This window comes from Cheilinus undulatus, linkage group 12 (assembly GCF_018320785.1).
Source record: "Cheilinus undulatus linkage group 12, ASM1832078v1, whole genome shotgun sequence".
In the NCBI taxonomy this organism is placed as follows: Eukaryota; Metazoa; Chordata; class Actinopteri; order Labriformes; family Labridae; genus Cheilinus; species Cheilinus undulatus.
The window spans coordinates 31,927,625-32,071,803 of record NC_054876.1 but is presented as its reverse complement, the minus strand read 5'-3'; the positions used below and the strand labels follow the sequence as shown (position 1 = coordinate 32,071,803).

At 39.1% G+C, this 144,179-nt stretch overlaps 1 protein-coding gene across 1 annotated transcript; it reads right to left on the bottom strand.

Moving 5' to 3' along the window:
• Nucleotides 1–59,343: 59,343 nt before the first annotated feature.
• Nucleotides 59,344–130,691, bottom strand: mtnr1bb (melatonin receptor 1Bb). Its single transcript, XM_041801585.1, has 4 exons — nucleotides 130,478–130,691; nucleotides 65,420–65,538; nucleotides 63,304–63,648; nucleotides 59,344–59,766 (listed from the first exon to the last, which is right to left on the bottom strand). Exons 1-4 carry the CDS (start codon nucleotides 130,689–130,691, stop codon nucleotides 59,344–59,346), a joined length of 1,101 nt encoding a protein of 366 aa, XP_041657519.1.
• Nucleotides 130,692–144,179: the final 13,488 nt, after the last annotated feature.

The following is a 144,179-nucleotide window of genomic DNA, read 5'->3' as shown; positions in this document are numbered from 1 at the left end:
AGTTTTTAGCCAAGGATGTTCCCAGGCATCTTTTTCCCTATTCAGCCATACGGTCATTAGCATTTTACAAACTAGTCTGAAGTGTGTCAGTGGGTAAAATGGCATATAAATGTTGTGTCCATTAGAAAGTTGTTCACCTCTTTCCTGGCTTGGTTTTATTTGAGCAAGGGCAAATATCTGAGCCCATGACATCACCAGTCTGGATGGGGAATTACTCTGCCCCTTTAAGGCTATAATGATATAAAATCACAGAGCAGCTCATCTCAGTCCAGTCTGATGTTAGCTGATGTCACTCTATTCATTGAAGGTTAACAACCAGATACTGTACATGCTGTGCTTTTGTAAATTGTGATGTCAGTTCTCCAAATCTAACAGCCACAGTGGGCTACAGGTCTTAAAAGTGTCATAATTGAGAGATATGTACCAGAAAACAGTAAATTGAATCCCCAGCTTTTGTCTCTCTGCTCTAGCACAGAGCCAGGCAGCCGCGCTGATCAGAGGGGTTTTTGGAATTTGAGAGGGTTGTATTTCTCATGAGTGGGTGTGGCTTCAGCTCATTCAACTGACACCCCCACACCATCCTAGAGCAGATATTACTTCCTAATTTTTCATGATTCTGAAGCCTAATCTTATAATGTATGTATGTATGTAACATACCATTCTACCTGACCTCTTTGCACTACCTTATGTTCATGGCATAACACTTTTCTGTAAATAGCTTGCTGCCAACAAGTGTACCATTTCACTAACACAAACACATGTCACTTTGTTTACTATCCCTGAAAAGGAATGTGAACTGTATATTCATTCTGTCCCTTATTAAATTTCATTATTTATTTAAGTTAAATTTAGTTATTTGTTCAATTCTATTGAATTTTACTACCAGTTGTGTTGCTGCAATGCCAGAATTTCCCCTCTGGGGATCAATAAAGTCTTATTTTATTTAATCCTATCTTAAACTTTGAGATGTTTTGCATGGCTGAGATTCAGCCATGTGGTTTATAAAACAGTGGCCTATCATACAACAAACCTAAAATAAAGATTTTTTTTATAATTTTAAAGAGACTTTAAAGAGAGTTTGACTGGGATTTCAGGCCTGTGTTTAAAAAAAAACATAATTTACAGATCTAACTCATACATTTTTGGGCTGGCTTGTTCGATCTATGAATTTAACCGTTTAGCCAGCCTACTGCATGCACCCTACGCTAAAATCACAGATGCAGTTACAAATTTCAAGCTCTGAGAACTGAGCACACAGATGTATGAAAACATCTTTATGTGGTCAGAAGGAATTAGGTATTCTATTATAGGCTTGTGTTAGGAGGGAGGGGATCTGTAGTAACACGGTTCCTTTTGATTTTGTTATCAGAGATTTAATACCTTATTTGGATGCATACTTACTTACTTATGTATAAACTTACATATTTGCATCTTGTTTCTTAATTTGCATTTCATTTAACACCTAGACCGTGCACCCTCAAATTTCTTTTTCGTTGGAGAGAGAAAAGCATAAACTCCCTAAGGCAGCAAAGGTGTTGAATGACATTTATTCAGGATTTACTGAGAGTATGAATAACTGTAATGTCATTGAATGCAGTTGTATAAATATGGCTTATCTGACTACCGCTGTTGAATATCACAGCAAGAAGTATGAAGTTATGGGGGTGACCAAGTATATTTTCAATGAAAGAAAACCCTAGTTCAGTTGACTTTTTTAAGAAGGAAAAAAGGTTTATGAAATCAAGTAGTCAACCTCCAGTTTTAGGATTAGGATTGGGATTTCACTGATAGAAAACATCAGGATTGTCTTAATTTTAGATGTGAAGTAGTTTCAGTTTTGAGATGTATCTTAGATGAAAGAATGGGTCAGTGATTTAACCTGCTGATCAACAAAACCATTTCATTATCAAAAATTACCCCGAGATTTTTAACATTATCTTTCAAAGAAAATGGCATGGAACCAAAACATTTCTCAACATAGTGGGAGATATTCTCCAAGGCAATGATAAGAATCTCAGTTTTATCTGCATTTAGTCTATAAAAATGATCATTCATCCAATCCTTTATGGCAGTCAAACAGTCATTCAACATAACAAGTTTTAAAAGACACACAGAGGTGAGTGTCATCAGCGTATAGGTGGTATGACCCTCCTTTGAATTTGCTGATGACACTGTTCAAGGGAAGTGTATATCCATCCATCCATCTTCTATACCGCTTATCCCATCGGGGGTGAAGCATATTCCGGCTGTCGTTGGGTGAGAGGCAGGGTATACCCTGGACTAGGACTGGACGATTATGGCAAAAATAAAAATCGTGGTTAATTGAACTTTTTACCTCGATTATGATTAATGAACGATTATTTCACCCCAACCTCTGACTCTGTTTGTTCTGTAAATGTCTGTATAATTGTAGAACAAACAACTGGAACAGAATCTTGATAGCAATCAACTGGATTCCCAAATCAGGGTCAGTTTCAACCAGAATTTGCCAAATTTCTGAACAAATCAAGCATAGCGTGATTGTGTGGCCTGCCTGAACTAGTGCTATACCCTTGATTTTTTCATAAATTTGGCAAATTCTGGTTAAAACTGACCCTGATTTGGGAATCCACTTAGTTGCCATCAAGATTGAGGTAATTTAACTCAGTCTTATCCTGGAGCGTATAGCGTTAGTTCAGTCAGGCCACAGAGTCAAGCATTGCCACAATTGAGATTAGCTGATCTTATGCAGGCCCTCATCAGCTTATGGCAAGCCGATTTTCTATAAGCACACTATTGGCTAATTGCTCTCATGCAGCCTTATTTAAACTGCCTGGCTGTGCTCTGCTACTCTCTCTGCAAGCTGCTCTTGCATCCCTCCTCCACCCCAGCTCCTCCTTTATTCTGCTTCTGACGTAATCAATGTCATTCTGTCATTCATTGATGCCTATTCTGCTCTGGGTTTTATTGCTGTTTCTCTCCCTGCCTAATTCTCTCCATATCAGCATAGAAAGAGAAGAAATGTGTGCTGCTCCTGCTTTCAACATAGGCTGGTGGAAGAGCAGGGGGGTCCCAGAACAGCCACATCACCAAACATACATAACAGCAATAAGTGCTAATAAATAAATATTTGTAGCTGCAAAACATCTAGGTTTCTTGAGAAGGTGGTCCTGACTGAATTAATCAATCAACTAGAAAAGCACTCAGAGAGCGCAGACCTCCGCCATTAGCCCTATCTCCCAATAGTGAAGGATCCTTTAAAAACATTCCTGGATCCAGACAGTCATACAGATCACTCCCAAAATGTAATCCGCTGATTACTCCCTCCCTGGTGGGGTGGAGACACAGTGAGGCAAAGCATTGGCTTTGCTACATGTGGACTGTTATAGCAGAAGCACCCATGGTCTCACTGGAAGACTGAAAGTCATGGCAGAGGGTGAATATTCCTCTATTCCTCCCAGCATTGTGAGTATTATCACTACAATTCACTGTCTTGCTCTCTGTTACGCTCCAACTCGTCTCCTCGACCGGGCGTTACTCATGTCCGCCATCTCTTGGTGTAACATGGTGATAGCGTAGACCTGGAGACCTCCGCCATTAGCCCTATCTCCCAATAGTACAGAATCCTTTAAAAAATTCCTGGATCCAGACGGTGATCTGGATCACTCCCAAAATCTAATCAGTTTTCCCTTTTGCCATTTCTGATATTTCCTGAAAATTTCATTAAAATCCGTACATGACCTTTTGAGTTATGTTGCTAACAAACTAACAAACGAACAAACCCACCCGATCACATAACCTTCTTGACGGAGGTAATAATCAACAATGATACAGTTTGGTGTTACATTTTGTGTGAATAAAAATCCTTCAGTTGTTATAGACTCACATCTATTTCATCTTCTTTGTCAGTTATCTTCCCCTCTCCCTGTAAACCAGTATGTATCCTGCCCTCTGCTGTGATCAGGATTATCCTGATTTTTTGGATCAAAGTAATCCTAATCCTACTAAGAAGTGTTCAACAACACAAACTGGATGTTTTATTTTTATCAAAACCAGGATTGGATTACTTGAGCCTATTGCCTTTTCAACATCCTGATTTCAAGATTCAGTCAGCTCTGATCACTTCAGTCCAGTTGGATTACTTTAAAGCTACCAAGTTTACTGTCAGAGGTAGCAACTGACTCTGCATTTCACTGAGCCTTTTCTTTATCTACAATATGTGAAAAAATGATTAAGATGGTAGCATAAGGCTCCATCCTCTTAAGACCACAGATACCCTAAAGCTAATCAGAAAATCTGCCCACAACTGTTGATTTATTTCTGCACTAAAGCTAGGATGGACAAAAAGACCAAGCAATTGTTTGAATTCAGGTCAGTAAATAATGGAAAATGTGCTTTTCAATAATTGATTCTCCATCTTACAGAAAAGATGTCTTTAAGAGAGGCATAATTCAGAGGATGGTTGGCTTTTGATTGAACCAAAGTGAGATGAATGATCTCTTTAAAGACGACTGAATTTGAGCCGCACCAGACTGACAGCGACACCATTACAAGATGTTTGTTTGTGTCCTAGTTTGTCTGTATGTCTGTTTGTATGTTACGTAAGCATGGTTATGTCATGCGTTCATACATGATGTGTATGACTTTCTCCCTGTGGCTTTTATATTTGTCGGTCATGGACGGCTCCAGAACTAATTAGATTCTCTCTATAAGAGGAGTTCTTTGAATTGTAGGGAGTCTATGTAGGACACATAAGGCTGTGGTTAAGAGGATGAGCGTCTGCAGTGTGAACCGTAGCCATGCATCAGTATATTACAGGCAGGGTTTGATGTGAAGTGGGAACTTTACATTCAACACTTCAATAATGGACTGCCATTGTCTCCTGTTGTTTATGTTTTATTCAGACATAAAAAAAAAAACATTCTGTGCCTTTTCTTTTTTTCTACAAAACCAATACAGTTCAGTGTTTTCAGTGCTCAGAATCCTCAGAGCAAAAACATACTTGCTGTTTTTTGTGCTGCACTCGGATAAAAATGTTTTGGAACACCACCACACTCTTAAATGTCACTCCTACCTCAGCAACTTTTTCAACACTTTTGTCTCATTTACTCACTAATTCATTTCTAAAGGAAACAGGTTTAAATGATGTCACCTCATGGCAAAGACCTTCAGATTGAGAGCACAAAGTGATTTCTGCATTGAGAACAGCTATCAAAGTACAAAAGTTTTGTGCTTTTCACAACTGTGCCAGCCATTTAAATTAAAAGGAATCACATTAAAGCAAAAATAATGAAATAATCATGGAACATTACAAGACAAAGATGTTTTAATGCTAAACGCAAAGCCGGAACTACACTCCAGACATGGCTGCTTCACTGTGTCACTCCGCCCAGTGGTTTACTCAAGAAATAGTTCTGAGTATTTGCTTCATGTGTCGTAATGTTACATAAGTATACGTTATTATTTCATAGCGTGGTGAATGTGCAGGTCACAACGTGTCCACGAGAGCGTTTTGGAGTTGTTGGATTGTGTATTTGATGAGTCTGATGAGGGAAAGCCGGAATGCTGTCTGCTTACATTGAGTTGGCACAGCAGGTCTGAAGTAGTGGTGATCTAAAAATAGCTTGCACCGACAACTGAAGGTAACGAACCTATTACTAAGACTATAGGAATTATGGCAATGGGCGAATTTGCCAAAATGTTAAAGTAACCCTTTAACCAAAGGTAACACAGCAACATTGGCTCATGTTGTAACTGTATTCATATCTATGTGCAGTAACGTTGTAGGTGGCGAAGCTATGATAGCTTTAGCTAAAGTAAGCTAAAGAAAGCCACCGTTTACATAGCTACTTCTAAAATGGGTCTAAATGTTACTTAATCCCGAATTAGAACCCTGACTTTTTGTCTGTTTTATTTATGAAATGTTGCGGTGTCTGTAATGTTTATAATGTGATTATTTCATAAATGTAACAGCCTGAATTTATTATTAAGGTTTAATTAAAAAAAAAACCTTTTAAAATGTCATACTGGCAAAAATGCCCCTTCTATTCTGACAGAGGTGCGTCTCATAGTGGTCTGCAAGAGGAGGCAATGTAGATCTACAGTCTCCTGCCAGACCTCTCTCATTTATCAACCAGAAGCATTTTCAGGTTAGAAGTCACAAGATTAAACATATTTTTATACGATATTACCCTAAAATAGTTCATCTGGCAGGTACACTTCTCTCTGGTGCCATGGAAAACACAACTAGTTCTAAAGATGAGCCTATAACTATGATTAGACCTCCTCAGGTTTAGGGCCTATCTAGTTCAAGCTTGATCAGTGACTTTTGACTCTCTTTGTTTAGTTGGATTTGCTGAGCAAGTCAACTTAGTTTGGCTACTTCCCAGTGTCAGCTTGAGAAGAAGTCCCTTCAGCCATAATATTAGGAAAAACAGCAGAGTGGGCATCTGTAGATTAACATTCAGGAGTCTACATACTGTGCTCTCTATATATACCCATACTTCAAAGACACATTGTGCTTTAAATTAATCTCCTCTAATGGAGAACAGCAATTACTTTCCTCTTGTTAAGCACGTGTGCATAGTGGTGCATTATTAAAAGATAAAATCACAACGGGGGGACAGTTTCTCTGATCAAAGCCCTTTTTACGGCAGAGTAAAATCAATTTGCGAACATAAACGGGCTGCCCTGCTGAAAGCACCTGAAAAATTGCTGTTTGTCCTTAAGGGCGACGAAGTGAGGCTTCACTGATGTAAAAAGCAAAAACACAATTTAAGCCTCCACAGGGGATATTAGAAGACACTTAGAACTCCTATTAATCTTTTGTTTATATATTTCTACACCAGCTGAGGAATGAATTTTCTAGAATAAAAACAGCCACGCAGGCACCCTGAGATTCACACCTTCAGTAACTAAATAACACTGCCTCTCTACTTATCCTCCATCTCTAATTACTGAATGGAATAAATCTCCATAAATCACCTGTTGATGCTTTTACCTTCAGTTGAATAAAGGAAGGAAACTTTTAACAAATCTACATACAAAATCATTTAAATATAAATGGGATGAAAACAAACAAACAACAAAAGGTTTATAAACATGTGAAGAATTCTTTACAATGACTAAAAAAGTATTCATCTTCTTGGATGAGTTAGCCTTTTATTGACTTTATAAATGAATCATGATCAATATAAAACAAAAGAAATTGCAAGGAAACCTCAATTCAACACAGGTCCAGTCAGCTGTAGCTAGTAGTCTCACTATGAGTGAAATGGCGATCACCTGAGACAACAAAAGAAAGTAAGACAGCAAGCTGAATGTTCTGGAGTGGCCGAGTCAAAGACCAGGTCTCAGTCCAATAGAGAATTTGTGGCTGGACTTGAAAAGGGCTGTTCACACCTGATCCCTGTGCAACCTTACAGACTATGAGCAGTTTTGCAAAGAAGAATGGAGTGAAATGGCAGTGTCCAGATGTGCAAACATGATTGACACCTATCCACTCAGACTCAGTGCTGTGATTGAAGCTAAAGGTTCATCTATTGAGTACTTACTTGAGGGGGTGAATATTAGTTCATGATTTAACCTAACATATTTTTATTTAATTTTCAATATTTTGTAAAAAATCTGACTTGAGTTTTTTTTTTTTTTTTCAGAAAGGCAAAAATCCATTGACTCTGATAGATTTATAAAATTGGTAAAAGGGTTAAACATCCAAGGGGTGTACACCTTTCATAGGTACTGTATAATCTTATCTTTGAACTTTAAAGCACCTTTGTTTTTACATTTTTGATGTAATATGACAGGACTTTATTTCTGTGTTGTATGCCTTGGCGTATAAAAGGTTAGTGTAACACAGACATTTTCTATTTTCCCATATTTATGGGGAAATATTTGATATTTCCGAGAAGACTGCAATTTAGCCAAAATGCACTGTTTTTCTATCTGTCCATTTTCCGTGCCTGTTTTTTTCTTGCTCAGGGTCACAGGGGGCACCAGCCTCTCCCAGCATGCATTTGGTTGAAGGCTGAGTATATCTTGAACAGGCTGCCGGTGGAATTTATATAGATGTATGTTTGGATGATGGAAAAATACAATAATAGCCTAAGGGATATCATTTTCTGAACTGTGTTTTAAAGAGACATATTGTTTTTTTCTTTTGTTTAGATTTATTAAAGTCGGATTTTCTCCTAAAGCTTTTCTTTTGCTCACATAAATGACCTCCTAGATCAAATAATATGTCCACAAAGTGCATGATTTGATGGTACAGGCTATAAAATGACTCTGTTTTCTGAAAATCACATCATTCACTGATATCCAAACCATGCAATTCACCGTCAGATGGGAGCATTAAGCAAATTGTCTGTTTGCCTCAAGTCTTACATGTGGAAATTGCTGCTTTGGATATGTTGTTTGCCATTCCAGCTCTGATTAAATTAACATACAGAAAAACAGCTAACAGATTCTGTCTGTGAACCTGGTTAAAGAGCATTCTCCTGTCTTAGCTCCCTTCCTGTATTAATGTATAATGCTTGCATTGCCACATCACAGCATTACATTGGAAAGGTTGCGTAAATAGCTCAGCTATATTTGATATATGTGAGCGTGAGGGTGTGTTTGTGTGTCTGTGGCATTTCTGTAGGATTGAAGTTTCTGGCTCGAGGGGAATTCGACTTTTTCAAGATCTCACATGGGCCACATGTTAATATGAGCTGGAGGTGGTGGAGCTGCCGATAGAGTGTGACCTGGGGAAGTTCTGCTGCTTATGGGATTTGAATTAGTTCAGAAAAACTGTATAAATAAACCTCAGGAAGACCTCACCACTTTATACCCACACATGTGCATATTTGCCCACAGATTGAGGGAAAATACTGCCCTCACACTATGAACCACTAATACAGTATTTAGATTAAATCTGAATCTTAACAGAACATAATATCTATCTTTCACAGTAATGATTCAAACCCCAGTAAAGTATCATTTTGCTCTTAAAAGTCTCATAATAATCAAAAGTTTTTGGCATAAAATGACAATGATTCAGTTCAACAGGCTTTGACTCCCCCTGAGCAGTTATTGCTACATATCCTGGCTTTGATTACATATCGTTTTAAAGTGCTGACTGTGCTACAGCCTATAATCAAGATTACTCTCCCTCCGAGGGTTAAGGTTGTAAAATTAATTGCCCTCTCAGATAAGTAATTTACTTAAAGGCACATTTTTGTAATTGGCTATTTTTGGTTTTACTGTAGTCGTTTTCATTCGTCATAGAGGGGAAAGTGCAGGTGTTATTATTATTGGACCTGATGACACAGCCAGAAGTCTTTCACAAATCTGGGATTACCATCAATTCTGTGCAGCATTCCTTATATATACCATGGTCTTGGTGAATACTTGATTTTTATTGGCTCTGGAAATTCCAATTGGTTAATTTCTGATATACAGGTACATCTCAAAAAATTAGAATATCATGAAGTTCAATATTTTTTTGTCACTCATTTCAGAAAGTGAAACCCATATATTATATAGACTCATTACACAGAGAGTGAAATATTTCAAGCCTTTATTTCTTGAAATGTCGATCATTTTGGCTTACAGATAATGAAAACCCAAAATTCAGTGTCTCAGAAAATTAGAATATGGTGAAAAAGTTCAATACTGGAAAGTCATGGTGTCACACCCTAATCAGCTAATTAACTCAAAACACCTGCAAAGGTTTCCTGAGCCTTTTAATGGTCTCTCAGTCTGGGTCAGTAGGCTCTACAATCATGGGGAAGACTGCAGACTTGACAGATGTCCAGAAGACAATCATTGACACCCTCCACAACGAAGGTAAGCCACAAAAGGTCATCGCTAAAGAAGCTGGTTGTTCACAGAGTGCTGTATCCAAGCATATTCATAAAAACACTCTATGTGTTATGAGTCTATATAATATATGGGTTTTACTTTCTGAAATGAGTGACAAAAATATGGAACTTTTTCATGATACTCTAATTTTTTGAGATGCTGTATGGACACCGTTCAAACTTCACAAGTAATTCCGGTCAAAAAATCATTACACTGTTCCAATTACTGTACAGCAGCTGTTAGATAGTAGGAGTAACCATAGCAACCTGACACAGTCATATTTTCTGAGTAGGGAGTACAGCACTGCCAGCCTAAGGAGCCAACAAACCGGCATCATCTGTCACTCAACTGACATAAATAAAATGACAGACTCAAGGTTTAAGACCAGTAATGTGAGACAGTCTTATCTCCTATACCCAGCGTCCGCCTTGTTTCCAGGCTCACCTTAACTCTGGGAGGTGAGTGTTGCAAAAAAACTCACTTCCCTCTTGTTCCAATTTATATAAACTATTGTCAGAAGATTTAAAAAACGTAAAACAAAAGAAAAGAAGCCATTGTTTCGTTGTAGCGCCGAAGGAAACTCTTCTGATACACTGGCATGATAATATGTGATAAATATTGATGTGTGAGAATCAGCACCTGCAGGGCTTGGAGAGCTCTGTTTCACCTCTGTGACCTTGTAGTGCAGAAGGAGATATTATTCTGTTTATTTAACCTGCTAAAACTAAGCTTTTTATCACTGTTCATGCTAACTTACAGGCTTATAGTCTGATCACAGATGACTCTCCGTCTCCCTTGTCTTCATGCCTTTTCATTGATAAATCCATTAAGTAAATGCACTTAGTGGACTAGTGTTTTTGTTCCGTTGTGACTTCGTATCTATGGCCGGTCCTATTTACTGGAGCACTGAACTATGTTTACATTCCCTAAGAATGTTATGGGACTGGAATAACTATTCCAGTTATCAGTCAAGCCCTCAGGCGTTGCTAGGGGAAAGGGATTGTTGTTTTAGTAAAACTTTCTATTTTGATCACAAAACATATGAAATTATAAATTAGTTCTGTTTGTTGGCAAGTGACCAGGGTATAAGCGGTTTAATTCCCTTTGAGGAGTCCAATTATCAGGGATTAATGGACTTTGTGGAGGCAACCGTCCTCCGCGTTGCTTCAGCGAAGTCCATTAATCCCTGATAATTGGACACCTCAAAGGGCATCAACCCTTACATATAAATCTGTAAATGTTATATACAAAAACAAAACCCTCTTTCTCAATTTTTGTTCTAGATGTTATAACACATTTAACTTTAGCTACCAGTGATGAAAGAAGTATAGGAGTCCTTGATTCAATCAAATATAGTGTGTTAATTAAAAGACAAGAAATGTGCATTAAAAGGCCTACTTAGTTTAGATAATTATTATTATCGGCTTAAAATTTCATGATAGGAATAAAAAGAATTTGTGTAAACCACTTAACCAGAAGAGACTGGTCTGATCAGGCCCATCAAAGAGAACTTTCTTATTATTTAAGAAGGCACGCACACTATGTTGACAAAAGTATTTGGCCACACCTGTTGATCACTTGTGATACAAAATGGGTTGTACTGAAGAGCTCCATGACTTCAAGTGTGGTACTGTGATGGATGCCATCTTTGCAGTAAGACTATGAAATTTCATCCCTCATGGATGTTCTACAGTCAGTGATATTATTAAAAAGCAGAAGCATTTAGGAACAACAACTCTTCAGCTATGAAGCAGAAGACCACGTAATATCACAGGGCGTGGTCAAGACTGCTAAGGTGCATGGTGCACACCTTCCCACTGCCACTGGTATCAATGTACAAAAACTGTGCTGCAGGAGCTTCATAGAATGAGTCCCCATGGCCAAGCAGCTGCATGCAAGCCTCACATTACCAAGTCCAATGCCAAGCATCAGATGGAGTGGTGTAAAGCACACTGACACTCACGCTTCTCTGTTTGGCAGTCAGATGGGCGAGTTTGGGTTTGGTCGATGCCAGGAGAATGTTACCTTCCTGACTGCATTGTGCCAACTGTGAAGTTTGGTGGAGGAGGGATAGTAGTATTGAGCTGTTTTTCCGGGTTTGGGGTATGCCCCTTATCTCCAGTGAAGGACAATCTTAACGCTTCAGCATACTAAAACATTTTGGATAATGCTATGCTTCCATCTTTGTGGCTAAAGTTTGGGGAGGTCCCCCTAGTCCAATATTTAACTGTCATCTTGGGCCTAAATTAATGAGAATATTGATGGTTTGAGCTTTTTATTCTGTTACCAACCAGGGAACGATACAACCCGTGTCTTAGCTGGATCCCTTTATTTAGTGTGCATAGATTTAATCAGGTTGAAAAATGAATGCAAACAGTGAGTTTGTCTACCTGATATTTGACCACTGTTGTTGTCTAGGGTAGAGTAATTTAAAACATCCCTAAAGCCAGTTAGCCAGTTAAATAAGTCAGCTACCAAACCAGAGCCACGTTCAAAGGTAACGGAGTAAAAGTAGAAAGTAGAAAAGACACAAAGAAGAATAAAATTACTAGCTGTAATCCACCAGCTGCTTCACCTCCTCTCTGTAGAGAGGAGGTGGAGCAGCTGGTGGGCTGGTGCAGAAACAACAGCCTGATCCTGAATGCGGACAAGACCAAAGAGATCATTGTTGACTTCAGGAAGAACCAGCCCAGCCATGCTCCACTTCTCATCAACAACACGGCTGTGGAGGTGGTCAGCAGCACAAAGTTCCTGGGGGTGCACATCACAGATGACCTCACCTGGTCTGTGAACACTGCATCACTGGTGAAGAGGGCGCAGCAGCGGATGTACTCCCTGCGGAGGATGAGAAGAGCCCACCTGCCCCCACCCATCCTCACCACATTCTACAGGAGCACCATAGAGAGCATCCTGACAAGCTGTATCTCTGTGTGGTGTGGAGGTTGTAGTGCCTCTGACTGGAAGGATGTGAGGACAGCAGAGAGGATCTTCTCTCCCCTCCATCCAGGACATTGCACAGAACCGCTGTGTGTCTTGGGCCAGGAAGATCTGCAGTGACTCCTCACACCCTCATCATGGACTGTTTACCCTGCTGGCCTCTGGAAAAAGGTTTGGCAGCAGTCGGTGCAGTACCACCAGGTTCTACAACACCTTTGTCCCCCAAGCCATCAGACTTTTAAAACATTAACTGCTTAAATCTCACTGCTGTTGTACATATTCACTGCTCCTGGACTTACACAGGACTTCTGCTGTATAGTTATTATTTATTGCTACTGTTCAAACCGCCACACACCTTTAACTCCTGCTGTAAATATTTACATATTTAATATTTATATATATTTATATATATTGTCATATTCCCCCCGGCAGTTCTTGCACATTTTATACAGTCACTAGCACCTTTACTATATCTTTCTGCACCTTTTATACTACTAGTAGTACTATACTAGTATGTTTTTCTTGCACATATATTTGCACTGTACTTGAATCTGTAAACTGAAGCCTATGCAAACGAAATCTCGTTCTGTATACACATGCTGCATACTGAATGACAATAAAGTCTAAGTCTAAATCTAAGTCTAAGAGTTATTTTAAAATATGGCACTTGCAGCAAATGAAGTAGTTTACTTTCTAAACACTACAGCTACTTACTGTCAATTAAACTTCACGATTGAACAATGAACAGTTTTTCTTAGATACCTCATTTAAACATGTCATCTGTTCTTTGTCTTTTTCATGTTATCTCTGTGTCCCACAGAGACAATGGTGAAAAATTTGCCAGAAAGATTGTTTTACCACAGAAGACAGTAATCACAGCATAAAGCACTGCCGTGCCTCTTCAACTTCAGCGGAAACTGTTTTTAGAAAGACACTACTGACAAAACTGGTTCAAAGTGAAAGGATCTGAAAATAAACCAAAAAAAAATGTGTGCATATAATTAAAAAAGAAACCGATCACATGCCCTGGGAATTTATTACATTATACCTAAAGAAGTGATTTGAATATTGAGTCTTACATGTAAATATGAAGTGAATCAGTTACACTTCACATAAAAATAAGGCCACAAGCCCTTTTTAACAACAATTTTTGAAGCAGTTCAACGCTCCTGACTCAAGCATAAACTGTATAAATTTTGGGGATTTTGCAGACCACTGAGACGCTGCCTAACCACATATTGCTAACATCAGCCTGCAGACTAAGCAACATTTCATAAATAAAGCAGATGTAAAGGTCAGAGGTCTAATCTGGGATTGTAACATACATGAACAGTGGCTCACTTTAGCTTTGTTTGCTTTTGCAAAAGCTAACAAAGCTATGCCAGCTACGTAGCTAACATTACTACATAAGCCAATGTAGCTATTTTAGCTCTAGCAATGTGAGCATTAGCAAACATAGCTACAGCTCAAATTGATATGTCTGCTACATAAGCAATCAGCCACTTCGCAAAAGTTAACATAGCTATGTTTGCTAGCATATCTAAAATTAGCCACATAGCTATGTTAGCTTAAGCAATGTGAGCATTGGCATACATAGCTAGAGCTCACATTGATATGTTTGCAACATAAAGAATCAGCCATGTTGCAAAAGCTAACATAGTTATGTTTGTTAGCACATCTAACATTAGCCACATAGCTATGTTAGCTTTAGGAAATGTAGCATAAGCTAAAGTGGCTAGCATAGCTTCATGAGCAAAAGCTTTACCTACATTGGCTATGTTGGCTACGTAGCTTATCTACATAGCTAATGCCACTTAGTCTTAACTTTGCTATGTTAGCTGCATTTGTAGTTTTATTTGTGTAAGCAGACTGTTTAGTCAGCTTTATGCTTTGGGGCAGGGGCTAAAATATATTCAAATTTTAGCCCCTGCCCCATATATTAAAGAAGGGCCCTGCTGTATGTGTAGATGGGGCACTGGAAATAGAAATTTGAAATACAGTCGTAGTTAAAGAATAGTAATGATGATCCTTTTTCTGTCTATTCAGTGGGCACTAAAGAGGGCATTTATCAAATTTTGTTCACTTACAGGGTATCAGAGAGGGCATTTTGTCAACTTATGTCCATTTAGAATGCACCAGAGTGAGCATTAAACAAAATTAGTCTGCTTAGAGGGCACTTTGTCAAAGTTAATTGATTAACAGAGCATGATAGAGGGCAATTTGTGTAACTTTGCCTCCCTACACAGCACCAACGAAGGGATTTTGACATTCAGAGCACAAAAGAGAGCATTTTGTCAAATTTTGTCTATTTAGCAAAGAGGGCACTTAATAAAATTTGTTTGCTTAAAGGACACTTTGTCAAACTTTCTTCCATTACAGGGCACCTCATCAAAATTGTCCACAAAGAGGATAACAAAGACAGCACCTTGTTATGTTTATCTACCATCAAGGTAGCGTTTTGTTTTTTTGTTTTTTTTTCCTTGCTGTGGCCAATAACTAACTCAGTGAAGGATGATAACCTGCCAGTCAACTTGTGAAAACTGTCCTGTACTGATTTAAAGGAACTATAAATGCTTTGTTTGAGGTGGAATAGTTTCTATGGGAGAAAACTGGGAAATAATAAGTGTTTGCCATTGGCACTCCAACTACAATTCTGCTTTTAAATGTCACAATGATGCACAGTGCAGTGGCATTGTATCAGCTCTTGAAGTCTAAAGGCTAAAGGAACTGCATTAAATTATTTTTACTCAAACATAAACCCCTGAGAAAGCCTCCGCATTTCACTGCAAATGAATCTTCATTGTCATTAAAACACAATGCAAAAGTCTGAATTAATCACAATGAGTAAGAAAAATTGTTTACATGATAAAGCACAGATGAAACTCAACATAGCAGTAAACCTCAGATCAACTGTTAACAGTTTATAGGTGAACAAAAAAATTTCATATTTATTTTGGATTCAGGAAGGGCATATTTTATATTTCTTAACTTTGTAAAACATGAAACAGCAGATATCAAACTATGAGTAAAATCTAAACATGTACTCTGTAATTTCTTTTTTTGAATCATATGTCATACAATTACAGCATTTTAAACAATACCATTGCACATATTTTGATAATACCTTGTAAAAATATTCTATTTGTCCATTAACAGTGGAAAATCTATATTTTTTTCATGACCTTAATGGAATTTATTGATAAAGTTACATGCAACACATATATACAGGCTTGAGCAAAGCTCAAAGCCGCGCAACAATGAGGGATTTTTGCTCAAGTATACAAAGTGAGACCCTCAGAGCTCAGCCGGACACGTGCTGAGGAGCCTCACCATCCTTCAACACGTGATCTTGACATCTGGAAGGTAAAGGGTAGGAGTGGGTTCAATGCCTGCTGGGTAAAGATCGGGTGTAGGGCTGTCAAATGTGAATCATCGCCCTGGGTTATGTTGTGGGCCCTGCTGAAAACCAGTGTGGGCTGTATGAAACTGTAGCTGCACTGCTGTATTGACTAAATCAAGAAATATCACAGCCTGGTAAGAATGACATGATCAAGTGGTCATGTCTTAAAAGATAACAAAAATCTATGTTGTTTCTGCTGATTTTAGAAAGTCAACTTTAAACTGTAATAAAAGCATCTTTCATCATATCTCAGTGAAGTCAAAAAAGCTACTGCATTTGGAGTATGGCCTGCGTTTGGCTGCATGTGTCATTTTACAGGACTTTAGTGGAGATATCTTCTGTGTTGCTCTTCATTTTACCAGTTCACAAGTGCCTAAGTAAGTTTTGAGTAAGGGTGCATTGAGGGTTCAGAACCATCATATAGTGTGCATGTAAATATCCATAGTAATATAACCCAAGGCAGAGGATCAAAGCGAAGAGTCTGATTTCAGCCATACACTTCAGGCAACTTAGCACTTAACTGATTTATGTCCAATGCCAATATTCATTGCACAGCAGGAGGATGCTCATCCTAGAGACAGAAAGTAAAGCTAAGGAAGTCAGGGTGATGGATGGAACTGGAGAAGCTATAAAAGAAGACTATTTGGATCACCAGAAGCTTCCTGCCAACTATTCAAATGAAACAATGGATCTTCAGTCTTCTGCAGTGGAAGCACTGGATGATAAATGGAGATTTCACAAAGGGTTTCTCACTCAAACTGTAACATAACCCATCTGTTTCTATTAGGACTTGTATCACTCTCAACACTACAATAAAGTCTGTACACATTAGTGCAACCAGAACACGAGGTACGATTTATTATCCATAGTAAAGCATCAATTTCCACTTTCAGCAGCATGCATGGAAATTAAAAAACACAAAGTAAGACAAAACAGAGGCAACAATGCCTCTCCCAGTGTGTATCTGCTTGCATGTGGCTGCCCTTTTGACAGTCTTCATCAGCAGTGCATTTTATAGTCACCCAAACAACTCAACTCCCATAAGTTGCATTCATTCATGTCAACCTCATCAGAGCAATCATTCAGATAGAGTGCCTATGAAAAAAAATAACCCCATTGAATTATTTTAACCTTTCATTGATTTTAAAATTCAATCATGGCCAAGGAAATTTGTTTTTTTTTTTGTTTTGTTTTGTTTTGTTTTTTTTTTTACAAAAAACTTTAATGTCAAGGTGAAAACAGATTTCTACAAATTAATGAAAATGTGTAATATAAAATAAGTGATTGGTTAACAAATTCTGGAGTCAATCACAAAAAAGCCCTTAGACTAATTTGCTGCAATATGAATTTTTTTGAATTCCCAAAAAAAACGTCAAAATACGACCTTTCCATGTTCGTAGTGTGCTTCCTGTACATTTTAGAGGATGGCCCCAAGAGACTTTTTTCCCCATGTAATTATGATACATACTCTATGTGTGCGATTTTCATGCACATGGCTTTTACCCAGTCCCCTATCTCAGGGGTTCCCAAATTTTTCAGCCCACAACCCCCAAAATATAGGTGATGAAGACCGGGGACCCCCTGTCAGAGTTTGAACTAATTTAAGTATTTTGCCTGTTTACAAATCCTGTTTTGGTGTTTATACTGTGATCTAACTCTCCTGTCATTTAGATTGCCCTCAGCTGTTCATCCCTACCTCACACCTGTTTCCCCTTGCTTCATTAGCTCCCAGCTCTCTTAGCCAGTTCACTCTCACAGATCCCTGCCAGATTGTCTTTGTGTGTTTCCCCCTTAGCATTCTAGCATCTCTTAGCCTGCCTTTTGTCACCAGTTTTCTGACCTTAGAGCGTAATTTGGATACTCCTTTGCCCTGACCCCTTTTGGATTTAGTTTGCCTGCCTGGAATTTATTCCTTGTATATTTTTGCCTGCATTAAAGAGACTGAACCTGCTCTGAGTCGTGCGCTTGGGTTTATCTGCCTTTGAACTGTGACACCCACTGTTCTTAAGATAAGCTGTGGCATAGTTGAACACAGCAAAACACATTCAAAAATCATCATGTGCAGGACTTTTTAAACATTGCTTTGATTTTAGCATAAATCTTAAGAAATTACCATCTTTTTATTTTTGATTGAACCAATTTATGCATATATTTCTACAGAAATGTGCAAAATATAATTTAAAACCATTTCAAAATACTCTCTGTTTCTTGGAAGGCATCCCACGACCCCCCAGGTGGTCCTGACCCCCACTTTGGGAACCACTGCCCTATCTCACGTTTAGGGCCCCTGTTTGATGGGCTTGCACGATTCCACCAAAATACAAACATTTTCATTGGGGGACAAATTCCTGCAAAGTTTGGTGAGTTTTTTAACATGTTAAAGCCCCAAATTAGCGATTCTTCTGACAGAAATATGACACGGTACCTTAGGGTCCTTGCTGACCCTAGGTCAGTAATCAGGCCCTAAAGAACCTTTGGATGCATTCATGGACAGGGAAAAAACAGTGGAGTAGATTAGAACAATAACTCATCAGGTGTTGGCTAGCTTAGTTGAGTGTACACAAGCTGAATTCATGCTTGATCAGGCTGGATTTGAATCTGTTGGGTCTTTGGTGAATGTAATTTCTTGTATTTTCCATAGATCTGCAGCTGTTCTTTCAGCTGTTAAAGTATGAGGTTGTTTTGCAGATGACCCCGCATCACCCACAGAACTCCATATGCAGGGCAAGAAGTTATTTCTACACACAGAAGCACTATCAAATTTAGAACATTTTGTGCAGATTGCAGTTGTGCCAATCAGTCAAATCAGGACTGTCGTGGACTAATTGTGGACCAAAAACCTAGTCTCAAGTCTGCAGGTGTGGAGGGCAACACTTACGTATGCAGGGACTGCATCATGCAAGGTAAGGCTACAATAATTTATTTACTTTAGAAATCTTGCAAAAAACCCACAAAAAACATTTCCAGGAATTTACACCTTCACAGTAGAGTTGTGAAGCTTGCATTGCAGCTAGATAAATACAAACATTAAAAGGAAAAAAGAAACATACTCAGCCAAGCAAAAAAGAGATGCTACTCATTGAGTTCTGCCATGGATCTGAGATCATTGACCCAGCCATATATGAAACGGTCTTAGGTCTCAAGACTCTGGTTTACTTTCAATCAATCGCCTACCATCAGCACTGTAACAGGAGGTCTGCCTGGGGTAAGTAATTTGTAATATTGGCTATCTCTTTTGGGACTTGATCCAAGATCTCCTTGGCAAATGTCTCATGTTTTCTTTTAGCCCATCCATCAACCCAAAACTCTGCCCTGAGCAGACGAATGGAAGTTTCTGTGTTGGACTTGTATTTTTGTGTAAAAGTTTCTTCTAAATCTTGTTGCCTTCAGATGCTGAAGGGTACCCTGTGACACCTTAGGAATGAAAAAGGCCTTGCTGGTTTTATAAGTGAACTCTCAATTTTAAAAAATGGGACCAGTTTCATACCCTGCACTGTGTTAAAGTATAGAAGCACAGAAGTAATCAGGAGAGTGAATATTTTTCATTTTCGCCCTGCCACTGAAGAATGATCAAACAGCTCCCTTGATGAAGAGTGGTTCGTTTCAACGGGAGGGTATTGGCGTCAATTAAAGTTTTCTTTTTCCCCACTCTCTCTCCTTGTATTCAGTTTTGCCCATGCCTCCTGGTACATATACAAGTCTTAGTGCTTTTTATGTTTATTAACATGCTCTGCACTATTTTCATTCTGGATCCAGCCTTCTGGACCCCCTGCTATCAGGAGCTGGAAGCCTTTTACTCTATCATTTTAATATGGGTCTGTTTATTGAGTCAACTATTTTAAATATTTTCTTGGTCCTGTGGTCTTGAAATGATCACCAATGGCATTATAGACTTGCATGATACTTGCATGCCCAGCTCATGTAAACATCAGGCAACACGTTGCATCACACTTATTGTCCACACTTCATCCATAAAGATGTAATTCTCTGCCCTGTGCATTTAGGTACACAGATACGGATATTATTAATACGTCTGTCTCCGCTTTGTACACCCACTAACAAGCCTTTTTGAGTGAGAAAAGTGAAAGAAAATTAAGGAAATCTCCCTTTTCCGATTCTCCTGATGTCTTGCCATCTCATTCTCTCCTTGTTCTTCACCCCCCTCGAAGCTACAACGGAGAGGAAAATAGGAATGTTAGACTGCATCATCTGTATTTCTGGCACACTGTCATGATACTGCAATAAAAATCAGTGCAATCAAGCTGATTTTGTCACTGACGCTTATTTGTTTTGCATGTATCGGGACTCAACTAAGTAATGAGACAGCTGATCTTGCTACTACCTTAAACATCCCACTTGTACCAAACAAACCTTAACCTTAACTTAAGTTAGCTATAGCAACTTGAGCTTAAGCTAATGTGGTAAAAGCTAACCTACCAAAGTAGATTACGTAGCCGCTTCTTAGCTCAGTTTAAGCTACATTAGCTAAGTAGCTTACACTGCTAACAGGGCTACAGTAACTACACTTGCTGTGTTAGAATGTTTTCATGCTTCACACTTTTTTCCTGTAAGCAGACTGTTTAGTCAGCTTTGTAAAACAGTTTATAATCGGGTTTATTAGGTCAGGTTTTTGACTTTTAACTTTTGGTATCCAAACCCTTACCTAAAGGGTTTCCAGCAACACTTGAACACATCAGCAGTGGCATTCAGAATCTGATTTGCAGCAAGCTTAAAACCTTTGTCTGCAGTGTCCTGCTGCACATCAGAGACTGATGAGACCAGCACCAAAAATCCCGAGGTGTCACTTCGAATCAGCTGTACTGTTTAATTTCATAGCTCCAAGGAGCAGGTGCACCGCTGGGATTTTGCCTTTTAGAAATTGCTCCAGAGGGCTGCGCCGCTGTCACTGCTGTCACTTCCGGGTGAGCGTTGGTGAATTAGCCATCACACCACCTGCGATGAAGAAGTGTAGTTAACCAGCTTCGGTTTTTCTTGCGAGCAGGATGGAGGGGTTTGACATGGAGGAAGAGGAGACATGGTACGACCAGCGAGACCTGGAGCAAGGTGGCACATCAGTGTTTCATGTATTTGTGTCAGTATGCATGTGATTGAAGGAAGTGGGTGGATCACACCATGTAACAATGCCTCATCCACAATCACTACTAGTTTAATCTGATTTTATTTTGAAAGCTTTAGCATGTATTTCCATACTGACCGAGAGGGCATCTCAGAACAGTCTATGAGAGTGGCCGTCAGAGATGTAGTCTACAGTCTAAAATTAACTGAAAATATGAATGTTAGCTATTGCTGAAGCCACACAATGACAAGTGCTACGTTTATTTGAAAGTTTTTAGTTTAATTGGAACAACACAGACAGAAAACTGAACAAGAAATGTGATTTCATTGGTTATTAAGAGATTGATTAAGTGTAAACCATCAATTGTATCTCATTATCATTAAAAACACATAAACTTAATGACGGGTAATGGCATTATGGTGTCATTTTTAATATCCAGTCCGTCAAGAGCGAGAACGTCTACCCCAGCTTCTTATTTAGATTCATCAATACATTAATGAAATGAAGTTTGAAATAAAATTCTCAATGTCCTTTAATGCTCATTTTTCATATAATCATTAACTGAATACCATTAATACATGTAAAATGTTTGACAGTTGGTTTGATTGCAGAAGGAAAGAAGATAACATTTAAATTATATCAGGCTTTCAGCCATTAAAAAGGTACAATCCAGACTACAGAAATAAAAAAGTTACTTCAGCCAAGCTCACAGAAAAGCCAACCAACTGAAAGGCTCCCTGCAGCTCAAATAATCTTTTCATTTTATTTCATTCTTTTGTTTTTTTTCTCCTCCATCTAAAAACCCTTTTGTCAGCAATTGAATTGATGAAAAGGCAGGTGCCAAACTTTACACCTGGGTCTCCTGTTATCCAACACCTCTCTGCCTTTGCCACTACATACTGGAAACTAAGTCCATTATTATTTCATAAGGGCTGCTCAGATTTTTGTAAAAATACATGAAATAGGTTTCAGAGTCATATTAAATGGAGTTTGTGTTATGCTTAGGCTATTGCACACTGAAAAATGAAATCTCCAAACAAACGGGTCAACTCTGCCTGTACTGTGCCCTCATGCCATTTTTAAACTAATTTTAACAAAGTATCAGATAGTACTTTCTGAGGACATGAAAAATAGTGATCAGCAGGAAATGAAAGTTATGATAAATGATTTGGTAATTGTAAAGTGATTTATGAGCATCCTAATTTTGAAAAAGTTGATCCAAGTTCAATACACAGAAACAGGGGTAATGTACATTAGGAAAGTTTATTTTATCAAAAGGAGTTACCGGTACCGTGTGACTTCAATAGTAGCTGAGAATACAATGTAGGAGAAGTGTGGAGGACTGATGGACAGGAAGCATGAGCTTGGACTACTGGCTAGGCAGGGATCCAAGAGCCATGAGAGAGCACTCAACAAACGTAACGGCATTGTTAATATTGAAGTCACAGAAGCATCTCAATGTCATCGTGGACGTGTGACATTTTAGTGCAGTGTTTTTTTTATGAAGCAGAGTGAAGGGAAGTGAGAACTACAGTTACCATCAGCCCTTGCATACCATTCATCCTTTGCACTTCACTTGCTAGCTTTTTCTAACAGCGTGAAAATGGTCGATTCTACAATTTTTAAGATTGTGGAAGGTCCAGCGACTTTTTAAATCTGGCGTGTGGGAGCATTTTGCTTTACCAGTGTCAAGAAAAAAGAAAAGGTGACGGACAAACAAAAGACAATATGCAGAAACAGCCAGACTGCAGTGACATGCTTGGTGGGGAAAATAAACATAAGGAGCCACTGAAAGTTTTGTGACGATGCAAGGAACAGAATCCAGCCGGACCAAAAGACTCAAGGATGCGTTCACAGTCCACTTCCCCACAACTGCGTGAGAGCTCAACAGATCACAAGGTCCTTTAAGATCACACAGTTAATACATTGCACAACACTTGCAGCTTTTTTTCCGTGGTGGACAACAAAATCTTGAGAACAGCCATCCCCAAATGGCGGCCCGCGGGCAAGGTCTCACCTGCCAGCAGGCCACCTGATACAGGGACAGCATATTTATGGCTGACCTGTTTAGATTACTTGCAAGTAAATCCTTTGTCTAAAGTAGCTTATTAAGCCATACTTGGTGTGTGTGGGTGTGTGTGTGGGTGTGTGTGTTTGGGAACATCCAGGAAATTGTAGTGCTGTCCGAAAAAAAAAAAAAAAAATCCAATGTCTGGCCCTTGGCTTTCTGTCCTTGAATTATTCTGGCCCTCGGAAAAAAGTAATTGGGGAACCCTGCTTTAGAAGGTTAAAACACACTATAGCCATAGTGTAAGTATATATTTTTAAGTCCAATGCACACCTACAGCATGAATAAATGCCACTGTCAATTTTTCAGTCTCATTTGTTGTATTCAGGTTGTTGTCATTTTTAAAAATACTGCAATAAATATTGTACCAGTGACTTTTTACTGTGGTATTATCATTCCATGAGATTTTAATACCATTAAATCCCTATTTTTTACCCTTTTCAGAGCAAATTTTCCAACAAAACCAAATGTTTTCCTTTGCACATTCTTTTATCCATAAAATTTTGTTGTTCAAGGAATACTTTATCCATAGCATTGACATAATGCACACACTCATTGAATCGCCCCCTGGTGGGCAAGAACCGCCTCCTACTGCTGTCCACTATGGAGAAGTTCAGGCCCCACCCCTCCCAATACACAGACCACACACAGCGCATAATGCCTTACCATATTTAGCTTGAATTTATGATAAAACTCTGTGAAGTTCCCGCTCTGTATGCAATGTAAGGGGCCTCATACCAAAGTCTGCTTAGGGCCTCACTTCAGCCAAAGGCAGCCCTGGAGAAGTTGATGATTCTCCTTTTTTTTTTTTTTTACATGAAGGAAAGTTGTTGTTTAACTGCATTAACTAACTAGCAAGAAGACAAGTTTTACTTCTACAGAACCCCATCAGAAACAAAAAACAAAGGAAGAGAAAATAGCAGATTTATAACGTTCTAATGTTACAGTGTCATATGACTGAGACTTTTCTGTTTTTATTTAATTCTTGGTTTTGCTGTTTCCAGGTGATAAACATATTTAGTTTAGCTTCTAGCAAACACAAAAACCCCAAATTCAAAACATGTATTGCACCAAAGTAAGATGTTCTGAGCACTGATGCTCTTCATCAGACTAATGTGACAATTGCAAAGCACATACTATGTACAGGTGAAGATCATCACATGTACAATAACATGTCCAGACATTTAGGTAATCACATGAGCATATTTTAACAAGAAAAAAATATATATAAATATAAAAAATATATGACAATACACTTTCAAATAATCAAGATATTGCATAATTGTTGGCAGAACTAGTGCTAAGGTCTTACATTAGATAATCTACATCTACTTAATCTATACATACAAGACACAGTCAGCAAGGGTGGAACTAGTAGAATGCAAAAGCCATATAAAGGTTCATAGATCCACACATTGAGGGAAAACACTCAATAGTATGATTCAACCAGCATAAATGGTCATAAAGTACAAATGAAAGCTGAAGAGGTACCTATTCAAGTCCTATAGGTTCCATTTATGTTAACAGAGAAAAACAACAACCATAGATGACAGGCAGTACACAGAAGAATGGTAGAACACCATGTATGTACAAAGTGAGATAAATATATATCACCTTTAATGGCTACTGTATAGTTTTACCTGTGCGTGGGTGACAGCAAGTTTGCATTGTTGACAACTACCACCATTGTGACTTGCCTCCTACTTCCCCTCCTACTTACATCACACCCCATTCCTCTGACAGTGACTCTGACACACACGGAGGAGGAGGAGGAGGAAAGGCGGAGAGAGAAAAAATGTTCTTTTTCTGTCTTCATGGAGCAGTTTGTTTCTTTTCTAACTTTACAAATAAACAATCAACCACTTCTGAAAATTAGGGGTGCACCGATTGCAATTTTCTGGCTGATCACCAATCTTTTAAAAGCCTGACCTGCCGATTCCGATTTTGGCCGATACCGATTTTTTTATAACTGACAGCATACACCTTCAATGTTCTAATCTTATTTTATTGAATAACATTGAACAATACCCGTGAAACAATACAAACTTGTTGTTTTAACTGCACATGAGGTAGTTCTCTCAACTATAAATGAACAGTTTAAAGCATTGCTGTCCAAACTACTGAATTATATCAGTTCCTTTAGTCTTTCATTTTTCACATTTTAATAGGTAGAGGCATATGAAACCGATCCTATCCACCGATCTTATTTACAAGGATCGGCTGATCGCCGATCTCCTAAAATTAAAGAAATCGGCGCCGATACCAATTTTGGCCAATCGATCAGTGCACCCCTACTAAAAATGTTTAAACTTACGTTTAGTGTACAGGATAAGCCTATAATTGTAACCTCCGCTTAGCTCAGGTGTTGAGAGGCCTTTCACTATCACATGCTACAGCTTTAACATAAACAATTAGGGGCACATCCATGCCGTTAACAGGCTGTGCATGTGGTCACAGCATTAACAAGCACAGAGGAAAGGTGCTGCTGACAACAGGAATACACTCACTTAACATCGGTCTGGCCCAATTGAGCGTCTGCCTCAAGAATCATGCCAGTGTATCTGTGATGGCAACAGTGTCACACATAACCTGAATGTTTATACATACGGGGACACGCAGACTGCATCCACATCACTCTCAACCCTTTAATTGATGATGTGGATATCAGACAGATTTTTATTGAAAATTAGTCAAAGAAAAATTAAAAAATCATGTTTTTGGTTTCTATTATAACACAGAAAAGGTGTCATGACATGCTCCAAGACACATGACCAACATCTAACATTGTATGTGCTGCAGTTTGACCAATGTTTATGTTCAAATCACAATCCAATTGAAAAACCTTAACATTGTTCAGCCCTAGTTGGCAGGGAGTATCCATCGTTCTCTATGTATCAGCTGTGCTAACAGTTTGAGAGGGTGGGATTCATTAATAAAGAATTAAACATGTTTGATCCCAAGTTGACCATGATCAATGACAGTGCATTCCACCTTCAAATATGGAGCTTACACTTAGCTCTATATTATGCTTTATGTTTCATATTCTGTTTGAGAAAAGTTCACGAACAGAGCTATCAAGTTAATGAAACTGCAAGAGTTTTCATTCCAATAGTAAATGTTTAAGGGGCATCATTCTTCCGCCCTATCCTGGCCAAGTTTTGATGACGCAGTGACTCTGTTTTAGAAAGTTGCTGGTGAAGGTTGGCCCTGTCTGCTAGATATTCCATTGTCAACTGTAAATGTTATCATTAGAAAGTGGTAACGTTTACAAACAACAGCAAGCAACAGACCGAGTAAAATCCCAGAGCAGGGCCAACGAATGCTAAGGCGCACGGTGCATCAGAGTCTACAACGATCTGCTGATTCCACAGCTGAAAAAGTTCCAAACTTCCATGTAAATGGAAAATGCAAAAACTGTGCAGTGGGAGCTTCATGGAATGGGTTTCCATGGATGAGCAGTTGCATGCAAGCCACAAAACACCAAGTCCCATGCCAAGATTCAGATGCAAGGGTAGTTTAAATGCAACAGTATAACACATTTTGGACAATGTTATGCTTCAAAATTTGTAGCAACAGTTTGGGGGAGACCCTGCTCTATTCAAACATGAATGTGCCCTAGTGCAGAAAGCAAGCACTAAAACGACATGGTTTGATGGGTTCGGTGTGGAAGAACCTAACCTCAACTGAACTACACACCTTTGGAATGTAGATTGCAAGCCATGCCTTCTCGTCCATCATCAGTGCCTGATCTTATAAATACTCTACAGAATGAGTGGAGACAAATTCCCTGAGAAACTCTCTAAAATCTTGTGTAAAATCTTCCAAGAAGAGTGGAAGCTGTTATAGCTGCAGAGGGTAGCCAACTCCATATTAGTACATGTATATACAATGTCATTACGGTCCCTGTTGGTTTTATACTCAGGTTGTCTATATTATGTATTTACACACAGTATACTTGGGTTTTTGTATTAGTTATATAATGCTGTATATTTTGTTTTAGCTAAACAGCTAGAGTGTGTGTGAATTTAGTTCTCACAGTTTTGCTTGCAGTAGCACTGCATATGGTACAGTTGTATGCCAACACTGTTTAGTGAACAGGTTAGAGAGGATGTTATCATGCCAGTCAGAGGGAAAATAAACAGGAAGGAAAATATGAAACCCTCTTGAGGGGATGCACTGACGGTGTTTTATGACTTCAGGCTCTTGTCCCCAAGTAGGATAAATGGACTTGGCCTTTAGCAAATGCATAATAATGATAATGTTATCACAGCCTTGGTAAACAGTTAGAAAACCTATTTTTTATTTTCTGCTTATGTTTTCAGATTGTTAAATAAAATAACAGCATGAGCTTGTGAAGTCCTGAAGAAATGCTCTTTAATGCATTATCATGGCAAGACTACAGAGCACATCATATCTCTCCCCAGAGAGTAAGAGGGTACGATAGGCCTGCACTTTGACAGAAAGTGGTAATCCTAGTAAGGCAAAGGGAAACAGGATGTAAGTGAGATGAATCTGTTGAGGAAAGACTGACTGTGTTTAGGCCATACAAATAAATGTCAAGTGAGGACAATGCTGCTGTTTTCCCCAGACTATGTTATACGAGGACACTTAAGAGCACAGTTTCCTTCGAAACCAATTAAAAGGCAACATCAGTTAATGAACATATGCGCAGCTTTAAAGACAAACGAGAGCAAGTTGTACCACAGGGTTTTCGACATTTCTATTAATTGTCTGCTTATCCCATAGTTTCTCTTTTTTAAAGAAAGCTGCTTTTTTCACTGGCTTGTTTACTGTTAGGATTTACTGCGGCCAGATAATACTTTGTACCATAGTAGCCTCCATTACCAGGCCCTAAATGAGGGTTGAATCAGTCAGACTCAGTAATTCTGGCGGCAGTGGGAAATAGAAAAAGGGAATCTGTTGTTTGGTGGGGCACCAGCACCCAGAGTTTTAATACTTTAGTGGTGAAATAGTTGAGAATCCTGGTTAGGATTAAACATTTTCATGTGATTGTACCTACTTGACCTCTGTAGTAAAACAGATCAAGGGAAATATTCAAGATACAGGTGAGGATGTTGGTGAAAAAAATAACCTTTGGCTGTGTGTTTAAAGATAATGGCTTTCCTTCTCAATAAGGAAGCAAAAGAAGAGTCTGTCTTTCGTACTTTTCCATAAAATTTAACATATATATTTTTTTGTATGTCATTTGAAACATTAGGTGTTTTTGGTAACTCATAATCCACTTGCGGGCATTTTTTATCATTTATCAGTTTGTATTTTTAGTAATTTATGATAATATTGATTAGATAGAGGTATCATGAAAGTATGTATCAAATATGATACAACAGGCTTTAAGGGGTTAATCTTGCTTCAGCATACAAAGACATTTTGGAGAATGCTATGCTTCCAACTTCGTGGCAACTTCCTTTTCTATTCCAACATGACTGTGCCCCAGTGCACAAAGCAAGGACTATAAAGACATGGTTTGATGAGTTTGGTTGGGAAGAACTTGATTGGCCCACACAGAGACCTGACCTCAACCCCATCGAGCACCTTTGGGATGAACTGGAACAGAGATTCCAAGTCAGGCCTTCTCATTCGACATCAGCGTCTGACGTCATTTGTGACTAATTGCGAATAGTCACAAATTCCCACAAAAAAACTCCCAAATCTTGTGGAAAGCCTTCCAAGGAGAGTGGAAGCTGTAGCTGCAAAAGGGCGGCCAACTCCATATGAAAGCATATGTATTTGAATTCAGTGTCATCACAATCTCTGTGATCTCTGCAACTGGTGTTTGCAGCATAAGCATCAGCACATTAATTGCTTCTGTTGCACATTAAACATTGCTATGGACTACTTTGTCTTATACTTCAGTCATTATTTGCAGGTATTATATATTGACATTAAAAGCTTTTAAATATATTCTTTGTCAAAAATTAGCTCTACAAATATCACCACATGGAATGTTGAGGACAAAAGAACTGATTGAGCCCTGACATCACAGTCAGTAACCTTTTTTCTAATTTCTCTGTGTATTCTAGAAAGAGAAATGTGACATATCTGAGGGTTATTTATGAGTAGAATGACTAATAATCACACCAGCATGTGGCTCCCACTGCTAAAGTTAACTGAATAGTTTCTTAGCAGCAGTGTGTATTGCTGTGTGTATAATCTGCAGTCTGTGCTGGAGAGATACAGTCATTTCTAAACTTGCAATATGAACTTAAGGACTCCAGAGTTTTGTACATTTTCAGACAGGGATAATTGGATCATTATGACTTTATACATCTAATAAAAACAAAGCAATGCATCATGTGGAGACAGGTATCATTAACTTTGTTAGCGCCTAAACTTTTGATTACCTCCAAAGCATTATGAGGTGTTACACTGGGGATAAGACTGGGTAATATGAAATTTATTTTATAATTAGATTATTACGCACTCTTAATTTGTGGAGAGTTTAGAGTGCAATGAGTGCAGCGAGTAACAGGCAGCATTTGTTATTGCCAGAATGGGTTCATTTTCAGCAGTGAGGATGCTCTGAAAATGGGAGTTATATAGCTTTGAAGGCCATGTCATATCATCATAATGTGATGTAATCATCAATGTAACAGCACCCTTAGTGGAAATATGATTGTCTACTTTATGATCAGTGAATGATTTAAGTGATTTATTGAAAATCATTGATTGGCGTCGTGTCTGCTCTGCACCATTTCACTGCATCAACAGTTTTCAGACTTGCTCTGTTCAACTTGCATAACTCACATTCATATTTCCATTTTATCAGAGGAGCTGTAATGAACAGATCACAGATTACTGTTTGATGTCGTCTTTAATCCTTCCATTCAGGCAGCTGAGACACCTTCTGCGCTGCTTCTTCTGAGCAGATCTGGATCAGGAGAGCTGGGACTGCTTGCCAATCAACCCGATGAGCATTCAGCATGTGAACATCGACTCAAACATTCTCAAAATGGTCTGCTACCAAACTACATTTATCTGTGAAGCACCATGGATTGTACTTTTGTTACCCTGAGACTGTACGCCATTTGAAAGCAGTTCCCTCAAATGTTAACAGCAGGAATATCAGTCATGTTTGACATTGATATGCACCAAGAGTCTCTTGATGCATTTCAAAGAGAAATCCATTATCTGTTTCATAAGTACTTTCTAATGCAGACGTCAAGATCATCTCATAGATCTACACACATCCCACTGGCACTCAGTGTGCCTGCACAGTGAAGAGAAAAATAAAGATGGCATAATTGCTCTTCACTTTGAATAGTCAAAGCAGCAGAACTCATTAAGAGAAAGCTATTAGTTACCCAGAAAGTAACCCCAGATCACCAAGAAAAGCACCAACTGTTTTTTGTTTAAATTGACAATTTATTTTCTTTTCCAGGTACTGTGGTAAATATACAATATAATATAACATAATTTTGTATAACAGAGTCAAGGATAGGAAACAAAGATGGTCTTAAAGCTTCTGTTTGCTGTTTATGGCTGGTATGAAACAGTCTTAAATTAATACTGATGCCTCCATGTGACCTAGAAAGCAGCAAAACCATCACCAACACTCAGTAGGTTTATATGCACAGTTTAACAGTGTTTATAACCCAATCAGGCCATTCAATTGGACTACTGTCCTTGTTCTAGTATACAAACACCAGACAAGAACTGATTGATTAATGGAAATATGTACTCAGCTATAGTCTATGGTGATATGCCCCTTTTAGGTAGTTATTAGTGGACCTTCTTCCTGTTGACACTGTTGAACAGTGTCAAAATGTACAGCTCTACATATTTTGGACAAATATACACTTTACTTTTGGTAAAAATGAAGCTCAGCATTTGTTCATGCAGGACACGGTAGTAAAACGCCCAGCTGTAATCAGCTGACAACCAGCTGATCCCAATTATCACCTCTGAGCTCTCACAGCCAATCAAAGCTCTGTCTCTCAACACAGCGGTGTATTTAAATATGACGTACTTCTCACTAGAGGGCTGCATTGGGATTGGGTCCCGTGGGACGCAACGCAAATCTCGCGGGAGCGGGTGGTTTGCACTTTGCTGCGGGCGGGAACGGGCGGCTGAAAAACAACACTGCAGGATCTGGATGTAGCCGAGTGACAGGATGATGGAGTCGACAAATGATGTAGAAAGAAGCTCAAACAAGGTTTTTACAACAGAAAAAGAAAACAAGGCAAGTCTGACAAGTTTTGTTTCTGCAGACAAGCTCTGATGGAATAACAGATTAATATCTACTACTGAATACTAAACGACGAGACAAGTACACTTTCATAAATAATTATTTCAACTGAAAAAGCTGTTTTTTGTGTTGTAAAAGGCAGTAATGTTTATGCTGAGGATGGCTAAATGAGCTGTCCCTGGTGCTGAAACGCAGCAGATTTGATTGACAGCTGCCGCTCAGAGAGAGAGTGAGGAAGAGAGATGCTCTCCGTCGATGGGCGATTGTACGTGCTTTTCTGCAGCTGATTCTTTTTGGAATCATTTAGATTAATAGGTTGTTTGCACTCACATGATCTTCTTGGCCTGTTTTTGCACAAGGCACTGTTTTTCGTATTTGATGTATTCTGTGACGCTTTTGTTTCCCCTTTACCGCTGGAACAACACCCGGTCTGAATCTCTATTAATAGCCTATAAAATGACGTGTTTTCTCCCGCAGGACAGAAGAAGACAAATCAATGCATCTCTATTATTGTGTGGGCATGAATTCTCAGGGTTTTGCGGGCACAGGCGGGAGTGGACATACACATTGCGGGTGCGGGCAGGAGTGTAACACACACGTTGGGGGTAGTAATGGTCAGAAATTCAGCAGGAGCGGGCAGGAGCGGGATGAAGAAAACAGTTCTGCGCAGGGCTCTACTTCTCACCAATTCCTGCTTGCATTAATGCTGATGCATCACGTTGCTGCTGCTGCTCCTCCTCCACCCCAGCCACCTCCTTTATAGCACAAAGCTTGTTGCACCCTCATATTGAGATTCATGCCATTATATATTAATCGCTTTTGAACTTATTCTATTGTGTTCAGTATGCATTGCCATATGGGAGTTTCTTGGCAGCATCTTTTGAGCAGAGCCTCCTCCTCCAAGTCAAACTACATATCCATTTTGCAATAAAATGGTCAAATGTTTGATGAGAGTCTTCCTGACTATATTGTCTATGCTGGTTTAATAGTTCATCCCCACACTATTTCCTGTACTCCCCCACACATGCCCTCTCATAATCATGTCACAATCAGCTGTCACACCTGGTCACACCTATCCAGTAGCTCTGCTCCACTCCCTCATTGTTAGCCTATCATACTGCTGCATTCCCTTTTCAGCGTTGCTTTCTCCTCCACCAGTTCATTCACATCAGTTTTGCTACTGACGCTCCACCTCCCCATCACTGCCAAGTGTACAAGTTGACACCAACATCCCCTCTCATCGCTCTCCATAGTGAGGTCAGCCTCTTAACTCCATGATCTTCAGACCACAGCTTCAGACATCATCTCTTCAGCCCTGATCTTCATAATTGATCAATGTTCATCTTATCAGATGACATCAACTTACACCACCATAACCAGTGTCTGAAATCCACACAGGGATAGATCTCACTATGTCCTTGTGGAGTTCAAACACCGAAGAGATTCAATAATTCAGTAACACATCTCTGTAATATAAATGTTTGTCCTCAAATCAGTCAAACCACATGATAACCAACATTACAATAGTTTGTTTTTTCATTGGTTTTTCTTCTATTTCTTTTTTCACTTTTTATTTTCAGTTTCAGTGATTTTTAGTGCTGTTTTTTAAATTCAGTTTAGCACTTTGGGAAGGCCTTGGCACCTCCCCACAGTGCCACACTACCAGAACTACCATGGTATTACTATTCTTGATTGGCCTTCCAACTGACCTGACCTGAACTGTATGGAGAATCTCAACAACAATACAGATGAGGTAAAGGCTGCCATCAGAGCAACCTGGGCTTCAAAACACCCGGACAGTGCCACAGATTGATCGCCTCAATGCCATGTCACACTGATGCAGTTATGTGTGCAAAAAGGAGCCCTGACCAGGTACTGACTGCATAAATGAGCATAATTTTACAGACAGTCAACATTTCTGTACTATAAAGGTGTTTTGTAAAATAGAAATATTTTGTGATAGTGGATTTTTGATTTTCAGGAGCTGTAAGCTGCAATCACAAAGATTAAAACAGGAAAAGTCTTGACATATTTCATGTTGTGGGTGATTACCCCAGATATATGGAATTAATTGACATTTTTGTTGCCAAAATGACATTTTTCACAATATTCAAATTTGTTGAGATTAGTGCTGGACTGGGAAGAAAATTTGGACCTGTCATTTTTTGGTGTGAACCAGCCTTTCATCCCTGGTCAAACCTAACAGAACTACATGGTTTCTCCAACCCTTTAGAAGGTCTACCAAATCATCCCCCCAAACTACTACAAAGCTGAGAAGTGCATGCCACGGACAAATAAAATTACGTGCATTCACCTGACATCAGAGGATACGTGGTGGGAGAACATTATAATAATTATTTTTAAAATGGAAATGTAAAATTATACCAGCACCAAAGTGCTTCAGCCCACTGGGATAAAGCCCTGTATGCCAGATTACCAGTCCAGCTCTGGTTGAGATACAACTGTACAGCTTTGTCCATAAGGCAGATGGGCAAAATCAAACTAAACCAAAAGTTCCTAACAGGAGCTTAAATCATGTTTGATCACATTTTATTCACTTTTAATATCTTCTGTGAAAAGTGGACCATGGTCAATTAATTCATCGACCATTAAACTAAGCACTGCAGCAGCAGTAATGTCATTAGTTACAGAACTATGCTCAACCTGTCAAATCTCATAAATCCTTCTTTTTTAATGTCATTTGTGAGAATATCCTGTTACAGAGAGAGAAGAATGTGTGGGACATGACAAAGATTCTGATTCAGAACTTTTTCCAACAGTAAACCCTCCTTCAAATGCATTTCAGGTACAAAAGACTATCAATAAAATATATTTTTTAAACCATGATGACATGATTATCATGGACATCAGATCTGAAGAACCTTGTGGAAATACTAAAAGCCCTTCAGACTTTTAAAAACTGCTTTAAACTTTAACGTTTAATCTAAGGAGAACTCAAAGGGCAAAAGGGAAGGGTCTTGAATTAAATCTGTAACATCCATTTGTATGCTTACTGCATTTTCTTTTTAAGATAAAAATTTATTATCTGAAATTATAATATATAAAGGCTTCTGCAGAGTTCACTGGTATCAACGCATCTATCCATACTTCATTTAGACTCCTCAGTTTGATCCATTTATATGCATTTCACATTTTGAAAAATTACTCACTTATACTTGCAAATCAGTACACCATACAGCAGCATGCTAATAGGCTGGTGTTTAGGTTCTGACATTTTATATTTATGAATTAAGGTAATGTAATTATGTGCAGCCTCTAAAAGTTTATGCAGCAGTGAATAATTGAGTAAGCCCAGATGTTAAGACAGGCTAACCCACAGTTAATGGAGATGATGTCAGGCTTTCAATCCAAAGTGTCTGTGTGATTGAATCATATCCATTTATTCAGCAAGATACCAGGTAAGTCTAATTATCAGCTGGTTAATTGATAAACATCCAGCATAATGATAAAATTTGCTCATTCACAACCAGAGAGACAGGTGATGATTGATATAAAAATGTCCCGTGACCTTACAAGAAAGGTGGACAGTTAAAAAAGTATGGAAAATATGAAATATGGATCATAACAGAGTAAAAGGCAGAGAGAACTTTCTTTTCTGAATGAATAATGCATATGAAGAGTGGAAGAGGTGGATTTAGGGGTGGAAAGATGATTCAAGGAGGGAGCAGGTGTGAGGTGAGTCTTAAAAAGAAAAGTTTTCATCTCATGAAGGATGCAAAGCATGAAGTTTACTAAATGTTTAAAATCCTAAGTTAGTGCAGGAGGAAATACACTTAGGGGGGAAATGTGGCACATTTATCTGAATTTATAGTATAAATTTTCATTACATTTTCAATAAGATAATACAACAGACAAAAGACTTTTCAACAGTGAGGCAGGTTTGACCTTTAACCCTCTGAGGTCGGTGCACTCACTGGCGAGTTTTCACTGGTTTTAGTAATATCTTTGTCATTTTACATCATAGGAATGCAGTTCCAACACTTTTGTGAACAGAAGAATCTTATCTTTCACTTCTGTCCTCACTTGCCATCCTGCGTTATCCACATGTTAAAGGACCAATAAGAGAGCAATGGGTACATGTCGTCACCTCACACTGCTCTCACTCTCACCTCACTTTCACAGTTTTTGCTGGAGAGGTAAGGCGAGAGACAGGAGCAAGAGAAGAGAACCAGACCTGTTGATGTCCGGTGATGGCAGAAGCCTTGGAAGAAATACTGAGAAGCAGTGACGATGATGACACAACTTCATTTTTGATGAAATAGAATGATAGACAACATTCATGCTCAAAAAACGATCTGACAGAATTTTATTTTAGTCATGTTTTTTTCTGCACTTACCTATTCTTTTGTATATATATTCCACTATTTTTGTGAAGCTAAGACTTTGACAAACCTATTTCAAGTACCAAAACAATTCATCCATATGAGTGAAGGTGTGTTTTTTACATTCAAAAATTTTCAAAAAATGGATTTCAAAATTAAGCATTTGGGCTAAAATAGCTCTCTACACAGTCCTCTAGGACAAAAATCAACTCCAGCTTGCATAAAGCTGAAATAGTCATGGAAATATCCTTAGACCTCAGAGGGTTAGAGCTACTGTATAGGACTTTTACTGTGTGGCAGTTTTCCACAAAGGACAAAACAGTCTCATTTCTTTAGGCTGAATCTTCCCGTACATGTCTCAGTAGTGTTCTACAAAAACTCCTCCTGCTTTCTTTTAAAGTTAATCATATTGCTCACTGTTGAGCTTTGCCCTGCTTGTCCAGAATGAAACCAGGCATCCTAAATGTGATGTAACATTACTTTATCTTTTCATTAACATAATTCCTTAATTGGGGGACATAAGCGTAAGGCGCATTGGCATTGTGCATCAAAATGGTCCAAAATGTGGTACCTTCAACTGTCAGCTTGAAGAGAAAAGACTGGCTGCAATGGGAGTTGGATACGATCGTAATGCTGGCTTCAGCTGCTACAGGACACTTTTCTTGTTCATCTGCTGAGATCAGAGCTGAAAAAGACTCCCAAAGTTTGTGGCATACATGTACTTCAGTATGGGGTTGACCCCCTTTCTGGAGCCTCCACTCTCCTTGGAAGGTTTTCCACAAGATTTTGGAGTGTTTTCCTGGGGATTCGTGCCCATTCATTCTGAGGAGCATTTATCAGGTCAATCACTCATGTTGGATGAAGAGGCCTAGCTTGAAATCTCCATTCCAGTTCATCCCAAAGGTCCTCGATGGAGTTGAGGTCAGGGCTCTGTTCAGGTCAGTCAAGATCTTCCACCCTAAACTCATCAAACCATGTCTTTACAGTCCTTGCTTTGTGCACTGGGGCAGTCATGTTGGAATAGAAAAAGGCCTTCTCCAAACTGTTGCCAAATGTTTAAAGCACAGTGCTGTCAGAAATGTTTTGGTAAGCTGAAGCATTAAGATTGCAAACTTAGACTCGCCATGTAAATGCTTTGAATAGAGCTCCAACCACACAGTTTTTGTCCTTACATTATTGTCAGTGGAGGTTCAGAAGTCTTCAGCTGTGGAAACCACAATGTTGGTTATTTATTCACCATAGCACTTGTTGACCCCGCTCTGTGCTCTTCTACTTTGTGGCTGGGTTGCTGTTGTTCCTAAACGCTTCCATTTGCTAATAATCACTCACAGTTGACTGGAATATCCAGCATGGATGAAATTGTATAAACTGTCTTATTGCAAAGGTGGCATCCATCACAGTACCATGCTTGGAGTCACTTAGCTCTTCAGAACGACTCATTCTGTATCACACGTGTTTGCAAATGGAGACTGCATGGCTAGTTGCCTGATTCTATACACATGAATTCAATCATTAATAGGTGTCCAAATACTTTTGTCCATATACTGTAGCCATAACAGATGGAATGGTGACCTTTGTAAAGTACAAAATGCCATTAAAATGTCTTTTGTCTAGCCAACAAACAATACAAGTGTTGATAGTGGTATAGGTAAGGGCCCAGATAAATAAGGAGTATCAATAAGGTTATCATTATCAACAAAAATGAACAATCTCCATCAATCTGTGACATTTGAGAGTAAAATATTATTTTACATCGTGCAGCATTGGACGCTCCCTGTCCAGACTATAACGATATTTACAACTTTGTTGTAAATTTCAGCCTCCCCTTGTAACAGTATGAAATCAGGTGCTTTTATAATGAAGGTGGAGAAAAAAAAGATGAAGTATTGACAAGCATAGAGTTGAAGAGTGTTGCCTACGGTATTAGACTGCGGATATTAATGCACCATCTCTGCTTCACTGAGTGAGGAAAGGGGAAGAAAATCAAATTGGTTAGGCACTCCAAGCACCTTCTCCCTCTCCCTCATTCTTCGTGCATTTCTATGTGAGTGACAGAAAGGAAATATACAGGCCGTCAGGGTAAAAACGCCACATCACATCATGCTGCTTTTTCTGCATAGCTCGTGGGCTACTAGGACACTCCAAAGGAAAACAATGAAATGATGCTGATTTGTCGCTGTTGCTTGCTCATATTGTATGTTTAGCTCATCTCATCTGAGACCTGCCTGGTGGCAGTGGTTTCAAGCATTAAAAATAACTAAAATACATTACCAGTCTGGTTTCTGATGACCTTTGTTCCTCTGTGGGTCACAGGAAGGCATCAATCTTCATTTCAGTCTGTTTCATAACCAGCTAAAAACTCCTCACAGCAGGTTTAATATGAAACTTGTACAACATTTGAAGACAGTGTTGTATTTTCCCACGTAACACCTACGTATTTTATCTATTTTTAAAGCCACTTTTCCTTTGTCTATTCAGGACTAAACAAGGCCAAAGCCTGTCACGACTGGACAAAGGTGCACCACACCTCTCTGCCATTGTGTGAATAATTTCCTGTCTAACATACACACACACACAAAAAAACAATCAACAGATAATTTAGAACCCTATTACGTCTAAGCTGCAGGTCAGCAGGGCTGAGGGAGAGAAATACTGCAACCTTTGGAAACCCACTCAGACACAGGCACAAAAGCATAAAAGAAAGGTTGTTAAATGATGAATACAGATTATGATTTTCTAATTTATTTATTTGTCCATTTTAATGGGACTTTACAAAATATGTCTGATAATGCGCAAGTTCATGACTATAAATGACACAGTGAGTTAGAGTAGAGAAGCATCTTTATATGCTGTTCAACAGTTAATATGTTGTGTATATCTTCAGAGGTAATTTTGAGGAGTTTTTATTTTCATTGTGGTCACTTGAAGAATTAAAAGAGGACGTTTATGAGTAATGATATAATAAGATAATATTTAGAACCATCCAATAACCGTTTCTTTGCTGGCTTTTGGCATAAGGAGAGAATCAGGCCCATTATATCTTATAGTTTATACTTAATCTAAGATAGCATTGTGAGTACATATTTGTAGAATAACAACCTTTAACCTTACAAGTTTGATGCTATAGTTGTCTAAGGTGTTATTTTTGCTAATTAACACAGTGATTGTGTGATCACGAAAAGGACATAACAGTGAAACCAGGATAAAATAAAGTAAATACATAAATACCACAAACACAGGTTAAATAACATGTAAAATAAATTAGTGTGAAATAACCTTTTAAGGAACAGGGAACCATACATGGTCACTTCGGTAGACTTCCTTCGTGGTCTCTGCCTGATTCTTCTTAGTGGAGATCAGTCAGCCTCACAGTGACATCACATCATTCGACCAATCAGCACTGGCCCAGAACATATCCAACTTCCTGTTTCCTCCAGAACTTGCAAAATGCAGTTTTACTTCTTTTTTGGTCCCAAAAAAATGGCCCTAACATTCTAACTAACCATGAAACTCTCACATTGTAAAGGTAAAAGGTGGTCCTAGATAGTTTAAAAATAATAATAATGCTAATAATTATATTTATATAGCAACTTTCAAAACACGGTTACAAAGTGCTTTTTTTTTTTTTTTGGTGTAGGGTTTCTATCAATAACCCAAGTGAAAGCACCATATACGGACATGACCTTTTAAGAGTTTTATCATACTTATTCACGTACTTATATCAGTTTTTGTTTTCACTGTGACCCTTAATTCTGCTTAAATTTATTTAGACATTTAATACTTGTGATTTTGTTTAGGTTTTCTGATGAAATTTTAAGGAAAGAATAAGTGGTATAAATTCAACATTATATCAGTTTTATAACACTTAAATGGCATATATCATTTTTTATTTTTATAGAGAGTCTCATCGCTGCTAAGATGCACTCTATTATTCAATATTAGTGATTTTTATATGCATTCTGTTGGAACTGTAAGATAAAACTAGCAGTACCAAGTCATGTCTTGCCTCCGTAGAGGTCAGAATCTAAAGACAACCTCACCAACTCTGATGTTTCTGCACCTGTCAGGATACTGCAGCCATCTCAGACGACTCTGTGAGGTCTGAACTGTCCCTGTTTGACGCTCCATGCTGTTTTACTAAGTAGCAGCACGTTGATAACTCCTTATGGTTTCATAATGTTGCTCAAATATAATTATGTGTATAAAAAAAATATATTGTATTTAAATAACTTTATAATGTGTAAGTTAATACTTATGCCTGTTTATTTTTCCATTATGTATTTTGATTTGCATACACTTTATGGAATTTCTTTCTTTTACCATAAACAGGCAAGGTGCTATATATGGGCATTTCATTGGTCTTGATTTTCTCCATGATAATAAAAAAATATATGAGTGACAGAAGCAAGTCTTGGGATGTCCACCAATAATGTTCTAGGGTTTTAGTTTCGACTTTCCAGGCATTTCAACGAGTGCCCTATAAAGGGTTAAAGTGTGTGTATATCTATTCATCACAATGTCAGTAAATCAACGGCCAAGCTGGCGACTGTTTTCAGAGTTTTGGGCTGCCTGTCAGTACACAGCACATATTTTGAGTAGAGAACATTTTTATTCAACCATAGTTTTGTTTGAATTTGTTCCTGTGCTGCAGCTGAGAATGCTAAATTAAGGATTTCTTATGCCGCAGTAAAAGTGTCAATAAAATAAAACTTGAAAATGTTTTTTCCTTGCTCAGAACCCAGTGTAATTTCTTTAAACAGATATAAAAGTGGAATCTACAAACACCAACCTGTGATGACACAGGATAAACAGACATCTGCAATTATGGCAAAAAAAAACATTTTTTATCACAATTTTTCCTGGAGCAACAAATCTAGCAGTTGAGTTATGTTTATATGGGATGTTTAATTAGACCACTGTACTTGTCCCAGTTTCAAAGCTATACTGATAGACTGGCTTAGGACCAGGATTAGTTGATTTTGGGCCGCTTGGCCTTTGATCAGCGACTCGCCAGTTTCTTTCTATATTACTGATTTTTTTTCTGAGTTGTGTGCACTGAAGAAAAAAACGGCTTAAAAGTGCACAGTGTCACCAGAGTAAATGGTAAATGGACTTTAGTTTGAGCTTTTATAATTGTCTGACTACTCAAAGTGCATTTTACACCACAAGTCATGCTTACCCATTCCCTCCATAGCCATACACTGATGATGACGGCTGCTATAAAGTTAGTGTATTACTTTAGTCAATAATCAAACATATTTCTGTTTGGTTTTAGAGCCTGTATCAGACAAAACTCTGGCTACTCAGCCATACTGAAGAGAGTGGTTTTTATTCAAAAATGCTCTCATGAGGTGCTAGTAGTTGGATGAAAAACTCAGACTTAGTTGGAAAAATAATGAGAGAGGCCCACCCCGCAGTAGTCTATGTCCAAATGTCATCAAAGACAAGAGAGGAGTGGATACCCTCTTTATCTCAGCTGAATAACTGTTGGCAGCTAGCTGGTTTAGGATGTGCTGTGGGTGAAAACTGTCAACAGGTGTGCGGGAGGATTTTTTCAAAAAAGCAAATCTCAAAGCTGATGATGTTTTGACTTTTTATATATCTGATTGGATTATTAATCAACCAATCAATGTATCGATTCATCAATCGATTGTTATTCCCCTAGTAAACATACTGACTTTGTGCAGGAGCCAAAGAAAGACTAGGTTTCCTTTCTTCCCTTAGAAATAGTCAATCTGACTTTTCCACAGAGTTCTCATTTTACTTATTGGACAGTAAACAAAGCAACACAGAGAAAAGGAGGTTTTGGTTTGAAGTGTTTTTATGCAAACTGCTGGCTGCACTGAAAACATAACTTTGAAGACTCATAACTATGAAGTTGACTGTAGTTCCTACATACATGTCATCGTCAGAAGATAGCCAGTGGGTTTTAAGAATGTGGTTTATTCAGCATAAAAATCAGTTGAGGACAGAAAAATTAAAGTGTTTCACAAAGCAAAATGTGAAGCCTTTTTCCAGCTTAAATCTCAGAAATGTTCTCAAAGTCCTCAGTGTCCGGCGGTGACATTGTATCAAGTATGGCTCTGCAGGGGAGCCCAGACCGCTAACTTGGCATTTAAGCCGTGATAAAAGCGACTGAGAAGGAAATGAAATTTCAAAACGTACTCTTCATCCCTCAACACTCAGGGAGATAGAACTGAGTGTGGCAGGTTGTCTGCTTTACAGTCCCCGTTTGTTTAGGACTGTTGATTTTGTGAGACAGGAGGCCTGGTGTCTGCAGCGTCTGTTGTCATGACTACCGTAAGACAACTTTGTGGGGGTCTCAGCAGCTATTGTCAGTCTTCACGCTCCTTTTTTGTCGTCAGCAGAGAGCATGATGCTGACTCTTGAAGCTGCTAGTCAGTGCACTCCTTCCTCCTGCAAAGTACAATAATTGAAGTGTTTGAAGTGGAGCGGTGATGCGGCTGATTTGCAGGAGAGGGGCTTGTTGGCAGCAGAACAGAGGCTGTAATACGGATAAGGCAGTTCAGAGTCAATAGTTTTGGACATGTTTTTTTTCTGCTATGCTTGTGATTCAAGTCTGGCTCTTAAAATATATTCACACTGTGGCTGTTTGGTGTACAAAATCAGCAGGAGAAAGTTGTCTGAATGGAGTTTTCTGAAAGAGCAGTGGTTTTTGAGAAAGAAAGTTAACTGTAACTCTGTTTGTGTGGAGAAAAGGTCATCTCCTTTATACTGCTTTTGAACTTTGCAGCCCACTCTGTTTAAACAAGGGGAGACTGGTTGTTTCCTTTTTTTTCAGATTCATCAACTATGCCATACTAAAGGTAAGAAAAAGGTTCTCTCTTTGTATTCCAGTATGAAACCTGATTTAATTTCTCTTGCCAGGATTGGCTGGAGTCAAAGGGGCGAAGGGTGGAGACCCTCTCCCTATGAACAGTGGGTGACACTTTGCAGTTTTTCATTCAAAAACATCTTTTTGATATGAGCAGAAGTTCCCTTATCTTGCTCTAACCTTGATTGTCTTTTCCACACTTAGCTTAACTATCCATCAACATGAGTGAAAACTGATGATGTGGAGTTGTCCATTGGAGTAACTACAAAGAAGTTAAACCAATGTGGAACAAGCTGCTTAAGAATAAAAAACCTTTAAATACTACTGCCTTAGTCATCGTCAATGTCAAACGTGGTTTTATTTTGGATTTATTAAGGTGTTATCCATGTAGAAACTGCTGGGTTAAAAAATAACCCAGCTCTAACCTGACCCCTTCTTCACTGCAAAACAGGACAGGACTCCAGCTGCTCAGTTATGACATAATAAGCAGTGACCCCCACCGTTGAGAAATTAGGCCAATTTGCACAAGGGCAAAAAACTACAGTTCCTCAACTGCCAAGAGGCTGGCTGAAAAACCCAAGAAGGACACATACAGACCCATAATAAGGCCCATTTTTACAGCAGAAATAAATGTTGAAGATGCATAGTGGCGAATTGCTGTGCTCCACCCTCTGTTGCTGACTCGTGCCTTTTGAAATGAGGAGTCTGTTTTGAATGAAAACAGTTGATCATGTGTGTACTAGTCATTAGACCACTGTTTTCATATCAATGATGAATTTCTGAGGGAGAGAGGCTGTTTAAAAAGTGCCAAAGTGGAAAGTAACTGATTACTGATTTGTAAACACATTTCTCCATTATGGGCAAAGTTTTTAGATGTAATTTATTTGGGTTTTGTTGTGTTTGGATGTTGCCTGTTGTACAGTGATTCATGCTGTTTTGTTGTTACATTTGAACCATGAGTGAAGTTATCTATTGAGTTGGAGTTCCTGCCTGTGACCTTTGATGCTCCTAAAGAACCCATAGTGCACAGGAATGAATTACATTGAGGTTGACTTTCTGCTTTGTTCTTGCCAAAGGAGACCCATAAATGGACAAATCCAGGTTACAAAGGTAAAAGACCATGTACTTATTTCTTTACAAGGAGGCAGGATCTACATATCCCGCAATCCATTTTGAGTCATTTTTAGTTGTCATTGATAACTTTTTAATCTTTCAAACTTTATGTAGCTCTTTTTTCACACTTACACTACTATATTGTAGTGTTTACATTTGAGGAGATAATGCTTAATATATATTGAAGTTTGGGCATTTACTACTATTACTTCAAATTAATTTGGTAAAGTTGGCTAACAACCATCAGCTAAGTAATACCATCAGATCCTATCCAGCCTGTGTATGATCCTCAGTGAGAGAAAATGAAAAAAATTGCTGCTAGGTTAAAATGACTCATTCTGCCATTTAGTTGGGAATTATCTCCTAAACTTCTGCAAGACTCAGCACAAACAACCCAGTAGTATGTTTACAATACACCAAAACAATCCAGAATTATGATCCAGCATGGCTGACCCAACCAAGTGTTTACAGAAACAACCAGGCTTTATTTGGAGTGAATGATAACAGTGAATACAGAGAAAAGCCGAGAAAATAGAAAAAATGTAAGAGTATAACATAATTAGACTGAGAAATTAATGACTAAGAACAAGCATGATTCATACGGGCCTATTCCTCAGTGAAAGTCTGCTGAGTCCTGCTCTGTGGGGAGATAAATTAAACACGTTATCTCTGTTTAACGGGGGTGGGGGGTCTTGTGTTAAAAGGTCATATGTGTTTACAGCAGGATTTCTAAGTTTAGTACACTGAAGCATCTCTGTCATCTGTTTAACTAAACAGCTGCTGCATCAGGACTCACGTATTCCAAAGCTTGTTTAATTAAAAGTAAGAAAACTTTTTAGTATAGATCTACCTAGTGTTTACCATCTAATGTGTGTGATACTTAGGTAAATCCATGTAATTTTATAAAAGAGTGCCCTCTAATCTCTTAGAAATGAAAAAGTATAATATTGCCTCTTGGTGTAATTAGCATGTGGATTAGCACAGTTAATCTAGGGTACGGTTAATCTTTGTTAATCCTTGCATTAGGTGCAATTAAATTCCTCTATTGCACATCAAATGTCAATCATAGTTATTAAAGGCAAACAAAACCAGTCTGCTAAGCCTTGGTATGTAAACTGCCTGGCTATTTGGAGACATAAGCTTAAAAGTTTCTCTGAGGAGTGTTATGTATATTCAGGCTGAATTTTTTTAATGTCTTTTTGACCTACAGTTTCAAGAGACCATCATCAGCATAAAGCTTTACTATTTAGATCTTTTTCGATGTAAGTGCCTGAAACTGCTGCCACAATGTAGGTGTCACTTGAAATGATAGCCAAGCTGCTGAAGTGACCTCTATTGATTAATGCACTTTCTCAGAGGTCTCAACTACAGCCTGCAGGTCATCCACAGCCAGGGGTCACTTTTAATCAGCCTGTAATCTAAAAAATGAATTGAAATTTCTTACATATTAGAGAATGAAGTTTGCTTGACTGTATTGTACTTCTTAGCTCTTAGTTACTTCTCAACACTAGATGGTGCTGCACTGTTAGGTCTGTAAACAAACATTTTGACATAAACACTGTGTTTAAATGCTGTTTTCATGGCCCAATATGACAGGGTAAATGGTTAACATATTGACAACCAAATATATAGATATCTTCATCTTTTGATTTCCTTTATAATCTGAAACAAAAGGATTACAGAAGCAGATTACAGATTAGTTACACACAGTATGGAAAAAGTTAGTCTTTATGCTTTTTATTTTTGATGATTATGGCTTTCAGCTAATGAAAACCCAAAATATCCGAATATTACTTAAGACCAATGAAAATGAACACAGAAAATTTAATACAGAAATCTTGACCTTCTGAAAAGTATGTTGATTTATCAGGCGATCAGCCTGTGGCACTGCTGAGGCGTTATGGAAGCCCATGTTGCTTTGATGGCCACCTCCAGCTCGTCTGAATTTTTGGGTCTGGTATCTCTTATCTTCCCCTTGACCATACCTCAGAGATTCTCTATGGGGTTCAGGTCCGGCAAGTTTGCGAGCCAGTCAAGTACAGAAATATTATAGTCACTGAATGAGCTTTTGGTACTTTTGGCAATGTGGCAAGTGCAAAGTCCTGCTGGAAAATGAAATCAGCGTATCCATAAAGCTTGTCAGCAGATGGAAGCATGAAGTGTCTTTTTCAACCACACTTCTTCCTTTAATGTGCTTTGATACAGCACTCGGTGAACGGTTAGCTTCTTTAGCAGTTATCTTTTGTGGCTTACTACCCTTGTGGAGGATGTTGATGACTGTCTTCTGGACATCTTTAAAGTCAGCAGTCTTCCCCGTGGCTATGTAGCTGACTGAACCAGACAGAGAGACCATTTAACAGCTCAGGAAACCTTTGCAGGTGTTTCAGATTAATTAGATGACACCATTAGTTTACAATATTGACCTTTTCTCAAAAAATAATTATTATTTAGAGGTTTAAGTGTATTGACTACTTGCTGATGTTTTGAACCTGTGACATCCACTATCATATGGCAAGGGCTCACCATTACACAACTGAAAAGGAGCATTATTTTCACAGACATGTAATAATAGTTTGATATTTAATTGAAGAATAAGAGGTGAGGAGTGTAGCAAAATTTTAGCACTGAAACTCCTTGTTAATCATTTTTATGCCAGCTGACCTTATCTGTGGGCGGGGAGGCTGCTGTGTATACCAAGACACAAATTTGATATATGAGGCCAAATTGTCTTCCCCCGCGATCGATCAGAAATGAAATTAATGAAAATATTTTACCCTGTGTAACTTAATGAGTCCACTCCCTTTTAATGACTGATAGTCCCATTTCTTTTAACATCTCATAACAGTGGTGATGGCTGCTTTGAGTTAGATTACAAACTTGAATTAAGACCACCATCTGGATATCCTCCCGCTGCAATTACTCATCATGTGTGAGCAATAATTTCTCTTTACCCTGTCCTCTTTTGTTAATCATAATCTTCAGCCTCCAGTGCTGGATCTCCTCCAGCCACTTGTCCATGTCCTGCTTTGCATTTGCATGTACTTTCACCCAGTGCAAATTCTTTTTGGCAGTTCCTTCCTCTATTTCTCTCAAACACGCACACTATAGAGCGGAAGAAAAAGAGTGGTGTTTATTGAAGACCTATAAATTAATTTGAAGTATCATAAGCATGTAAGAGGCTGCTAAAAACACTATCATGGGCTTGTAATTGGATTTTCTTTTACAGTTGAAAGGGCTGAGGCCTTAATTAAAAAGTAAATTTAATTTAAGTTTCATGGATAAACAAGAGTACATTTAAAATGAAAATTAAAGATGTAAGTGCAGCAGGCATGCCTAATGTGAGCATACTGACAAACTCTAACTTCACAAGCTGCTTTACCCACTTACAGCATCATTTGACCCTTAAACTAAGGACAGGATAATGCTTTCTATTCTGACTATACACCAGTTTCTCCAGCCTGTGTAAGATAAAAGGGAGTTCAAATGGTGCGCCATGTAGGAAAAGCTAGATAGATCTTAGTTAACCTTATTCAGAGCTTCATCTGCAGGAATTTTTTTTTTTTTTTAAATACAAATGCCTGCAACAATGCAAGATGAGTTACAAACACTGATCTAAGCTTTTAACAACCCTTTATATAGTGCCTATGAAAACATATCCAACCCCTTGGATTTTTTACCTTTTTATTGATTTTATAAATCAATCATGGTCAATATTATTTGACTTTTTTTAGAAAGAAATAACAAAAAAACAGTCTTTATTGTCGAAGTGAAAACTAATTTCTTTAAAGTAATGTCAATTAGATGAAAATATTTAAGTTGAAATAAATGATTGCAGAAAAAATCACCCCCTTTAATCCTGTAAAGCCTGGTAACTCAAATAAAAGCCAGAAAAAATGATTTTTTTGGAAACAAAGTGTTTAAATCAAAATTCAAAAGAAATAAAATTGCCATAAAATTTCATATATATTTTTTGTATCATATTTGATGTATTACGCATTTCTGGCAATTTATAATCAACTGGATGGCATTTTTAACATTTATTAGATTATATAAAAAAGGTTTTTTAGGAAATGATTGCTCATGTTGATTGGACAGAGGTCTCACACAATCATGTATCAAATATGATACACTTGGCTTTAAAGTATTAAAGTGACTGACCCAATCCAACAGAGGTCCAGCCAAGTGGTGTTAGTAGTCTCATGTTTAGTGAAATGGGGATCGCCTGAGTGTAGTGAATGTGACTCAAGTGATTTTAGTATGAAGACACCTGTGTCTGGAAGATCCAGGCACTGGTTAATCAGTATTCCTGGCTACCATTACACCATAAAGATAAACTAACACTCCAAGCAACTCAGAGAAAAGGTTATTGAAAAATAAAAGCCAGGGGATGGATCCAAAAAAAATTCCAAGGCACTGAACATCCCCCAGAGTTCAGTTAAATCCATCAAGAGATGGAAGGAATATGGCACATTTGCAAATCCGCCTGGATAAAGCCATCCTTATAAGATTGTACAAGAAGGATACTAGTGAGAGATACCACCAAAACACCTATGACTACTCTGAAGGAGTTACAAGCTTCAGTTGACGAAAACTCAATAGGTCTTGACTAGAGTTTGCTAAAAGGCATGTAGGAGACTGCATGGTCAAGTGGAAGAAAGTTCCTTGCTCTGATGAGACTAAATGCCCATTTATACTCCCATTATGTACGTAAATGTATACGCCCTTTTCAAACAATGTTACCGTCACTGCTCTCATCCGTTCCTCCTTTACTTTGGCATGGATGTTAACCAATAAATCCACCGGGGGGCAGCCCAGAGTCAAAAGTTTACAACAACAACAACAAACTGAAAAACAAACATGGTGACTGTGGAGGAGGTATTGATAATGTACCTCTTGCATAAAAGACAAAAACGGAGGCAGCGTTTCTAACCAACTCACACAACTTTTCCTCAAAAAGTTCCGCCATTGCTATTTCTTCTTCGTGTCTCACTAGAGCTACGTATCCCCATGGTTTCCAGTGGTACTGCTCCGTTCGGCCTGTATCCGTAAGCTTTATGGAAACGTGCAGAAATACAGACCAAATGAGCGTGGAGCACGGGCAGAAGGCTCCATCCGTATCTGGATTCGTATGTAACGTTGAGCATAAATGGGCCTTAAAATGGTGCTTTTGGCCATCAGACAAGACACTATGTTTGGCAGGCACCAAACACTGTACATCAAGACAAACACACCATCCCCACTGTGAAACCCATGGTGGCAGCATCATGCAGTGGGGATGCTTCTCAGCGGCTGGCCCTGGAAAAATGAATGCAGCAAAATATAGAAAAATCCTAGAAGATTATCTTATGCAGTCTGCAAGAAAACAACAGACCATGAGCAGTTTTGCGAATAAGAATGGAGTAAAATTGCAGTATTCAGATGTGCAAGTCTGATTGAGACCTCTTCACACAGACTCAGTGCTGTGATTACAGCCATAGGTGCATCTACTAAATATCCACTTGAAGGGGGTTAATATTTATACATTCACTTATTTTACATTACATGTTTTCATTTAATTGAAATTACTTATAAAAAAAAATGTGTTTTCACGTTAACATTAAATATTTTTTTTTTTTTGTCATAAAAGCCAGATGATATTGACCATGATTGATTTATAAAATCAATAAAAGGTTCAAACATCCAAGGGGAGAATACTTTTTATAGGCACTGCAAATGCTTCAAAGAAGAACAGAAAAGGTTCGTCCTTTCAAGTCTGCTGTAAGGTTTCACAAATGCATTAACAAGCAGAGATATCACAAAGCATGATATATCAATTTTATTTTCCATAACAGCGTGTTTCAGGAGAACTGTACACAGAATGCAAATCTCTTTATACACAGTTCATTTGGAGCAGACTCAGCTTCACAGCTAAGCCTTTGTGTGAGGGGTTGAAATTTCAAATTCCATTACATTCCACAGATTTCCCTTTGGTTCATGTCACTCATGTTACCATCCTCAGGGTATGGCAGCTTGCACTGAATTTTTGTTAATGAACATCAGTTGAAAACCAAAAAAAGAAAAATAAAACATTAGACAAGCATGCACATTCACAGAGACTCCAGACCAGAAGACATTTACCAAGATTTAGGAAGTCTTTATGCCCAAAAATGTATCTTCTTCTCCTGGTTATATCTAACCTCCTTTTTACTTTGAAAAGACATTTTTCATTTCCCAGATAATCTGGTTTATGTTCACTGAAAAATGGTGAGAGAAAATTAAAAAAAAGAATAAAATTTCTGGTTTCCTTCCTGTGATTTAATTCAAAGGATCCTTGCTGTCAGCAGACAGAGATGTGACCTTCGTCTAATGAGCTGCAGCCAATTAAGGAGCCACAGCATGTAAATATTTATCAGGCCAAAAGGATTTGTGCTTTGCAAACATTTAATAATGTTAATATCTCCACAGTCACAGTTTAAAATGTGTTTCTTTCCTGTAAAAACTGCAGAAGATGCATGAGGAACCTCTTGTTTTCTGTGGTTCATCATGGCATTTCATATGACAGTTTATTATAAATATGTTCAATTATGTTCTCAAGGCTACTCATGTCATTTTCATCCCAGTGAAGGTTCATGATGTGTAATTTGATCAGTGGTGCATCCCTTTCTGTCTTTAGCTTTGAGCTAATGCTGTCATGCTGTTTCATAACCCTTAAATGACACGCATATAAAACAGACTGGGCACTGTATAGTGAGTGTGTCCACCTGAATAACCTAGAAAAACTACAAGAGGAAAAAAGTGTATAGTCTGTTGTGCCATGCAGACATGCCTCAGCTGTGCCACAGAGACTATCTGAATGCTGCTCGCAGGGTTGCCAGGTTTCTACCAAGCAGACAGTAACGCTGATCAAAAGGCCATGTTGTTTTTCAAATCAGACTACCGCCTTGATGAACAAGAGTCTTAATTAGCACAGCACTTTTTATCAACTGCAGTTCACTGTAACTTAATCAAGATGCTGTGATTTGGGGTTATTTTGTGAGCCACATTCTGCATCTGTTAAAATGTAGCAACCCTGTTTACTGTAGCTATCCAATACATGCCTTTAAAATGCAAAGTGGCTGCTTGGCTCATGCTGCTTTTTCTCCAAAACAGACATCACATGGCAGAAAAGAAAGCTCAGACACTGAGAAATAGTGGGGAATGCCTCTTGTCAGCCCAGTTTGGAGGCTGAGCGAGGATGCTGGGGGGTTTGCAAGAGGCACTCCAACAGCATGATGCAGAATTTCAAGGGCGTGTTTTCTCATTGAAGACAGCACTCAGAGGGATTAAAAGCACACAGAATCCTTCAGTCTTCTAATGACAAACATTGCGATAATGTTAGTGTTAAAAGCATGTTCACACTAACAATACATATGCCAGTTTTCAAATTAACAGCTAGGCTCAGTGTCAGTCTGACACTCGAGCCTAAAATGATGAGAAGTCGTAGTTATGATCACACAAATCACACGTGCAGCTTCTGCTGTGGGACTAACCTTGCTCTTTGCTGCAGATACTCATCAGTCTTGTGAGGTTATTCGATGCAAGGATAAATTTGCTTTCTAAGAAAAGAATTCCTCCAAAGTCAAGAATTTCTTTTATATGCTGATGATAAAGAATCTTCAACAGCACTTTGACAGCTTCAGTAACTTTGGCTGCTTCTAAAAGCTAGAATTTAGAAAGAAATCTGCCTAAAACAAAAACATACGGATAGTATTTACTTCATTCAGAACGTTTTTCTTTTTCTTCTTCTTCAACTTAGAGACTACACTCTCCTCTAAAAGTATTGGAACAGTGAGGCGAATTTTTTCATTTGTATTGTAGACTGAAAACATTTGGGTTTGACATCAAAAGCTGAATATGAGATAAGACATCAACAAATCAGTTTTTATTTCCAAGTATTTGCATCATCTGGACCAGTGATTTTTAACTTTATAATCACGAAAGTTCTATGTTTTAGTTCACATACATTTATAACTTTAAAGTCTAAAATGTCTTTTGTTTTTTTCTTTTTAAACTTAGTTTGTCTTATATATTAATTGGGGGCCTAAGGTAAAAAAGGCTGGGAACCACTGCCAAGTAACAGACATTGAACGGGTAGTCCAAGAAAAACCGCAGCAGTTGAGGACAGAAACATTGTGAGAGCTGTAAAGAAAGACCCTAAAACAACTGTTAATGACATCAGCAACGACCTCCGGAGGACAGGAGAGAGGGTATCACCATCTACTGTTCACAGAAGATGCAAACCACTCATTAGCAAGAAGAACAAGAAGGCCAGGCTGGAATATGGCAAAAAGTACAAAGACGAACATAAAAAATTCAGGGACAAAGTTTTATGGACTGATGAGACAAAGGTGAACCTTTACCAAAGTAATGGAAAGGCCAACACAGTGGAGGTATTGCATGGTTTCTTCTGGGATGGGCTCATTAGTCTTCATTGATGATGTAAAACTGATTGGGAGATCCTTTACCATGCAGCAAGAAAATGACCCTAAACACACTGCTAAAACAACAAAGGAGTTCATCCGGGGCAAGAAGTGAAAGGTTGTAGACTGTCAATTCTGCCAATTCCCAGTCTTAAACCCTATTGAACATGCATTTTGGCTGCTTAAGAGGAGAGAAGGGAGTAGCCCCCCAAAACAAACAACAACTAAAAGAGGCTGCGGTGAAGCAGAGTCTTATTCTCTTTAATCTATTTAAAGTCTATCTGCTCTAATACTTTTGCTTATTTAAAAATTTGGTGTTCCGTTACAAAGAAAGCTATCTTCTTAGTGTAAAAAGATCCTGATGTAAATACCTCAAAATAAAAGCTGAAATGTTGATCTCTTCTCTCATATTCATCTTTTGATGTCTGCCCAAAGAAACTGGCCTCACTGTTCCAATACTTTTGGAGGGGAGTGTAAATAAGTGCGAGACTGCAGCAAAGCTGTAAATTTGTGCTGCTTACATCTGGAAACAGCATTCTGCTCACGTGCTGGTTGAAAACAGTGACTCTAACCTTTCAGGTGACAAGCTAACTGTCTCACTTGTTTTCATAGAGAAAAGGCCCAAAGTAAGTGTGCAGACAGACAGTGAGCAGAGGGAACATACATGGATATAGTTACATACGTTTCCAATGGGGTACAAAGAAAGCAAACACAGAGGTGAGAAAGGTAATATGTGTTCTTTGTTTTGGCTACCGGGTCTCCTGCCTGAGGCTGGCATGTGCACTTCTCTTTGACACTGCAGAAACAACTTCCCAAAGTTCCCCAGAATTTCCTCAATGCATGAAAAGAAGCAGTATGAAAACAAGCAGGTTCCTTTAATAAGAGAAAACATGGCCCTCGCCATATTACTCAAATTTTGACACTGTTGAATTAACTATAAGGCAGTACTTCTGAATGAAAAAGTCTTAAAGGACCCAAGCTGTTTTGAAGATTTATTCCAGAAACACCTTGACAAAGTGTATGAATACCCAGAAACCTTCAAATATGCACATTTCTTTGGTTTGAAATAGTCTTGTATTTTCCTCTAAGTGTGTCTGAAACACAGATGTCTTGATATTAGTTTTTACCTACAACCTAAAGACATCACGTTTAAGTTTTTTTCGTTGTTAAGCTCTCCCTTTTTGTGTCTGTGCTTCACTTGGACAGCATTCATGGTTTCCCTAAGGCTGGAATGACCGTCCGCCATCTGTTGTTAGATCAGCACTAGGTTTCCCTACATTTATCTCAACCCAAACTTAGCATGCCCCTAATTGCTACACTCCTCTGCACCAAAACTGAGTTGCTTTTCTTACATACTTTCAGTAAGTATAGTCCTATAAATACTCAGTCCCTCCAGGAAGTTGCTCTGTCACGATTGTGACTATTAACACAAATCAACCTGGAATTCTTTTGAAATTTTGCCCGATCACTGCAAATGTTCTGCCAGGTTGATCAGCATGTAAGTTATCAGCCACTTCTGCTTCACTAAAAAGATGAAGACCAGAGACACTTATGATTGGGAATCATTCATTTTCAACTACACTGATACCCCCATCAGTCCTCCTTATTGATTATTTACTGACAATACTTTTCAATGATTTAGTGAGAGGACAAAATGATCATGTATTAAACTAGGGCTTTCAAATGATTAAATGTTTTGAAATTGCCATTCATAATTTATAAGTGCGATTAATCTTTCTCAATCTCTTTCTTGTCAAAATTTGAAATTCTACTTTGTATTTAACACTATTTTAGTTTCATTTTGAATTTTTGTTCTGTCTTAAAACTAAGGGTAAATGACATCATATTAGGATACAGACCTACTTTTATTTTGAAAGGAAATAAACTTTAGGTTGAATTCAACCAAAGAAAAGGCTTATGGCAACCCTACTACCCACCTGGAAAGTCTAGCACCCTATCCCGTGCTTGCTCTCCACATCTACCTGTTACTCCTCTCTTAAGGTGTGGACTTTGTTATTTTCTCAACAGATTAAATTTGCCTCTGGCAATATGCAAGGACATCCAGAGCAGGGTATGGGTTGTGTTCCCATACCTCCTTTGCACCTGATGGCTCCCTCGTGTAAGCTTACTCGCCATCACACGTCTTATTTCAGCATCAATTCTTGGCCCAAACTTCTGCATGGTCCATTTTAAAACAGCATTTCTCCCTCATTATTTGAAATGTGTACATGAAACAGTAATGGCTGTTTACTGATTTACAAATACACCTTACTGAGGAATATAGTCGTGTTACTATGCTTGCTTATGTAAAGATTTGTCATTTTAAGGATCTCTTGAAAATAAGGTTTGCCAGGTACAACTAAGATACACCTTGAATCTTCATAAATTTACTCCAGTAAAGCATATTTTGTTGTAATTCCAATAATCTTTTTGGTAAAGCTACTCAAAGTCTTAAAGTAGCTGCAACTACCTACAAATTCATTTGCTTCTGCTTTGCCTTAAAAATACAGCCTAAAACATTATAACTTCCTCTTTTATTTCTTAAAATGCTGCAAAATCAGGACATTTACGTTGCAGTGATGACAGATTCTGTGAAATCCTGGAGGGACTGAATATTTTAATACCACTGAGCTTTGCATCCAGACTATTCTAGATCATTGGCCCTGCTCTTTTAACCCTGTATTACAACACCCACATTTCTCAAAATTCAATTTAAATACCAGAAAAACAAACAAAGCAATCTGATATTTCACGGTCATCATGTTTTGCCTTTTGTGGATGTTGTAAACGTGGAATTCAAAGGTCATTTCTATCTCCACAGTCTGAAAAACAAATGTTTTTGCAGAAACAAATACTACTGTACATACCAGTAAAGAGAGATGTTTTAGCTGCACTTTGCAAATCAAGTTGACTTTATGGAAAGGAGGCTAAGCATTGCCCATTACAAAACTTTTAATTGTTGGGGTTATGGAGCTGAAGTCATATAAAATGCACATTTTGAATACACCTCCAATGACAATATACCACAGTTAAAACCACACTGACATTAATTTACAAAATATCCCTTTGAATTGCTTCAGACTTCCTTATACAGCAGCCAATAAACTGCAAATGTTTCAGACAATTAAATGATATAATATAATGTTTTGTAGGCACCCTGAGATGGGAATACAGATATAAGCTGTATCTGCTCGATAAGCTCATTTAAAAAAAAAAAAAAAAAAAAAAACACTGTTAAGAGGTGATGAATGCCTGTTAACTTAATATAGTAAAGTGACAATAAAACTCCTAATGCCTCCCTCATTGTGCTCTTATTTTGTTTGTTTTGCAACAGTGAAAGCATCAATGCATCCCTGGTAAATTAAGATCTTCAGTTTGAAGATATCCTTTGAACTGAAACATAAGCCATGAAATTCAGGAGAAAATGGTACATGTGATGCTGGAGGCAGAGGAACCTTGCCTGCTGTCACTATATCAGTAACCATCTTTTCTAAGGGCTGGTTGGTTTTCTGACAGAGGAGGAGAAATAAACCTCAAACCCTTTATTTCCTTTGCTGCCTGAAGAGCAGCATCCGTTACATTAAATCAATAAGACGTGTGTTTTAAATATGCATATGCAAAGCTGAGGGATTGTCTTAATTTTAAGTAGATCTGATTTTAAGAAGTAACTGATGTTGGATGTCTTGGTTTTGGACAGGAGCTGCATTTCAAACTGCATAACATTTCAAGTTTATCAATCTGCTGACATTAATGTATGGATTTGTGCTCTTCTTTTATGAAGTTGGCCTGTCCAGCATCACTGCAGTATTAGTAGTACTGTCACTAATGTTTTATTATTAAGTACATTACTTCAGTGTAGCAGATGAAGAGAGGGAGAATGTAGTATTATAATTGTTTTACATGCAGATGAGTATCGTGTGAATTAGATGCAGAAAATGTAAATACTCCAGTACAGTACAGTTAATGTTTAGATGTGTTTAAGAGCAATTCAGAGAATTTAGAAGCAGTTCTGAAATTTCACATATTTTGAGAGAGACCTGAGACCACTGCAGACCGTAAATCTCTGACACCCCCTCTTGCAGACCATTACTGTGCAAACAACAATGAAAACATTACAGACAAAGCAACATTTCTAAAACAGAGAAAAGGGTCACAGGTCTAACCTGGGGGTAAATTATCTATAAACCTGTTTTAGAAGTGGCTCACTTTATCTTTGTTATCTTTAGTTAAAGCTAACATTGCTATGCTACCTGCGTAGTTAACATTAATATGTAAGCCTCTGTAGTTAATGTAGCTTTATCAACATGAATTTTAGCAACGTGAGCTTCAGCAGATATAGCTAAGGTAGCTACATAAGCTACATGGAAAACGTAGCTATATAGCTTACGTAGCTGAAGCTTACATAACTATGTAGCTAACATAGCTGGTGAGCTTACGTGGCTAATGTTAGCTTTATAGCTTCATTACAATAGATATCTATGTGCTTTGTTAGCTTTGGCCAAGTTAGCTATGTAGCTCCATTGTCTACATAGCTTATGCAACTAACATAATTACATAAGCTTCATTTGCATTAGAATGGTTTAATAGAGGAAGAGGGTTTTTTTTTCATGTCAGCAGACTGTTTTCTTTGCTTTGTATTCCATCCAACCATTTGCTATATCGGTTGTGCCCAGTCGATTGCAGGGCTGACATATAAAGGGAAACAAAGAGTTGTTTAACTTTTTTTTAACTAGGTTTTGCAGGTCAGGTGGTATTCTTACTCTTTCTCTAACCTTACTCAAAGTTGATTCCAATTTTATTTCTAAAGTTTTAACATGTATTTCCATTCTGACAGATGCAGAGTTTCCCAAAAATGGTCTGTCTGATGTCTAGTTAAATTTACTTATGTAAAGAGCTGTTTTAGAAGGAGTTATGCCAAAGATGGCTCGCTTTAGCTCAGATAACTTTAGCTAAAATTACTTAACCAAAAAACTAGCCAAGTAAAATTCCTACATAAGAAAAAAATACTGTAGCTTTGTTTGCTCCAGCTAAGGATCAACCGAACTTTGGATCAACCTCACGGCCCGCCCACTAAGTGCGACTTCCTGTCAGCCTGCTAGCTAGCATTCTGTTGACAAAAACGGAGCCTCTGCCTGCTGAGCTATCTGTCAATAAAATGAGACGTGCCAATCAGCTTTCATCCTAAATATAATCCAAACAATCGTGGTACAAATAAATTCACCCCCGTACAGTGGGAGCACAATGAGACACTAGCTAATGAGACATGTTTGGTGTTTTAAACCAGGCCGTAAACCAGTTTATTTCTAGTGTCAAAACCGGCTGTTTAACATGTGTCCAGATGGGACTTCCGGTGTTCCTGCTGCCAGCCTCAAGTGGACACTCACGGTATAGCAATTTTTTTGCACTTCCACATTGGCTTCATTTTTCAGGACCGGAGGTTGCTGCTTGGTGAGGGCTTGCACATTCCAATCCCCATAAATTAGCTTTGATGTTATATTACTCAAGTAGCTAATGTAGTTTCTTGGCTTTAGAGTTAACTACATTAGCTACATAACTATGTTAGCTACGTTGCTATGTTATCCTTGTAGCTAATGTAGCTTTGTTACATTCCGTTAGATTGCTTCCTCTTTAGATTTAACAACATTAGCTATATATCTGTTTTAGCTTTGTTGCAACATTATCTACACAGCTAATGTAGCTTCCTAAGCTTTAGATGTAACTATGTTAGCTACATGTCCGTGTTAGCTAGGTTGCTATGTTATCTATGTAGCTGCTTTAGATTCCTTAGCTTTATATTGAACTACATTAGCTACATATCTACACTAGCTACATTGCTACATTATCAACATGGCTAAGGTAACTTTGTAAGCTTAAGATTTAACTATGTTAGCTACATATCTTTGGTAGCTACGTTGCTTCATAGCTTCGTTAGCTTTGCCTTTAGCTGCATTAGCTGTGTTAGAGTGTTTTCTTGAGGGACAAGCTATTGTCCTGTAAGCAGACCATTTTCTCGGTTTTGTTAAACATTTATTAGGTTGTGCAGGTCAGGTTTTCTTTTAACTTTTGGTATTCTTACCTTCATCTCAACGCTAATTCTAACCAGACATTTAATCCAATTTTATTCAGAATATTTCAGCATGCTTTTCCATTCCAACAGATGTGGTGTCTCATTATAATGGTCTTCAAGAGGAGGCATCTGAGATCTGTGTCTTGCTCTAAATGGCACCTAACATAACCTAAATTGTTATCTGGTACGGCATTAATATCATATAACAGTGTATTGCAGCAGCATAATGTATGCAGAATGACGGATACAGCAGCAGTAGTAGATATGAAGGTGTCCTCCACCTGCTACATCACATGCACCAAACTAAAACTCATTGTTTAAAAACTTCATTTTACTAAGTTCAGTGATTTAATTTCCTGATTAAATATAATGGGTTCATTACTAAGTCCACATTTGCAGTGCAAGAGTGTCAGACCAGGCAGCTTAAAGTACGCTCCTGCCATGTTAACACAGTATAGATTCGAACCACCATCTCCATGTCAAATCTCATTAGACCTATTGTTTCTACAGTATAGACAGACTCACCTTATATCTTTCATTTGAGGCTAGTTGAACGATTTGAGGCTTTGAGAGTGGTTAGCATTGGTTACCCAGTGTTGTGAAATCCGTCTGTGAGCTACAGCTGCAGACATTAAAGGATATTATTTTTCCCAATGAAATATTAATGTACCATTCAGGTTGTTTATAGAGTAAGAGCAAAGTAAAACTGCAATGCATGGCTCCTGAGAACACAAAGTCTCAAAAATGTTGGCTCTGTTTATGCTTACAACACAGAGCAAACTTGTCTTTAATAAGCACTTAAGCAAAGCACTTTAGCAAAGAACAATCAACTTTCAACTCATAGTAATTACATAACTTTAAACAGCTATATCCATGATATTAAAAAGGTCTATAGAAGTGAAGACATCCTCACTAATAGAAAACCCAGCCATGTGTTTCAGTTTTATCTCTTTTGCTTGTTACTCTTTAGCTGCACCCTTGTCTGAATGTCACATAAAAACAGGAATAAGCATTTCACAGAGTTAAGTGTCCGCGTTTCATTCTTTGTTGATGCGATCTCTCAGTGACTCGTTGTTGTTGAGCGGTGGAGGCGGGGATTGCTTGCTCTTCATGCTCCTGCCGTCTGTGGCAGCTCGAGAAGTCTCTGTCACAAAGAGCCGCGTCACCCACACAGAGGTGACGATGCGTTTGTACTCGTTCCTGAAATTCCTGTTGAGAAGGCCATAGATGATGGCGTTCAGACAGCTATTGAAGTAGGCCATGAAGTAGCTGACCACAAAAAGCCACTCAGGGATGAGGGGAGCCACACGAGACGGGTCTATAGCCACCGCCAAGCCGATGAGATTTAGAGGAGCCCAGCAGATGGCAAACAGCACAAAGACAACAAACATGGTGATGAAATTCCTCAAGTCGCTCGGTCTGAGGCGAGGGCTCTCATCCGTCTTTACTTTACGTCGCACCTGGGCATTAAGAAAACAACATAGGAGTTAAACTTTAAGGTAATATTAGCTGGAAGGCAAATGTTTTTCTCTGCCTCTGTATTTTACACACCTACATATGAACAAACAAACAGAAACCCACACATAGCCTACAGTGACATCCACACAGATATCCACACATTCAAACACTCCAGGGATGCTGTCCATATATCTGCCTATCAAACATGATCTCTCCGCTGAAATCAGAAGCACTGAATCTATAAAATCTTATCTATTGCACCTATGTCTTATTAGAGAATTTAAAAAATCTAACCTACAAGGATTTTCTTTATTTTCTGCCACTGAATACAGAAAAGTTTAATATTCAATGGCAAGTATTTAAAGCTCCTGTGAGACTTCTTATGAAACACAGAAATGAGTACTGATGCATTCATGTGACCTACACAAACAACAAGACCATCAGAAAAAATAGCAGTTATTTCTATAAGGTGATTTAATATGCCTGTACACACTGTAGGGTAGGTGTCAGACAGGGTGACTAATATCACACTGCCAACACAGTCCCCACAGTTGGCATTTACAATCAAGAAATATGAGATATGGGGGTGTATCACAAAGCAAGATTAGAGGGTACAGCCTGGTTAATACTTTAAAGTCGAATCCATGCCTAAGGCCGGAGATAAACTTGCTGTCATGAGCTGGCGTTGGCTGTGCACATCCTCAAAAATTACCATAGCGCAGGCCTAAGATGCAGTATACAATGTATGGTAGAGTGTGGAGGTACAGTGCCCATAAAAACCATTCATCCTCTTGGATGTTGTACACTTTTATTGGTTTTATAGATCAATCATGGTCAAAATAATTTGGCTTTTTTGTCAAAAAAAGCTCTTGTTGTCAAAATGAAAACAGAGTAATGTCAGTTAAAAAAAAGTATGTAATGGAAAAAGGGACTGACCTAATCCAACAGAGGTCCAGCCAATTGCTGTTAGTAATCTCACAATTAGTGAGATGGGATCACCTGAGAGCACTGAATGTGTCCCAAGTGATTGTAGTGTAAAAACACCTGTGTCTGGAAGGTCCAGTCACTATTTAATCAGTATTCCTGGCTACCATTACACCATGAAGACAAAAGAACACTCCAAGCAACTCAGAGAAAAGGTGGAGAGTGGCAAAGAGAAAGCCATTGTTGAAAAAAACTCAAATTAAATCTGGACTAGAGTTTGCTAAAAGGCATGTGGGAGACTACATGGTTGGATGGGAGAAAGTTCTTTGGTCGAGTCAAATCCCAGACCTCAGTGAAAAAAGAGAATTTATGGCATGACTTAAAAAAGGGCTGTTCACGCCATTTTACTGTGCAACCTGTTGGGGTTCGAGTAGTTTGGCAAAGAAGAATGTAGTAAGATTGCAATGTCCGTGGTGTGCAAGCCTGTTTGAGACCTTTTCACACAGACTCAGTGCTGTGATTGCAGCCAAAGATGCCACTACTGAATACTCACTTAAAAGGAGTGAATATTTATGCAGTCACTTACATATTTAATTAATTAATTAATATAATAATTAATTATTAGCAATTAGACTGTATAATTCTAAAGTAAAATTTCTCTTCGGGGATAAATAAAGTTCTTGTATTGTATTGTATTGTATTGTATTGTATATTTTTATTTATTAAGGATATTATATTACAACTAGACAAGCACTCAGAGATCACAGACCTCTCTATCAGCCCTATCTCCCAATAGTGAAGAATCCTTTAAAAACATTCTTGGATCCGCCCCATGTTCCCCCCACCACAGTATTCGCCGATTACTCCCTTACCGGTGGGGTGGAAACACAGTGAGGCAAAGCATTGGCTTCGCTACGGGTGGACTGTCATGGTGGAAGCATTGCCTGCCGGTGCCAACAGATGCACTGACAGGCTCACCCATGGTCTCACTGGATGACTGGAAGTCATGGTAGAGGGTGACTATTCCTCTATTCCTCCCAGCATTGTGAGTATTCTCGCTACAGTTTGCTGTCTTTCTGTCTGTTACGCTCTGACTCGTCTCCTCGACTGGGTGTGCGTCTTTCAAACTCTATAAGCTCCAAAACTTTGAATAGAAAAACACCCAAAAACTGCTGCTGGGATTGATGTTACTCATGTCCGTCATCTCCTGGTGTAAAGTGGTAACAGCGGAGACCACCGCCACTATCTCCCAATAGTACAGAATCTTTTGCAAAATTCCTGGATCCAGACGGTGGTCCGGATCACTCCCAAAATCTAATCAATTCTTCCTTATGCCATTTCTGACATTTCCTGAAAATTCCCATTCGACCATATTCGATCAGTAATAATAATATCTTGGATTTATATAGTGCCTTTCAAGGAACCCAAGGACGCTTTACAAGAACACATAAGACATAGACAAACTATGTGAGGGATAAGACGAGTATAAGGGGTAGTTTAGTGAAGACTGTAGGCAGTGGTGAACGGGTGGTGCTTGAGATTTTTTTTTTAAATGTCCAAAGATGGAGTGCTGCGGATGTCTGCAGGCAGAATGTTCCACAGAGTGGGGGCTGCAATGCTGAAGGCTCTGTCACCATAGGTTCAGAGTTTGGTTTTGGGTATGGAAAGAAGGCCAGTGTCTGAAGACTGAGGGTTCCCAGATGGTGTATAATGATGCAGGAAGTCAGAGAGGTATTGAGGAGCCAGGGCATGGAGTGATTTGTAAGTAAGAAGGAGGATTTTGTAGTCGATGTGGGACCTGATAGGGAGCCATTGAAGGTGGATGAGGGTCGGTGTGATGTGCTGCCAGGGTCTGGTGTGGGTAAGAACTCTCGCAGCAGAGTTTGGACATACTGAAGCCTGTCCAGGGTTTTGCTGGGTACACCTGACAGGACTCCATTACAATAGTCAAGTGGGAGGTTATGAAAGCGTTAATAAGAGTTTCTGCCACAGGGTCTGGAAGTGATGGTTGGAGTCTAGAGATGTTCCTGTAGTGATAGAAAGAGGAATTGGTCACAAATTTTTTGTTGGACTGGAAGGAGAGGGGGGAGACCAGGATGACGCCCAGGTTTCGGACCTCAGAGGACAGGCACATTAGTTCTGGCAGTAGTTTGTAGAAATACGTTTTCCCTTAGACATTAATGATTTTTTTTTCTTTTGTCAAAAAGCCAAATTATATTGACCATGACTGCCATGAATATCCTTGTACTTCTTTCAAGGTCAAGACATGAACACTTTTTACTTCTTGACCTTCATTTCACTGTTTCACTTCACTTAATTTTTGGAACTGGTGACATAAGCTTAAGGCTGCATAAAGGCAAGAAGATGCTTCAAGAATTACAGCTTTAAAAAACCAATTATTTTCTAGAACTGAAAAATAAACTTGAATATTGATCTCGTATTGACCTTATTTTCCACATCATAGTTTCAAACACTTGTTTATTGTATGCTGATGACTGAATGGTTTTCTGGGTTTACTTGGTTAGTGTTATTGTGTTCTTCAAAAGGTCCCATGCATAACCCCTTCCTTTGTTTCTGTAAATACATACCAACCACACAAACCTCAAAAGACTGACCTGTATCACAAGCACCCAGATGCGCAGGTAGCAGAAGGTAACCACTGCAATGGGAACCAGGAAGTGAACCACCACCACAGCTACCGTGTAGGAACTGCTGACATTCTGGGCAAAGGTACAGGAGTAGACCCGTGGGTCATAGCGCAGAGATCCAACGAAGAAATTGGGGATAATGGCCACTATTGTTAGCACCCAGATTAAGGCAACAAACAGCAGAGTGTTACGATAACTGTACAGCCGACTGTAGGAGAACGAGTGGCAGATGTAGCAGTATCTGTTCACTGCGATTCCAGTGATGTTGAAAATGGAGCCGATGACACTCAGCCCCATGAGGAAACCACTGATCTGGACAAAAGGAAAGAAAGAAAATCAGGTTTTAAGTCATGATGTTGAATGTGTCTGGAGTATACGCAGTATTGAAAGAAGAACCACATTACAGTACCCTTTAAGTGAAGTCAAGACACTTGGTGTTACCCTACTGAGTGGCTGCAATATAGCTCTGTCCCTCCATGGCTTTGTCTGAAATGGCATCCTACATACTACTACCACTACAAAAACATATATACCACATATTTCATACTTAGCTAATGGTATGCCATTCCTCCATAGCTGAAAGTCTGTCATCTCCGCATCTTGTGACTTTGGTGTTTATGCAGTTTCAGCCTGCCCTTTGTTTTTAAGCTAGCAAAAAACTAGCACTATCATTGGTTGAAAAATTAAACTGAAAATCAGTATTCATTGGCAGAGAGCTGCAATGCATTGTGGATTGATGTACAACCAGTGTCCTCCTTTCATACACAGAAATTATGGCCAATCTAGTAGACGTACATGGATTTCTCACACACACTGAATTGCATTCTATGTACAGAATGTAATGTTACATTTAGTATAAATAGTGTGAAATAAACATTTTCTGACACCGCCCATGTTAACAGATGGGACATAAGTTAAACTTTGAAATAGAATTACTCATCAGACAAGATTTTCTCGAACATGATTTCTGTATCTAACGTTACGTCTTATCATACTGATTTATGTTCAAATTTTCATTATTTATTATTTTCATTTTTATTAAAATTTTTAATACAATAAAAATAGATGAAATGCAATGATTGACAGCTCTGTTAACAAATGTGGCTCCTACCATGCTTTTGCATTGGATTTGCAGGTATGAGGAGGAACAGTGAGAGGAAACATAAATGCAAACCCTGGCATCATCAACCCTTATATAACTGAAAAAGACACTTTCAAACTGACCAAATAATTTGTTAATCAAAGCAACTCCCCTTTCTAAAAAAATCCTTAGCTCTATAAGTCAGCACCCATTGCAGGGGTTGTGAGGCTGCATGCATACAAAAAGTATTAACCCCCTTGGATGTTGAGTGTAATAGTAGCCAGGAATACTGATTAACCAGTGACTGGACCTTCCAGACACAGGTGTCTTAATACTACAATCACTTGAGACACATTCACTGCACTCAGGTGATACCCATTTTACGAATTGCGAGACTACTAGCACCAACTGAACCTCAGTTGAATTAGGCCAGTCACTTTAAAGGAGGTGAATATTTATGCAGTCACTTAATTTACCTTACATATTTTTGTTAAATTGACATAACTTTGTAGAAATATGGTTTTGCTTTGACATTACAGAGGTTTTTTTTGTATTTCTGTCAGTCAAAAAAGCCTAATAATATTGACCATGATTGATTTATAAAATCAATAAAAGTGTAAAACATCCAAGGGGTGCAAACTTTTTATAAGCACTGTATATAGTAAGAGTGCAAAATCAAAAACCTGAAAAATCCAAAGTGAGAGCAACAAAACATTCATGATGCTTGAGAAACGTGTGCTGCATAAAGCTGCAATAAATGCATTAACAGTAAAGCAAATGCAACAGGAAAACGCTGCATGATCTGTCATCATTATGTAGACTCTCCAGTCCTAAAGTGGGTGTTGAATATGCAGCTATTGTTTCTTAGGACAGATATCTATGTTGTTATATTTTTCAATTTGCACACAGTTTCCTCTCATAGAAATCCTTTTAGCTTTTGCACATACAGTATTCTCCTTGATGGCCACCATAGGTAATACACTGAAAGTGAAGTGGTCTTACCATGCATTGTGTGTTTCCCAGTGCCCATCCATCATGAAAGAGAGCGTAGAGAACCAAAGGGTAGGGGTAGAAGGCTACCACGAGGTCAGCAAACGCCAAACTCACCACGAACACATTTCCTGCAGAGAGAGAAACAAAGAGACAGTCTCTTCAACACATTTATAATAACTTCTTTTTGGTGGGGCACATATTTTATGAAGGCTGACACACCATTATCACATAGTTTTATAATCAGTGGATTCACCCCTTAATGTGGCGCTGATGGTTTGGCCCCTCATCTTTCATCTTGGAACAATGAATGTGCCTGTGTGTGCTCATTTGGTTGGGATAAGTATCTCTGTCTAATAGCAGGCAGGAGGAGAATTTATCCACTTTTGATGACATTGCATTTGAAGAGGGTCCATGTTTTGCATATTAAACATCTGCATTTATATTCAGGTTTACATGCTCTAAAGGGCAGAAAAGATTTTAAAATGTCACAGTTTCCCACTAGTACTCACCTTTGTCTTTGTTGCTACAGCACCTTTGTAGCTAACTGCATAACCATTTTACAGAAGGCTTCAATTTCTACTGAACTTGTGCACACTGATTTATTTGATCTTTGCAATAACAAAAAGTGAATGAAAGCTATCATAAACTTTTAACAGTGATACTTTTCCTAAATGGGCCAATACTAGATCATACAATTTTCAAAGTCTAACCCAAACTGTTGGCAGCGTTGCCTCAGATTACAAACCAAAGTTCCCTTGCCTCAGCCCTAAACTCTCTTACAGTCAGACATTTTATCAGGAGTGGCAGGGCTGCTTTGTTTTGACTGAGTATAGGGACAAGTATGTGGACACAGAGGGGCATGCAGGTCCTTTTTCATCTGGCAGATCCCCAGTCTAATCCCAGCAGAGGTCCCTTCCTACAAGACCTGGCTGACATATCGCAAAAATGTCGCCTGTAGTCAAGGAAAGTCATCATCAGATGGTTTATTCATGCTCCATCCTTAGAGGCTCATTAAACAACCACCAGACAAGTGTAGAAAATAGTCAGTACAACCTGACTCCTTGCTTTTCTGATATGCTTCTGCCAAGGCCAAAGCTCTCTCCCTGCCATTTTTTTTTTACCTCCGCCAAGGAGGTTATGTGATCGGGTGGGTTCATTTGTTTGTTCATTTGTCTGTTTGTTTGTTAGCAACATAACTGAAAAAGTTGTGGACAGATTTTGATGAAATTTTCAGGAAATGTCAGAAATGGCATAAGGAAGAACTGATTAGATTTTGGGAGATATCTGGACCACCATCTGGATCCAGGAATTTTGTAAAGGATTCTTTACTATTGGGAGATAGGTCTAATGGCAGTGGTCTCCGCTGTTACCACTTTACACCAGGAGATGGCGGACATGAGTAACTTCAATCCCAGCAGCAGTTTTTGGGTGTGTTTCTATTCAAAGTTTTGGAGTTTATAGAGTTTGAAAGATGTATGCCCAGTCGAGGAGACGAGTTGGAGCATGACAGAGAGAAAGACAGCGAATTGTAGCAAGAATACTCACAATGCTGGGAGGAATAGAGGAATATTCACCCTCTGCCCTGACTTCGAGTCGTCCAGTGAGACCATGGGTGCATCTGTTGGCACCCGTAGCAAAGCCAATGCTTTGCCTCACCATGTTTCCACCCCTCCGGGGAGGGAGTAATCTGCGAATGTCGTGGTGGGGGGCACATGGGGATGGATCCAGGAATTTATGAAAGGATTCTTCACTATTGGGAGACAGGGCTAATGGCAGAGGTCTGCGCTCTCTATGTGCTTTTCTAGTTAGTTATGTGCTAGTTTTTGATAGTGTTAACTCTGCTATCATATTATGGTTGTGAATGCTTATTTTGGGCCACATGCTCCTAACAGAGTTCATATTTCTTGACATTTCCGCAAAAATTGTGGTCCAATTTTTCTACCACAAATACCTATTTCCTTAAGATTGGGATTACAAACATGCTCTCAGGGGCGGCTGTGGTTCAGTGGTCAGTTAAAAGATTAGTGGTTTGATCTTTAGCTTCTTCAGTCCACATGTCATAATTACCATTTGTGCATGTGTAGGTTTGAACTGGATTATTGACACTAAGTATTAGGGTTGTTCGATTCCAATACCAGTATCAGAAATACATCCTGCTTAAAATGCAGGTATTGGTATCGCTGAGTCCACGAGTTTATGCACTGATACGATACAGTTTGGTTTAGCTTCCTATTATGCTTTGTTTAGCTATGCTAAATGTTAGCGTTATAAACCAGAAATCAATTCTTCTTCACTGCTAGAAAGCACTGAATGCACGAGCTACCGTTTTGAGCTCTGAAGAAGAACCTAAGGACCCACTGCAGCAGCAAAGAACGGTGGCTGTGTGACAGCGTTTCTCTGAATGTGATCGTTAAAATGCTTTACAGACCCGTGCTGTCGTGCACGACAAGAAGTGACACAATTTATCAAAAGTTAAATAACTTTTGATCCATAGATCATTGCCTCTTACTTGTTTTTCCTCTTAAAGCTAGCTATTTTGCCTTCCCATTGACATTATTGATGCTTTTGAATCCCGTGGGCAGCATTTTCAGCGAGCTTGGAACTCTTTCAGGCCTTCAATGATCAAATCCACACCAGTAAACCAGTGAACGTCTTTTTTGTCCATTTTAACCAAACAACGATCATTTATTACCCCTAGCTTGAATGCTTACTGCCATCTTGTTTTTCCCTTTGTAAGGGTTTGTCAGCCGTAATCACATGATGCTGCCTGAATAGAGCATAATCTATAGAGAGATCCAGAGAGCCTTTTATGCAGCCCCCTGTATTAATGTTATTTTAATTTCTAGGAGTAAAACTCAATAACAGGAAAACAAAGTCAGGATCACAGAGATGCTGTACATTAACAGTTCTATTTTTTGAGCCATGTTCTGAGTAAAATATATGTCTAAATTTGCTAGTCAGCACAGTCAGTCCAGAAATTTCACACTGGTATTGGATCAGTACTTGGTATCGGCCGATACCCAACACCTTGGTATTGGAGTCATATTGGGAAGGGAAAAAAAGGCATTGGAACATCCCTACTAAGTATACCAGCCTTTGTGTTTAGTTCACAAATGTATGGGTGAATGAGAGATGATGCTTAATAGTCCTTTGAGTTTTGGTGGCTCAAAATATCTATGCAGCAATATATCATCCCAACCTGTGTGACACAATTATTGATCAGATGGTGCCAAATATCAATATTTTTAATTAGGAAGAGACAATTTCACTCACTACATCATTACTTTTTGTCTCCTCATAATGGCACCTATGATATGGATAAGGTTGATTATGCTGGACACATCAAAAAGAAGTTATGAGACAACATAATGAGGGCTGACACCAAACTGCAGAGAATAAGTGTACAAATGCTGCACTTTATCTTTTTAAGTGGCAGCTTGATGTATCGTTTTATTATTGTCTTGCAATAAATCAAGTGTTGAAGAATAGCAACATCATCATATCATCACTTATACTGACATGCCAGAAAGATTGTTTTGTATATCCATTGCATGGATATTTCACATTCACCTGATGTGCTCTACAGAAAGGATAAGAGCTCAGCAGAGAAGTCCAAAAAAACCCAGTTAAAATCCTTAGTATGTGCCACAATTCAACTGTGCCAAAAGATGGGCAGCAAGAAGCCAAAGCTTCACCAGGGTTTTCAGGCAGGAACCCCACTTTCAGCAGTGTTTTGTCCAATCAGTCCCACAACCCCCCCCCCCCCCCCCAATCTACCTACCCTAGCACAACTTATAGTTACACCTTCAACAGACCCAAGCTTAGCAAGAGGCTTGGGGAGGCAGAGCTAAGCTGACGTGCCCTGACAGCAGGGAGCTTTCACCTCTGCTGGACTAGTCTGATGATCTACCACCCCTGTCTACCTACCCTGGCACAACTCATAGTTACACCCTCAACAGACTCCAGTTTAGCAAGAGGCTTGGGAAGGCAGAACTAGGGTGAGGTGCCCTAACTGGGGCTATTATTCATCCCCTGTCAAGCTATGCTGACACAGTGACGTGTAAATGATAATGGATGCATTTCAATGGGAAGACCTAATGCTGATTGCCAACTCATAGGAACAAGCCTTCAGTATGAATGTGGAGTGAATGGGTGTGAATGGGTGTGACCTATGGTGTAATAGTGATTTGAGTTGTCAGACTACTAGAACAGCGTTATACAAGTTTAAGTACATGATGAAATTGCCGCTGTGGCTACATCCGAGCTAACTGTGGCACTAGCAGCCACACTACAACAACCTGCCCCAACTCTCACAAACTCTTCGACAAACTGTGGTCCAGTTCTGATTAAACTGCTATTATACTAGCTAATTGCAACACCAGTGGCTGCAATGCCTTGTTCTCCTCTAATGGGGCTGATTGGTCTAAACTGTATTGAGGTTTGGCATGAACACTTGCAAGATATGTTTTGGCCACAGTGGATTGGCCACGTCTCATGTCTGTCATCTGGTTGATCAATCTTGCAAAGCTCCAGAATGAAATGATTGTGCCCTGTCTGAGAATTGAGGGGCCAATTAGCATCATTAGCAGTAGCTATGGGCTAGTTTAGTTGTAATACAAGCAGGTGAACAATAGCTGCCAGTGGTGAAGTGATTAGCTTGGATGTAGTTATAGTGGCAGTTTTAAATAGCTGAAAACAACAGAACTGCACCAAGTGTTTGTGGTAGCTTGTGGTAATTACGGGATGCAGTACAACTAATGGTGTAGTTGTACTGCAAACTGTTAAACAGCTGAGGTGGATTGGCTCGGATGTAGCTAAAGTGGCAGTTTCATAAGCACTAGACAACATTTCTTATTTAAAGACGAGCAAAGAACCACACTTTAATCTTTTCTTAGCAGCAGCAGTTTTTTCTGCCCTTCCTCAGACCAAATCTTCAGCACGAGTTTGATTCACCAATGGGCTCTACTGATAGGGAACAGTCACATCACACTGTATGTCTTGTCACTCTGACTGGCCTGTAGTGGAGGTGACAGACAGAATGTTCGTCCAATCATCTTTTGACAATTTTCTCAAAAGTTCTGCCCTTGTGGGTAGTTGCCCAGATAGATATGAAATATATTCCATGCAATGGATGTGTTAAACAGTCCACCTGGCTTGTTAGGTTACTGTACAGTACTGTAGTATTATGTATCCTTTTGTTAAGCTAGATGTAAATCAGGGCAGAGAACAGGCCTTAAGGTCATTGATCCTTGTATATTACTTGTAGTGCAGCATTTTCATCCTCAAACATGACTACTTTTGGTTTCCTTAATCCTCAGAATGAACCCAGAAATACTGGAGGGGTCAAGTCCTTGGTGGTGAGGACAGTCACAGGGAGGCCTGCTGTGTGTCATGTTCTCAAGTCCTTTCTCTGTGGGATTAGGGACCCTCGCCAAGTCTTGTGTAATCCTTCTGCTCAAGTCATGTAGAAAGTTTAATGTTCAGAGTGCAAAAACAGAGCCATGCAGACCTAAGGGTTCACTGGGCAAGCTGCATGGTCCCATGAGTTACACAAGGCTTCACCTCTTCTTTGTCTTAAGGTGAATGTGAATGAGAAGGATTTGAAACGGTCTTTCTTGTCAAAAAATAGAAGGAAGAAAGCTACATCAGAAGTGTTATTTTTATTTTCCTATTTCTGAGTTTAAAGTCAGGAAATGAACATGAAGTTTACGCCAACTTTTACTCCATCACTTCCTTTTTTTTGGTCCCGTAAATGGCTTGGCAGCGACTCTCTTGGTCTGTGTGTGTCTTGCTTGCATGCCAGCAATTTAGAAGGCTGAGTTCTGGGACTGACAAAAGCGAGAGTGAAATGCAACCATCAACAGTCATTGTGTTGATTAGAGCCAATAGGGAGCACTGTTTATAAACTGTAGCTCATTGACATGTATTCATGTGGGCTCGCACGAAACAAACCACTAACAGTGTCTGCTGTGAAGCCTTATGGCCAAAAACACAGCAAGACGGACAAAACAATGGTTATTTTAGAGTCAAGGACAAATACAAAATAGAAGTCAGTGGGTTGTTAAGTGCTATCGATTAAGAATTTAGTTTTAAAGTTGATAACAAGACATACCATGCAATTCATAAACTTTGGAATTATCATCATATTCCCTTCATGTACTAATTTTTTGTTGAAAATAATTTTCATTTCTCTCTAATTTTTTGCAACATCTACATATATCAATATCAGTCAATATCCTACCATTTTTATTGGTTTGGTTTTTCTGTACCTTAAAGGTCCATATTTACTCAGTGCAAGATACATCCTACAATCCCAGAGACAAATGAACACTTGCCAACAGAAACTAATTTTAACACAAACCAATCCTGCTACAAACCAATGCCAAGAAAAAAAATCAATCCAAGCATAAAACAATGCCAACAGCAAGTGCTATCACAAATCTATATACAACAGGCAACATAAATAATGCCAATACAAACCACTGCTTACACAACCCAGACTATATATCTCGATAAACTGGTGCCAAATATCAATCTTTCTAATTAAGAAAAGTCAATTTGACTCACTACTTCATTACTTTTTTGTCTTCTCATGATGGCACTTTTGATATGAATAACAGACTCAAACAGTGAGCACAACCTCACCATCAAGAGAGGACGCCACAGGTAAAGGTGGATCTCTAAAGAAGAAACACTGTGCACCCGCTGCAGCCAACAGGAGGTAGAAACAGAGCTGCACTGGACATCGGAGACAAGTTCTCAAAAAAAACACAAGTATGAACAATGAACAGATGTTTCCTTATCTGCTGAGTGATGTGCAACAGTGGAGAAATGTAGCAGCACATTATATGAGCTGTTGTGACCAAAAAGGGCCTTAAATACCACACCACTACTATGAACATGACTCCTTACACCAAAATAAATAAGAAAATAAATAAATTCAGAATCTCAACTTTTTTTCCGTCATAAATAAGTTAAAGTTAAACCCATTTTTTCTTACATTTACTGATTGTAATGCTTTTTTGCTGTTATCATTAGAAATTTGTACACTGCTTTGGCAATGCAAACCAATGTTTTCCATCCCAATAAAGCTTGTTGCGTTGAAATGAATATAGTTAATTGTGCTGGATAGTAGGACACACAGCAGCACAGGGGTTAGTGCTGGTGCCTCACAGCAAGAAAGTTCCTGGTTCCCTTTCCAGTGGAGTTTGCATGTACGCGAGTCCCCCCCCCCCCCACCATCAAGGACATCCTGGGGGGTCGCAGGGTCTCCTCCCATTTGGATGTGCCTAGAAGACCTTCACAGGGCAACCAGGAGGCATCCTAGGAGCAGAGTCTACTTTGAGATCCCTCTGGATGTTCGAGCTTGTCACCATATCTAGCCTTGGTGCCTGCTGGAGGTCCCATTTGAGGAAGCAAACAGAACCACATCATCTGCAAACAGCAGAGATGAAAGTTGATTCCGAAGTAGTAGGGTTTTTTGACAGAAGATAGTCTATTTTTTGTTATGGAAAGCCTACTTGCCCTTCATTATTAGCCCTAAGACAAAACGTCCCTGACTAGGTATGGCTGTCTCTTTTCCCTCATGTGGTGACAGTGATTTCTCAGAGTGGGAAGGATTCTTAGAAAAAGAAAAAAAAAAAAAAGTTAATGGAACCTTTCTGAGCCTCTGAGTGACACATAGTGCTGAGCCACCAGTGTGAACACAGAGCTGATAACAACATACCTAAAGAAAGTTTGACTTCACTCTCTTTTTAGGAAGTCCGTACTTCACATTATATTTAAAAAGGCCGTATTAATATTCAGAATGTCACATATAAAGCTGTTAACAGGCACAGTGTGTGTGTGTGTGTGTGTGTGTTTGTGTGTGTCTGTCAGCTTGTCTGTTCTAGTGAATTACTTCAGGAAAATCCCTCCATTGAAACCAACAAAAAAAAAAACGTGTTGATAAGAAATGTGTACATTTGCGTAGGATTTGGCATCTGCACTGTGACAGCCTGACAAGACTCCAATACTGTTCAGTGTTTTCAGAGTATTTGAATAGAATGGGATGTACACAGCAGTAAGAGAAATATAAAATACTTTACAATGAAACAGGGGGTCGTGTTCTGCACCTAAACAAATGGTAATAAAAGTCTTTTAGCACAAGAACCTCAAAGTAGAAATAATCTTTTTGGACTGGATTACTGTCTTTTGTTGGCTAAACTGTGTGTGGGTAAGCCTTTCCCATTTCACTTATAAACTGGGTATATAAGGAAGACATAAAGCCTGAATATGTGTGGGCTTCTCTGGGACAGCATTTTTTAATGAAGACGTTTGAGACAGTGTCAGACTGAAATCAAACTTAGTTTACTTTGCACTTCCAACATTACAGAGATCATACATGTGTTTGCAGCTGTCCTTTCCTCTTTCTGCTACAAGACATGTTTAAAATACTGTTTTTCTCCCTTTTCCCTATAAATATGCCCTCATAGGAACATCAAAAACAAAATGACTTGTGGGTCTTGTTAAGAGTCATTACTTTTATTTTAGGTCTTTTACTACTAAATTTGCCTTATTAGAATCCACGCTTCCACATCTGCACTTTATAATCAAGGCCTTGCCAGGAAAAGTAGAGAATTTAAATGACGGCTGTTATGTTATTAAGTTTTAATTGCACAGTTAAACTTGATAGGGAAAATTGAATGATCTTTTAGGATTGCAATCTACAAGAGGGAATCAGCTATAATGCAATTAAAGTTAATTTCCAAATGCAGGCATTGGAGAAAACAGATATTTCCTTGAAATGAGAATGCTTCTTTCATGAGTACTTAAAAGTCCTCCTGCATGCCTTCTTAATGTTAACCTATAACCTATTTTCCATAAAGTTTGAAGAAAGAAATCTGATAAATATACTTTTTTAAAAATTTACATATTAATTTGCATTTTACTTTGACAGGACTACAGTACTGAAGTGCCATGAAGCCTGCAAAATTACCAAAAAAACAAAAACAAAAAAAAATGTGGTTGTGTTTTGGGTTTCAAACAGATACAAGAGGTGAAAAAAATATAGAACATTAAATCACTTTTGTGTTTGTATATACATTGAAATATCTATTGATTACTCTGTAGTCACACTTAAAATATCTTCAGTTTTCACAGATTTTAAATGCATTACTTTGATTTCATGATAAGGACAAAATCTGTGCAAGAAAACTAGTATTTTATGTAATAAGTCTTTAGAAATACAGTAAATTTACATATGATCATAAAATCAAACATACAGCATTAGTTCAGGCAGGCCATGTAGTAAAAGCACTCTCATTTATTTGAGATCAGCTGATCCCAGCTCCTCTTTTATGATGTCTCTGACTAGTCAATGTCATTCGGTTGTCACTGATTCCTGCTGTATTCTTGGTTTTTGGCCGCTTCTCTCGCTGCCTCAGGCTTTCTTTGTGCTGTTCCTGCTTGATGCTTTCTATGTAGACTTTTGTAAGGGCAGAGGAATCCCAGAACAGCCACACCACCAAATAGAAATAACGTTATTAAGTGCAAATTAATAACTGCTAATAAAGAAAATATTTATAACCACATATGTGGTCCTGACTGAGCTATGGTAAATTACCTGAAATTTTTAAGGTACACTATTTAGAATTTTTGCACTGAAAATACTTGGCACTGAGATTGTCCCAAAGTCTGACACTAAGGAGGGGGAGACTCACATCCTTATTGTGGAAGGCTTTCTCCTTTATACCTACGAACCTTTAATCACCGTGCTGAACCAAGTTACTTTATTTCCATCCTGTATGAAGAATACAAAAAGAGGAGGTGCTCTAGGAACTACACGGATAATTTATTGACTTAAGCAACTTGGCAAGCTGAAGGCCCTTTTCAACAGCTTTATTCCCCCTAACAAGGTTCAATTAACCTGCATTTGCTGGTCTTTGGCAAGTTTCACAGGTGGAAGTCCAGCAGATAAAAATAATCACTGCAAAGTTGACATTTTTTCGGAAGGCATAATCATGAAAACTTGACATTTGTGGTTAAGGTGTCTTAATTTAGTGAATGACACTTAATGGCAACATTCATGAAGCCCTATTCATGTTAATGACAGGTGTCATATCATGATTATGACAGAATAATGTCAGTCTTATGAATAAAACTTCAAATTAAATGTTACCCTTTTTTCCAGGAAAGTTTACAGTATAAACACAGAATGGATTCAGATGACACGAGCAGTTAGAGTTAAATAACGCAATTTACAGTCATAGTGAGGTTTATTTCCCATCAAGTGCTCCCGGCACTCTTTGACTGACTAAAATCTCCATGTAAGTAACAACCTGATTTTGTGTTTGCTTCTTTTGACACAGAGCTCTGGAGGAGGGGAGGAGTTTGAACAGTTGGTGTTGGGATTGCTTCCAATTTTTAAACTTTTTGGGACTGTTATCACACAGCTGGGAGACCTATGTTGCCTTTTAGGAAAGGTCCCTGCCTCTGAACCCTACTGTGAGATGTTTGACCCTTGAAATGACCCGCTGTTCTGCTTGCACTTCATGCCATCACACTGCATGAGCAATAACAAGTCTTACATAAACTCCTGCATGCTGTGCAGCTGTTACGAGCCTCCTGCTCTGACATGATTGCACACTAAAATCTGATTCCAGGTAGTTTTGCCAAGCTTATGGTTTTTATTGATGTTAAAATATTTTTTTTAATCAGATTTACTTCATTATGTGAGATTGGTTTACTTTTTTATGGAAGTAATCAGTAGGAGAGTCATTTACATGATATTTTGCAGAGATTTTCATGAGCAATTGTTTAAAAGGCAAGGAAAAAATAAAAGAGGGGGTTTTTGTGACTTATCACACGTCTTAAAGACATGCGACGGGACTGTTAAGAGGCTGAAAACAAAGCAGATGGTTATGATTATAAATGCAATGTGAAGAGAAACCCTTGATGTGATAGAAATTACAGCTGTGGATGACATCTCTCTCAGTGCTATGCTGTTAATGCATGAAGTCTGGATAAACAGCCGCTGCTACACGTGCACAGACCTTGGCACAGATCCCAGAATTCTGAGTATGTGTGTGTGCATTAGAGAGGGAACGGGTGCAGTATCTGGCCCACTTAACTTCTTCTGCCATTGCTGTGAATGTAAACAGCGTGCATTTGACACAGCAACAAACAAGTGTTTCACATGTGGTGGAGCACACATGGATGCCTGCTGGCACACCTGTGCAAATTTTCTCCAACCATCTGCTTGCTGAGCTATGGATTATAGTGATGAGGACGGTGAGCATCATTTTTCATAATTATGCACACAGGAGATGAGTCTATACTCTCACATGTGGGAATCCTGGTAATGGATTTGGAGCAATATTGACTGTAGCTTCATACATTCAACTTCATTTCCCAGAAGCCAATGGGAATGAGGGGAAATTTGATTCCCTCAGGGGTCCTATTTGATTGCAGCCATTTTTAAGACTGATTTTTGTTCACGTATACAGCCCAGAGTTAATTTGGGTTTTTTAATCTTTCCACCACCAGGGGGCTCTCTAGAGACCAGTGCTGCTCAGTTCCACCTATATGTGCTTTTTTTCCCCCTTGTTTTGAAATGACAACTCCATGTTTGCATTGCATGCTGGTATCACTTGCAGTTTTCTGCCTCATTATGTAAAATTATCAATCAAATCAAAAACTTCAGTTGACTCTTTTGTAAATACACCTTACTGGGAGCCATTTTTAATGATCTGTGACTTCAGTTCTAAACAAGAAGTCAGCTGGTGAAGTCGACACACTGGCTTTCACTCTGAGTGTTTTGAAAACTCCAAGTGATCTTTCATGCATTTTGCACTCAGGAGGGGTTTCCATCTAGCCACTCTACGATAAGCCTAGATCAGTGGAGGGCTGCAGTGAAGATTGTCCTTCTCAAACTTTGTCCCATCTCCACGCAGAATCTCTGGAGCTCAGTCTGACTGACTATCAGGTTCTTGGTCACCTCTTTTACTAGAGCCCTTCTCCTCTGATAGCTCAGTTTGGCCAGGAAACCAGCCTCTTGGAAGAGTCCTGGTTGTGTGTAGGACCGCTTTTCATCTTCGAATTATAGAGGCCCCTGTGCTCTTGGGAACTTTCAGTGTAGCCTTCCTCAGATCTGTAACAACCCTGTCTCTGCAGGCAGTTCCTTTGGCCTCATGGCTTGGTTTGTACTTTGATATGCATTGTCAGCTGAGAGACCCTCTATAGAGAGGTGTGTGCCTTTCCAAGTCATGTCAAATCAATTTCATGTACCACAGGTGGACTCCAGTCAAGGTGTAGAAACATCTCAGTAAAGACTGAGAGAACTGGGAGGAACCTGAGCTTAATTTCAAGTGTTTTTGCAAAAGATTACTTATGTCAATGTAATATATCTTTTTTTATTATTATTAATTGCATTTCTTAAATTCTGTTTTCACGTTGTCATAATGGGGTAGAGTGTAGATAATTGAGATTTTTTTTTCAACTGTAGCATCAGGCAGAGATAAGAGAAAAAAAATGAAAATTAAACAGGTGGATGGGGTCTAAAGCTTTCAAAGTTCACTCTACATCGTTAAGGAAATGTAACCAACTGTGACCTTGCTCTTGACACATTTTTATGTGAGGGGCTGTTTTGGTATGATTTTCACAACTTTGTTGTCACTTAAAGAGCAGAATGGAGAGATCTGTTGCCTATCCTCCTAATTAGAATAAGTATTTGTGCTGTCTGTAGTAATATGTAGTATTACTTCTGCTTCATCTCTTCAAGCACGCTTTTGCCACGTGCTACTGTCATCTTATGTCTTGGGCCTACGTCCCCACGTGTGTTTTGACTCGTTCACTGCCGCTGGTATTTCAGACTCTCACTCTGTCGGCCTCCAACCTTTTAGCATTTTTCGAAGTATAGCTGTTTTTAAGCATTGGCCGTCTAGAATTTGACCAGCTGCACATGATCCAGATTTTTCTTTTATTTAGTTGGGACTTTTGTGGCTTTCTCTAAATTGTCACAACTTCTTTTTCTGACTTTTTCTCCTTGAAACGTGAATCCAACACACCCGGCGGTTCAGTCAAATCCGCCTACCTGAATCTACCAGATAACTTTATTAAAGTGGTGCCAACTGGCCAGAGGCATCATTATTTTTAAAAGTTACTGGGGCGAACTAAGGACACTGTTCTTTTGGACCTTCATCCACTGGACCCTCCGAGAGAAAAGGATCTTTGGCGGAGCTCCCCACCTTCCGAGAGAGACTGCTATAGCCCAATACTACCGAACGGAGGTTCCATAGCTCATCTGACGGAAGCTCAGGCTCTCTGCGTTCTACCGGGACAGCTCCAAGACTCCCTCTCCCCTGCATCAAAGTAGGGTGGCTCTGATCTAAATTCTCTAATAGGTGGTGGTGTGTTAATAGGTCCTACAAGAACTCACATATAATTCAATCGGGCTAATTTTTCTAAATTTCCCTTCCAAATTTCATAGTACAATCAATTTCTCACCGTTTTCTGATCATACTCACTCTCCATCAACTATACTATTAGTATATTCATAATTGCATTTACTCATTTTTAGTTTCTTCACGTTACTGTTATATTCAGTTTAGTCACCTGATTTATCTCTTGTAATCTTGTATATCCAAAATAAATCTGCCAAATTCAGTTCACTTGTCCAGAAAGTTATTATTATCTGGGAATGTCACTGAAAGGAGAATTCACACTTGAAGTATAAGATTGATTCATAATTGATAATTAAAGTAGTTAATGAAAAGTTTGTCATTAATTCATAATTACATCTTTTGAATTGGTTGTTAAATAATCAATATGCATAAGCATTGGTGCCTGTTTTGTTATTAATAATTTGAGGTTTATATGAAATATACATATTTCATACCACAACACACATATTATTATTATATTATTGTTATTACAGCTACATCCATGCAAGCCATTGTTTACAGGCCTGCAGTACAAATAAACCACGCCTGTAACTCCTGTTTTGTTCTCCTCAAATGATGCCGGATGTTTCATTCATTAATTCTCTGTCCAGGAATAAACATTTCTGCTTGAAGCTTTGCAAGATGGATCTGCCTGATCACAGACATGGAAATCCTGGCCAATCCATCAGCTTTGCTAGGTAACACCTGTGCATGATTGCATATGAAATATTGACTGAAAAGTAACCTTCTGTGTGAATGATTATAGTAATAAACCACATTAGAACTCAAAAATGACTTCATGCATCTCCCCAACAGGCCTCTGAGCATTTCCTTTGGGGGAATATTGCAATGATTTCCCTTCTGCTTTTTTAATGTCTTTCCTGTGGGCGGAGACATGAAGCAGATTTGCCTTGTTTGCATTTAAATTTGTTTTGCAGCAAAGGAAATGTGCGGGGGGTGGCGGCAAAAAGGATGTTTAGTGAATGATGACAGGAATGGGGGCCAAATCCAGCAAGAATTGATGTGGAGTAAGAATAAGTGTTCAGGCATGATAACAGCCGCAGTTTCATGCGGAAAGGCTTGATAATAATTGAGGAGGCAATCTAAAGAGGGTAAATGATATACTTCCCACCAGACATGATCCGCACAATTAACAGCCCCTTTTATTTTATAATGAAGCTGTCACCTCTGGTCATTACTTCAGTCTTTTAAACGGAGGAACAAAAAAAGACGACTCAGCCTGCAGAGATGAATGAACAAAGCTGTCAACAGGAAATAGAAAATTAGGCAAATGGTGAAAAATAAAAGGGTGTTATAGGTCAGCAGAAGATGGGATTGTTAGCGGCGGAAAGAAGCTGATGACAGAACAAGACGGATAAAAGACTCACACATTTTCTAATAGTTTGCAGACAAAGCTATAAACCATCTTGTCATCATCATTATACATCAAGCTCTACTCCTCTGCATGCCAGCAGCTCTCTCACACCCCTGCCGTCGTTTATGTCAGCCTCAGCTGACCCCACAGGGAGAAGAAAGGCAAACACTTTCCACCACTTCCATCACCGCCTTGTCTTTCTTTTGTCTTTCCACTCAGCTGCCCTTCAAACCTCTCAACAGACGTGTGTTAGTTTTGAGTTATATGACCCGAAAACCCCCCATCTTTCCTCTTGAATAATGCGTTCATAGCATTCGCTCTTTTCTGCCTTCTTCTTTTCTCAGAAGGTTGAACGTGTTTCTCAAAAAATAAAGCTGATAAAAGCAAACAGTGGCTGCAAGGTGCACGACCAAGACAGACTACTCTGTGGAGAAATGACCTGAAGAGTTCACGGTGTCCCTCTCTTGACTTTGCATTAAAAGGATTTTACAGAAGAAAAGAAATACTAGCAAAGTTTGAGTCTGTCCTTACACAGAGTTGAAAAAATGTAGTCTGTGCTGTAACTGAGAAGCAGCAGTCGCCTCAGGCTGCTGCTGTGCAGTAAGTTAAACTTTTCACTCTCATAAGCTTACAGATTCTGCAGGAGGGAGGACAAATACCGCCTGCAGTTCATCCAAATCTGTTTTTAAGTGTCTGATTTTTATTTTTTTCACTTCCAGAAAATATGGTTCATCATTAAAGCTGATTTAGGAAACATTTGCTACCGGCAGCCCCACATGATAGCCACAGGTATCCATTTAAAAGTGCAACTTCAGCCAGATCTGGTGCAGCAAAAATAAATATATTTTGGATTCTCTTTATAAAAGAAGAGAGCAATTCTGTTAGCGGGAGGGTCATTGTAGTCCAAGTGTCCAATTCCAACATATTTGTCCTGACACAACGTTTGTCTGACTCAGCTATGAATTCAGTTTGATGTTCAGAGGAGGCGAAAGCCATCTGTGTGAACTTCATTGGTATAAAATTCCCCAAGGTGACAACTTAATTAGAAAAGTGCAGCAGTTTATCCTGTTAAAACTGCAAAGTTTCAATTTCAAGGACTTAATTTACCAGGAATGGAGTGCTCAGATTTATTCAGCTAAAATACATCAAACAGGTTCATGCTCATTTGGATGGACAGCAGATGACTGTTTTTTAAAGGGAATGGTAATGTAATGGATTTGTCTTGTGAGAGGAAACTTTAATCAAAAAGAATAAAAGGCTAAAATGTTGACTGCTTTTTTTTAATGTTTTTGCTTTAAGAAGTATTTCTCCAACATCATCCCAAAGGTGCTTTATATCTCTGCACACTCAGAGGTGGGGTTGTAATATGTACTGAACTACAATACTGAACTACATTACATACAATTATTATCAAGCCACAAGTGGCAACAAACAGGCATAAGTTTTCATGCTTGTGGGTGAACCCCACTTCAGTGGGTTGTGGGTGGGCCTGATTTACCAAATGTGAATTGTGGACGTCAACAGCCAAAATTGTGCATCATTTGCCATCTGCTCCATCTCAAGGGTTAATACACTTATCCTAAAGTGCAAATGATATTCAGGTGCAAATACACCCAGATAGCTGTCCTGCTCTCTGCAGTGTGCTCTTGTTTTGTTTTGGGTTTGCATGAGTAGAGAAGCCATCTGCACTTTTACTCTACATGAGGCCTGCTCATCATGCTGGAAGATGACAGCTTTGTCCACATAAAGATGATGAGTAAAGAGGGGGAGGGAAATGAGCCTTTTAGCCTTGCGTAAGGACCCAGATTGTCTCCACAGACGTGGATGAAGTTTTGGGCCACAGACAAGCCTGAACTTATTTAACCCTTGTAATGTTTACTGTCTTTTATTTACTGATTACTTACTATTAAGTCTTTCAAGGTGGAATTTCTTATTCTGTGGAGAAGTTACTAGTTCATCTCAACATGCTGCTTCTCTCCAGCTGCTTGTGGCTGTTAGTGCCTGTCTTTGTGAGTTAGATGCTTTTGCAGTAGATTTATTTGCTTCATGGCTCTTAAAAAATGCAAGCAGCACTGGCAGACACATGCTGTTTGCTCTGCAGTGAAGTTGAGAGGAACCTGGCTGCAGACTGTGTATCTCTGATGGCTACTCTTGCAGACCGTTCATCTGAAACTGTATATCTCAGGCAGGAAGTGCCATATTTTGCTGGTTGATGTATTTCCGCTTAAAAAGAAAACAATTAAATTAAACCTTATGCATAAACAAAGTCTGACAGTTTCATTCATGAATTTACTTCATTGCCAACATTACAGACTAAGAAACATTCCAAAAATTAAATGGAGATGAAAGGTTAGAGGTCAAATTCAGGATTGAGTTATGCACAGATGAGTAGTTACAGGAATGGTGGCTCGCTTTAGCTTTAGCTAAAGCCCAGAAAGCTGTGCTAGCTACATAACTGACGTAACCACTTAAGCCAATGTAACTAAGTTAGCTTTAGAAACGTGAGCTTTAGCAAACAAAGGAAAAGCTAACATAGCTATGTTAGATAACATAACTTGTAGCTTACATTGCGTCTTCATCAGCTTAGCTTTAGCTACATTAGCTTCATAGCTCCATTGTCTATAGCTAAGTTAGCTCTAGAAAACACAGCTACAGCTAAATTAGCTATATAGATAACATAGATAATGTAGCTGCTTTCAAGCTTAGCTTTAGCTAGGTTAGCTACGTAGCGATTAGAGCTAGGGAAGCTATATTAACTACATGATTGGCGACATAGCTACGTTAGCTCTGTAGCTCTATCATCTGCATAGCTTTTCAATAACAATTAGTTTTTGCAGGTCAGGTTTTTAACTTTTGGTACCCTAACGTTACCTTACCCTTCACTAAACAAAAGTTTAACTCGATTTTATTTCGAAAGTTTTGTGTGTATTTTTATCCTGAAAGAGACCGCATCTAAGATGAACAGTCTGTGAGAGGGACCATCAGATGAGCGCTCTGCAGCTAGAGTGTATTGGTTCAATTAGGAATATATTCAACCATTTCCTTGTTTTATTTGTTTTTGCTGTTTTATTATACTGTGTCTTTTGGATAATTTGCAAAGGTTCAGTGAACCCAAAAGCCATGCAACCCCTTCGTGAATCTCTCTTCAAATGTTTAAATATTGCATGAGGGCACTATGGAGCCTCCTGTGGCGCCCATGCATGAAAGTGCGATTTCTCTTCTCTTGCATCCACAAAGTGAGGTGAGTTTTGGTAGTGCAAATGCTATGAAATATGAGATTTGTTTTAGCCAAAGAATTGAAGTCTGTTTGGTTTGGCCTTCAGTATGGGTATAACAGTTGCATCTCCGGGTGAAGTTGACTGTAAAGAAAGAGAATACAGTAAATTTACCTCTGACCTAACATATTTACAGCAACAGAGGACCACTACACTTATATTTGCAACAGCTTGTTCAGTTAGATTAACATATCTATGGATTTAAAGGTTTTTTTTCCAGACAAAACCATCGAGCTCAGGTTTTAAATGCTATCAGATGGTTTTAGTACTTTAGACAGTTATCATCATGGCAATCTTTTAACCTTTCTTTTCTAAATGATGACCAAAAAAGTGACGAAACATCTAGAATCTGTAATTTTGTAGTTTTATGAACTACATGCTGCTGGAGCCCCTTTCTGGATGATTTCATGCTGATAAAGACTTTTATTGAAGCAGGATAACCCTGCTCTCTGCAACAGCATCACTCCTGTATTGATGCTCTTTTTTTCTCTAAATGAATGAAGAGCATACTGAAGTGCATCGGTTAGCACAACCACAAGTGGCAGCTTGTTAGGAAAATGTAAACATTCATATCAAGCACTCAAACAAATGGCCAGGGCTGTTATTTTTCTGAATTCAGTCTCATTCAGTGTTTGAAACTTTAAAAAGTGAATTAACGGTGAGCTCAAAAGCTGATTCACTGACCTCCTCCAGCAGAAAGTTTCAATACGCTGCACCTCTGATCCTCTCAACATCATGTATGCACCACGGCTACATTACTGCAGCTATTTATCCTTTTGAGGTCAACAAGTGTATATAGGCTGGTGTTAAGTTACTCTTAAACAAAGAGACAAAAAAGGATTCAAGTGTGTAGGAGCTGGCTGATGAATATTTCAGTAAATGTCTGCTGTTTTAAAGCAAGAATGCAAAAAAACATCCTTATTTCACTGCTTCTTGCAAACTTTTTCCTCTCTTTAGATGGCAATGGCACACATTATTTACAGGGTATGTGCTGGTATATGCCTACATGTGTGTGTGTTTTTTTTTTTTTACTCACATTGGAGAATGCTAAATTAATGCAGTAAAATTTGGTATAAATACCACAAAGAGAAGAACTAAAATGTACTGTAAAGTATCTTTGTCCTGTTTATATTATCATATTGCATCATTGTACTTCATCATATGCTTTCACATTGTATCAAATCAAATTATAACATAATATTGTATGATATCATAGCATACCCTATTATATCATAACATGTCTGTCATAGGTAATTATGAAATATTGTATTATATTGTGTTGTATTTTACTGGCCCTATTCTAACATATTTCAACTTTTTTGTCACTTCAAATCATTGAAACTGTATCTTTTCTTATTTTGACACATCCTATCCCATCCTACCCTGTCTTATCTTATCCAAATGTACCTTTCCCTGCAATAATTCATCATGTAATATCATACTGTATCAAATCCTATTATATTATATCTTATTATAATATCTAGTGATGCACCACTGCATACTAGCGTCAATGACAGTTGCAGATCTGTGACAAATGTGGAAAAAGACAAATCTGAAGTGCACGCTGCAATGCAAGAAAATGCTAAATTATGTCAAAAGCAATGACAGACAGTGGTCTGACAAGTTTTTGCTGCACGCACCCTCTAGATGAATGTCCAGATCTGCCAAGTCTGCAGCACGTGGTGTCTCTGATGTGGTTGAAATCAGCAGACAAACAGTGGAACACCTTAAATATTTTCCCCTTTGTCTACTTGCTTGCAGACTATGAGGTAAGGCTCGGTGCTACACCAGCGGCCCTAAAGTGTCCTCTAACTAAGATTCAGACTGTAAGCTAGGGCTGGGTATTATAGCAATTTTTATATTACTACATTTTTAAAACAGATATCGGATCAAACATGGTTGTTCATACAATATCGTTGAGGTTGATTTGAGAAAAGACAAAGAAGAAAGACGTGATTAATTTCAGGCAATTTTACTATCTTTCATTGTGAAATAAGTTTAACAAGTTCTACTCTGGGTTTCTTTCCCTAGATTTGTCCCCTCTAAAGTGAGTAAAGGCTAGAATTATACTGTTGTTCAGTGATAAAAATTTATTTTGGTCACTGCCCTAGATGAGGAAGTTAACAATCACAAAAATCGAACAACAACAGCTGATAAAAAGCATCACATATTGTTTTAAACATCAGTACTGGCACTAGTCCTGATTTCCAAAACCAGTGCATCACTAGCATTATCGTATCGTCTCGTTTTGTCATATTGTATTTTAACATATTGTGCCATAATGTATAGAATAGTGTCCTGTTTTGTTGTTTAGTGTAGTGCCATGTTGTATCATGTTGTATTATGTTGTATTATATCTAGGCGGCAACCTCAGGTCCTGAAAAATGAAGCCAATGCAGAAGTGCAAAAAACCGGCAAAACTGCAAGTGTCCATTTGAGGCTGGCTGCAGAAACACCGGAAGTCCCCGTCTGAACACCTGTTGAAAAGCTGTTTTTTACACTAGAAATAAACTGGTTTACAGCCTGGTTCAAAAAACCAAATGTGTCTCATTAGCTAATGTCTCTATGTGCTCTCACTGCACGAGGGGTGAATTTTTTTGTACCACAATGGTTTAAATTATATTGAGAAAACACCTCACTGCGGACTGATTGGCACATCTCACTTGATTGACAGATAGCTTGACAGGCAGAAGCTACATTTCTGTCAACCAGAATGCTAGCTAGCCACCTGACAGGAAGTCGTGCTTAGTGGGTGGGCCGTTAGGTTGATGCAAAGTTCGTTTGAGACGGCAATTCCAATATGGAGCTGTGGATTGTCTTCAAAACCAGTTTGAGTCCGCCTTTTGTAAGCAGATGGTTGACATCACACAGGCTTTGTCCAATTCTTTCTACAGTCTATGATCATATCATATTGCTGTGTGTTGTGTCATGTTGTATCGCCACATATCATAGTGTATGTGATCATATGTGTATTTTAATGTAATGTATTATAGTGTCTTAGATCATGCCCTATGAAGTCTCTTTCATGTCTTATCAGATTGTGTACATCATATTATTTAGTATTGTTTATATCATATTGTATCATGGCATGTCCTATTCAATTCTATCCTAGACTTAAGCTAAACTATCCTTTATCATGTCTTATCATATTGTTTCATTCTATTTTGTGTCATATTCTTTTGTTTTGCATCATATTGCATGGTACACTACTGAGACATATGTTAATGACTCAAACCATGTTTATACATATTGTATTGCAAAACATTGTATGTAAAACAACCCATTGCCCTATTAAATAAATAACTTCATCTATGAGTATGCCCAGTACAGTCATTGATAAGAGTGTCACAAACTAGTAACATGATGAAAATAGCTGTTAATATCTGGCATGCATGGAAGCATAAACAAGTCTTATTAATTTACATAATAATAGTAAATTACCCAAACAAATTTGAACACTGCAAGAATAGTAAAAGAATTGCCCTCATTGTCAAAGATCCTTTACAGAAGTGTCTGTTTTCCACTTTTACTGGAGTTTCTTCACCTTCAAACTGTATTTTTATTTGTGAGAAAAATCTGTTTGACCATCTCATCACACTTTAATTACACTGGCAAATCCAGTTTCAGGGCTAACACAACCCACTCACTATGAAAACAAACACAGCCCTCCTGCTGTTCGCTCAACACTAATTAACTGAGGACCAATTAAAGGGTTTGAACGGGGTATAACCTTCGTTTGAGCGAACACAATAGACTTACTCATCTCCATAATGACAGAGTACAACTAAATCTAGTCAGTGGAAGAGTGCAGGGTTCTTACTCTGTTAAAGCCTTGAATGAAATGAATGTTGACAATGAAGTAATATGCATCATTGCTTGTTAAACAGTCTTTTCTCACAATGTGCAGCAGCTATAGCAACAACATTATTGGCTTTGATTATATGAACTTAATCTAACAAGTCTATTAATTTTGCATTTCTTTGATGACAAATTTTCTGGTGAGACAGTGGTAAAAATATATCTGTATGTGTGTATTTTCATACTAAATACACTATTGACGCTGTCTAAATATGCAGATAGGGAATCTATTTAGCCCCTGCTCACAGATAATATTATGTATATTAGACTATTATCAATAGCTGTATGAACTTATGAGGCTAGAGGTCATGCCCTGCTCTTTACGCTGTCATAGTGAGAGAGAGAAAAGCCTGACTGACAGCCTTTTATGCCAGCCATTCCTCCTCTGTTTTTTTTTTTGTGTTGCTTTTGTTAATGTTGATCTTTGCTATTCTGGCTTACGCTAAACACACTGACCCACTTTATGCAAAAATGATTGCATCTCTGTGTGTGCACCGTACGCTACTGCAAACATGTGCAAAATAATGTGCCAAAAACGCAGCTGAACACAGTTGGTTATTAAGAGTGTTATCTGCAAGTGTGGGATGGGAAAAGAAGCCATTTGGCAGTGACAAGTCATTTGTTCTGGACCACAATCTTCTGGGATATTTTGTCAAATATGTCTGTACAGAATTGATTTTCACCATGAAGGAACTCAGCAACTAACAGGAATGGCAGATGTCCAAAGAACTTGTCTGTGAATGACACATACTGAGCTCAATTATGAGAAAGTGTGATGTAAATTATACTTGTAATGCTCATGATAGGCTCACGTTGCCCTGGGTGTTTTAATATCAAAGTGATAAAGCAGTAATAAATCATAATGCGAGGAAGTCCTCCAGTACTATACAATAAATGGACAAAGTATTTGCCAAACCTACAAATGTTTGAATTCAGGAGTTTCAATCAGATCTGTTGTCACAGGTGTATAAAATCAAGCACCAGATCATGCAGTCTCCATTTGCAAACATTATTGCTGTAGAATTGGTCATTCTGAAGAGCACACTGACCTCAAGCATGGGACTGTGAAGGATGCCTCCTTAAGACAGTTTGTAAAATTTCATCCATGCTGGATATTCCACAGTCAACTGTAGTTGATATTATTAGAAAGTGGAGGTGTTTAGGAACAACAGCAACAGTCATGAAATCACAGCGGGGTCATCAATGCTAAGGCGCATAGTGCATAAAAGTTGCCGATTTTCTGCTGTTTCCATATCTGAAGAATTCTGAACTTCTACTGGCATTAATGTAACCATAAAAACTGTGCAGCGCAATCAAGCTTCACACCACCAAGTCTAACGCCAGGCATCAGATGGAGTGGTGTACTGTAGACACTGGACTGTAGACTAGTAGAAACATGTTCTGTGGAGTTACCAATCACACTTCTCTGTTTGGCAGTCAGATGGGTGAGTCTGGGAGGAGGGATAATGGGTCGGGCCTGTGTTAAGGGTTTGGGCTAGGCCCCTTATCTCCAGTGAAAGCCAATAATAATGCTTCAGCATACTAGTTTGGGGAAGGCCCTTTTCTATTCCAACATGATTATGCCCCAGTGCATGAAGCAAGAACAATGAAGACATGGTTTGAAGAGTTTTGTGTGGAAGAACTTGACTGGTCTGCACAGAGCCCTGACCTCAACCCCATCAAACACCTTTGGGATGAACTGGAATGGAGATTGTGAGCCAGGCCTTCTTGTCAAACATCAGTGCCTGACCTCATAAATGCTCTACAAAACTAATGGGCAAAAAAATTCCCACAGAAACACTAAAAAAATCTTGTGGAACGTCTTCCAAGAAGAGTGGAAGCTGTCATAACAACAAAAGGGGACCAACACCATATTAAAGTACATGTATATGAATACAAAGTCATGGCAGTCCCTGTTGGTCAGGTGTCCAAATATGTTTGTCTCCATGTGTATAAATTATGACTGGAGTAAAAGACTTTAAAGGACCACCAAACAAAAAATGTTTGCTATTAGAAACATTTCTGGTTTCTTCTCTCATTAATGTGAGACTACTGGAATGCAATTAATTTTAAACACATCCTATAAACACAATATAAAAACTTTTAAACTTTAATACTGTTGGCTGAAGGAAACCTGTAGAACCTGACATACATTTTTATTTCAAATTTCATGGCTTTGCTCCTTGGACCAGAGGTTTTCAAAAAATTTTGCCCAAGGCACACCTAAGATCAAGCCAAAATCTCAAGGCACACCATATCAATATCCATACAAAACAGCCTATTTTAAACATGCTACATGTACTCTTGACTCAAGACACATCAGTCTAACTTGCCACACTATTTAAAAATCACTGCCTTAAACTATACAAATTTTGAGAGGGGTCTGGCTGCAGACCACAGCTTTCAGAGGTCCCATCTTGCAGAATGTAACTGTGAGATGCCACATCTGTCAAAACAAAAATACATGGTAAAACTTTCAAAATAAAATGGGATTAAACTTTCTTTTGGGTTGGGATAAGGGTTAAGGCAAAGGTTAGGATACCAAAAGTAACATGTCAGCAACTTGACCTGCAAAATCTAATTACCAAATGTTTAATAAAACCAAATAATCAGTCTGCTTTAAGTTAAAAAGATTGTTCTCAGTGAAAACATTCTATTGTGGTAAACGTAACTTACGTAGCTTTGCAAGCTTTGTGATTTATGTAGACAACAGAGCTACATAGCTAAAGCTAAAGCTCACACAGTTAATGGATATCTATGCTAATGAAGCCAACATTAGCTACGCAAGCTTTGTAGCTATGTTTTCTATGAGTTAAGTTAGTTTTAGCTACATTTACTGAGGCTCACATTGCTAAAGCTAACTTAGCTTAGTAACCTTAACAACGTTGCTAGTATAGCTATGTTAGATTTAAGCTACCAAAGCTCAAGCTAGCTACATTCAGGTATCTAGTTCTAAAGTAGAAACAATGCTACTTACAATGCTAAACACAATATTAGACTAGAGTTTGTTTCAATATTTCTCTTTCTTCCTTTCATGTTTTGCCATTTCAAGTGTCGTTGTCAGAGCTGTTCTCAGGACTGCATAGACACTGTCAGTTGAGACTTCAGATAAAAGTTTGACTCAGTTCTATACCATAATACATATCTACTCAGACTGAAATGATTAAAAATGTTGTTTAAGGAATGAAAAGATAAAATCCCTTCAGTGTTCCTGAAAGCATCACACAGTGCATGAGATGCATTTGGTCACATATTGTGACTGTGCTGAGAACCAGAGCTCATGTGAAAATCTCTCAGATTTGTACTGCCAATATTTCTGACAATCTGTCATGACAATACAAATTAGGAGAAACAGGATCAGAAAAAGAACACCTAATTTTATGTAACATTGAGGGGAGCCAAATGATTTGCTTAAAAACAGAACAGATTCAACAAAAGCAGCAAACACTTTTTGGAACAAAAAAATCTGCAGGGAGCTCAAAACTTGGGCAGGGGGATCTCTGGGTGATTACCAAATAAGCTGGCATGCAGTAAATACACTGAATTAGACATTAAAGAAGAATAAAACTGAACTGATGTTCTGTAATTGTTTGACTTTAGTAACCAGTGAAGTTGTAGATATAATCAAGGTTTGTCTAGACTCATGAAACACATGCAATAAAGACTTAAGGAGAGCTTTGACCAATCAAATTTCATTAGTTCCCAATCTGGTCCAGAGTCTCTAAAGGGCTCCTATTCAGGCAACTCTCAAGCATTTCTTTCCATGGGGCAGCTATGCAAACAAGAGAAAAACTGTGTGTTAACCACCAATAATATGTGACCATGATATCTGACCCCCAGTCTTATCTGTCCATCCTTGAGTCCACGTGGATGTTTGCACCAAATTTGAAGAAATTCCCTGCAGGCGTTCCTGAGATATCACGTTGACAATATTGGACAGGCGGACAGACAGATAACCTGACAACGTAATGGCTCCAGGCACAGCCTCTGCAAATCCAGAGGCAATAAACTTAACTTTCCTCATTTACACCCAAAACTTACTGTGAAGTGATTTCAAAGTTGAAGAAAGTTTGAAGAAAGCCCCTCCAGGTGCTCCTGAGATATCACATTCACAGGAATGGAGAAGGATAGAGAGAAAATATGGACAGCCAGATAACCTGGAAACATAATGCTCTCAGTGAATCTATCGCCACTCCAGAGGCAATAATCTAAACTTCTCATTTACACCCCTCTCAGTCAGAACAATAACACTACAGTGCCTAGAAAATGTATTCACCATCTTGGATGTTTTACCCTTTTATTGATTTTATGAATCAGTCATGGTCAATTTAATTAGGCTTTTTTGACAAATAAAGTTTACAATTTAACCTCTTTAATATCAAAGTGAAAACAGATTTCTAAAAAAGTAATGTTATTTAAAAAAAAAAAAAAGTAATGTCAAATAAGTGCATAAATATTCACCCCCCTCAAGTCAGTATTTAGTAGATGCACCTTTGGCTGCAATCACAGCACTGAATCTGTGTGGATAGGTCTCAATCAAACGTGCACATCTGGACACTGCAGATTGAGGGTCTGGGCTTTGACTTGGCCACTCTAGAACCTTCACCTTGTTGTCTCTAGACCATTTCTGGTAGCTTTCACTGTTTGCTTTAGGTCACGGTCTTGCTGAAAAATGAATCTTCTCCAAAGTCGCGGTTCTTTTGCAGACAGAAGATTGTTGTCCAGGATTTTCCTATATTTTCCTGCATTCATTTTACCCTCTATCTTTACAAGGTTTCCAGGGACACCTGCTGAGAAGCATCCCCTCAACATGATACTGCCACCACCATGCTTCAAACATAACGTCTTGTCTGATTGCCTAAAAGCACCATTTTGGTCTCATCAGGCCAAAGAACTTTCTCCCGCTTGACTATTGAGTCTCATATATGCCTTTTGGAGAGCTCTAGTCCAGATTTCATGAGTTTACTTCAACAGTGGCTTTATCTTTGCCTCTCTAAGCTTTGACTGTAGAAGAACCAAGGCAAAAGTTTTTGTATGCAGAGTCTCTCCCATCTCAGCTGCTGAAGCCTATAACACCTTCAGAGTAGTCATAGGTGTCATGGTGGCCTCTTTCACTAGTCTCCTTCTTGCATGGTCTCTCAGTATGTGAGGACAGCCTGAAATAGGCAGATTTATACATGAGCCATATATCTTCCATTTCTTGATGATGGAGTTAACTGAACTCTGGGGGATGTTAGTTAACTACAGTTACAGTTTTTACACAGTAAGACATAACTAATTTTTGAAAAGCAGTTTTAAATAGTTGGACAACCAGTAAAAAGACTTGACTACTGGGGTGTTGGATGAGATTTCAGGTACAGAAATATCAACACTTGAATATAAGAAACAGGAGCATGATATCACAAAAGGATAAAACAAAAGGAGAAATTTTTTCAAAGTTCAAGTTTGCAAACCCTCTAAAATCCTGACACCCTGGCTCTCAGTACTGCTGTCATTAGTGGCCTTTCTTTTAGCAGCCACCTGCTCTTGTACCATTATTGTTTGGCTATATCTGGACTCTGTTGGGGGAGAGAATTCTCTTGGTAATCAGAAACCCAGCTGTTAAAGGCTGCAGCAAAGTTTAAGAGTGCTATCGATCAGAGCAATTGCTAAAGGAACCAGAGGATTCAAGTGCTCGGCATCCAAATTGAAGTTAATCCAACAAGCAGTTTATGACATTCACGGCTCAGGTCAAAATGCTCAAGTTTATCCCAGGTTCTCTCTGACATCTTGTATGCTTGTTTCACAGTGATGGAGAACTGCTGAGAGATAAAATCAAAGTGTGGGAGATTAAAGCAGGTCTATGGGGCTCAGCGGGCAGGTTAAATGAGCAGCTGGTGATTCATTGATTGCATGATATTTGATGATGCTTGGGAGAGAGATAAAGTCTTCCCATCTGCATGTAGTCCAATAAAACTACACTTAAAGCTGATCTAATCTGGTGTATTTTATTTTTCACTGCACCATGCAAATTCCTCACAACGAAATGAAGATAGCGAGACATCCAGAGTTAACTTTGTGAATATCCAGTTGACCCTAGCATTGAATAAAGTACATTGAGTTTAAGAGCAGGCAGAGGTCAGAGGGACCATACTGATCATGCCAACTGCATTGCCTTTTGTGTCCACTTGAGGCTGGCTCCAAAAGCCAAGGAATACCCATTAGAGCCCATTTTACAACAGAAATAATCATGTTTACAGCCTGGTTAAACAGTTATGGTCTCACTAGTGCATGGCTCTATTGATTAAAAAAAACACACACACACAGTACAAGGTGAATTCTTTAAAACCACTTCTGTTTTTATTATTTTAGGCCTACGAGTTTTATGCACATTTTCATGTAGGGACATGGCTAAACTGACAAAATAAGCATTGTAGTTGTTTGCCAGGGGGCTTTAGAAATGTTTCAGCTCCAAGGGTCTCATTTCTAAATGTTTCATATGTACTGGACAGGGCCTGAAGTTGGCACGTGCCACAAAGTATGCGAGCTATAAAGATTAAACCTGAATGGGCACACCTTGCTGGCAGGAGGAGATTAGCAAAATGGTGAGGTGGTGGATTGAAGCTGCTTGGTATTTTAATGCATCTGAAACAAATGATTTCACATGGTACAAAACTTAAAACCATTATCCATGTCATCATAAGGCAGTTGTCTGAAAAATCACAGCAAAGGTGTGCCCCCTTTAGTGCCCTCTAAGTGGACAAATTTTTATAAATTTGCCTCTTAAGAGCCCTCTGAATGGACAAAACTTGACAAAGTGCCCTCTTTAGTACCCTCTATGTGGAAAAAATGTGGCTAAGTGCAATCTGAGTGGGCAAGATTAGACAAAGCGCCCTCTTAGGTGCCTTCTATTTGGGCAAAACTTGAGAAAGAGCCCTCTTAAGTACCCTCTGTGTGGACAAAATATGGCTTAGTGCCATCTAAATAGCCCAAATTTGGTAAAGCTTCATTGGTTCCCTTTAAATATACAAACTATGTAAAGATCCTTCTTAAGTGCCCCTTTGTGTCTTGTGTCTGTCTTGTCTTCCAGTGGCATAAACACATGTCTAAGGGCTGAGATAATGCAGTAAAGTACTATGAGTCCCTTGGTATAAAGTCCATTTTCATGAATATACTGCCATGTGTATCTTTGTTAAATCAAGGGTTAAATGGTTTGTTAATACTTGTCTGTTTTTAAAATGTGAAATCTTGACCAGAATTTCTATTTCACCATAAATGTTTGACAAATTTTAGAACGATGGGGCCCCACTGCACACAGCAGGTGCCCTTTTTTTTTATCATTTTCACCCCTGCCCCTCAAACATCCACCGTCCACCACTGTGAAAACATACTCATATTTATTAATATTTCATTATCAAAGTCTCACCTTCATTCGTCCTGAGCAAAAGCAGCCAAACCTTAACTTCATCATTCATACCAAAAAGTGTGACTGCAGACCATATCACCAGTATTTTTTTTTCAATTATTGGCCTTGTTTAAAACTTTTGCCTCATTTTTATTTCAAAGGGTCTAAATGTTACTGTCTGTGAGATGCACAGAGTAAATAGAGGCATGGCAGTGTTTGATCCATACTGAGTAATCTTCGGCTTCCTGTCACTGAGCACATCCCCTGCATGTTATTAATCATATAACTGAGTAAAGTGTGTAAACTAAGCCTGGACAGCTCTCACACAATCATAATATATTCTCATAGTCAGTCACAGTTCTGATTTGGCCAGAATAAAAAGAAAAGTATATAAATATAAGCTTACGTACAAACTTTAACTAATAACCTATAGTGGAGGAGAGATCTGACATTGGGTGAAGAAATAAGTGTGGGTCCTGCAAACAAATGAAAATGTCAGAGAAGTTCATGTCAGAAAGTTTATTTTCTCCAACTTCCTAACAGTTGTTATTGTGATTCACCAACCAAAATCTTTGATCTGACTGCTCTTTTATTTTTTACATTTTATTCATAAGGAGTTTTGAATTGACTGTTCAGAATTGAATGTAGGCATTTAAAAGGTGGAACAGTAAGCTCAGCTATCTGCACACTTTTTCAGGGAGATTGAGATTTATAAAGAGCACATTGCATGAAATTGTCCATACACATGGTTTTATAAACCTGAATGATCTTGGAGCACACTATTTATGGGTGTTTTATGAGATGTGTTCACGAGGTGGAAGGTGGAAAAAAATTCTAAAAAACTTTGATAGCAAAATACAAAGTACATTCAGAAAGTGTTCAAAGTATTCAGTGAGATCAGTGATTAGATGCTGTTTTGATATTAAGTGCACAGTGACATTAATAGCTCAGGTGCCTCCCATTTCTCCAAATCTTTGCTGAGATGTGTCTACACCTTGACTGGAGTCCACCTGTGGTAAATAAAATTGATTGGACATGATTTTGAAAGGCACACACCTCTTTGTGGAAGGCCTCACAGCTGACAATGCATATCAGAGCAAAAACCAAACCATGAGGTCAAAGGGACTACCTGCAGAGCTCAGAGACAGGCTTGTTGAAAAGCACAGATCTGGGGAAGGCTACAAAAAAATCTGTTGCAATGAAGGTTCCCAAGAGCGAAGTGGCCTCCATAATTCTCCAATGGAGGAAGTTTGGTACTGCCGGGACTGTAATGTGATCTCTGCAGCTCTCCACCAATCTTGACTTTATGGCAGAGTGGCTAGACAGAGGCCTCTCTTCAGTGCAAAAACACAAGAGTCCGCTTGGCTTTCATCTGGAGGTTTACTCAAACTCTAAGTGGGCTTTCATGTGTTTTGCACTGAGGAGAGGCTTCCGTCCAGCCACTCTATAACCCAGATGGTGGGCTGCAGTGATCGTAGTCTTTCTGGAACTTTGCTCCATCTCTACACTGAATCTCTGGAGCTCAGTCAGAGTGGCCATCGGGTTCTTTGTCTCCTCTCTAGCTAAGGTCCTCTCCCCCTGTTCGCTCAGTTTTGCCAGGTGGCCAGCTCTGGGAAGAGTCCTAGTTGTGGCAAAATTCCTCCATTGGAGAATTATAGTGGCTACTATGCTCTTGGGAACCTTCAGTGCAACACATTTTTTGTGGCCTTCCCCAGATCTGTGCCTTGCAACAATCCTGTCTGCAGGCAGTTCCTTTGACCTCATGGTTTGGTTTTTACTCTGATTTGCATTGCCAGCTGAGAGGCCTCGACATAGGCCTTTTCAAATCATTAATTTAATTCAGCACAGGTGGAATCTAATAAAGGTTTAGAAACATCTCAGTGAAGAACAAAAGAAATGGAAAGCACCTGAGCTAATTATCAAGTGTATGAAGGTGCAAAAAGGCAGAAACTGTAAACAGATGTGCACGTTTACTGATGAATAGCTTATAGTGTAAGTTTTACCGAATGAGTTGGGCACATACAGTTAAGATAAAGTCTAGTGAGTGTTAATGTAACACATAAGTCTGTATAAACATGCATTTTTCTCTCTGCTGAGTCTGAGGTTCAGTGAGAGTCTGTAAGGGGAGGAGGGAGTGCCGGAGTACTCTTCATGAAACTGACAGCAGAGGGGAAGAAACTGTTCTTGTGGCGGGAGGTTTTAATCCTGATGGACCTCAGCCTCCTGCCAGAGTGGAGGGCCTCAAAAAGTCCATGTCCTGGGTGAGAGGGGTCGGCCGCAATTTTACCTGCACGCCTCAGAGTCCTGGAGGCGTACAGGTCATGGAGAGATTGAAGGTTGCAACCAATCAACCTTTCTGCAGAGCAGATGATACGCTGCAGCCTGTTGCCATCCCTCGCCTTGGCTACAGCATACCAGACTGTGATGGAGGAGGTGAGGATGGACTCGATGATGGCGGTGGAGAAGTGCACCATCATCGTCTTTGGCAGGTCGAATTTCTTCAGCTGCCTCAGGAGGTACATCCTCTGCTATTTTGTTTTGTTTGTTTGTTTGTTTTTTGTTTTGTTTTTGATGAATTAGCTGATGTTGAGCTCCCACTTGAGGTCCTGGGTAATAAGGGTCCCCCGGAAGTGGAAAGAGTCCACAGTGGAAACTGTGGGCTGGTGCTGATGGTCCTGCTGTCAGAGACATGTTTCCCCAGCGTCACCTGCTGGCTCCTGTCAGATTGAAAGCAGAGCTGAAATCCGCATACAGGATCCTGGCATAGGTTCCTGCTGAGTCCAGATGCTGGAGGATAAAGTAGAGGGCCAGGTTGACTGTGTCATCTACAGATCTGTTGATGAACTGCAGGAAATCCAGGAGAGGGTCCATAATTGTTTTCAGATGTGACAGCACAAGGTGCTCAAAGGACTTCATCACCACCGAGGTCAGGGTGAAAGGTCTGAAGTTAATAATGTCTTGTGGTCCTTGGTTTTTTGGGGACAGGGATGATGTGGAGGCCTAGAGGTAAGCTGGCATGTGGCATACCTCCAGCTTTGTCATGATGGGGTACTGGGTGTAGACCAGTGAGAATAAAAGATGCCTTTTCTAACTGTAGCATCTGGATGCAACATGACAAAACTGAAAAATAGTGAGGGGAGTCTGAATACTTTCTGAATGCACTGTGTGGGGCACGACTGTGACTCAGTGGGTCATCTTGCAATCGTATAGTTGTTGGGTTCTATCTGCAGCTCCTGCAGTCACATGTTGATGTGTCCGGGGGCAAGATACTTAACCCCAATATGCTCTGTGCATGTTAATGTGCATGAATGCATCTGAATTGGATTAGCTAATATTGATGGCAACCATAGCAACCTCTGCCATCAATAAATGAATGTGTGAGTGACTGCAGTGAAAGGGTATGAATGGGTAGGTGTGGCCTGTGGTGTAAAAGTGCTTTGCGTAGTCAGCTGACGAGAAAAGTGCTATACAAGCTCAAATGTATTTGCTATATGACTACAAAATACTTATCAATTAATTTATCAATATATCAAAGGCGCAATTTTTCTCACTAGAAGCTCATTGATACCATTCCAATAATTATAGTATAAGCAGTTAGATCAACTTGAACCATCTAGTGAGTGCTTAAAAAAAATTGAGTACAACAGACTGATATAAAAAGCTGCATCGACACAAGACACATGATCACACCCCTTATTAATTCCTCCTGCAGGACCAAAACTTCCTCCTTCCCTCATGTTTTACTTCGCTCTGTTTGTTAAGAAGGGTCTCAGTCCTGTTGTCACACATGTTGGCACTTCCTCTCTGTGCTTGTGTCAGCAACAAAATCAGTCAAAAAATACCAGACCATGGTGAAACTCACAGCAGCGAAGTGATTTACTGTAGCTTTTGCTGGCAACATTGGGCAACTGCAGTGTGAATCCTGCCAGTCAGCTCTGCCTGTTTGGTTCCCAGCAGTTCAGTCCTCATCATCTTGGCTTAAGGTGATGATGTTGCTGCTTGCCTGGCAGGCTGCTCACCAGCCAGAGAAGCTGCTATCCAACCGTGGGCTGCAGCACCCTCAGCTGAATCCTCCTGCCTCTCTGCCTTGCATTTCATTAGCAGAGGACTCTGGCTCCCTGAAAGCCTCTTTGACACAGACAAAATACATTTTGGAGTGCTTTCCAGAAAGAGGGGAACAGATAGACACTGTCTGTTTTCTTTCTGCTGCCATTCGTTGATGTCAGAATACTGTAGGAAACTGGATTATTACGAGGACAGATCAGAAAGCTTTTAGAGTAAAACTGAAGCTACTGCCAGGTGGTTATATGACTCAGTACAAGGTTTATAATAAAACTTGTGTTTGTTAATTGCATTAGGGTTAGATTGATGCACTGATGCTATTAATTTCACCCAAGAGTCCAAGTAAAGATTCTTGCTAGATTTGAGCAAAATCCCTACATGCATTTTTGAAATATTCAGTTCACAAGGATTAAGGTCACAGTGACCTTGTTCCTCCAAAATGTATTCAGCTCCTCCTTTATTCAGTGAACACTATTACAAAGTTTAAAGAAAATCTCTTAGAGCATTCTTTAGTTAATGTGTTTACAATAAGGGGTGACTATGAGGTCTAATGACCTTGACCTTTTGCCTCCAAAATAACTCGTATACTCATTTCATTCTTGATCCAGAGTGTGGATCTTTAAGGCTTGCTGTGACATCCACACCTTTTTGGATGATCTCATTGTTTTTAAGACATGTGATGGACAAACTGCAATGTGATACATTTTTTAAGTGGGTCAGTGACACAGGCAGTGGGTGACAACCTAAAGGGGGAGACTTTTCAGGCATGCTACACCAGTATTTCAGATGTTGGGAACAACTATGAATCTGATGAAGACCCAGGTGATTTTTATTTCATATCTTGGTCAGGGTATTTAAATGTATTTATTTATTTGATAGGGACGATGCAGTTTAACATAGTTTCATAACAGAGCATGAATCTGATGTGCTGCACAAAGAGTTTATAGCAATTGCTAATTTCCAACTCTTGTCCATAGTTGGGCCTTTGAGTATACCCTGCCTCTGGCCCAGTGTCAGCTTGGATAGGCTCCAGCCCCCTGTGACTTCAAATGGCATAAGTAGCTCAGACAATGGATGGATAGGATGGATGTCTTGGTCTGTTACAGATGCTGAGGAATTTGCATTTTAGTGAATATTATGGCTGTCAAATTAAAGTTGTTAATCAGTATTAATCTCAGAATTTTCATGGTTAATCACAATTAATTTCCCCATTTCAAATTCCTTGGTATTGCATTTAAAACTGCTTAGGTTTAATTTTAATCTGTCTTAAACTAAGGGCACTTGTCTTCATGTTTGGATACAGACCTGCTTTAATTGTTAAAGTATAAAAGGAACAGGTACACTGAAGATTAGGATATTAATTTAACCATGGTAAAAGGAACTTGTTATGGATTGAAAAGGAAATAAAGGAACAGTAAAAAAGTAAATGTTTGATAACACAAGGTGCAGATGACTTTTGACCTGTCCACTGACCTGTCTGTGAGTTTGTTAAACTGAATTGAGACATTAAAGTCCCCGTAAAGTAATAAAAAAAAACTTTATTTTAGTTTTGTTGTATGACAGGTCACTGTGTTTTGAACCACCAGGCCAAGTTTCAGTAATGAACAACATCTGTAATTTTATAAAAGTAAGCTTCAAAAAGTTTCAAAGTAAGCTGCTCTAGGATGGTGTGGACGTGTCGGTTGAATGAGCTGAAGACACGCCCACTCACAAGAAATATGATCCTCTTACATTTAAAAAAAAAATGCTTCTGATCAGAGCACAGCTGCCTGGCTCTGACAGAGCAAAGAGACATAATTTGGGGATTAAATTTACTGTTTTCTGGCACAATCTCTTTGTTCTTATACTTTGTTTTACCCGAAAGGCCACCATAGCTGGCAGATTTGGGAAATTTACCTCACAGAGAACAAAAACAGGATATAGCTGGTTGTTAACTTCTAATGAAGGCAGTGACATCAGCTAACAACAGACTGTACTGAGATGAACTGCTCATTGATTTTATGTCATTGTAGCATTAGGGGGACGGGGTAATTACCCATCAAGACCTGTGATGTCATGAGCTCAGATTATTGCCCTGCTAAAATTAAACCAAGCCAGGAAAGAGGTGAACAACTTTCTAACGGTCTAAATCTAAAATTCAGTCACACATAGATCTGTATTTTCACATTTTTAGCAAGCTTGTTCCAACATGTCCAGTGTGTTAAGACACAAAGTTAGGATTTCTCTTAACAGGACTTTAAGGAGCAATGGTGGATTTATTTTGTATAACTCTGGCTGCATCAAGATGCTTTAATTACTTAACCAAAGTGTCCTGAAAAGCACAATAAAGTATGTGATCAACCATCATCAAAGAAATGATGAATAATGATGAATGCATTAATGCTGACAGCCAGAGTAAAATTTTTTGCAGTCTTTCAGAAAACCCTAGGTTTTTGGAGGTTGATTCAAACAATACTATAGTTTTAGAGTGTGTTTTTTCTCTGTGGCCGCAGGTCAGATATTGAAATATTCTGTTCTTAAGAACGGTCCAAACAACACACACATTTGAAAAATTATCGTAAATTTAACTTTCCTGGGGGGGGTGTTCGTTTGTTTGATTAATTCATTTTTTCTTTTTCTTTTGTTTTTGTCTTGTTTCAGTATGAAAATGAAAAAAAAAAACAATTATAGGTAATCTTTCTTTGAATTTTTTCATTAGTGTTTCTTGGTAAAGGACAATATGAAAAAGAACGATTACAAAGTTTTTGTATAGAATTTAAAGCCCCATTTAAGAATTTTCATTTTGTGTCAATTTTTGGCACCCCCTGTGGAAAAATGGTACCTTTGAATTCACAGCTGGTCTTGTAGTCTGTGTAAGTAGTATACTGCATTAAACAAAAATGTCATTTGGATGTCAAATGTGGGTCTTAGCTTCAGATAATGCAAGGTTACTTTGTCTGCATAATGTTAATCATCTTGTCTGACTCCTACCCTGTGCCAGCATTTACAGACATTTCTAATGATGATATAGGGAATATAAATCTTTTAGCTGATGATCTGGTTTGCCTTTATAGGCATTAGCATTGGTTTCAGTCAGTTTATAGGGAGGTAAGGACTCCTTGCATAGGAACTTTAAGTAAAACTTTCTAAGCTTATTAGGTAATGAGAAAAAAAGATTACTTTTTTGAAATTAAATGTTGTTCTTTGGTTTAAGTTTTTCTCTCTCATCTCCAGATGGATATATAAAAATCTTAAGCATGAAATGTGCTCATTTGTGAACAAATAAACCCTGAACTTTGTCTGTCTGCATTTTGAAGAGACTTCTGTGAGTGACAGTGAAAAACAGTGAGTCAGAACTCAGAACAGTAAAGACTGCATAACAAAACAAAACAACTAAGAACAAAACTGCAAAGCACTCTGCATTTAAGATTTTCTTTCTGCATCGATTACGTGGTAATTTTCAATGGTTTTATGGTAACTAGAAGACAGTCATGTGATTAATTGCAAAAATACAGCTAATGATAACAGCTGTTTTATCCCATAAAAGATGTCACAGAGATTATAATCAGAAATCAGAAATAAAAGGGTGGATTTTTTTTTTTAGTAAACAGTTTTTTCAACAGCTGAAAAATATGTTTTGCCACAATAAGCAATAACTTAGCACTGTGCAGTCATCATAAACATGTCACCAGTCTGACTTACACTCAAAAACAAGGTCTAAACAATCTTAAAGGGTTTTTTAATCAGTGCGCTGAATGTTAACAAAGCAGCTCCAATAAATATTGGATTATAGATACCAATACCATACCATACCAAGCATGTTTGAATATATAATCTCTGAATTTCTCTGATTAAAGTTTTTGCTTTTGCATCAAAGTCCATTAAGCACCACTTATAGCTTGTCATTTTTTCCAGCACCTTGTCAGCGCTTTACAAATTTGTGTCTATTATACTAACCATATGAGGAACTCTAATCTGGCTCCAGCCTGACCTCAGGTGCGAAAACAGGAGAATCAACACAGCACGAGAATGATGCTCAGGTTTGTGAAAGCAATTCAGAGCCAAATTTCTGAGTACAAATTTGTTTTTCCATCAGGTGTGATTACACCTCCTGTCAGCCCAACATGCACTGAGGTCATGTATAGTTTGGGTGAACCCAAGTCTTTTTGTCCTTTTTTATTAAACAACAGACAGTGAGTTAAAATAGCTTGATGTTTGCTGGAAGAAGCACCAACAGCAGAGGCAAAAGGCTCAGATGTAAGTGATTCAATGGCAAAAACTCTTAATTTGAAAGTACTGCAAAGCCTAGTGTACTGGGCACACTTTGATACCTATAGTACCTTTTATTTATCTAAAAATGTGGGTTGCTTAGTATATACCAGTGGTTCTCAACTGGTGGGTCGAGACTCAGAGTGGGTCTTGGAGTGGTTTTAAGTGAGTCGTAAAGGTGTGCCTGGAAAAACAAACTGTTTTACTGTCTTCCATTAAATTAGCATATCTTGGTTGTTTTTTCCCCAAGCTCTAAGCTTGTTCAACCCTTTTGCTAGGGGAACCAAAACGAGTTTTCTCAATTCAGAGTGTTCATTTCTTAAAGTATAAAGTAAACAACCAAAATTTACACCTTAACACAGGGTACGGGGTATGTCCATTTCTAATATAATACTCTTGTCCTGTCTCTTTGTTAATTATATATTCAGGATCATGATTATTCATTCAAGAGGTAGTGGTGGGTCCTGAGGCTAGACCAGCACAGACCAGAGTGGAAGTGCCTATTGAACAGCTTTTCTACCTCTTGAGGTTTTAATGTTGCTTGAAATGGTGGTTAGCTAAATAAACCGTGCAAACCTGAAGTTTGAAGTGCCAAGGTTTCTGACACTCATCTTCTACTGTAAAAACAATCAGGAGAAGAATAGGAATCTTTTTAAACTCACTCTCCATTAATACACAAATATACATCAAAGTAAAAGCTCAGTACCTTGGTTTTCTAATAGCATGGACAACATGTTTGTCTCTTCTCTTCTCTGAACCAAACAGTTTGATTTTACCAATAAAATGTCAAAGGTCACACAAATCCTCTACTCTGTGGAAGCATCCTTGCCAAGTGAGCCGTAAATTGTGGCGTTTAACTTTTGCTAAACCCTTAAATGTCTGGTCCCTTGGAAGTCTGCACTAGAATTACAATAGGTAAACCTTACTCTTAATATTTTCTAATGGTACAAGCCCACAGTTCCAGTCAAATGCTCAGTCTAAACTGTAACACAGCGGCCCACCACTAGTGGCCACCATAGCTCCAGTTGATGGCTACTGCCTTGCCGCCGTATTGCTCTTTAACCTAAATGTAAATACTAGTGGACTGACAGCATCTCACAGGAATAGTGTGGTTTAGCACTATCTCAATTAAGAATGTGGAGATAAAGTCTGTGGGGATTTTCACGCACGACCATCTCTGGGGTTTACAGAGAATAGTCTAAAAAAAATGTAAAATATCCAGTGGCCAGCACTTGTGTGGACGAAAAATGCCTTGTTGATATCAGAGGTCAGAGGAGAATGGGGGGACTGGTTGAAGATGATAGAGAGAAAACAGTAACTTCAATAACCTTGTTACAACCAAGGTATGCAGAATACCATCTCTGAACACACATCATGTCAACCTTGAAGCAGATGGGCAACAGCAGCAGAAGACCACACTGGGTGCCAAGAAGATTCTTGATTTCAGCTGCGACATTCAGATGGAAAGGTCAGAATTTGATGTAAACAACATGAAAGCATGGCTCCACCCTGCCATGGTGTCCCCTATTTGGCACTGAAAAAGTAGGCAACCCTCTGGTGTATCATGAACGTTGCCTCGCTTTAGCAGTATAGCAAAGCTAACACAGCTAATGTTGCTACATCAGCTTTAGCCTTAGCAAATATAGCTAAATCAAACATTTCCACGTTAACTAGCCATGCAGCTAACATAGCGGCGGAAGCTTACATAGCTTACATAGCTTTAGCTTTAGCTTCATTACTGTGCTTTCATTGAGGACAAGCTTTTTCCATAAGTAGACTGCTTAGTCAGCCTTATGAAACGCTTGAATTAAGTTTGCAGTTCACGTCAGCTGTTTTTGGTGTTCTAACCCTTACCCTAACCCTAACCAGAAGTGTAATCCAATTTAACTGTATTTATAAAGTTTGGATGTGTCCCGACAGTGTCGGTGTCTGACAGCAGTGGTCTGCAGAGCAGGCATCTGAGAGACGTGGTCTGCAGCCATACTGTCTTGCTTATGTTAGACACATTCTGTTAACAAACCTCACATCGTTCGCCCTTTTATGCTTAGATTTTATATCAAACAGAGATGAATTTTGACTGGTCCCTGATTGTACTCTTAACTTTGGACTAGTCAACTAAATGCTGTTATAATTTGCATTTAACTGTATTTAGTTGGCTAGGAAAGCATGCCTTTTCAACTAGGAGCACTGCTACTTTTTACAGCATCAAATGACTAAAACTAAAGTCTACAGAAAAATGGACATCCAGATATCAGCATGATGAGAAGTAACTTTAAACAGAAAAACATATTTGAGAAAAATGTATTTTGACTCTTTTATTTGACTTGTGTCCCATCTGCTAACATGGAGTAGGTGGAATTTATGACTTTACTTTGGCCAATCGATCGAATGTTTCAGCTTTACTTCCAGGGTGCTGTCATGTCTTCCTTTTTTGTATTCAGTTTATTGCTTGAATAGAAGAAAGTGAGTGTGCTCATTTGATGTTTGATAAATGTGTTGTGCATCAGCACTATGATTTACCTGGGCTATTTTTGTTGTTTTTGTTTTAATGGCTTTCTTATCTACGAAGCAGCACATTAGGCTTGATAAAAGCTTTTTCTGACTTGACCAAAAGCCTCATGGGCAGAAAAAATTTTTTCCTGTCTTTTTAAAATGGAAAACTAATGTTGGCATGATTTAGAATATGATCCCCTGGTTGGCATTAAAGGAATGTTGTGGGTCTATTGTTGTTTATTCACAGAAATGTTACTGCAGGGAGTTTCATTAAGTTTTCCTGGCTGTAAGTTTCCTCCAGAGAGTTTTTTGAGCTTCTTTCTGTTTGTTAAATCAGCGAGGCGAGTTATTAGTTAGATTTTCATGGGCTAGAGGACAACTGTTTATCTTTATTTCAAGGCTGTTAATTTTAACCAGCCGAAGTTTTTCTGTTAAATCAGAGCAAATCACAGTGTATACCATCTACAGTAAACAACATACAGTAAAGTATTATAATGACTATGAGGATACAAATGATGTGGTCAAGGAAGCAGTCGTCTTTTGGTAAGCTTTGTTTGAATGCTGGGATGAAATCAGCTCAGGACAATTCACATTCAAAATGCACTTTGTGGACACTTTGCCTCAGGCGAGCCGAGCCCTCCCAACACAATCACACATACACACATTTAGGATGCACGGCACTGGCCCTCGTCAGTTTTCCTCTCTATTCCTTCACATTAAAAATGCGGCTCTGCTCAGTCTGGCGGCACGTGCTGCCAACCCTGCCAGGCTGCGAGGTTTAAGCAGATACACCTCAGTCTGTCTCACAGGGAATTTGCAATAGTTGGTTTAGTTAGGAAATCTAAAGACAGGCAGAAGTTGCTGCAAAGTAAAAACGCTTTAATATTTGAAGCTTTGTCATTGCAGACTCTAAAACCTGGGAAATGAGGTGAACTTTTTTACTGCAGGTTTCTATTGTTGTATAGGTGACTTTTTAAACACTTTAGACCAACAATTTGATTTATTTATAGGGTTATCATTTTGGCTGAACTTGATACTTTCATATGACACTAATAAAAATCTAAAATATTGACAACTGTTAAAATACTCTGAACAAAAAAGTCCTAGGCACCCAATATCTGGTCATTTCCATTTTAAGTAACAAAAATATAAGCAAGTAAACTGTTACATACTATCTCAATTACACTGGATGGCCAAGCAGTTTGTCTATGTGCATCATGTACAGAGGTTATAGTCTTTGAAAAGGCGGCTCAGAATCCTTGCCTCATTTACAGCTTGTCAACCTTCATTCTCTCTTTCAAGTTTACTACTCCATCTCTTAAACTGTCCTCTCTGAAAGGCTTACATAAACACATTTGGTCATAAATATAAAAGAGATTGCATCTTTCTATTGAAAATGTGTGCCAGAAAAACACATTTGGTAAAAAAAAAAAAAGGTCTATGTACAGAAGCTCTAAGTGGATATACAGTAAATAAATGCATGTTGATTTGCACGCCACACTGTTGCTCTGATTGATTCCTTGATACCTATCAGAAGACATCTTGGGTGTACTGGTTCAAAACTGGTGCAATAAAACATTATAAATATATACAGATTTTCTATAAAATCCCAAAATGTTGTACCAAGTCATCATTTAGGGACTTCTATGATGCCACACCTGAGTGGAACGCCTTCCATGTGCTCATAAGAGAAAGCGACTGAGCCAGAAAACAACTGGACTTTGCTGAGGGTGGTGCTTAAATGAGCATATCAATATTGCCTTTATTTAACCGCACTGACTGTTATTGTGAATATTTAACATTGATTCTCAGAATAAGTGCAGGATGTAAATGGGACTTGTCACACCTGTTGCGGGCAGGAGTGGATGGCACGTGCTGCAGTAGCAGCCGTAATGATCAGAAATCCAGCAGGAACAGGCGGGAACGAGATTAAGAAAAGCGCCACCCGCAGGGCTCTAGTCATATAAAATTGAGTGGTTGGAAATCCATTCAGAATTGGGTCTGCATTTCTCTTAAGGAGGTGGTGGTAGTGGATCCTGATGCCCAACCAGTAAGAACAATTGGTATAAAGTATCAAAACATTTTGACAGCCTTATGGGCCTTTGCTCAAAGCTGCTGTCCCTTGTGCTATCAGCACTCATTTTTAACACAAAGCCAATGAAGTTCAATGCTTTTAGCACACAGCAGAAACTCCCTCGGCATCAGCTGTTTTTGTGACCATGCTGTTCGTCAGTGTCACCTCTCCCTCACTGGAAAATTAAAATCAAGAAGGGGAAGGACTTATGATAAAAGAGATCTCAATCAGACTCAACTAACTGTGAGTAAAGTTTCCAGGCCATCATTCATAACAATGAATGGCAGTCAGTTGGAAACATTGGGTCATTAGGGAATTAAAAGTTTGAAATATGAAAATGGTACAGTTAAGGTGTTACTGGGAGCCAAAATCCAATGGCCACTGGGATAAACATATGATGGAGGACATTTATGTCCTAAACCGGCAAAAGACACAGAACTCTTCTTTGAAACTCTTTCGTCATTTGAGAATAACAAAACATGCCTTACATTACTTTTTAATTGTTAAAGGCACAACACACAACAAAATGGCTTTTTATCGAGCTGTCACCGCTGTTTTCTAATCTACAGCCATTCAATCTGAGGGCTTGTTTTCCCCAAAATGAGAATGTGGTCACATTGGAAAGCAGGTAGTTACACTGCAATGCTTCTATCCATACATGCCACCATCATATGAAGCAATAAACAGGTAAACTACAATATATTACAACAGTATCATTAAAAATGTGAGCACTACAATAAAGATAAGTGTAGGAAAGATGTGCATATATGTGGCTTAAAAGCTCAAAAAGCTACCATTAATAACAATTAAAGTGAATTGCATTGGCTTGTGGGATACGTAGTTCTTTCCCCCTTAGAAAGAAATATGCACACAGTCTCGTACCTGTGACTTTTTCTCTGTTTTTGAACGTCATTTTTGCCAAATGCTTTATAGTAATGAGCACTCAAGTAGCTAGTTGGGTTTATGCACTAAAAGAATTGTAATAAAAGTTTTATGAAATTTCGCTGGGTGTTTTGAATGGTGAATTACATTTCCAGAACCAGGGCCATCAAAAAAGTAGGAGGGCAGTGTTGAGCTCTATAGAGAACAAAATCACTGAGAAGTTATGTATCACTTTGCTTTGTGTTCAATTTTAGCACTTTTCTGAGTGTTTTCATGCATTTGGGCTAGGTGGGTGGATTCAAAAGTCTATTTAACTTAGTCACCTCTCTGATAACTATGGATAACTTCTACTTATGTTAGACAATTTCCTCAAATAACATTTAAACCTAAAGACGAATAGCCTTCAGAAGAAGATGATGGGAAGGGAAAAACAAACTTCCAGATGTGTTCTTGTAACATCTGCTGACCTAATAATAATAATAATAACTTTATTTGTATAGCACCTTTTAAAAGGGGGGGTTTAGAGGTTTACAAAGTGCTTTGACAATAGACAGAATTACAATTAAGACAAGGCATCAAAACATAAGGGAAGAACATAATAGGAAGGACAAAACCCCAACAACATAAGATCCCATGAAAACCTAACCCCAGTATCATAATCATCCCGGTTGACACATTACAAAGCCCAGGAACATGTCAAACAAAAAGACACCATAACACCTAGGTATGCATGTTCCAGAATAAAAGTAGTGACCAAGGATAGACAAATAGAAACAAATAAAAATAAATAAAAACCCAGAATAACCTAGACCAGTCCAGGCAACACAGAAACCCAACATAAAAGAGACCTAAGGACCAGAGACATGAGAGCATCTAAAAATGTAGAAAGAGATAGAAAAGACTAAAACTCAGAGAAGAATAAAAGAAAACAAATTAAAATATATAGAGATTTATTGATCGTAAAACACAAATTAGAAATCTAGGAACTGTAGAAAGTCATTCATGAATTAATAAAAATCTTAATAATGATGATAATGAGGTAAAGTGAACACAACAGGAAAAAGAAGCAAAATGAGCAGAGGGAGGGTTGATTGCTCTAAAATCAAATATGAGAAGTGAAGATAAACAGTAACAGTTAGGATCAAACCAGGCATAAAATACAAAGCAAAGAGGAGTAGACACCAAAGTTAAAAGGTAAAATTTCTGGAAGAAGAAGATAATTTAAGAAAGAACACTGACAGGAAGAGGGAAGATACTGTAAAAGACAGAGGAAACAGAAAGCGACATCACATAAAAGCAAGTCTATAAAAATTAGTTTTAAGAAGTGATTTAAAAGATGTCACTGATTCTGCATGCCTTATCTCCTTGGGCAGGTCGTTCCAAAGCTGAGGCGCCCTGACAGAGAAGGCCCTGTCCCCATTAGTCTTAAGCCTCGACCTCGGAACGACCAGGAGGCCCCCCGTCCGAGGATCTAAGGCTGCGGCCCGGCTCATAGGGGGTTAAGAGTTATGTTAAGTAGCTTGGAGCCAGGCCTTTTAGTGCTTTAAAAGTGATAAGTAAAATCTTAAAATCAATTCTAAAACTTATTGGGAGCCAGTGTAAGGATGCTAAAATGGGGGTGATGTGATGTGTGATGTGACCTAGAACAACTGACAAAGAATAAAGATGAAGCTAACAGTGTGAGGCAGACATCATGAGCTTTGAACTGCTTTCAGAGCTGGTTAAATCTGAAAAAACATTGACTTTCTCTCTGTTAAAGAACACTTGAATACAATCTTGAGGCAGTTTTGTTGATCCATCTGGACAGCTAAAGGTGAGCTCTGCAGCATCAGCAGCTGCTTTGGGCTTCAGGCAGGTTTAAATTGTTGTTTTAACAAGCCCCCAGCTATAGCCGCTCATAGAATTTAATGCAGAACCCTGAAGTCATATCGGCTAAAGATATTTTCAAAAACGTTGCTGAAGATGTTAGAAGAGCACAGGGAGAAAAACAACACACTACAGACCGGCATATATTAAAATATACTGCTACACTCAATCCAGACAATCGGCAAGGTTTACAGCACCGAGCTCTGGTTTGATGTTCAGTGGCATTTTAAATGAAAAGGCATAAAAGGAAATCAGGAGCTTAAACTTTATTCATTCAGCCTAAAATGTGAAGAGAGTAGATTTAGATATGTCACAGTGGCAATCAACAGAAAATCCTAAGACAGCTGTGAGTATATTTATGATCTATAGTTTGATATGAATAATATGTTTGATTGGGTTAAAATGTACACAGTGGATGAACAGGATCACGTGATTTCTGGCTTTTCTACTGAGTGCAGCAGGCAGACATTAAGACTATCAGAGGAGATTGACCTTTGAAGTGCACAGTGAACTGTAAAGCAAAGCAGATGATTAAATCAGAACGCTGTCTTAACTCATCATTACAACAGTAAACACTTGGAAAATGGAAGTCTGGATTAAAGCTGCTCTGCACACAGAGGAAGGGGCCAGATTATTGACAGTATTGATTACAAAACCAGCAGACAAGTCTGTGGATACATATATCTCTTTTAATGTTAAATATTCAGCTTTTTATCATCATATGACTAACAGAAAAACATCTGGTTCACCAACAGCAGCCTATAAAGGGCTTTTGTTTCTGTGGGCGTTCTGTGTTTGATCGGAGGATTTGGCATTTTGGACGCACAGAATTTGGGTGCTTGAACTATCTGCCGGCTGCCAAGTCATACCAGGGCTGCAAACATGCTCAGATTGTGAGTTGTGAGTCAGTTGAACAGAAACCAAAGGACATGCAGCCCCTCCAGGAGAGAAAGAGTGGCTTTGTTTGATTTTGATTTTTGTCTTTTTTCCCATAAATACACTGTCTGCTGATGTAACTTTGACCTCTATGGGATTTTTAGTCCACACTCAGGAGTCTGAGCGAATCAGCTATGTTGTGCTTGGACTCATTTTAAGCTCCTATTGGGAGTTTTGTTTTTTAGCTGTGTGTGAATCAGACTAAAGGACAGATCCACAAAAGAAAAGCGTGGCTTTTTACATGTTCCAGTTGTGAGAAATGTCAATGGGAAATCCACACTTACTGCACACAAAATAGATGGGAACTGTTCAGCCGAGCAAACAGCCCCCTGTCCCATTTACATGTATGTAAATGAGCAGTAGGAAAACTGTGTGAAATTGCTCGACTCATATTCAAATAGGCTTCATTACAAATAGCACCTAATCCACAAAGGCCAGCGCTAACTGCCACAGGCAGTTAAAGGCTGCAATTTAACAACAAATGAAACCAGATATTAAACAGGCACTATTTCTTTCTCCCCTTCTATCCCTCTCGCTTCTCTTCTTTCCTCCTCAGTCAGCCGTTGCTGTTTATCTATTGCTATTTTTCTTCATTTACCAGAGCTTTTTATTGATAAAATGCAAATACCTCCTGGACAAATGAAGACAACTTAAGCGTTTTATTTGATCATTCCTTTGAAAGGGAGAGAGTGCATTTAGATGATGGTGGGATTGTCTTTGCACACAGTGATTTGGTGCAAATATAAATAACATTAGTCCTGATATGATTTGGTTTTGCTGTAAAAGAGAGTAAAGTACCCAGTAATGTCTGAAAACAGACTGGTGCTGTCTCAGATAAACAGCTGTGGCGTGCATAATGACCTGCGCCTCCTCGTCTCCATAACCCCCCTGATCCTTTGTACTGTATGGATGTCTCCTGACTGTGCTGTCTTTACCAGTGTGGGCCATATCTTTGTGAACTTGTGTTGTGAAGTTGCAGTTTGAGCTGTTGTTAAATCTGATGGTAAACAATACCAAACGTACCTGAACGTGCAAATTAACTATTCTATAAAATATTGATTTACGCAGCAGGAAGTGTAACGTCATACAGAATGACTTCTATCAATTATAACTGACCAATGAATGATTTAAAGCATAGTAGTCTGTGATAACAATGTGTTTTATGTGATATTGCAACATCAGTGGCACCAGTGTTTGTCAGCACAGTTTTCCTTGTTTTTTCCAGTCTCTGAGTCACACATAATCCTCTCGTGCTGACATACATGCGTTGCCCTGCATGCCTCTGCAGGAATGAGTTCTTGGCCTGAAAACTGTATTGTTCTTTTTTCTTTTTCACACAAAACTGCACTAAGTGCACTAAGTTGTGGGCGTTTTAGCATCTGCATCTCATTAGTGCAAATTCTTTAGTGGATTAATTGCAAAAGAGGAGTTATTAGCAGGTGCAAATCTCATGCTAAAGTTGGCGCTATTGGCGTGGCACAAAAACCTTAGTGGATCTACCCTTAAGATTTTTATCGATGTTTCTAGATGACCTACAATAATAAAGGAGACAATCGGCATAGAGAAGCACATTTCAGTAGAGGTGTCTTAAAGGCCTGTGATTGTTGCCAGTCCATTGTTGCTGTTGCAAGAGCCTCTTCTACAGTGTCCTCATCAAAGATTCCCAGTAAAAGGAAGAATTTTTTTATTGAAAAGAAAACATGACCAGGACAAGATCAGCAAATGTCTGCAGATAACTGAACAGTCAATTAATGGATTCATGTCAAAGTAGGCCATTCCATTTTATTATACCAAACCATGACAGGAGATTTGTTATGACACTAGTGATGGAAGTAGTTCCTGTATGCTGTGTTTGAGTAAGTTGTGAAATATTGACTTTGCTAGAAGTGAAATATTGGTATTCTTACTCTGCTTAATTAAATGTCTGAACTGTACCTGAGAATCAAAATTTTTCCAAATATACTTGAAGACAGTACACTTAAAGCTCCTGTGAGGAGTTTTGAACTGGTTACAAAACAGAATGAAATTAATATTGATGCTTCTATATGAACAACAACAGCAAATGAGGCCATCATTGATGATATTGTGACTATTTCTATATGATCATTTTTTATCTCTGGCGGTAGGTGTCAGACAAAGTAAGTTACAACCCTTTTTTGCAATTTCAACAGCAAATATTCAATCAGTGTTTGACTGTTTAAATAAAGTTACATCTACAGGATTTGATCAGCAAACAGGTACCAGGTAGTCTACATGGGGCTCATACAGGGGCTTTGAAGGACGTTTGGGGTTACAAGTTTCATTGTTCCATCGGCTCAGGCTTCTACACCTATTCACATGCAAAATTGTCAGATATGGAAAGCAAAAATATGTGAACATTAGATTTCAAGTTTATCGAACAGTACTATCATTTTTGACACGGAGAGTGGCATCGATCCCATTTTCATGGAATGCCCCAGTTGCCAGCCTGGGGCGTTATGTAACTTTGGCAGCGGGCCACAGTTCTCTTGTTAGAAGAACATATGGTTTTATGACTCTGGTTCACCACCAGCCAGTGAAAAAGCCTGCCTCAGTGCCATTTCATAGACAAATCCCCAGATCCACTCCTTAGGCTGAGCTTTAATAGGCCCAGTGACATCCTTCACACTTTGTAGTTATCTTATATCATCTCCACTGAATTCCTGTTTTTACATTTCACAGTACACATGAAAAATCATTCCTACTACAGGCAAAAAATAAAAATAAAAACAATAATGAACAGTAATCCTATGCTAATATTTTATTTCATTCTATTACAAACTCGCCTAGGGAGCCAAAATGGCTAGAGCCGGTCCTGCATGTCAAGGAAATTGCTGTAGGTGTACATCCATGTCACTCTGGTAAATGATGATACAGAGATAAGAGTAAATGTTCATCGGTCAGCAACAGGAGCAATGATACAACAACAATCTCACATGCTAGTCTTGTTGAATTGTGGTCACGGGGTGTCTTGAACACGCCATTAAATATGTCACACTACAAGACCAATTTGGTTACCGTCGCTCAAAATCGGGCCTGAGGTTTGACAATGAGCTGCAACAACGCCGTCAGGCCAAAATCTGTCTGATTTATGTAGTCTGAGCTGGCCTTAAGGGCATGACTGTTTCAAATTGATATATTTTTTAAATCCTTTATAAAATGAAAGTCATTCCTGCATTCCTGTCATGAAGATTTAAGATGCTGTCTGACAGTTTACAATGGAAAAACAATAACCTCAAAGTTGAGGATTCTGCTCATGGTGCTGCTAACACCTAAAATAATACGACCAAAATATCAAACATATCAAAAATAAATCTGATCCATGGGGAGCTGCTGGTCGGGCCCTAGTCGGGCTTTAGTTGGGCCATTGTATCCCATAGCATGACAAACGATACACAATCTGACTGAAAGTGGGCGTGACTTCCAAGTGATTCATGCGATGCAAAATTCATGGCTTAATTGGATGAAAATTGCAGTGTACACCTGGCTTAAGGTAGTTTAAAAGACTCTTGAGCCTTGAGCAGAGCTAGTTTTAGAGCTGAGATGAGTCAAAGTCAATAAGATTTATTTCATTTTCAATGAAGATTGATTTTAGTGTCCTCTTCAAACACATAGCTCATTTCCTCATGGTTTCTCATCAGAACTGATGCTGATTACATCCTCATGTCTAAACTGCTCTAAATGACTTCAGGCTTTACCAAAAAGTTGAATGAAAACTAATAAGGCATTTTCTTTAGAGCACAGTATTCAGTGTCAGAAAGACTGTGACATCTGACCTTTCATCGACACTGGAGTGCATCCGTTTTAATCACTGGAGACACTCTTCTCTGGATATTCAAGCTTTTCTTTAAATTAAGTGATGCATTTCAGCATGGCTTCTTTGGAGCAGTCATGATATCACAGGTCCACAGGGGGTTTCACTTCAAAAATAACAAGTTTCTTCAGAATATAAGGGACTAATCACACCATAATCTCAGTCCCCTCTACAAGTTAAATACATAGAAACTTTCCAGGCACACTGAGAATCAACATTTCACTTTAACATTTGGCCTCTAAGCCTTTATATACATCACCAGTCTCTACATCCAGGTCTAGATTAGAGAGCGTCTTTGCTCTCTCTGCCTGGAACAAACATTCTGTTCCTCTGTCCTGACAGTGGAGTCATTTTCCCTCCCCCTCTCCCTCCTTTTATTCTCTATATCTCCTCTTAGATTGGCCTTAATTTCTCACGTCCGCACTATTTCACTTCCCCTTCCTCTTCCATTCACTTTCTGCTCCTTCTGTTGCATCAAATCCCTTGCTTCTTCCACCTCTTCACCCGCTGCTGCCTGAGGCTTCTGTTATGTAATTCACTTGAAATAATCACATAGCTTGTATCGCGGATGCGTAGATACAGCAGGCAAACGCATGGACGAGCGGGCAGCGCAGTGCGGGATTTGATAAAATTGAAATTCCTGATCACTAGCGTTGCAGATTAAATGGGTCAATCTATCAAGTTCACGGTTATTGAGATTAAGAAAATTGCTCTGTCAGTTTCCGTGTGAGTGTGCGATATGTGAAAAGTTTTCCTCCCACATCTCGGCTTTAGAGCTCTGATAACAACTGAGTGATTGTGATGACACATGAGGGAAGCTCTTACATTGTTGCCTTTTGAAACAGAATCACTGTTACTTTTTAAAGTGAACAATTTTAGTCATTTTCCTTGTTTTTTCTGAAGTTTAGTCGTCTTTCTCTGTTTTATACTCCATGTCCTTGTCAGAGATGTTTCCCTCCCTTCCTTCCTCTCCATCCAGCCAGTCTGAACTCCTCCTGCTTCCTCTATCCAGCCATCTGTGTTCAAGGGGAATTACAAAAGTCATGCTTCACACAGAAAGGATACTGGACAGAGACTGTGGGCACAACTTCTACTCCCAAAGCACTTAAAACTACTGAAAAACATCCCCAGCAGTCATAGCCAACCTTCACTTCTGCCTAAATACTCTCTGAGTAAGACAAATAAAAACCTAGATGATGAAAGACTTATACGGCGAAGCCCCGACACATAGAGAAAATCCCCCAAAGCCCTGCAGACACTCTCCACCCATGCATTATAGATCAGTGGCAACTCTGCTCCCCTTTGGATACTCTATGATGAAACCAGACTGAGTGGCTAATATTTGTCACAATGAAGTGTCAAATGTAGTTTTAATGCATGATTCCAAATGATTTAATATCAAGCAAATAGGTTACACTGAGCCAAACCAAGCCCTTTCGTCTAATCCCTTCCCCCTTTTTTTCTTCTCCAGCTACAGCTTAATACTCCCCTATTTCCATCCCTCCTCCTCTGTGATCCTCCCTTGCTTCTTTTTCTCCATCTCCTCTGTTAAGAACACAAAAAAAAGTGTCGATGGGGTCGGTGGGTGCATGGTAAGTCTGTTTTTATCGCTCTAGTTCAGAGAATTTTTGCATGAAAACATGAGGAAGCCCCTTAGGATGAAAGAAAATCAGATCAATTTGACAACCCGTACAGCTGGCTGTTTTGATTTAATGAATTAAAATCATCTCATAAACTGCCCAGGAGCATAAATTATGGCGGAATCCAGAGACAGGTGAGGATGTGAGGATACCGAGGGTCAGCATAGTGGAACCAAAGGGCATAATTATGTTTTTAGATGAATGATCAGAATGTTATGAATATTATAAACGCCAAACAGGTGAGATGTGAGGATGGATCAGGGTTGTGGATGATGTCTGAAGTAGGGTGTCAATGTAATCTACTTATAAACTCCCTTTCAGGTCAAAATAAATTTATATTGACACATGATTTTATACTTGGCAACAAATAGACTTAGAGCAAAAAGTAAGGAAATTTGGTAGATTGTTTCTTTGATGTAACAATGCTTCTTGGCAACAAATCTTATACTGTTGGAAAGCCTGCTTGTTAATGGTGCCACATTTGTAAGGAACATGCATTTGTGGGATGAGCAGCAGAGCTGAGTATGTGGGTTTCACATGTGAAAAAATGTGCCAAATCTTCACCAATGCCAAATTGTTTATTCTGCTATTGACTCTTGTTTTGACTCCCTATGAAGACTGTTTCCTCACCCTGTCAGCACTCAGGAACAGTAGGCTGTCTTCTTTACATTAGCAGGACGATATGGCCGACATTTCTCTGCCCAGACAATCTTGAACAGACTGCACACAGCCAATCTCCAGTCTCATAGAGCTGCCAGGAGGTCTGCCATGATTGCCTTTCACCGTCAGGCCTGTTTGCTGCAAAATGAGCACCGGAACCCGAACATATGGAGGAACATAATGTCCAGCAACGAGTCCAGATGCTGCCTATGGCAGTTGGACTGTAGGGCCAAAGTGAGGAGAAGATGTGGAGAACTAAGCTATGCTGCACAGATAGAGTAACATTTCTTGGTGAAGGCAGTGTGATGGTGTGGGGCGGCATCTCCCTCACTGGAAAAATGAGAATTGTCATCATTGGAAGCAATTTCAATGCAGAGGGATATGGCAAGGAGATTGTGCAACCAATGGCAATCCCATATCTCCACAGTCTGGGAAGGTACTCTATCCTCCAAGACAACAATGCTTGCCCCCACAGAGTGGGATTTATCAGAGACTGCCTCCAGACTTTGGGAGTACCATTGAACATTTGTGGGATCAGCTTGGGCGCACTGTTCATGCCAGCGTGATCAACACAACCACACTGGATGACTTGTGACAAATGCTGGTTGAAAAATGGGATGCTATCGCACAGCGGGGTGTGTCCAAGGCTGGTGACCATCATGAGGAGGAGGAGCCAGGCTGCTGTGGCTGTGTGTGGTTCTTCCACATGCTGCTGAGGCTCCTGTTTGTTAAATGAATACAATCTTAAGTTGCCAATATGTCTTGTTTCTTCAGACTTCAAACATCCAATCCAAAAAATAACAAACAAGAGCCACTGGCAGAATCAGCTGTTTGGCATTGGCAGAGAAGATTCGCCAAATTTTTCATAGGTGAAACCCACATACTCAGCTCTGCTGCTCATCCCACAAATGCATGTTCCTTACAAATGTGGCACCATTTAAATGAGAAATAAACAGGCTGTCCAACAGTATAAGATTTATTACCAAGCATTTTTACAACAAAGAGATAATTAACCAAACACTAATTTCCTTAGTTTTTGTGCCAAGTTTAGTCCTAGAAACTCAATATTGGATGATTTCTTTTTTTAATTAGCAAACCTTAAGCACCTCCCACACACTGCCTAAATTCAAAAAAGAAATTGTTTAATGCAATTCCTGCAATATCTGTTGGATTCAATCCTCTCCTACGCAGCTTTCTTCTGAAATATATGTGCTTTTGCAAAGTGTTTTTTTTTTTTTCAATACTATTGATTGAAAAGAGAAAGTATTTTGGATTTAAAATGTGTGGTATTGAAAAAGTATTAAAGTGCTGAAAATACATGCCTCGGAAAAACTGACTCATCCAAACCAGGGTAAGAAAGGGCTTCATATAAAGACTGCCATACTGTACATCATATGTCATACAACCATGCCTTTATCAGTATAGTTTATATGGTCTTGACAATTCCTATGATTTGTTAAAAGTACAAGATGTCAAAGTTTAGCACTGAAATGTCTACAGTGCTGTCAAGTGTAGATTAATGAGTTTTTTCTGATTGTATCATGGGGCTGAAACATAAAAAAATGAAAAAAGTGAAGGGGTCTGAATGCTTTCTGAATGCACTGTCTATTAGTTAAAAGTGACCACTCCTATGTTATTTACAGTATGTGTAACTAACTCAGTTGTTTTCTTACTTAACCCCAAATATTTTAACAGTTTGTTAAACCAAAAATTCTTCATTTTTTACAAATGTAACAAGATGTGTCTCATCATTGGTAATGTCATAACAGAGCCACCATGACAGACACAACTGTTACATGGCCCCACTGGGCCTTTCCAAGTGGAGCAGGGACCAGACGTGCTGCTGCCCCCTTCTTGTTATGGATTGAGGACTCTGTTCAATAAAAACAGCACTCCATGATGAGTCCATGGATGACTTTCACATAAGGGAGAAAAGCTGTTAAAGTGGCTTTTCTGGTTAGCTTTTTGAGTGATAGCTTATGTAGCTTGGTCTCTTCTTGTCATCTAATGTTCTTTTTTTTCAGTAGAGGTGTTTCGATTGTGAAAATGTGGGCCAATGCTGATGTTTACCATAACAAGTAACAAATGGCCAATATTTTCATCACCTCTTTAGGTGTGAAACTCCCATATGCCTACATTTTCTCTCCTGCTTGACCATGAAAACAGATCAGAGTTTGTCCAACAGGTCACTTCTTCTGCCCAGTATAAACTCTCCTGTTTTATTCAGCAGTGAGGTGTGTTGTGTTAGCATCAACTTGGTTGGACACAACAATGAGTACTGTTAATGTTCATGCCACCTTTTAAGTTGATGGCCAGCATCTGCTAACAGGGCTGATATCATCTGATACTGATGTTAATTGCATCTGTGCATCCCTTGTTTTGATTTAGAGCCCACTGGAAGCAGCATTTACATGCTTTGCATTCAAACTTGATTTCACATACATTCATGTGCACAAGTTTCTCACAACCTGGGGCTTGTGAGAGGGACAGCCAGAATCAAGCTTGACACATATCGACACACGTGTCTGTTGCTCTGCAGCCAAGGTCAAGTTCAACATCATTTCTTTAGTCTGGGGCTCTTCCCATCTGGTGATACGCCTGGAGACCACCAGCATCCACAGCATGATCAGGGGTTTAAGGCAACCCTACTACCCATCCAAACTGTACCCTAGGCTTACTCACCACATCCACCCTTAAGGTGTAGACTTTGTTTTTTTTTCAATGGATTATCTTCCCATGTCCCTTGTAGTATGTAAAGACAACCAGAGCATGACCTGGGTTGCATTAATCTTCCTCCATGCCAGATGGTGCCTTCAGGTAGCTTACTCACCATATCTACGCCTTAATGCAGCCTCATTTTTTGGCCCAAAGAGACCTAAAAGTGATACATGATGCTGCACATAAAAATACTTTGCATTTCAGCAAGATTATTCACATTACTGCAAGCAATACAATTCAAAGAAAAATCTCTACATTCCTGGAGGCACTGCCATTGATAATGTTAAATGTAAGCACTGTGTGGGAGTGTCCTTGCAATTTTTTATGGATTAATTCCATTCTTATGTGTAAAAATGGTTTTATTTTGTAATGTTTTTTGTCCTGATATTATTCCTAATTTTAATAACTGAGACTGTGTTGTCCAAAAACACAGGGTAACAAAAAACTGATAAGTTTCCAAAAGTTTGACAACCTTAGTGAAGGATAATATGCTTCAGAAAAGCATAGGAAACACAGAAATAGAAGTTAGCACCTTTTCTGTCATCCAACAAGGTAACAGAGCTCTATACATTGTGTGTGACTCAAAGCTGCCTTTATGTGTTGAAAACTTGCTACCTCACAGATGATACACATTTTTTACATTTCTTATGGTCTTTTATCATTTTTCAATGTGGCAGACGATGAGTCACAGAAACACAATTCTGGAGATCAGCTTGAAGACAACAGTTGGAAAGAGAAGTCATTTTTTTTAACAATATCATTAGCCCACTCATGAAGACTATATGATTCATCGTTGTCCATTAAAAACTCTTGGAAAGTTTTGTTTTTTTCACTGTAGGAATAAATCTCATCTCGCAGAGTTAGGGATGTTTAATTTTCAACACAGCACGGTGTCACAAACTCTGATTTAAACAAAGGCTGCACAATTCATGGACAACAGCCTCTGTGCATGGCCCCACAGACAAAATCGCAAGGCCACAATTTAAAAGTATGATAAAGCAATAGGGCTGTCATAATTCAGGATTTTAAATGTACCCATGGTTTTAACCTTTATAACAAAAAGTGCGTGCAATTGTAAGAGGCCTTTTTTCAGCAAACAGAGCTGGATCTGGTCATTTAATGTTCCAAAAACTACAAAAAGCCAGGATTAATTTACAGACTGGCGTGATTTATAGCAGCTAGGCTCAGCTCAAGCTGACATTCATCAAACAAATCACTTTTGAATGTATAACAAAATTACTGTGGAGAGCTGTCTGTTTGAGTTGTCTTAAAACCATTGTACATCACAGCCATTAGTAGTCCTCTGCTCACATCAGTGGGCTATTGTACATCTTCAGACAGTGATCAGTACAGACAGGGTAGCAGCAGGGTGCTGTTTGTGTTCACTGAGGTTCTTTGCAACAGTGCCAACAGCTGTATGTCTGTCAAAAAGTCTTGGGGCTCAATACAGAAATCCTCCATACTTACTCATTCTGATACAGTCTGGATTAATGTGCCAGAGCGAGGCCCGTTAGATGCAAAGAGTTGAGATGAAGACTCGCCAACTGTCCAATAAACTACAAAGCTGAAGCTGAACTTTACTCAAGTTTTACCTCTGCGCAACTTTTCTGATGTTTTTTTTCTTTCACCAAAGCACAAATGTTTGCAAAGTTACAGAAATAACAGATTTCTTTATGTAATTACAGATCAAACTATTCATGCTTTCTCTCTCTCTTTCCCGTAGAGCTGTTTTACTCACTTTTTTATACCTTATCAATTTAAAATAAGGAATCTAAACTACAGCTAAAACCAAACGCTCCCAGTAATGGCCGCAGAGACAACAGAGGAACAATGGGAGGCATAAAGACTGGTGGAGCAGCCATCATGAAATGTTTCAGCACCATGGACAGAGCCTCGCAGAGAGAGACTGTGAGCCTTTTTCAAACTGTGGAGTTCACCAGGTTCTGTTTCAGGACCTTGGGAGTTTTAAACATCGCAGGTTAATGGAGGAGTTTATACTCTACCACAACACTGGGCACAATACATTCAGTACACAGCAGGAGCAGCTCAGCTGGACTTGGATCATAGCACCCTGACACAGCAGTTTTGGGACAAAATACCACAAAAGTTTAAAACTTTTTCAACAGACATTGGGGGATTTGGGAAAGAACCTCTATCTAGATTGGCTGTAAAGTGCAGTTTAAGGGCCTGTGTAGATAGACAGCACTTTTCCACTGGCAGGACTCACAACCTCAACTGCAGAACACTTCTTACCAGTGTTAATGTTTCTGAGTTGGCCTCCTCTTCCCTCACTTGTTTCCATCACATCTTTTGAATAGCTTCACGTGCTTCTTATTTTCCTTACTTTACATCAATATCACCAAGAAAACACTCACAATGATGTAAAGGGATACTGTCCTGCCTTAGCAGCAGCTCTGGAATTGTATTCTCAAAAAAATCAAATCAGGATTTTTTTAGATCCACTACACCAGTTCCAAAAACAGCAGAGGTCATTCATGAAGTGGTGGAGTGTTTCAGGAAAGGCCATGAAGCAGCTGTGTATTACTCCATTATGCTAGCTCTTAAAAGAGTATTGGGATCAAGACCTGTGTCTAACATTGCATGAGGAGGAGTGGGATAGGATTTGTAAGAATATAAAAACAGTGTCTAGGAATGCAAGAGTACACCTCATTCAGTTTAAAATTATGCATTGATTGTTTTGGCTTGGGTTGAAATACACACAAGACTGCTGGAAATGCAAATCTGAATAAGGCCACTTGTTGCATATTTTATGGTCCTGGGACAAAGTTCAAGATTTTTGGGACAGAATACTTAATAATATTAGTAAGATGACAAGGACTTACTGTAAATCCCTTTTAGTCCCAGACTACTTGAATTAGGTGATGATTCAGTTTTAAATCGATGTGACAAACATGTTCAAAGTTGGATTCGAACAAGTATCATGATAGGCAGACAGATTCTTCTGAGGGCGTGGAAGAAGGAGGGTTTCCCTTATTCCAAGAACTGCATCTAAAAGGATGTCCTATTAGCAGTTTGAAAGGTTAGATGTAAACCGTAGAAAATGGGGCAAATATTTAACATTTGTGGGGGCTTACACTGATGGCCATATTCATGAGATGGGGTGCCTTTTATATTTTGTTTTATATTATTATAACAGTACAGAAAAAGACAAATACTATGTGAACATTTTATGTTGTTATTTTTTCAAATTTTAATATATTCTTGCATGTCCAAATGTGGTTCCTAAATTTTCCATGCCAAAATTGCAGTAACTGCTAGAAATTCTACACAAATAAAACGTGCACTGACATTCAGCACTATTATTTACCTATATAATGTGTGGCTTTCATCAACTTACGGTGTTAAGTTAGGATGTTAGGGCCATTTGTTTGGGACCAAAACAGTCACTGTTGATTGGTTGGATGGTCTGATGTCCCTTCCACGACCTCCACTGGTTGGCTGAGAAAAATCATTCTGGTTCTACTGTATCACAGAAGGTTGGGGAGAGGCATCAAAGGAAGTTGCACAAAGAGACCATCAAGGATGCTCATAAGAGGAGATGAAGGGGAAAGGTTTCTGGGGCCAAGCTAAATGAAAGGGCCCTTGGAGGTGAGGAAAATCATGGTCCATTGTAAAGTTAATCTGTGATAACTATGTTTTATAATCTGAATCATAATCACTTCCAGCAAAGCAACAAAAAAGGAATTTTATTTATTTATGCTGAGTACAATATAGCATTTTCACAATGTAAACCCATTTTCTTAAAACAGAATTACCTTTTTATTCGTAATGTTACAGTGTGGATGGGCACAGTGAACTAAATCATTTGGAAAGTAATGATAGACTTCATAGCTAAGCCGTGATGTGTACAAACATCAGGATACCAGAGAATAAAGTTGAGGAAATTGATATAAAGGAAAGATAATTAAAAAATTGCAGAATAGAGACAAATAAGGCAAACATGAGTCTAAAGTGGTAAAAAAAAAAAAAAAGGTCAATAGTGGCAAAATGGGCAGTAAAAATAGTAAAAGAAAAACAGTTAAAAAGTGGCAAAAATGGGTAATGTGTGGCAAACACTGGTTTAAAGTGACAAAAAGAGGTTAAAAGGGGTTACAATGGAAAAAAGGGCAGTAAAAAAGTAGAAAAAAACTGAAGAAAATTGGCAAAAAATTGGGTTGAATGTGGCATAAATGGGTTTTAAGTTGTTTTAAAAGAGCCTAAAAGTGGCAAAAAAATATGGGTGGTTAGAATGGTGAAAAGTGGTTAAAAATTGGCAATAGTTGGTTTAATGTGTAAACAATGGAAAAGAAAAAAATGTGGAAGCAGTGATGAAAAGGGGTTAAAAAGTGCCATGAATAAATCATTTGGACTTCAGAACCAAGTTATCACTTGACACACTTTTCAAATCCAAACTGAAGTAATTGTTAGCCAGGACACTAGCGCCATTGTTACTTATCCAGAACACATTCATTGATACTATAATTAAATCACAACTTGGGAGAGCCCATTCTCTGAGTTTTTCAAGACCCAGCCAAACTTGTGGACTGGGGCCTGGTGACCATATATGGTTCCTTGACCCATAAAGTGTTGACAGCTCTGAAAAATACATTTTTTGAAAAGCCTTGTTTTTGGTTTGGCAGCCAAATATTTATAATCCAATGCGTTACTTTCTCCATGCAAAAAAAAAAAAGAAAAAAAAAAAAACAATCTACAAAAACTTCTGCTTGATGACAATGACAAAACATTTGTCAATCAGGCACAGATTTTTCTTCATTTTTCCAAACAGCATTGATATTTATTTTCCAAAAGCAAACACAAGTCAGCCTCCGAAGCAACTTCAATAAAATAGGCGGACCAAGAACCCTTCTGTTCATCTGGCCCTGTGCTCCATGCAAACTTTTTATTGTACCTGCTGTGACTGTTGACATTTCACAAGCTCAGACGAGAACACAGATTAAGATATGCCTTAGGGCTGACTGTTTCAGCACCACGGAGAGCGACGCACATGAGACAACTGATTTTCAGAGGTTCAGCACCACGGAGAGAGGCAGACGGATGTAACAAAAAAAGTGCACTGTGTAAAGAGGCTCATTCTTAACTAAGGAATATTTTAAGCATTACTTTTTTGGAGGCAGAGAGCTTTAGAGTGGAGGAGCTGGAGAGGGAATGGGAGAGAGCGAGGGAGGAGGGATGATGTCAATGAAGTCTCAGTGAGGAGACTCAGTGTAATGTGTGATCCTGTAGAACTCTCTTTGAAGGTTTGCACCACCTAAGCTGCTTCAAAGAAAAGTCTCCAGGGACAAAGACCTCTGCCCCACATTACTACACACGGCACTGTTCATTCACTCACTCACATTTATTCAGTGGTATATCACAGGACCGTACCCACTGAAGCCTCATGAATATGCATTATGTGTTTTTGCAAGCAGGCACAGTGACTGCTTGTGTATGAGTTGATTCATTTTTTCATTTCCTTTAAAAAGACAAATTTAAGTGGACAAATGACTCTAATGGCTCATGAATGAATGCATGCCTGTCTGTGCCACAAGCTTACTGGTATACAATTTGTTAGAAAGGAAAGGCCTTTAAATAAAACATTAAGGTCGCTAAGAAGACAAACTAGGGAAAAAAACTGAGAGGGCAAAAAGGTAATGTGAAATCCTTCTGCAATTCTTGCGCAAGATGGCTACATGACCTACAGGCGTCATAGTTTTCATCACCGTGAATAACAAGATGTATTGATGCCATCTCGGTGTCAGAATCATAATGAGTCTGTACTATAATATTTACTACAGTATGAGCGTTCATGCATCACTTATGTGGGTAGGTGCGAATAAAGCACGGTTAGTCATCACTCAGCAGCCTACAATCTGATGAAATCATGTTTTTCCAGCACTCAGCGGTCAGTTTACTTTGCTCCCCCTCACCACAGCGGAGACTTATGCAAAGCTTCAACTCGTGGGTGACATCCCACCTCTGACCCTCGTTGCGACTCTTTATATACGGCTGTTACGTCAGGTGTTTTCCTGTCTAAACTGTTGAGTGGGCTGTTTGGATGTGCGGTAGCCGCCCTCCAGGTTCATGACAGTGGGTTCAGCGTGGTTAGTGAACTGCTGAGTGGGCTGTTTGAGTTGAGAAAGAGATCAGCTTTAAGGTGCAAAGTGAGTGCCAAAACACAAATATATAAGTGTTTCTGTTCAGAGGTAGGCCATAGGAAACCTGGAAATAGACTACGGAAGGATGGCCTACAACACCCATAATAACCTGGGACAGAATTAGGCAGGCAGTGATCAATAAAGCTGTAAGATCATGTTTGTTATTATGAAGTGGTTTTACATCCTGTTTTTGTGGACAAATTTTAGACCTGTGGTTGAACTCAAGATACGTCATAATAAGAGGTAGATGGACTCCAGTAAGCTGACTGCTGAAAAAGCTTTCACATTGCTGTGACATTCACCCATTTTCATTCACATTGACAGTAGAGGATGCAAGTGCCAAACAGCCAATCAGTGCTTTTCCTTTCACATGAATCCACATAACAGCTGGAGCAATACAGGAACCAGAGTAGTGCTGGGAAAGTAACCAATTTTCAATTTCAATTTCAATTTTGGCTTCCAAAAATCTTGAAAAGAAGATGGTCGTGATTAAGTCATTACTGGTCTGCATGCCATATACTATTTTTACTCCTGGATTTTGTGATGTATAATAAATGTTCCAGCTTTTCTTTCTGTATTTTTGCAATGCCAGAGCATCACCAATGCCTTAAAAGAGAGTATTCTGAATGTTAAAGTTCAATGTATGAAGCATAGCATAAGTTCAAGCAAGAGGACTGTTTCAGTTCCATTCATCCCTCATTAATAATCACTCATTCATGTCTCTCCCTTCCCCGCTCTATTTTCCTGCTCTGGTGATCTGCTGGTATAGGTGTCTACTCACTTAAATTCTGAGCCTATCTCATTTAGTCACAACCTCTCTCGATCCAATCATCCTGCTGCTGTTTTGTTTTAAAATCAGTCTGTTGTTTCAAGGACACCGCTTCAACCCTCCTCCACCCCAGCCACCTCCACTATATCTCAAAGTCCAGCTCCTCTGTGCATCCTACATCCCTTCATAGCCAACTCCAAGTCCTCTCATTGGTGTCTGGGTCAAGCTCCTCAGAATTGCATTCAGGAGCACAGTGCTGATCCAGGGCAGAGCAGGCAAATGCAGAGCAGAGGAGGAGACTGGAAATCTTGCAGCTTAAATAGACCACTGAATTCAGAGAATGTGAGTCATGTGATTTGATTTAGATGCATGTCAGGTATGAATCACTGTTTCAAGATTACTGACTGAACTAACGCGCTGGCTTCGTTTCATTTTTGCCACTTTGAAATCCTGTTTCACCAAATTTTCTGACAATTTTTGCCCCTTTAAACCAATTTTTGCTACTTTTAAAAACTTTCACCACCTTTTCAGTATCTTGTGACCCCTACTGTGGGAACCGCTGGCATTGTCTAAGGCTCAACCACCCCAGCCATGCAGCCCCTCTTAATCCATCCACACTACATAGAGACCTTTCTACAGACCGTGGTAGCACTGATCTCCTATGCTGTATTGTCTTCAACTCAGGACTCTATTCAGCAAAACAGCACACAGTACAGTGTACTTTCCAAACAGTTAGCCTCTGTTTTGGTTTCATGGATGAATTTCACATGTCCTTCTGCTTTGTCCCAGGATGCTTTGCAAGTAGCTTGTGTCTGCAGAATATTATTGTTGTTGTTTACATTAAGGACCACAGGTCATATAATGTCTACATTGTGGGTTAACTGACAGAAAAAAACTCTGTACACAAATTTACACTGTTTGCAAATTTCTAACCCAAACTCTATCCTACATGAGGATTTAAATACTCTTTTGTGTTTTTTGGGAGATTCTCCAGGGGAGAAAACTATGACAGTTGTTGGAAACACTGCGCCTGTGAGCACTCAGCATATTTTTGAGAAGAGTGTTCCCAGGGTTTCAAATCTTCCCTCTGTAGAGATTTTTAAAGTATTCATGGGCTAAAAATTAAAGTATAGCTGGTAAACAGTCTTGCTGGTTACAACAGAATAATGCCTTTCCAGTTAGACTTGTGTTTGATAGTAATATGAATTTGCTCTTCATCCACATGCATACAAATAAACAAAATAAAGACCTTAATGGCATTGGTAGATTTTTCTACAAACATAAAAAAAAACCTTGATGTATTGCTTACGTTTTCACAAATGCAATTTCTTACTCCTAAACTTTTCGAGTTCTTCACAGCTTCTGTAAACGTATAACCTCGGTTCAAGGCAATTCTAGTTTTTAAAAAAATCCAGGATGATGCAGAATGTGGGAGTCTTTCTCTTCCTTAGACTGGGTTGTGTTCAGATGTTTCAGTGATGACTCAGTCCAATTGACTGAAATGAAAAAATTCTCACACAAAAGGGAAAAAAAAAAATCATCCTCATGTGCGGGATTGCGAGGAGAGTCTCATAGTGGTCTAAAATGAAAGGAAAATAGTTGTTTGGGTTAATCCTTGGGGTTTTGTGTCGACTAATTAGGACAGAAGACTCATGCTTGCATCTGTCTTACTTAAAAATGCAGTTGTTAAATATGCAAATAAATGCATGTTTTTCTCCTCTAATTGTTGCTTGATAAAGCAGAAAGAAGACGGTCAGCACAGTGTGGCGTTTTTATCAGATATCCCTCTTGACAGGTCCTATTTTTCTTCCACAGAAAGTTTTAGAATCTTCCATCATGGTGAAAATAATTTGTGTAAACGAAAGGAGGATTATGCAGAAGAGAGGGGAATGGACGGCTCACTGATAGCATAAAAACTATGCAACAGTTCATTAAAACTCTTGGAAGGAGGTTTACTGTCATTACAGTGAGCTGAATGACTTCAGGAGTACATTTTTTACCTGCAGCGAAGGGTTAGTAAAGAGTTCCTCCATGCTTTATGATTTTGCATTATGATTCACCGTGGGTGCATGAAGCCTCGTTGATTATTTCACACATTCACATCAGGATAGATTCATCAACACCGCTACATTCAGCTTTATAAAAAAAAGCACTATAAAATGGCTCTTGTGCAGCCAGTGATTCAGACTACCTCTTAACATCACAGAGAAAGAGCACAAGAGAGAATCACAAAGACTGCCACAGTAGTTCTAACAGACCAATATAAAATAAGCTTATTGAAGTTTAAAGTTGTGAAGATTAGGAGTGATACATCCAAAACACTTTCTGAAATGTTAAAGTTCAGGCTAAGTCGCTGCACAAGCCAACTCCGTCACCATGAGATGCAGCAAGATTTAAGGCTGCTGGTGTGTCTGATAATGTTGTCAAGTTGAGGATAAAGCCGGTTTGACATCTCGAGTCATAAGGAGGCATGGTTCAAACAACAGAGTTTAAATTCAACCTTTTCTTTTTACCAGAGCCAGATACGGAAAATCCAGTCCATAAGCAACTGTAAAAGAAGCATGACCACAAGTAAAGCCCAGAATAAAATCTGTGGCTTGATTGAGGGTGAACGCTGGCATCTTGCAGCTTGTTTACTGTCACTTTAGCAGAAATTGTGTGCTTAAAAACTTCTTTTCTGCCTGTGCATGAGTGGCGAGTAGCCTCTTTATACATATATACTTACAGTATATATTCTGCAATGCACATTATGTCTCTTTGTTGTTACCAGGACTTGATTGCAAGTTGTATGCAACTTTGGATGCCTGAATGTTGTGCAATTTTGAGTGGAGAATCAATGAAATCATTGTTGAATTGTACAGTGGCAATAAGGCTTCACAATTCTACTCTATAATGTAGATGACAAAAAGCCTAGATACTAGAGACACCATAAATGTTTACAACTTTGAAATAATTAAATAAAACATCATCAGCTTGCAAGATTCAGCAGGGTGTCAATTTAGGAACACAAAAAATGCAGTAATATAGCATCAGAGCCATATTCAATTCACTCCTACTCTTCTGCTTCAATCCCACAGTCTCCTAATAATGCACACAGAGCTCTTTTAAAAGTTACCGAAATATCAATACACTTTCCCACATGCTTGCACTCATTAGCTTGTTAAAAATCAATATATGACATCAGAAGATTGTTTGAATCATTGGTGACTGTCTGTTTTGGAGCAAAGTGCACCCAAAGGTCTATGGGTCAGTTCATGTGATGCAGCCTTGGAGTTTCTTCATGCATGAGCTAATATCATTAGCAATTTAACTCAATTTTAGCATGCTAGTGTGACTTTTATACAAAGTATGAGATCATATTTGTGCCCTCTAGCTATCAGACTTGTGCACAAAATCATCTTTGTCATAACAGATCTTACCCGAGTTCCTCAGTTTGCGGTTCCTGAACACGGAGATGATCACCAGCAGGTTCCCCAGCACGTCCACTACCGTGGTGAAGATCAGCACGCTGGCCAGGATTCCTATGACCCAGGCTGGGCGGGTGCTCCCCTCCGTGGCCAGTGTGCGCTCCAGCTGCCCCAGCCGTGGCTCTGATGCTGTCCGGTTCTTTATGAGAGTGAATGTGTCCGGCATCACTGGCCACACAGCCCCCCCCCGACGGTCGGTGCTATTAAGTCCCGGCTAAGCCTTCTAGGTCCCACAGGTACCGCCGGTACCGGTGTGTCCTGGACGAAACATGAAGCGCACCTGGAGTTCCACGAGAGCGCACGTCCCAAGTCCTCTTTTAAAGGTGATATGAGTGACTGGATATGCTGTAGCGATCGCACGTGACCTATATAAAGTTACATGGGCTCTTCTTTGTTTGTCTTCGCACAAAAGTCATCCAGCTATGTCCCAACAAAAGCTGCGCACACCCCTGAGAAGCTGCGATCTAGCGAAAAAATGTGAATTGTTTTTCGTTTGGTCAGATTTTTATGAAAGAAGGATGGACCATTCATGTTTTAGGAATCCAGCCTCCTCTGGTGCTCCTGACTCGCTGGTTGACATCTCTAAATCCCATCCGTCTGCACGCGCCCACGTTGAAAAAGAGGTCCTTCCTCTAAAATGTCAAACCAACGCACCGCCTCGGGAGCCCATCTGATTTCATTTTCTATTCTCTGAGCAAACGGATGAACAAATCGCCTTCCCTAACCGTCCCTGATCCCCTTTGCCATGCGCTGATCTACGACGCAACCGGCTGTGCGCGTTAAGAGTGTACACTGGTTAATATCGGAGAGATGCCCTCAGTGAGGCACGCAGCAGGATGTGAAGATATCAGCACACTCACAGTCAACACTTCTTCTTCGGATGTGTTTTACCTCAGATTCGGGTTTCTCTTTTTTTTTTCTCTCAGTTCTAACTGTCTTTGCAATTTTTCTCTGCCCATCTCATGCCACCACGCCGGGTAGTGCGTGCAAATAGAAATTTGCCTCGTTTTCCCGTGGCCATTCACAGCATGACTTCCCAGAATCTGGCTTTGATCTCGGCACAATGCTCGGAGTTGCTCTGAGTGCGCACACAGCGGTGGGTCGGCCTGGGAAGTCCAATCAGCGCGCTGTGACCGATGTGGAGCATTTGTCACAGATGAGCGAGGGAACATCTGCTGGAGGTCTTTGTCTCATACACTTTTTTCTTATCAAACCCAGAGTTAACACACATAATTTACAAAAAGGAAACCTGACGAAATCGACAACAGATGGAGTTACATCATTAGGCTGTTCATGAAACATTCATTCAGTATGAACCGGCCAATTCAGAATAAATGTTCTGTCAGGACACCTTACAAAAAGTAAGTATAGCCCCTTCTCTTAAAAACCCAATAATAATGCAGCAAAAGCAAAAACACTTGGCAATATTTCACAAAGTAAGAGTGGTGAGGACAAACAGGCTGAAACCTTCAGTAGAACCAGACTGGTGTTGAACAGCCATCTGCTGACATGGTGTTGAGTATGTTAATCAGCTGATCACACTATTGGTCAGATTTTCCAGACAGTCTGACAGTCGCCCCCCTTGCAGACCACTATGGTGAGACGCCATCTCTGGTAGAACAGAAATACATGCTAAAAAGTTTAAAATAAAATCAGATTAAACTTCTGGTTAGGGTTGGGCTACCAACAAACCAAAAGTAAAAAATCTGACCTGCAAAATTTAATTACAAATGTTTGATAAAGCAGAACTGCTTACAAGAAAAGAAGCTTGTCCTTTAAGAAAACACTCTAATGCAGCTAACATAGCTAAGGCTAAAGCTAACAAAGCTGTGTTAACTACAGAATCTACGTAGGTTATGTAGTTAACATAGCTAAATCTAAAGCTAATGAAGCTAAAAAATCATGTTCGCTACGTAAGGCACTTAGGTATCATTGCTACGTAGCTAAATCTAAAGCTAACAAAGCTATGTTATAGATAACATAGCAACACAACTGATGTAGCTAAAGCCCAGACAGTTATGTTAGCTACGTAGGCAACGTAGCTACATAACTAACGTAGCTAAAGCAAACAAAGCTACATTAGCTATGTTCGGGGTCGCAACATGAGGGTTGCAAGATTTTGAAAGGGGGTCGTCAAATGCCTTCCAGAAAACAAAGAATACTTTTAAATAGTTTCAAATTGTATATTTTACCCATTTAAAAAATAATGTATATATACATGCATTAAATTAGTTAAACGTAAAATAAAACACGGTCATTTGGTTAGATTTATACTGAAATCAAAGAAATGTATAGAAAAAATCCTCCAAATGTAAGTCTGCACACAACTTTTCTTAAATATTCACAGCTGTACTCAACTATACTTCAACCATCTTCAGGTATTTAGTCCCCACTCTCTGGCACCTTAGTTTTGGGGGTCGCAGGCTGAAGGGTTTGAGGACCCCTAGTTCATGCTACGATTGCTAAAGCCAGACTTGTTTTAGAAGTAGTTATGCAAATGGTGGCTCACTTTACCTCTGTTAGCTTTAGCTAAAGCTAACATAGCTAGATTGACTCACACAGTAACCTTAACTTCATAGCTTGTAAACCTATAGCTTTGGCGAAAGCTAATGAAGCTAATGTCAGCCTCTATTCACAGACTGTTACCTCTAAAACAAGTCTATCAATTTAATCAAAGCAGACCCTTTTACTGTTTTATTTGTTGTTGCTTAGTCTGTAATGTTTGCAGTGTGGTTGTTTCTTGAATGTAACTGGCAGACTTTGGTTGTGAATAAATTCTAAAACTTTAACTGGCAAATTACACCCCTTTGATTCAAAGGGCTGCAATGGGGGGAGCATTTGGGATCTGCAGCTAGAACAAACCCCATATTCTTACTATCATCACTGGCATTGTTATTCTAAGCCTGTATTATCAGAATTATAATTGCCATGAGTCAGTGCCTCTTCCTCCATGTATTTTTTCATCTGATCTGCTTCAGGCAGATGACTGTCACCAATGACTCTGGCCAAGGCAGCAACCTCCATGGTTGAAAAATGAAGCTCCCCTTTGGTAACCAAATCTCTGATGACACTCAGGCCTTGTCCAATATTTTCTACAGTGTGTGGTCTGCAAGCATGCTCTTTTGGATGCCCCTATGGTACGCAGAAGTGCCCTGGGTGCCCCCATAGTGGACAAATGTGAGAAATTACCCTCTAGGGTGCCCTTGCACTGTTAATGTGTCGTAAAAGTATAAATAAATCTAAATAAATAAAAAAATATTTATAGTTTACATTAAATTGTACAAATCTGTTTTCCTTTGACATTAAGAGGTTTTTTGGGGTGGGGGTGGGGTGGGGGGGTTCAAATTATGTTGACCATTATTGATTTATAAAACATGGGGCATTGTGTCCAGAAGTTTTAATTTCATCTCTATATTCAATCCCACATTTCCCATGTCATTTATGCTTACATTTAAATTCTGGTGTAATTTTGCCTCCAGGCTGCTGATGATATTAGTTGACTTCATCATTTCTACTCAAAGAAGTCCCTGTGTGTTTGAACCAGTCAGCGATTTTCCTTTTTGTTTATGTTTTTACGATAAACTCCCTGGCTTCATGAAGTATTTTTACTATTTCTTTGGCTCTAGTGAGAGTGCCTAAAGAGAGCCCTGAGGCTTTTCTTCTTCCATACTTTATCTTTCATCTTCAAGAGAACTTGTCATTCACCTGAAGTCTACCACCCTGCCACTGTGAGCAGTTGGCATCCTTCTTTGTGCTTAGTTTGGCTCCTGTTTTGTGCTGTATAAATACAAATCCACTGATCGACTGATTGATCGCATGGTAGACTTTCAACTTCAGACTTAATCCACTATTGATTAAACCAGTTTCCCTCAGCAATGCATGTGCATGCCTCCAACAGGAAGTCATGGGCTATGCACCATGATTCACTTTGTGCATGGTGCAGTGAGGAAAAAGCGGAGGTGGCAGCTTAATCCCATTCATCTTTAACCTGGAGTAACTGGTGGCAGCAGTGCAGTGGGACTCTCCATTAGATCCAATGGATTTATAAGTCATCGATACTGTCAGTTTCTGTCTGTGGTGGTGACACTTTGAGGCCACTGTTTAACTCTTCACTGCCACGCTTGCGTATACGGCTACAGCAGATGCCCTCCAGCTCAGTGGCAGGGACAGATTAGAGCCGCCCAGTGTCAGCCTCGATGCTGGTTGATGGCTTCCACAGGCATGATGTGATGTCCAGGAGACAGACAGTTCTGGCTCTGAGTTCAGCCAGGCACACAAACGCACTCACACATGTGTCCACACACTGAATACAAACTCAATAGCTTCCTGGGACACGCACAGGATGAATTCAAAACAATATCACACATCTAGAAACCAATTGCACTGAGAGTACACAACATAAATCTGCTAATTGAAAACTGCACAGGCCTGATAATGCTGCTGAATATAGTGGACATGCTCCACAGACTTTTGAATCTATTACTGTGTTTGTCTGCTCTGAGAGAGAGCATTCAGTAATCTTAAAGCACTCACTTATGGAAGAAAAACACATTGTTGTGGGAATAAAAGAAGGGATGATGCTGCTACAAACTGGCAACAATAACTGGATATCAACACTATCCCTTACAAGAACCAATAACAGTTGCTCCGTGTGTGTTCTTTCTGTGGGACTGCATGGTTTTATTGTTATTGATTCATCTTTGTTGGCCTGCTCTTTCATTCTTCAGCAGAGAAATTTGGTTCAAACTACCAGATGGCACCCCCAAAACAAAAATATGGAGAAAAGGGTGTGAAGAAAACAATAAAAAGCTAGCCTGGCAGTTCTAACAATGTTTGCTTCTTTGTTGCCAGAGTCTTTGGATGCAGTGTAATAAGAGTAACCACATTTCTATTGTAGTCACAGATACAAAGATAGCCGTTCTTATGCAACTCACTTTAGAGATGACAAACAGGGTTTTAGGTGAAGGATGGAGCTGGTTTTAGGGCATTCTGCATAACTGCAGCTTGTTAGTACTTTAATATCTTCTAATTATGCTGGCTTGCAGTGATGATTGAAATTTGTGAACCATAGCTTTGTTGAACTATATACTAAAAACTTACTGTGCTATATGCACTGAAGAAAACTGTGCGAGCTGCTGTTGTTGGAGAGTATGTTGTGCAGCTTTGTTACCATATCACTTTAAAGGGATAGTTGGGTTTTTTTTTAGATTTATTTTGGGATGTCTGTCTTTATTTAAGAAATAGGACAGTTAATAGAAACAGGAAAACAGGGATGAGAGAGTGGGGAAAGACATGCAGTGAAAGAGCCACAGACCAGACTTGAACCACCACTAGGCCATCTGTGCCCTAGGCTAGTTGTTTTTGTTGTAAAATTTCATTTGTTATTTTTAAGTAAGGTAGTATGATGTACTTGTCTGTAATAACTAGATTTGCCATCTTGACTGTAGTGTCCCAACTGTGCCAGTGACATATACAGGGGTGGCCTGGAATATGTATGCTCAGATACATGAATGAATAACATCTTATCACCCCGTCTGATTTCACTCTATACTGCATATCTAATCAAGCACCTAACACTGAAGTATTTGACGGAGGTTTCAGACGCCTGGTACACACCACAAAATAACTAGTGGGATTTTCTACCAGATTCTCCTCTTCCACTCAAAGTCAGCAATGGTTCTAAAGTTGACTCTAGTTGTTGTCTGGGTGTTGTTTGACAATAAAGCTTACAGGCCTGTTTATTTCCCTTTTAAATGGTTCTGCATTCATAAGAAACTTGCATTTGTGTGCTGAGCAGCAGAGCTGATGATGTGAGCTGCGCCCATTTAAAAATCTGCCAAAGCCAAACAGCTTATTCTGCCATTGACTCTTGTTTGGTGTGGTGGATTGGATGATTGAGGTCTGAAGAAACAAGACATATTGGCAATTTAACAATTTGTTCATTTAACAAACAAGAGCCTCAGTAGCATTTGGAAGAACCATACACAGCCACAACAGCCTGTCATCTCCTCCTAATGTTGGTCACCAGCCTGGTCACACTGCTGGACAACATCCCATTCTTCAACCAGCATTTGTAGCAAGTCAGCCAACATAGTTGTGTTGGACAAGCAGCACACCAAAGCTAATCCCACAAGTGTTCAATGAGGTTGAGGTCAGGACTGCTAGCAGGCCATTCCATCCTCTCCACTCCCAAATTCTGGAGGCAGTCTCTGATGAACCCTGCTCTGTAGTGGTAAGCATTGTCATCTTGGAGGATAGACTTCGGTCCCAGACTGTGGAGATATGGGATTGCCACTGGTTGCAGAATCTCATCTCAGTATCTCTCTGCATTGAGATTGTCTCCATTGATGACAACCTCATCTTTCCAGTGAGAGAGATGCTCCCCAGCACCATCACACGGCCTCCACCAAATGATGTTAAGACCCAAAGATACTCAAGGGTACTGTGAGCAGAGCGGGCTCCGCGCCGAATGTCTGCAGTCATCAGAGCTTCCATTGTCGAACACACTGCCGTGTAGTAGTTTCCTGTGAAATTTCCATTAAATCCTACATTTGCCACAATCCTTGCACATTGTTTACATTTTTTCTGTCATGGCGTCCTACACTGACGATGAGGAAGAGGAGCTGCTCTGCCTGCTGGCTTTGCAAAGCAATTAAATTAAGAGACGGTGGTATGTACGGCCCTTAAATGCCACAAGAGACGAGGAAGGGGAGTATGCCATGTTGGTGAAGGACATGATAAGTATTGACATGGAAAAATAAGTGTGAAATGCAGGTCGGTGTCACATTTAATGCGGGTCAATGTGAAAAATGCATGCCGAGCAGTGTTTTGTGTGACACCAGTACGCGGAGCAGTCGTAAAATTTGAGCTTTGCACGCACGGGCCTTGCAGACATCTGCTTTGAGTCCGTGCGGACCTCCGCGGCGTCCATTCCATGTACGTTCTGCCCAAGTATGTTTGGGCCTTTACTCTGTCAGCATAGCATTCTCCATGTCTTCTCCACACTCTGACCCTATGATCCAACTGCCGTGGGCAGAATCTGGACTCATCACAAATATTCCTCCACATTCCAGGTTCCAGTACACATGTTGCTGACACCAATACAAATGGGCCTGAAGATGAAAGACAGTCATGGCAGGCCTCCTGGCCAATCAGATGCCTGACTGTAAGCACCTGAGGTTACCAGAAGCTTAGAACAAGAATCAGTAGCAACAGCAGAACAAGCTGTTTGGCATTGGCAGAGAAGATTTGGACATTTTTTCAGGGGCAGAACCCACCAATCTGCTGCTCATCCCACAAATGCATGTTCCTTACGAATGTGGCACCATTCAAAAGGGAAATAAACAGGCTTTCAAATGGTGTAAGATTTAATGTAAAGATGCACTGTTAGAACAAAGAAATAATCTCTAAAAATATTTCCTTACTTTTTGTGCTAAGTTTATGTTGCTGTGTTTGTTAAGATTTTAGAAATCTTTGTGTATATCAGGCTTTAGCTTCAAATTGAAGATACTAGAACTCTATTTCAAAAACTCACAAGAGAAAATGTACCATGGAGCTACAAGCAGCCTGCAACACTGACCAAAAAAAGGTTAAAGTGTACGTCATTCCTCTGATAAAGTTAAGAACCACTGATTCAAAGTCATGCCAGTCAATCATAGTCAAGAATTCTGCAGTGGCCACTGGGGTGGAAAAAGAGATTTCTTTGGTATACGTCACCATAGAAAGAGCCCCTTGTACCAAATTAACATCATTTTAATGTGCATGAGAAAATTCTCCAAGGCTTATTTTTCCATCTGGATGCCACTGAGTAGAAGCACTCCTCCACTAGAGCAACAGATATCTTATGCCTCCGCCTGTAGCACTGATCAGGACTACAGACAAAATTTCATAAATCAAGATGGAAACCAGAAGGGCCAAATGGAAATTTATCTTCAAAGTAATTTTAAAGCTATTAATTATTGATTAATTACACAGCCTCAGGTCCACACAACATGTTACTTGATCAAAACACACTATTTTTAAGTTTTTGAGGAGGAAATTGTGCAAAACTTACAAAATTTATAGCCAGTACTGTGCTACAGCTGGATAAACATTTGTGCTATTTAAAAAGTCACATTAACTATCAGTCTACATAATAAAAATCATATAGACTCAAAAAGCTGATCAGTGCACTGCAAGAGCAGGAATACGTATGTGCTGCAGTCAGAGTAGTGCTAAAAAAGTGCAGCTATCTGACAGAATTTTCTCTGTGTAGCATACATTCATCTCAACAATTTTTTCAGTTATTTTTTAATTAATGTTGGCTAGATAAAGTGATACAGACAAACCTGTTTATAGCAATATGTAGCTTAGCATCTGCTCATAAGGCTTCCCAAAAGGGGGATAAAAGGGAGAGCTTTCAGGGGCCCCACTAAACTGGGGGCCCATGGAGGTCTGAAAAATCATGGCCCAATGCAAAGTTAAACTGTGTTCTTTTTTAATGACCTGAACATTAACAGCTCTTATCAAACAACAAATATCTGTTTTATTTGTTTATGTCATAGAATATAACCTTCAAAATCTAAAACCCTCTTCTTAAAGCAGAACTTAAATGGGTAAAAATTGGCTTGCATTGGTTAACAGAGGCAAAAACATAGGTAAAAGGGGAAAAATGGCCAGAAAATGTGGAGAAAAAGAATTAAAAAGTGACAAAACAGCTAGGTTAAAAGTTTCAAAAATGAGTCAATAGAGGTTAAAAAAAAGGTGGGAACTGGCAAAATGGGTTTGAAGTGGCATAACAGGCAGAAAAAAATTGTAAAAAGGGGTTACAAATAACAAAAAATAATTTAAAAGTGGCAAAAATGGGCATACAAATTTTGAATTGCTGTTAAAAGAGGCTTGTAGACTTGGAGAAGGCCTACGATTGTGTCCCTCATGAGGTCATATGGGGGTACTGCAGGAGTATGGGGTCCCGGGGGCCGCTGAGACGAGCCATCAGGTCCCTGTATGACCAAAGTGAGAGTTGTGTCCGCATCCTCAGCACAAAGACGGACACTTTCCGGTGCGTTTTGGCATCCGCCAGGGTTGCCCCTTGTCTCCGATTCTGATTGTGATTTTCATGGACAGTATCTCAAGGTGCAGCTGGGGGGAGGAGGGTTTCTGGTTAGGGGACCTCAAGATTTCCATCCCTGCTTGATGCAGATGATGTGGTTCTGTTGGCTTCCTCGGCTGGGGACCTCCAGCAGGCATTGGGACGGTTTGAGGCTGAGTGTGAAGTGGTTGGGATGAGAGACAGCACCTCAAAATCTGAGGCCATTCTTTTGATCATTCTTTCTACTGAGATAGATCTGTGCTACGTTATGTCTGAGCTGGTGATTTTGTTCTGTTGTTGAAAAACCAATAAAAAATATATTATCAAAAAAAAAAAAAAAATCTTAGGCCATGGTTCTGTGCCGGTAAATGGCGGAGTCCTTGCCCCAAGTGAGGAAGTATTTTAGGTTCTTGTTCACGAGTGAGGGTAAAAAGGGAGCGTGAGATTGACAGGCGGATTGGCGCAGCATCAGCAGTATTGCGGCATTGTGCCGGACAGTTGTGGTGAAGAGGGAGCTGAGCCAAGAGGCAAAACTCTTAATTTACTTGTCAATCTACCTTCCAACCCTCACCTATAGTCATGAACTCTGGGTAATGACCAAAAGAATGAGATCGTGGATACAAGCGGCCAAAATGAGTTTTCTCCGAAGGGTGGCTGTGCTCAGCCTTAGAGATAGGGTAAGGAGCTCAGACATTCTGAGGGAGCTAGGAGTAGAGCTGCTGCTACTTGCATCGAAAGGAGCCAGTTGAAGTAGTTCAGGCATCTGATCAGGATGCCTCCAGGCTGCCTCCCCATAGAGGTGTTTTGGGCACATCCAGCTGAGAGGAGAACCCGGGGAAGACCCAGAACTTGCTGGAGGGATTACATATCCTGTGTGGTCTGGGAAGGCCTCAGTATCCTCCAGCAGGATTTGGAGAGTGTCACTGTGGAAAGGGACATCTGGGTTGACTTGCTTAGCCTGTTACCCCTGCGACCTGGCTCCAGATAAGTGGATATGGATGGATGGATGGATGGATGGATGGATGGAATCAAAAGAGGCAAAAATGGGCACAAAAAGTGGGGAAAGGGAGTTGAGTTTTTTATCAACATGTAAATAACCAAAATAAAACATTCATTCATTCACTGATAAAAGGTTAACTGAGGCAACAATAGGCACAACAATAGGTTGTGATATAGGAATAAAAAACAGCTGAAGATTGGCAAAGATTGTTTAAGAATGGCAAAACATTTATAAAGTGGCAAAATTGGGTTAACAGCAGTAAAATATTGGCAGTGACAAAAGTGGCAAAATGGGGAGAAAACGTGTGCAAAATTGATGAAAAGTGGCACCAAGAGTAGCACAATGCTATTGATCCAACACGCATACAAACATATCATCAATAAATCACAACTGGAGGGCCCATTCACTGGGTTTGTCAGGGATCTGTGGGAAGGCCTGTCTGTATCCTTGGGCCGCTCCCTCCTTAAAAATGCCACTGAACACAACTCCTGCTGCTTATAAACATACTCTTAACAAGTACCTCAAACATAGCTCAGAATGGATGAATAACAGAAAAATATCTCTTTGAATTATAAGAGTTCTTGTGGTTTGTGGGTGACAAAGCTGGTCTGTTTATTAGTCAGATCCAGCTTTTTTTGGCCCTGAGTCAGACTCAGTTTCTCAGCAACTATTGAAGATTTTTGCTCTCTTAGACAAACCCCCTGACCCTTATGATCCTCTAATCTTTACTGTAGTGCCAACAAAAGGTTGAAGTTTTTTTTTCCCCCTCAAAGAAATGTCTTTAAACCCGCAAGATGGATTGCCAGGAATTGATTGGCAGTCCTTACATAATGAATCCTAATGACTGACATAAGCATTTAGCTCTGAGTGCTGCTGTGCCAAGAGCATCAGCACATAACTGCCAGGACGGCTGTGGACTACAGTAAAACCATAGTAATAGAAATTTGCTTTGAGTTAAAGGCAGTTCTGCTACTTCTGCACTTGCTTTGTCTGATCAGGAAATGCTCTAAAACACAAGATAAATCACCTCTCAATGACTGTTTGACGACTTCTTTAGAAAAGGACTACAGGACCTCTCCAGGAAAAGGCACTGTCAATGTATGGCCCTTCATACCTACACATCTTACAAATTATTCATTCATCATAACATTTTTTGGGGTGCAAATAACAGAAAACATGTTAAATGTGTTATTGATGAAGAGCAATGAACATTTTTTATTGCATAAAAGGCCTTTTGTATGAATAGGGATGTATGTCTCCTCTTAAGAGATGTAGATTGGATCTCGTATGACATTTTGGACATTTGCTGGATTGGTGATTGTTATGGGCCATTGCCTCTATTGTACACTGAGTTTGTCATTTTCTGACAATTGTGGCAGGGGCTTGAACCGTACATCATGTAGTTTAATGGAAAAGGCTCTAAAATAAGTAATGGCAAACAAAATTTGCACAAACTGGAAACTACTTAGAATTTCTGGCAGTAGATTTCCACTTTTTTTTTATTAAAGCTGGCACTAAAGACACCCATAGAGGCAGCAGCTATTAATTCCAACTGTACTTTTCCCATTTTAAAAATTCTTTTCAATTCAAATGTTAGTGTCAGGCAAAGCATTCTAAGATAGAAAAAAAAAGATTTTCTTTCCAGAGTTAGTGCTTTACATTTGCCTTGTAGGTTTGTCATCAGATGGACTGTAAAGGTTACTACCACAGGCATTTCATGCTCACACGCCTCAGCAAACACCTTATAATAATCGTACAGTTGTGGCAACTTCAGCAATTCTAGACACTCATTCTGCTGGCATGCATAAACCTCCCTCCCCCTCCAATGATCAGAGAACAAAACAGAGCACGCCTCTTTTCTCACCAAAATCAGATCTCAGCAATCTCAAGGGTGACAACGAACCAATTCTCAGTGCTGGAGCAGATAACAAGCAGAGCTTGGAGTCTCCTGATTTAACTAAATTACTCAGCTGCATTCTGATCTGTCTTTGTCTCACCTCTGTTTTAGGCAGCATTTCTTTACAGGAGCACAAAAGGGGAAGCATTGAATAAGGCCATCAGAGGAACACTGACCACCCTGCAAAATCAGCACCGGAGCTCGAGCCAGTGAGAGTCAGCGTTTTCTCTGTGTGGTCTGTTAAAAGACAAAACATCTTTTTAAACAAAGAAATTATTCACACAAAGGCCATTTATCTCTGATGTCACACTTAACATAGCAAGATCTTAATTGGCTACATTGTTGTATTTGTACAAACTCTGTAAACACTGGTAAAATGAAGCATTATTAACATTTTACAGCTTCTCTTTTTATCAGCCACTGAAAATACATTGGATAGTGAAAGTCTCCTTTGAAATAGTGACATGATTTTAATTAATCACATTTGATTGCAGACTAATAATCAGTACACAACAGCTAAACAAGGCTTTTGAACACTTACCTTCTAAAATCATAATACATGAGTCCATATACTGTAAAAGGATAAGTGTTACTTCATAACTTGCTAACTTCATTAGCAAGGCCATTTCTTAACTGTTAGCTGGGAAGTTAGGTTTTTCTCATGGCCCTGATGTAAGCAAAAATGCTAAAACTAGCCAGCCTAACAAGCAAACGTGCCAAACGTGCAATAGCCAGTAGAAATGTTGAATGAAAAGTTGATGTTTTTGACTTTTGTATCATAAATCAGTATCAAACATTTATGTTAGCAAGGTAGTAGTGGAATGTTTAAGTTAATCTGTCCCAAATTAGATAGTTCTGCATTAAATACTAAATATTTTGGATGCATACATGTTCATAGTGTGTTGGCAGAATTCTATTTATTTCCTTTCATATCTGTTAGTACTGTCAAGCATAGATATGACCTCGGAAGCAGTGACAGTGTATATTGATAAACAATGTGCCCTCACCTACTCCTGTTGTACAAAGTTGAAACCAAAATATGCTGACAGATAATGACACACAGCACTGGCAATGTCATAGTAGATTCTTCCTCATTTTGACAGCCTCCGCCTTCTCCTAACTTAAACATCAATCAAACTTACCAATAAAATAGCAGAATCCTTGTCAACAGGGCAGTCAATAATGGCATCTGACCCTTTTTGACTGACTGCTGGGGTCAGCCTTACAAATGGGTCTGTATGTGTCTGACTGACTGACTGACTGAGGGACTGTATTTTCAGAGCCATACACACAGAGTTGCTCTAAGGGCGTGGTTTAGTTGTGCTCAAAGCCATCTGGAATGGCTGCCTCCAGTGCAGTGATTACCTACAATACAAGACTACAATACAAGAACTTCATTTATCCCCAAAGGGAAATTCAATTGTCCGGGAGTCTCATCTGTTTACTTAAGAATTATACAGTCTAATTGCTGATGGTATAAAAGATTTTCTAAATCTTTCTGTCCTGCAGAGCAGGCATAGGAGCTGTCCACCACTGTTGTTTCTTTGCTCATTGAGGTAGATATGAAGTGGATGATCCACGTTTCTCAGAATGGCGATGGGATGGGATGTACCTTTAGCATAGCGTCAACTTTTCTAGAACTGGGCCACATTTCCGTATGAAATAATGAATTTCAACAACCCTAAAA

Bases quoted from the DNA above. Each gene is read 5' to 3' on its own strand.
- mtnr1bb (XM_041801585.1), bottom strand. From the start codon at position 130,691: ATGCCGGACACATTCACTCTCATAAAGAACCGGACAGCATCAGAGCCA. The intron at 65,539-130,477 runs GTAAGATCTGTT...CTCTCTCTGCAG, and splicing joins CCGCAAACTGAGGAACTCGG to GAAATGTGTTCGTGGTGAGT. The intron at 59,767-63,303 runs GTCAGTCTTTTG...CTTAATGCCCAG, and splicing joins TCTGGGTGCTTGTGATACAG to GTGCGACGTAAAGTAAAGAC.